At 35.3% G+C, this 116,243-nt stretch overlaps 10 protein-coding genes across 12 annotated transcripts; 4 read left to right on the top strand and 6 right to left on the bottom strand.

Moving 5' to 3' along the window:
• The first annotated feature begins 5,868 nt into the window (after window positions 1-5,868).
• Window positions 5,869-8,587, top strand: LOC144421051 (uncharacterized). Its single transcript, XM_078111191.1, has 3 exons — window positions 5,869-6,411; window positions 7,765-8,006; window positions 8,129-8,587. The coding sequence occupies exons 1-3, from the start codon at window positions 6,394-6,396 to the stop codon at window positions 8,262-8,264; spliced, it is 396 nt and encodes a 131-aa protein (XP_077967317.1). The 5' UTR covers window positions 5,869-6,393; the 3' UTR covers window positions 8,265-8,587.
• A 1,232-nt stretch (window positions 8,588-9,819) lies between these two features.
• Window positions 9,820-12,556, bottom strand: LOC120342819 (COMM domain-containing protein 5-like). Its single transcript, XM_039411804.2, has 5 exons — window positions 12,070-12,556; window positions 11,355-11,544; window positions 10,899-10,991; window positions 10,327-10,456; window positions 9,820-9,973 (listed from the first exon to the last, which is right to left on the bottom strand). Exons 1-5 carry the CDS (start codon window positions 12,185-12,187, stop codon window positions 9,872-9,874), a joined length of 633 nt encoding a protein of 210 aa, XP_039267738.2. The 5' UTR covers window positions 12,188-12,556; the 3' UTR covers window positions 9,820-9,871.
• A 12,028-nt stretch (window positions 12,557-24,584) lies between these two features.
• LOC120342781 (WD repeat, SAM and U-box domain-containing protein 1-like) lies at window positions 24,585-35,001 on the top strand. Of its 2 annotated transcripts, none has more exons than XM_039411756.2 (14): window positions 24,585-24,945; window positions 25,539-25,717; window positions 26,249-26,385; window positions 27,459-27,582; window positions 28,168-28,255; window positions 28,537-28,656; window positions 29,094-29,221; window positions 29,928-30,075; window positions 30,435-30,463; window positions 30,677-30,923; window positions 31,475-31,573; window positions 31,664-31,768; window positions 32,498-32,572; window positions 33,835-35,001. In XM_039411756.2, the coding sequence occupies exons 1-14, from the start codon at window positions 24,843-24,845 to the stop codon at window positions 33,993-33,995; spliced, it is 1,743 nt and encodes a 580-aa protein (XP_039267690.2). In that variant the 5' UTR covers window positions 24,585-24,842; the 3' UTR covers window positions 33,996-35,001. The 2 variants fall into 2 exon arrangements, with proteins under 2 accessions (XP_039267690.2, XP_039267689.2); XM_039411755.2 differs by having other exon boundaries at window positions 27,459-27,615.
• Window positions 35,002-35,107: 106 nt separating this feature from the next.
• LOC120342799 (uncharacterized) lies at window positions 35,108-52,974 on the bottom strand. Of its 2 annotated transcripts, none has more exons than XM_039411779.2 (5): window positions 52,945-52,974; window positions 41,640-41,743; window positions 37,687-37,981; window positions 37,123-37,371; window positions 35,108-35,982 (listed from the first exon to the last, which is right to left on the bottom strand). In XM_039411779.2, the coding sequence occupies exons 2-5, from the start codon at window positions 41,719-41,721 to the stop codon at window positions 35,436-35,438; spliced, it is 1,173 nt and encodes a 390-aa protein (XP_039267713.2). In that variant the 5' UTR covers window positions 41,722-41,743; window positions 52,945-52,974; the 3' UTR covers window positions 35,108-35,435. The 2 variants fall into 2 exon arrangements, with proteins under 2 accessions (XP_039267713.2, XP_077966726.1); XM_078110600.1 differs by lacking the exon at window positions 52,945-52,974 and adding an exon at window positions 42,373-42,583.
• LOC120342809 (BTB/POZ domain-containing protein 19-like) lies at window positions 45,514-47,108 on the bottom strand. The gene has a single exon (XM_039411791.2). The coding sequence runs from the start codon at window positions 46,840-46,842 to the stop codon at window positions 45,964-45,966; it is 879 nt and encodes a 292-aa protein (XP_039267725.2). The 5' UTR covers window positions 46,843-47,108; the 3' UTR covers window positions 45,514-45,963.
• LOC120342795 (uncharacterized) lies at window positions 48,887-51,812 on the top strand. Its single transcript, XM_039411776.2, has one exon. It carries the CDS (start codon window positions 49,717-49,719, stop codon window positions 51,025-51,027), a length of 1,311 nt encoding a protein of 436 aa, XP_039267710.2. The 5' UTR covers window positions 48,887-49,716; the 3' UTR covers window positions 51,028-51,812.
• Window positions 52,975-54,165: 1,191 nt separating the features above from the next.
• Window positions 54,166-60,900, bottom strand: LOC120342777 (protein O-mannosyl-transferase 1-like). Its single transcript, XM_039411751.2, has 12 exons — window positions 60,762-60,900; window positions 60,233-60,381; window positions 59,811-59,957; window positions 58,961-59,196; window positions 58,278-58,474; window positions 57,772-57,874; window positions 57,280-57,462; window positions 56,835-56,978; window positions 55,879-56,064; window positions 54,980-55,223; window positions 54,639-54,810; window positions 54,166-54,553 (listed from the first exon to the last, which is right to left on the bottom strand). The coding sequence occupies exons 1-12, from the start codon at window positions 60,848-60,850 to the stop codon at window positions 54,382-54,384; spliced, it is 2,022 nt and encodes a 673-aa protein (XP_039267685.2). The 5' UTR covers window positions 60,851-60,900; the 3' UTR covers window positions 54,166-54,381.
• A 5,698-nt stretch (window positions 60,901-66,598) lies between these two features.
• LOC120342778 (peroxisomal acyl-coenzyme A oxidase 1-like) lies at window positions 66,599-83,799 on the top strand. Its single transcript, XM_039411752.2, has 15 exons — window positions 66,599-66,798; window positions 67,348-67,513; window positions 68,067-68,230; window positions 73,997-74,104; window positions 74,410-74,529; window positions 75,609-75,724; window positions 76,182-76,351; window positions 77,013-77,175; window positions 79,787-79,977; window positions 80,769-80,912; window positions 81,242-81,347; window positions 81,726-81,872; window positions 82,012-82,121; window positions 82,456-82,552; window positions 83,235-83,799. The coding sequence occupies exons 1-15, from the start codon at window positions 66,666-66,668 to the stop codon at window positions 83,298-83,300; spliced, it is 2,001 nt and encodes a 666-aa protein (XP_039267686.2). The 5' UTR covers window positions 66,599-66,665; the 3' UTR covers window positions 83,301-83,799.
• A 994-nt stretch (window positions 83,800-84,793) lies between these two features.
• Window positions 84,794-90,441, bottom strand: LOC120342796 (carbohydrate sulfotransferase 1-like). Its single transcript, XM_039411777.2, has 5 exons — window positions 88,936-90,441; window positions 88,319-88,510; window positions 86,639-86,806; window positions 85,843-86,052; window positions 84,794-85,454 (listed from the first exon to the last, which is right to left on the bottom strand). Exons 1-5 carry the CDS (start codon window positions 89,346-89,348, stop codon window positions 85,142-85,144), a joined length of 1,296 nt encoding a protein of 431 aa, XP_039267711.2. The 5' UTR covers window positions 89,349-90,441; the 3' UTR covers window positions 84,794-85,141.
• A 12,107-nt stretch (window positions 90,442-102,548) lies between these two features.
• On the bottom strand, window positions 102,549-111,131 carry LOC120342776 (uncharacterized). Its single transcript, XM_039411749.2, has 13 exons — window positions 110,692-111,131; window positions 108,343-108,512; window positions 107,910-108,075; window positions 107,303-107,482; window positions 106,836-107,051; window positions 106,479-106,681; window positions 106,180-106,288; window positions 105,743-105,855; window positions 105,495-105,634; window positions 105,289-105,411; window positions 104,210-104,364; window positions 103,898-104,049; window positions 102,549-103,618 (listed from the first exon to the last, which is right to left on the bottom strand). The coding sequence occupies exons 1-13, from the start codon at window positions 110,918-110,920 to the stop codon at window positions 103,439-103,441; spliced, it is 2,136 nt and encodes a 711-aa protein (XP_039267683.2). The 5' UTR covers window positions 110,921-111,131; the 3' UTR covers window positions 102,549-103,438.
• Between the last annotated feature and the right edge of the window lie 5,112 nt (window positions 111,132-116,243).

Below are 116,243 nucleotides of genomic sequence, written 5' to 3'. Positions count from 1 at the left end.
AGATTGCGATACTTTTGTACCAATTCTCGGGAATACTGCGTCCGAATATCTATTACAGTGATCATTTATATGTATATATATATTCAAAATTAAAGTGAAAAGTCCTGATTATCAAGTGGGCCATATAGAAATTTAAAAAAAAAAGTATGGCCTGTTCACAACTGTAATCCACAACAATAAAAAATACTGATGAATAAATAGGAAGCAAAAGCGTTGTTTTATAACTTGGCAGTTGGCTCATTCATTATATAAGTCAGATTATATAATTGTGATAGGATGTTAGAATTTTAAATTTAAACTGGAGATGTTCTCCTCAGATGTTGCAATTTTGTTTCAAGTTTTATCTCCAAATCTATTTAATACTCAAACTTCTGGTTGTGTATGATACTTTGTAGGCATACCCAATGGTTTCAGTAATTTGGGTCAATTCGCAGAAAAGGTATGTTCTCACTAGAATATGTTCCAAATGACCTGGTTTCATTTTTTCTGGGGGTTTCTCTCTGTTTATACATGAATTCAGCTAGATACTTTGATAGTGAAAATATGCCATACAATTTAACAATATAATATACCTAATAATTTGTTATAAATTCATTATTTGTTATTAAAATTGTGATGCACATATTTAAACACACACATCACAATGTAATATAGCCACACCACACATAGGGTGGTTCATGTAACAGCTGGTCAATTATGGCTTCCTCTTACACCAAAGCCACCACCATCATGGCTGACTGGTAACAGGATCCGGGGTTCACCTATGATTGTGCCTCCATTTTCTCTTTCCTCCCCTCAGAGATGAATAGGCAGATCTTATGCTATCCTTACACTATCATTATCAATCCCATGTTCACGAAAATATCTTGCTCTACAATAACATCACACAGTAATATACAAGTATACCCAAGCAATGATGAATTCATGGTAGGCCTATTCAGCACATAATTAACTACACTTAATATTGTATAATATTCACTAATAGAACTACATACCATAACTGCCATACAGCATGGGTTGGAATTCAAGTATAATAAGTAGACGATTCTGCCTAAAAGTATATGCTGGAATGAGTCTAATAACAATTTGATTCATTTCAAATGCCAGAACACCTTAATTGGTGCAATCATCATAAAATCTTTTAATCAAATACCATTACATACACTTACACAGGTCAGTTCAAACCGATTTTTTTCAGTTCAAAACAAATCAAAGCCTCTTTCTAGCACACTAAATGTCAAAAGATGAAATGAGTTCAGGGGTTCTGCGCTTCACACAACACAGCAACATTTCGCACCATGGATGATTCGCCCCTCAAACCTATCCAATCGTGCAGTCGTGTGGTGGCATATGATTGTATAATGATTTGAGATATGTCTTTGATTTCCAGTCACATTGGAAGTTATTAAAAAAATAATAATATACAAGTGACACAACTACACGAATAATTATAGATTTATTTACAAATTTTTATTCGCCTATGAGTGAGGTGAGTGAACTGCAGGAAACACTACCTTATGCGGTTAAGCCTTATGAAACAATAAATACAGAAACTTTTTACAGTTTCAGGCAGAACTGCAAGGTAGGTTTTTACAACCGGAATTTAAGAGTTTGGGGTCTTGTGTAGTTTCATACCTAACCTAAGGTACTTCTAGTGGGCGTAGCATACCAATTTTTGCATATGTCGATCCTAACCCCCACCTGACTGCGTCATCCGATAATTATGTCACTACGTCGTCACAGTGACGTAATAAGAACCATATAAAAACTATAAGAACTGTCATCGAAGACCCGCAGACGATCATCTAAAAACGAGCAAGCTATTTCTCTCGTTTTCTTGTCTCAATGATCCCGATACAAGGGTCTCATGTAGTTTCGTACCTAACGCACTTCTAGTTGGCGTAGCATAACAATTTTTTCAAGTGTCAATCCTAACCCCCACCTGACCACACCATCCAAAAATTATGTCACTACGGCGTCATAGTGATGTAATAGAGCCCTTCAAACTATGCAAATTGTCATCCAAGACGCGCAGACGAGAACCCGAAATCGAACAGCCCTCTCGTTTTCTCGTCGCAACGATCCCGATAGAAGAAAGATCACCGACGTTAGTCAGTTCTTTATCATCGTCGCCGATGCCATTTCGGGCTATCATACGAGTATTTGGCAAGCTCTATGACATGATTGGGACGTCTTGGTGACGTAATTTTTGGATGGCGTAGTCAGGTGAGGGTTGGGATTGGCATGTCAAAAGATTGTTATGCTACGCCCACTAGAAGTCTAGAAGTATGTTAGGTACGAATACGAAACTACACGAGACCCCGAAACTACACGAGACCCAGAATTTGTGCCTTTTTAAGCAATTTGGATACCGGTACTGTACTTAACCCTGCTAAAACGCTCAAGTTAAAACATAAAGCCATTTCAACATTTTAACATAATGAAGTTTCAGAGTTTCAAGGAACTACCGGTACTGCTGTACTGTCTGACTGTGTTAACTGTTATCCATACCATTACCTGATTACTGAATTACAGCATTAGGCATTGTATTATATCCAATTGCAGAATAGAGTTTTTTTGTTGTTTTTTGTTTTCCTTCTGTTTTAATTTAATTTCAATATGGTTATTCTAGCACAATTTCGTTGACTAACGTTAAATGTTGATTTTAGTAATTTTTTCAAAAGGCAGTAACTGCAGAACTGACTCATAACCTAACGGTCGCTTCGTCACAATGCTTTAATATTCATTTTGAAATGAACTATTTCAGTATTTTAATTGCTGACCGAATAAAATACCGGTACCGGTACTACCGTACTATTCTATCTTATCCAGTTAGACTAATCTGCCAGTAGTACCGTATACGGTACCGGTATCAGTAGCTACTGTTCGTGAACAAACTCCATGAAGTTATAGGCTACCAGTACAGCAGTAACTAGATTATAATACTCTAGAAACGTCGTTCCAAAAACATCACATGACGGAGGTTGGTGACAAAGCCGAAAATCTTAATGTCCACTACGAGGCATTGCACTCGGTTATAATCAGAAGAAAGTTTCACATATAAGGCTTTTCCACAAAAAAAATCATCAACTACAAAGTAGAATCATGCCACTTGTCAATTCTCAGCCGTTTATACGATATCGTTATTCATACGGAAAAACAATCTCCAGGTCGCGAGATAAGTTTATTATATACTGTATATATATTTTTGGACACGTTTAGTGGCCAAAACGATCGTTTCAATATTATGTTGTTGTTGTTCTTGTTCTTTGACACGTTTTTAAAAAATCGCTTTTCTCTTCGAATACTGGACCAATTGCTTTGAAATTTTCAGTGGTTAAAGATTAATTTCTTCGCTAGAAGTCTATTACTTTTATTTATTTCAAAATTTTGCGTGAATTCTATCAAATTTGATATTTCGTCTAAAATTTTGCTGTATTATTTTTTATCCATGGGAACACGGATTTTAGTCAGTGTCATGACTGGCTGTACGTTTTGATTCTGCAAAATTCTTGCTACTGGAAATTCAGAACTTTTTTGAGGGTACCGGTAGCGTCGAAGGTACCGGTAAAGACTGATTCGCTCTGGTCTAACGTGTCCATATATTTGTGCGTAGCTCTCTTGTTTTCATTATTCTTGTTTATTTCATTTGTCATTTGTGTAGTTATCCCAAATAAATAATTAATTTGATGTAAAATGGATACTCCCGTAATGTGTGTACCAGGTTAGGGTTGGGCCATATTTTATTAAGATTTTCTATATTTTAGTTCTATTACGAGTTCGGGGACTGTCTGTGTTAGCCAAGTGAATATACCCCCTGCCCAGTGGTGGGATTCAACCGGTTCTATAGAACCGTCTCACGGGATTTTATGAGATCAGCGAACCGGTTAGCAGTACTAAAAAAACATGAAACAGAACCGCCCGAAAAGTATGACTTTTGTGATGAAACTGGCTGACAAAAAATTTGAATCACACCACTGCCCCCGCCCATAGGTTTCAGTCCCCCCCCCCCCCCCCCCACACACAACTTGATGTAAAGTAGGCGAACAAAATTATTTACCGTAGGTCTGCCTTCATATTGGTACACGCACCTCTGGAGCGCCGTAAAATTAAAATTAGAATAATTATTTCGTCCGAACATAGCAATATATTTTCAATATGCTATCCTATTATCTCTTTCTATACTTTTTGATATATTATTTTTCAAAATTGGACTGAAAAAACAAGATGCAGCCTGGCCAGAACTACAATGTAAATAAATGCCTTTAAGTGGGGTGGGCAAATTGCGGTACACTGGTCGCATGCGGTTCGTGACTATGATATATGCAGACCGTGTAAGCCCCTAGCGACCAATACACTTTATAGTCGAGATTGCATTCGACTATAATAGACTATAGAGTAGGCTACATGTGTTTCATTTCCGATGCTTCTCACAATTTGTAGCGCCATTTCGCACAGTTTTCCTATGTGCATATAAACATAAAGTTGAGCAATTCAATATAGGATAGGATTTACATATTTATCCGAGAGAAGAAAAAGCCGATAAGACGACTTAATCAAATTGCAAACCACGGTCTCTCGCCCAGTTACCAGTAAATGTCGGGTATGAGATTAGTTACCCAGTTATTCATTTCATGCTTGGACTTGATGGTGGAGAAGGACAAAACTGCCCAGCGATAACAGGAACCGACCTACAGCAACGAGGAGTCCAGCTATCTACTCGCACATAATTATCCGCATGGGATTCGACCCTGCGAAATCACTCAGGGTAATCAAAGGAGCAGTGGCGTGCGTATTCCTAATGATGCGCCACACCGCCGAACCGGTTTTTAAATAGCTCAATCAAAAATAGCCACCAAGGTGTCCGATGCACATACATCGTTTCCACGCCCTGAAAAGTTTAAAGCAACTCCTCATATTAATTTTATGAGAAAATGCAGGCTACTCGGTTTGTGCATGAAAAATCAAAAATATTTCTGCATTCAAACATTCAGAAATTTATATTCTCAAATATTTTTTTCGTGTTCAATATCGTGAAATAGAATATATACATATAGAAAAAGAGACGAATGTGGAACGTTTTTCAGCCTTTTTGGTAGAAAAGTATCAAATTTGTCCCCAGCTGTGACAACCCGCAAACTTTAAATTAATTGAGATCAGGCCTGCACAACGTACGGCCCACGGGCCGCATGTGCCAGGCGAAAGCTCGGACACACATTTTACTGGGAAGGGAAATCGCTGGGAACTGATTATCAGGCAGCGACACCCAAGGTTTGTTATCTAATTAAATTTGTAGTTGAAGTTTATAAAACACTGTTATCTCTGGTGAGTATGGTTTTTGGACACGTAGTGGACATAACGATCGTTTCAATATTATGTTGTTGTTGTTCTTGTTCTTGTTGTTGTTCTTGTTCTTTGACACGTTTTTAAAAAGTCGCTTTTCTCTTCGAATACTGGACCAATTGCTTTGAAATTTTCAGTGGTTGAAGATTAATTTTTTCGCTAGAAGGCTATTACTTTTGTTTATTCTTAAATTTTATATGAATCCTATGAGATATGATATTTCATACAAAATTTCGCGGTATTTATTTTTACTCATGGGAACACTGTTTTACACTTATTTCAAGCGGTTTCGCGATCGATTGTCTTGCTCAGTACTACAGCTACTGTAGGTCGGTACTGGTAAGTTGCCATACCGGTGCCGTAACGCAGTGAAATTGACTTATTCCTTCCGCGGTATTACTAATGCTGCAATGCAAGTTTTATAGCCTATCGTATGCGGAACGGAATATCAGACCTACAGGTTCGGTGCTGGTACTGGTGCCGGTACCGGTGTCTTACCACAATGAAATTAACGTAACTTATTCTTTCACGGTCCTACCAGTGCAGTAATGCAAGCGTTGTAGCACTTGTAGCCTACTATATTTGTTTATTTTGATGAGAGTCTACTGGAAACAACATAAAATTTGAAAGGGAAGAATTGTTCTGTGATCAATTATCTGTCCTAAAGTGTAAATAACATAAAATTTGCAAGGGAACAACTGTTCTGTGATCAATTACCGTATATGGCCTACAGTGTACAGGTAAGATGCTGGCTGACTGCTAACCGGTACTGGTAGCTCAGTACGTAAGTACGATACTGGTACTGGTGCCGGTACCGGTGTCTTACCACAATGAAATTACCGTAACTTATTCTTTCACGGTCCTACCAGTGCAGTAATGCAAGCGTTGTAGCACTTGTAGCCTACTATATTTGTTTATTTTGATGAGAGTCTACTGGAAACAACATAAAATTTGAAAGGGAAGAATTGTTCTGTGATCAATTATCTGTCCTAAAGTGTAAACAACATAAAATTTGCAAGGGAACAACTGTTCTGTGATCAATTACCGTATATGGCCTACAGTGTACAGGTAAGATGCTGCCTGACTGCTAACTCAGTACCGCTTGACACGTTTTTAAAAAGTCGCTTTTCTCTTCGAATACTGGACCAATTGCTTTGAAATTTTTAGTGGTTAAAGATAAAAATTTTCTCCAGAAGGCTATTACTTCTTTTTTCGCTATGACGTCATCAAAATTATGTGACTCTACGTGTCCATATATTTGAGCATAGCTCTCTTGTTGCAGTTGTACTACCAATATTATCCACTGACACAGAAGTTGAGATTGACCCCATAGATAAGAGATGACCCAAGATAGCGACTCATGTTTTTTTTTGTTAAACAAAAAAGCGTCTCAATGTATATGAATATTAAAACAAAACGAATAGCCAACATGATTTACTTGCATTTTTGTAGATACGTGTAATTGGGGTTTGCTCGAAAACTGATGTTTAAAACGTGGCTCCAATTTGTTACATTGTATTTGCAATACCGCACTCTAAGTGATTATCTGTCAGTCTGGACCGTAGTTTAACAGGAATAGAACAAGAATAGTTTGTTGGCAAAGAAGACAAATCGCTGAAGTTTGATTCTTTTCAATAAAGAAATAAGAACGCTGCCATTTATCCGAAAAACGCCTGTTTTCAGTGTCTAGTTTTCGTTTTTGTGACATCTTCAAGCTTTCTTTAATATAGGGCTGATACGTGATACCTAAAAGACTGCCGTACGCAATCCTAATACCGGTACGTAAGTTAAAATGCCAGAATTGTTACGATATACACGTGCTTAAATTGTGATAATGACGTAACAATTGGCGGCATCTACGACATAAAAGGATGAACACATTTAAATTGTTAAACGTGTAAGTATTTATTTACGGTTATAGTTTCACTAATGTTCGGCGGGCCATTTGAAATCGTCTCGCGGGCCGTAATTGGCCCGCGGGCCGCGGTTTGGGAACCCCTGCTTTAAAGAGTATTTTTAATGAGTACTAAATCAAGTTGTACTTTCTGGAAATTTATAGCCGATAGTAAGATTTTTCTAACGGCGATAACCAATTTGCAAGATCGCAAAAAATATGTATCAAAACTAAATATATATAATCGGGCAATATATTCGCACATTAGTATGTTCGCAGATTGCCGTGGCATATTAAAGAAGTGATGCTTTCATATTGTCTTAAATCGACGCAATTGCGAGTTACCATGAACACAATTGAATTGAAATAAAACACATTTTAAATTCTTGTCGTTGTCATGAATTGAATATTGTGCGACAGAAAAGACCTTCTGTAATTGAAATCGTGTACCGGTAAGGTGCGCTGAGAAATGTGATTACAGACGATGGCCGACAATTTGATTACTGCAAATATTCAATTTGTTTCAGCCGAGCAGTCTGATCCTGGCACATTTACACTGCCTAAAAAGATGCTACGCTCTTCCATACCCACAATGGATTTTTGGACAGTTGAACGACTGCATAATTTTTTCCATGAAGTGTGCAATATGCGGAATTGCAAGATCTAGGAGCAATAAGGTAACGCAGAAGAGAGCATTGAAGAGATTGACTCGGTGTCAGACATTGGCAGCAAGATTCCTTCTTGAAGCAGCAAAGCGAAAAAAGATGAGGTGAGTTCGTAATATAAACCGTCACATTCGTCTGTTATATTTGTGGTGTAGTCGACTGGATAATGTGTCATTGATAACCTTTTAAATTCCTCGCTTGCTCACGTTGATTGTACCAATTTCAGGTTTTTACTACTCCAACTACGAGGTGTTGATCCAGGTTGCATCCGAGGTCCGGTATCATTCAAGTCGCTACCGAGGTTATGTACGATTCACGAGGAAAAAGAAAGAACAGTCAAGGTCTGTGGATACGCGGTATGATAAAGCTTTAAAAATGTTTTGCGAAGAATTCATTGTACGAAAAATAATTATGAACAAGGAGATATTTCGTTTAACATTTTTAAACACCCTTTTAAGAGATGCATCAAACAGTTTGAGCTTTTTGATTCTCCTGGTTATCGAAACTCCAACTTGGAAAAGCGTTTGAAAAAAATTCCTCAACTTGCATTTATACGGTCTAAAGAGCGGTCGTGTAGTGATCTGGTGTTTGTGTATACCATTTCAATAGGCGATGTCATTGAAGTAAAATTAAACGCTGCCGAATGCAGATCATAATGTCACATTCACATACACTGTTTCGGAGACGGAAACCGAAGATGATTCTGAGAATGTGCTACCAACGTGTCCGAAACCATCTGAGCCACCTTCAAATACCACCACCTTCGTGAACGATTTATTTAATTTTTTTTAAACCTGCGAATAAGATCCAGAATATGAAGGCACTGATGTACAAATAGCTACAACTTCTGAAAGAACCAAAATAGGATAGGATAGAATTTACATATTTATCCCGGGGGAGAGGAAAGCCGATAAGACGGCTTATCCATATGGCGAACCACGGCCTCTCGTCCGGTTCGTACCATTCCAAGTCGGGTATGGGATTAGTTATATTGTTTGTTTTCGGAAGCATGGACTTGGTGGTGGAGGAAGCCGTAACCGACCAGCGGTTACGTGAACCACCCAACGACGGCGAGGAGTCCAGCAATCCTCTCGCACATAACCATCCCTGCATGGGATTGGAACCCATGCAGAGTAATTAGAGGTGCGGTGGCGAGCGTATTCCTAACGCTTAGCCCGTTGAGCCACACCGCCGCGCCGATTGGAAAGGTTATCGTTCCGTTGCCTGCGTTCAACTTGCAAAACAATTTTCTTTCTTGGAAAACCTTTTCAAGTTTTGAATGGAATTTGAACGTAACTGAATGATCTGTTGTAGCTGTTAAATGCTGTAAGTAACGTTTTTATCAGTACTGCCAGACAGATGTTGAGTTGGAGTATTTTGCTTAAGCAAATGATTGGACACTGGATTTGCAGTTTTGAAATCGTATTTTTATAATTCACAATATTAATAAAAAAAGAGCTAAAAGCTTTGCCAGTTTTACTTTAAAGCGATTTGGTATGCCTAAATCACTATCTTGAACAGAAACGAATCATAATAATTTTCGAACCGTAACCGGATTTCTTATTATATGTTAAACGGAAAAATTGTGCAATAATGAGCCTTCCTGTGAGGTGTTCATCGACGTCATCTTATTCCGAATATGTCGGCGATATTCGTGTTTGGCAGCTGCCACTTATACTGGTTCCTTGAGAGCAAGTGCACGTATAATAAGAGAAAGACTTTGACAGGAATAAAAAGGCTTGTCTTTGATTATTAAATTGATATATAAACCCGAAATACAAAACTTAACCCTTGGCTTCAAACAGGCGGAAACCGAATTCTGCTATGGAATCATATTAGATTCAAATACTTTTGGGATTAGAATCCTCCAGATTCGGTATTCTGAATTGCCCAAACCTACCTTCCCCCAACAAACAATAAAGATTGAAATGAAATATATTGCACAGCGTAATAGTAAGATGATATAAAATCAAGACTTTATCTGTAAAACTGATCTTTTCTCCAACTGTTGCATTTGTTTCAGAACATATGCAACAGCATAGCGAAGTTCATGGAATTTCTCTTTAGATACCTATGGAAACAAGATAACTGATCTTCATTTTTATCTTGAAGTCTCAAGTCACTAATACTGAAAAATCCATTGAGGAATTGCAAACATTAATACTATTATTATAGCTGGTGAATATGATGAAAAATTCTGTGAAAACACAATAATTTCGACATCAGACTTGATATCAAAATATTTAACCGGTCAGAGCAGAGGTGCAGAATCAGTAAATTGCCGGATTTTGAATGAAAAAAAAACAGCCAATTAATCCTCCACTATTTTGTTTTTTCAATCAGTTAAGATCACTAATCCTGATAAAGCAGCTATTAGAAGATGGATAGTCCGCATGTGCAAGAAACAAATTTATACCCATTAACCTCAAATGATTGCTTTTTGCCGTCTTTTAAATCCATTTCCATTAATATTGTAGGTTCGAGCACTCTATTCAAACTTGCAGTTGATATACCAACATCCACTCTCCATCGGAAAGAATTTAAAGTAGGATACCTGTCACATGCACAAATTATTGTTAATCAATCTAAAATAATTAAAACTTATTTTTGTTTTTCTTAATCATGTAGAGAGGTAAAGTTTTGGAGTCGTTACATATAAATATATAAAGATATCTTAAAGGGCAGAACATTGTAGATAACTATGTCGGTGCTGCAGACAAAAATCTTGAGTTTACACCCCATACCCATCACTTCAATCAGGGTGAGAAAAACTGGGCATGGTGCATGAGAAAGATTTCAGAAATAGTATTCAAACATCAGTGGCTGCTTATACAGAGTCCTTTTCAGAGTGAAAGTGTTGAAATCGACTAACTTCTGTAAAACCAATAATATATTTAGGAATGATTCTTATCACAGATTTCTTTCACAAATCCGATGCATGATTGATTGTTCGCACTGATTCAAGCATCTATTTGTGAATTTAGCTTGAAACAAACCTAGGTCGCTTTTTCATGCACATGTCATCGATACTTTCTCTGTCACAGCCAAACACAATATCCTGCAATGTATTGTGATACTTCTTTGGTACACTGAAAAATAGGGTTTCATGCAATTATAAGTGATTGAACTCCAACAGATTTCTTCGATTAGGTCATAAATAGACTAATTGGGTTGAAATTGAACACCTCAAGATTGGACAAGATTGTAGTTTTCATAAGAGCTTTTTGAATCATAGGACTGGAAATCTTCCATAGGACATATTAAAGGTTAGGACCAATTAGATTTCTCAGTACACGTGTCTATTGATCTTATTGATACCTAGGCTACAATCATGGCTCATACAAATTAGCAGCCCAATCTCATATCTGTATTGAGATATGGACTTTTTTGCGAAACAAAACAATGCACAATATATTTGTTGAAATTTTCCTTTAAAACCATGCTCCACTCACTTGAGATCTGTTAAATCCTTCAAGAAATCTTTAGTGGTAAGTGAATACCGGGGAAGTCTCACAGCAGACTGTACAAGCTTCAGTAAGCCAGGATAAATTTCCATCACCAATGCATGACCATGTTTCTGACAACAGTTTTCAAACTCTTCTTCAATGTTTTTATTATTATTTATGAGATGGAGCCTGACGACTGAAATAAAAATGCTGTCAATGAAGCTTAAATATTTTAGTTCTATAATCCAATGGTTAACACATATAACATTTGTTTTATACAAGATTCCACCAACACAAAAGTATCTCTGAATGATCAAATAATCACCTATTATAGATTTGCAATTAAATAATATGGAAGAACCTTGAGTAGGAATGAGTCAAATTACGGACGTATATAGATTTGATATTACAATCATAGTTGATTATGTGTAAAATACCGAACATACTAGTCAGATTTGTGGAAAATATGCACCGTAAAAATGATTGAAAGAGCATCTAATTCCAATGTAATAGTTCCAGAATATTTAGTATTGAAATCGTAATTGCATAATTTGACAGGCCTACAATGATACGGTTGCAATTTATAAATAGCTTGAAATATCTGCAGATATTATTAACTTAAATTCAGTTTCAACAAATATCTCTGGACCCAAAAATAAATGAAGTAATTTTTTTTTGTATATCAATATATATCCTTCATAGCAGAATGAATTCTCATTACCTTCCAAAACACCAGAAAATGCAGCATCCTCTATTTTATTGAGATGTTTCAAGGTTACTTTAACTTCTGTTGGTACAGATACACCAATAAAACTTGTTCGCTCAATATCAGCAGGCATTTTGATTTTCAGTTGTCAGAGAAATCTAGAACTAATTAATGCATGACAGGATGGGCCTACAGTAATTTACGGTAACTGTGAAAAATCAGGAAGATTGCACTTATATAAGTCACTACTAACGAATAAAGAAACAGAAAATAATCATTTTTGAGGCAGCTTGACAACAACATAGCAAGTTTCTCAATAAATCGAAAACACGAAACAGCAAAAATATAATAATGAATGCTTATAGGGCAGTGAAAAGTGAGAAAAAAGTCTATACCTTACTCATCACTTTAATTCCCACATCAACCCTGACGAAATATATGAATTCTTTCCATGATGTTTTTTTTAATTACACTACATAGGTTTGAGGTATGAAAACAAACATGTTCATAACATTTGGGATTTCAGCCAATCATGATAAAGATTCAATTTGTGATCTCGAGGTTTAACGTGTTTCCATTCATTAACACAGAAGATACGATAAGAATCATTGCCATATTTGCCAATCCCATAAAGTTCATTTGGATACCTCCAATTCTTTCTCAGGTATTCTTTAGAGAAAGTAATTATGGTTTTCGCTCTTAAATTGTGTAAGCCTAATGGCTGCATTATTGATGCAATTTTTTTGTAGTTTTCTTTTTCAGTAATTGCAGCAGAAGGATATCGCTCAAAAAACTCCCACATAACGGGAATGGCCACTTTTCCACTTGTCTTATTCAGAAAAATAGTTGCGATAAGCAATTTCCATGGGTCATGAAATAATGTTTCTTGAATAAGATTAAATGGAGACTTGGGAGGAATCCACAGCAATTTTTTGGTTATCGGCTGAGTTGTTAATATTCTTTTTCTCTTTCGAAAATATGGGCTTGTTTGATTTCTTTTGGTTTGGTTTCTCGCTTTCTCTTCATCAGTGGAGCTATTTTCTGTTATGTGCAATTGTAATTCCATGCCAGTAAAACATAATTATTGAACTACCAAATTTATCCCTGGGAGAGGAAAGTCGATTAGACGACTCAATCAGCACCAATCAGTTTAGTCTACAATCGGACCTCAATAAGATTGCAAAATTTTTGTTAAATTATTTTTTCAAGGGTTTTTCTCGAGTTCGTGCTCATAAACCAGTAGACTGGTTTATTTGTTCCATAACTATTATTTTGATTCAAAATACAAAAATAATGAGAAGGCAAAAAAAATATTTCACACCAAATTTCTTCAAAAATCTCATCATATCCTGGACGATGCTGAATTCTAACAACACCATAATATTTCACCCATAATTTCCCCAAACATCATATAGTGGACGAAGCTGAAATCTCACAGCAACATAATATTTCACCCAACATTTTCCCCAAAACAATATCTGAGGGGGTCTTACTACTTACTGAATACAGCGCAAAACACCGCAAAGAGCGCAAAATAGCGCGAAACAGCGCAAAACAGTGGGGAAACAGCGCGAAAGAGCGCAAAACAGCGCAAAATAGCGCGAAACAGCGCAGAACAGTGGGGAAACAGCGCAAAACAGAGGGAAACAGCGCAAAACAGAGGGAAACAGAGGAAAACAGCGCAAAACAGAGGGAAACGGAGGAAAACAGAGGGAAACCGCACGAAACAGAAGAAAACAGAGGGGAACAGCCAAAAAAAAAACAGCGCGTAACAGAAACATATTACCGGTACTGGCTTTAATACGGTATATAATACGGTCCACAATAGATGGTTCTTCTGCTATTATCAATTACGTATTGAATACTTGAAAAGGAGAGTTATTACTTATCGATCTTAAGATCGGTAGGTATATTGATAGGTATTTGTCTGTATGTCTGTTAGATGAACGCGATATCTCACGAAAGCGAGGTTCAATCTGCTCCAAACTTTGCATGTGCATGCATCATAGCTTGGAGCAGAAGCCTATTGATTTTGGATAATTATCTATCGTATAATTAGCGAGTTATTAATTAATTAGTGATGAGACACACGGTGTCGCTATGGAATAAGACCACTGTTTTGGGAGATCCCCTAACCTTCGATCGATAAGTCTTCCGTTTCCAACCGAATTCTAGTTTTCATATTAATTAAATCAGTAAATCATAGAATGCTGTTACCAATATTCACTATTCCTGAAGAGATTGCGGTTATTGAAAATGCAGGTTTTTACTCAATCAAAAGACTTCCTTTTAAAGTTATTCTTAGGCTATTGTCGTTTGTGATAAATATCCGCAAAACTTCCATATTGGTATTTACACTATGTTTTTGTATATAATATGTTAATCATCAACTGTGTTTCCCCGAAAATAAGACCTAGTCAATAACGCGAATTATTTTTTGTCCTATACGATAACAAGAAATCTCTCCTACACGTTTTTTAAATGATTGATAATTTATGCTTTGCAGTTATTTTGAATAAAAAACGTATTATTTATTGGATAACAGTTTTCACATTTTGTATATATATTTGACAATCTCGTAATTCTGTACTTTGAAATTTTGTTTTGGATAAATAAAAATATAAGACATCCCCTGAAAATAAGCCTTAGTGTTATTTTTCGAAAGAAAATTGAAATAAGACCCAGTTTTATTTTCGGGGAAACACGGTACCCTTGGTGTCAAGTTTGCTAAATTTTCAAAATTTGAATTCCCGAAAAGTAAACGGAAATCTCAACCATCATCTGGCAACATTCATGAAGGCTATTTACAATTTTCGATGGATCATGATTAGGGTTGGGACCCCGGGAAATCCCGATACCGAAATCCAGGGATTTAGACTGTTTTCGTCAATCCCGATCCCGCGATTATTTCTTAAAAATCCCAGGATTTTAAGGCTTTGTTATCCACATATACATATTCCCACAAACGGCAGATTATACTATTTTATTTAATACTTATTGTAAAAAAAAGCCATCCACGCTTACAGTTTGAGTGGAAGTGGAATTATTGTGCGAAGTTGTTATCAAATTATACCGTGGAATTATTATTTGACTGGTAGAATTGCCATTATTGCTGACTTATTTAATCATAATTTGAACTCAAAATAGCATTCAGGATTCACGCAATGACTTTGCAGGGGGATTTATTCACTATTCAATACAAAAATAAAACAGCCAAACTTTTGAAAAGTAAAATCAAGAAAGTCAACTATCGTCTTTATAAATATCTGCCTTCCGGTGTCAGAAATGATAATATTTTTAGCTTAAAATTAGTACAGTTGATTCACAAACGGCGACAAGAAAGATCGAAGCCGATGCAACAGTTAAAAATCGGAATAAAATCCGGAATTCAACCCGATATTCGATAATTATTCGATTCGATGAAAATATACTATTTTTCCTACAATTGCGATCTGTAATCACGCTAGTAATCCGCGAAACTTGTTTTTCCCGAACACTGATGCAATGAAACTTAGCAAAACCTTCATAAATTTAATAAATTGCACTACTTTACTAAAGCGCGGTGGAATTGACGATTATTCCATATTTCGAACACAAAAACGGTCATCTTTTTCGGGTAGTTTCTGCGGTCTGGAAGGTTTCGACATAGTAAATGCCATGATCTTTGCCGTCAAATTATGCTCGGGCCTTGTACGAAATTCCTACCATGAAAAGATACGTCCAGCTGTGAAAATTGTTTATAACAACTTTAAACCTATTTAGTGTTTTTAGTCATAATAATTAATTGTTGCAATGAAATACAGTTTGTTTGCCACTTTCATTTCTCTCGCAGGTGCCGACAATAACACTATTGCATGATTCTGACAATGGGGAAAATATATTAAATTGTAACAAAAATGAATTGTGAGAATACATGTGATAATAATAAGGGCGTACCTTGGAACAGGGAAGGGCGAGCAAAACCGAAGCGCGTGATCGGCGGTGCGCGTGAAGACCACGTATTACCCTTGCGGCCGTGCAACTTTTACAATAATGTGACTTATGTGAGGTGCTCCGAATACGCTCTCGTTTACGTTGATGTAAGAAAAGAGTTCTAATGTAGGTAACTATTAACCATTTGTTGCGATGGGTAGAGAATGTTCGTGTTTTGTGATAGGTGTGCCGCGAATATTTGAAGAGCTAAACAGTGTGCCGCGATATAAAAAAAAGGTTGGGAACCAATGCCCTAGGGCCTAGATGCTCAATATTTCTACGTCGATATTGCATGAAAGAAATGCGTAATTTTATTGCCATGCAAGATGTTTCAATCTTTCACTAATCCCGAAAAAATCCCGGGATTATACGGCTCAATCCCACGATATCCCGATACCGAGATTTTGAAAACTGGTCCCGAAATCCCAACCCTAATCTTGATCTCGTCGGAGTAGTTCAGTAGCCTACAAGGTCCATGTATGTATTGCGAAGTAGCATGTGAAGTAAATTGTGCTCAGAGTACAATGTTAAAGCAAGAATAGCAATTGCTTCAGTTGAAATATGTATGTCTGATGAAGTTTGACTTTGGTCAGACAAAACGTTACATTGATATATTTGTGTTGGTGTGCAGTAAGGTGTTAGTCGTTGAGTAAGACTATTAAATTAATCAGGATAAGTAAGGTTTATAGGGTTTTTATATTGCAATTACCAAATTATGCACTGGTTGATTCAAGTTCGCATAATTTTTCAGAAGATGCTGTTACGGTACCGGTAAAGACCCATGGTATAACCTAACGTTAATAGTACATATTTCCACCCATTAAATTGAAAAAATATGATTGAGTATTTGGTGGAAACAGTGACAGAAGTTCACATGTAGAATCAGACAAATGATATATAGCTTCATTGTGGATAAACCTTTTTGATGGTATTGGTAATTATCGGTGGCGTTTTTCAGGAAGAACGTTTGAAACCGATAACGTATCAAAGGTAACTGCAACTCTTTTCCGTTTGTAACTGCACGAGAACTTTTTGCCATCCACATATCTAAAACAGCGTTGAATTTTATCCGTAGCGGGCGATAAAACAATTTTTTTTGATGCTTGAATCCGGAGTCACTAATAAAATATGGTTCACCTCACTGTTTTAATTATCCTTTACGTCCCCATGCGTTTTTGTCACAGTACACATTATTTCGCTGGGGGAAAAAATACCGATAGATAGCCCATGGCACAAGAGATACATATTTAGACAGATATTTATATGGTTCACCTCACTTGGCGCTTGTTTTTTAGAGGTAAAATTATGGCAAACCTTCTGGTGTAGGCTAACTAACAATATATTTCAATTTGAACAGATTCCATTACCATAAATATCGGAAATGCCAAAATATAAAAACAAAGTTACGAAGTGGCCATGTGGTGTTTGCGGCTTGTCTTCTGAAAGTGATTTTTCAATTCTTTGTGAAATTTGCGTCCGCTGGTATCACACAAAATGTGAGAGTATATCAGAAAAATCTGCTGCCAAACTAGAACAATTGGAAAATGCTCCATATATTTGTAAACAATGTCGAAGCGAGAGTGGAGGAGAGATTTATGACTATGGAACAGCAGTAATGAGGCTTGCCCAAGTATGTTGATAATGCATTATATTATGTTTTATTATCATTGTAAGTTGTTTTTTTTTATCTTTTAAGAAATATATTAAAAACTAGATTAATTTAATTTCAGAGTGCAAAAAGTTCTTATAAGCATTTTGTGGAATGTACTATTTGAGAGGAGCACTTTTTAAGGCAAAATTTTAACATTGAAAACAAACCATCCACTTACTGTCAAACCTCCCATTGGTATTCGAAAAAAATTATGGATGAAAATGGTATAGAAAAAAACAAACGGCCATTGGTGACTACAGGAGATGGGAGCTGCTTATTTAACGCAGTATCAATTGTTTTGACGGGCACGGAAGCCCGAGCCATTGAACTGAGACTTAGAACATGTGTGGAGATGGTAAAAAACAAAAAGTTTTATACCACTCATCCACTCTCTGACGTATTTAATCTTGTGTCTCCTGACTATGACAAAGCATGCAAAGATTGTGCAACTGTGGGGTGTTATTCGTCGGCCTGGACTGTAATGGCTTTAGCGAATGTTGTTTGTAGAAGGATTGAGATCCTCCCGTAAATGGAACAAGAGATTTGTATTCAGTTCTTTTGACCAAATCTATAAAACCACTAGTTTCAAATTCCGATGATTACATATGGTTACTGTGGACTCGGGTATGTGAGAGTCCAATCGGCGATTGGATACCCGATCATTTTGTTCCCTTGGTCGAAGACCGTAATAGGTTGTTTCACTCAACTCCTCAAAAACTTGAAATTGCAAACCATTGTGAAATTCTCAGCACTAAAGAAGTGTCAATGATTAGACCCTCCAATGACACTGACAGTTTTATAGATGTGGTGTGCATGTCAACGCATGGAATTGAAACTACAGACGAAATTATCAAATCATTTAGACCTCCCGACAAATGTGAAAACCGAGCGAGACGAAATTATCAAATCATTTAGACCTCCCGACAAATGTGAAAACCGAGCGACAAAAAACTTTTTGAAGATAATTTACAGAGCCATTTTTCGGACCGAAATGAAAATACATTCCACTATCCAGAAGAGAACAGTTTAAATATGGGACGAAATAAAACTGAGGTAGTCAAAAAAAAATCTTTAGATTTTCAAGGCGACATAGATTTTAACAATAAAGAGAGAAAACGAAAACACGATTTCATGCAGAATGAAATTGAAATGAGCGAAGAAACTACTTCAGAATCCCAGGATGACACTGATCTTCATCCACGAAAAATAAAGCGAAAAAATGGAAAACCAAATGTTGTACATGTTAAATCTATCGAAGATAATTTGAAGATTGCTACGGGAGAACGGGTAATGGGCCGATTCTTTACTCCCGAGCAATTGTATTTTCGAGTTACAGACCAGAGCAAAGTGTTTTCCGGGAGAATACCTCTGGGTGGTAAGAGCAATTACGCTTTCTTTGCAAACAATTCGAGAGAAATATCCAACACGAGGAATTTTGTTGTTGATGACTGCGGAGTCTGGGATAGCAAAAAGTCAGGCTCAATCAGATCTATATATTACATAAAAAACGGAAAATTTTGTCATATCAGGCAAAAAATGGGGAAGTACTTTAAACAGCGTGTGAAAAATGGTGAAAAAATGCAGGAGACCATACACCTGGCTGACGATGATTTAGTGGTTCTTACAGATATTATTCATGCGACACCATTCAAGGTACGAAAGTTGGTGCGTCAAAAACAGTGGTAGAGTATATGGGATCACAACCATCAACACCGTCTCACTACGCGAATATTTCTGGTAGAGAGTATGTTCGCACGCCGAAACATGTCACAGAAACAATCGACGAAAGGTTACGTTGCAACGAACCAACCAGAAAAATTTACCGAGAAATGGTGTTAAATGATTCGACATCGTCGCCACGCGACTTCAAACAAGTTCGCAATTGCCGATGAAGTTCTAGATGTACTAAACATGATAAACACAAATCCTTATGTGAAAGAAATTATACTGACCCCTGAAAAACCGCCAAGTATAATATTGTATACAGGATATCAATTGGCGGATTTGCAATCTATATCCATTCAGTCATCTGACCAAACAATTATAGGAGTAGATCGTACATTCAACATAGCAGCATGCTATGCCACTACTATTGTATTTAAACACTACAAGGTAATAAAAAATGACACGGACGATAGCCCAATTTTTTTGGGACCTGTTTATCTACATTGGGATGCAAGCTTTGAAACTTACTGCCGATTCTTTTCGCATTTGAGTGCTAGATTGTCTAACTCGCAGTTTACTTCTGAAATTCGTATAAATATTGGAAGCGACAATGAAAAAGCTCTAACGAAAGCAATAGATCACTGCTTTCCCAATGCTAATAGATTTCTATGTACAAAACATCTAAAGGAAAACCTACGGCACCATCTTCGAGAAAAAACAATTCTGTCCTCAAAACAGAGATCCGAAGTGTACGACTTGTTTTTTTCCGAAAACGGCGTCGTCTTTGCTGATTCATTAAAAACATTCAACAATAAAGTGGAGATTATAAACAATAAGATTGCTGATCATGAAGACCTGCAGAAATATTTATCAGAGAATTTTTTGCCAGCACTTAAAGAGTTTGTAATCAAGCCGCTTAGAATGAAACATTTAGAAAAACTGTGGACTAACAATAATTGTGAAAGTATCAACAATATTATAAAGCTGGATTTGCAGTGGAAACCACATAAATTGCCAGATTTGATAAGACACTTTCAAAATGCTGTCAACCTTCAATACGCAGACTTGAAGTTGGCAATTCATGGGAAAGGTAAGAAGTTGGCAATTCATGGGAAAGGTAATTATTCGTTAACAGGATCTTACCAAAAGCATCTCAGAACTCATGCAGTGTGGTGCTCGATGAACGTTGAGGAAAAAGACAAGCGGTTGAGAAGTTTATGAAAGAAATAATTCGCACGCAAGAAAATTTTACCCCTATAAAAACAACAAAATCCAGTATAACTAAATTTAGAACAGCCACTGTCCGAGGAATTGCGAGGAAACCGGGCCAGAAGCGTAGACCTCGATCAGAAAAAGTTAGAAGTAAATTATCGAAATTTGGAAAAAAAATTAACAAGTTATAAACTATTCGCGTTTTAAAGTTTCGTTTGCTGAATGATTTACTTATTCACAATTTCATTGTCAAATTTATTATGTATTGTGACGACATACTATTTAGTATATTTTGTTGAAGTTTCTCTTCACAAAAATATCTTCGATTTTGCTTAGTAGTGTGCACATATTTCGTTATTTTAGTTTGTTGAAGATTGCTGATGTAAACTCGTGATCGTTTCCTACTGTACTGTTAAAATTTCACTGACGTTAATAAATAATAAAAAAAAAATGTTGTGCTTCCTGGATGCATATAGTCGAGACTTTCGAGAGTGATTAATAATTTCACTTAAAGGTTCTTATCAAATGCGCCGCGTTATAAAAATAAAATGCCTCATCATCCTAAGGCGCTGCAAATACAATATACAGTTTCATTTATAATCTTGATATCGGCGTGGATCGTAATATGATGTTTATCGTGTGGAACTATTAAAAATATTCCCGAATATAAACTTTAATCAGTATGTTCTAAAAACCGCGCAAAATTGTTGAAACCGGGCATAAATGAGGACATTCTCCAGCGTTTTGCATATTTTGCACAGTCATGCGATGAAGAATAACATTATATTATAACACATAAAACAAAATAATCGGAAATTGACTGTCGTAGAAATGTGATTTATATACTACTAATTTTCTTGTAGCATTGTGCTTTACCTATTTGAGGGTGATCAAAAAAAGCGAAATTGGTTGTTTTGTATCGTGCATTCGTAAAAAGAGCGAGCCATTGTATTCAGGCGTATATTGCAAAATATTTGACATTCAATGCTTTTATTTACAGTCGTAAAAATAGCATTTTTTGACATTTAAATATTTATATGCCTTTCTGATAAACAGACACGAATTACTCGTACAATGTAGGTTCATATATTTGTAGACGGCGCGATATACATTACTTTTTTATTATAAGAACAAGAAGTAAGTCCTTGATTATTTACCGTTTTCAGATTCAGATATTTCATTTCGTCATTCATAAAACATTGTAAACAAATAACGAGAATATCGGTCGGAGACGGAAGACTTATCGATCGAAATGAAACTGCGGTTTCAATTTATGACTCCATAGTGACACCGCGTGTCCCATCACTAATTAATTAATAACTCGCTAATTATACGACATAATTCATCCAAAATCAATAGGCTTCTGGTCCCAGATATGATGAAAATGCACATGCAAAATTTGTAGCAGATTTAACCTCGCCTTCGTGAGGTATCGCGTTCATCAGACAGACAGACAAATACCTATCAACATACCGATCTTGAGATCGATAAGTAATAAGACGGTGTGGCTCATCGTTCTAAGTGTCAGGAATACACTCGCCTCCGCACCGCATTACTCTGTGTGGGAAATGGCATTAAACAACGTTGTTTAATGTCATTGGCGTGGGTTCACAGGTTCGAATCCCATGCGGGTATAGTGCGAAAGGATTGCTGGACTCCTCGCCGCCGTAGGGTGGTTCACCTAACCCTGATCGGTTGGTTACGGTTTCCTCCATCATCAAGTCCATGTTTCCGAAAATAAATACAGTAACTATCAAGTATCTTTTCCCCTCTGTTTTGCGCCTTGATTTGCGCCGTTTTCCTCTGTTTTGCGCTGTTTTCCTCTGTTTCGCGCTGTTTCCCTCTGTTTTGCGCTGTTTCCCCACTGTTTTGCGCTGTTTCCCTCTGTTTCGCGCTGTTTTGCGCTCTTTGCGGTGTTTCGCGCTGTATTCAGTAAGTAGTAAGACCGTATCTGAGGCGCAGTTCTTACCACTTCATGGCAGCTACTGCCACGAACGAACCGCGGCAGTTCTTGCCATGGTTTTATAGCGCTATTCAGTACCGGTAATCAGTATTAACGGTGTATTCACAAATTAATGTACCGGTACCAGATTTTAATTGATCATGTGGAATTATATCTAGGCTACTTAAACCCTAACTCTAACCCCAAATCCATCGAAACTGTATCCATAAGAAAAACGCTCAAACTTACCCAATATTTGTCACCATAAGGGACAGCCCTGTCTTTACGGCCCACCTGACAGCAAAATTTTACCTGCCATTGGTTTTCAATTTGCTGCCGCGGTAACGGCAGCTCGACATTGGTTTGTGGCAGCTAAAAAGTCAGTCGCCATCACTGAGGTGTACGGTATAAACTGCCTCAATGGTCGCCATAGGTTTGGCCGTAGCGGCCATGGTATGAAAATACCGCCATGGTTTTGCGGCAGCTGCAGACGCCACAGAATACTTAAAACTGCACTTGTAATATCCTGCCTTGACGAAGCTGAATTCTAAAAAGAACACACGATAATTTTAAAACAATCTGTTGGTCCATTTCGTGCAACAAGTACGGAAAGTCGATTCTCGGGGTCAAGGGTCGGAAGCATCCATAATAAACCTTCTGACAGGAGACCACTACGTCCATTAGTCCCATGACTTTCTTGAGCTTGTTCAGGTCGGTCAGATTTGGACTCTGAGTGTTTTTGCACGTTGCCAAAGCAAATTTATTAATGGAGGTAATGTGAAACGACATTATATTATTTTTGTGCATTGCAAGACATAAAATTAGATTATATAGGAATGCAGTCATTTTTCAAAATGTAGCAATGTAATAATGGTAGAGTAGAGAGAGAGAGAGAGAATTTACTTCTTTTGTCAAACCAGAAAATGAACATACGCATAAGGTACCAGTATATAAAAAAGTAAGTTTTCGGTATATGACTGGATGGTAACGATACGACCTATATGCCCATCATGGTCTGTTACTACCCAATACATGAATAATTAATAGGTATTTTTAACTCTCTCTACATTTGAAAATTCATTCATACATCAGGACATTCTGACATTGTATATGAAATGTGAATATTTGATATATGAATATAATGATGGGCAAGCAGAATGCAAAAAAAGTTGGAGAGTGAAATATTCTAATATTAGAAAGGGTTATGTTCGAAATATTAATTGTATCGGAATTTGTTTGGAAGAGCCTTGTGCTCAATACAGCTTTGTATGAATGTCAATGAGAGATTGTTGGTTTAAATATGCTAAAGAGGTGAAAATTTTCAATTTAATGTTACTTCAGTAGGCCTACTTGGTGACTTGTACATGTAGTTGAAAAATAAGCGAGACTGCACAAAAACATTCATTAATACAGTAATATCTGAATATATATAGTCTAAATTTGAACATAAGCTCAATGAACAACAATGCTGCAATGCAAATACTGTCTGGTAATTAGACTCAAGTTTTATGAATAACAGAATGAAAAACTACTTAAATCTAGTGTAGCTTAATGTCAGAATGTAGAAAATAGGTCGTAGATTTTTATAACAACTTATACAATGATTTGACCATGTAAACGTAATTAATAACATTTATCACTAGGGATAAAATCTCTATTACTGTATTAAGGCCAATCAGAACCATTTGCAAATGCAAGTTTGCCATTCAGGCATAGCATAGGATGTAGGATTTTATGTCAACATAAATACAATAAAGGTTTGAGTTTACGTTGATTTATGAACATTAGGAAATACTAAATTCAAACACCTTTTATTATCATTATAATTTGTAAAATCATTATTCAGGCCAATTAGAGGCATCTAATTTTCTTATATTGGAAAATTAACATACTTGAAAATGAATAAATCCCTTATGTTATAGGCATAGCTAGAAAAAATGTAGAAAGGTTTGGATTTTAGACAATATCCTAGTTTCACTAGAGAACTCGATTTAATATTTTCTCCGATATGATCGATGGTGCTGCATTAGAACTAATGACTTATAGACTTACGGTACTCTATAAATATTTCTTTATTTTCCTAGCCGCTAAGCTTAATTTACACTGTAATTTATACTGTATATTAACCAATTCATGAAATTTGCGGAAAAAGGTTAAAAGAACAATTAAAATTGTGATTGTAGGTGTGGAGGTCTAAAAATTACACTGTTACACTCACTACTGAATCTTGCAAACCAGTCAGAGAATGATCAAAGCTTCGATAGTTCACCACAGTTGCTGAATTCTGGAAATAGTGACTCGCTCCAAGAAAATCTTGAAAACTTACACTGATTTATAAAATTGGAGATGAACCATATAGATTCAGGAACATCTTTCTGTAAAATTACAGGCCATAAGAAGGAAGTAAGCAGCTGTGCATTCAATGATCGATTCTTTGTCACTTGTTCAGGTTTGTAGTATCTTTGTTGATTATTTTGATCATTGATATTATCCATGCTATTATAATTAGGTAAGTGTTACAGCGTTAGGTACATGCATTATTCTGGTATTGGGATTCAAAACTTTTGCATAGGATATGGCTTACATATTTATCCAGGAGGAGAAAAAGGCTCATAATATGGCTTGATTATATGGCGAACCACGGCTTCGTCTAGTTTAGGGAATAGTTAGTCAGTTATAAGTTTTAGATAGACTTGATGGTGGAGGAAGCCGTGACCGACCAACAGTTATGTGAACCCCCGTACAGCAGCGCTCCAGTTTGTCGTACTGGTACCGATGTGCGGTACCTGGTATTTGCGAGCCATTCATTGCTCTTGTATTTAATTTAATATTGCATTTGGCGTTTTGTTTAATTAATGAAATAAATTTTCTGAAATGTCCGGACCCCAAGTAATTTTAAAGTTTTCTAAACGGACCTTTGGTGAAAATATTTGAGTAGCTCTGTTCTAAACCAAACTAATGGCTCGTTGATCATTGCATCTTTCAACAATATAGGTCATTCTGTAATACATGTCTCGAATTAAATATTTGACCTTTTTACAGGTGACAAGTCAATTCGAGTCTTTTCTGCTATAGACTTTACAGAAAAAGCCTATTCACCTTTACTTGCTCATAAATATGCAGTTAATTGTGTTACATTCGATGTTACTGGTCGTCTCATGGCATCTGCATCGACCGATGGCACAGCAAATATTTGGAGTTTGAGTGAAGATAGCGCATTGGTATGATTTAACTTCTTTAAGTGAAAGGGTGAAATTGGCACTTGATTTCTATTTTATGTATCATTCAACTCAATATTTATCTGAGTTCCAAAATCCAATGTAAATGTGGTAAGCCTCGTTAAACTCAAATTTGTGATTTTTAAAATGAATTTGAAATTTTTCCTATGAGTTCAAGACGATTGTTTTGAGATCCGAGGTGACTGAAATCAAATATGTCAACATTGTAATTGTAAATCATGAGGAATTGAATTTTGAAGATTCAATTGAATTTCGAAGGCCAATATTAGAAAGAATAAAGAGAATTTTTTATTTAATCAAGAATATACAAAATTAAAATTGCCTGAACTTTGAATATTTTTCAAAGTTATTATGGATTCCTCTTTTTTTGTGTCTATCTTTTGATTGTCAAAATATTATTTCTCAATTGCATTCAGTTAGCCTATGCCTGGCGAAGTTTGGGTGTTTTATTAAACCGCAACAAGATATTATAATTATTTCATCTTTCTATATTGTTGTATTGTTATTTTCCAGATACTGACAGTTTTTCATCATTCTGATTCCAATACCGTTCAAGTTTGCAGTTTTTCTCCAAATTCTGCTCTGCTTGTCACTGGTTCTTCTGATGGCGGAATCGGTGTATGGAATATTGAACAAAAGAAAAAGCTTTTGTAAGAAATTTATGTTATTCATTTAATAAATTTAAAGTTTATAACTTACCGTATTTGCTCGTTCTGTAGCCCGGGCCCATATTTATTTCAACCAACTCACTAACTGGACCCCTATTCAAACCGGCCCTCATTCAAGCACGGGGCTTGTTATTTTCGATCGTTACAATAATTAATATATTGTTATTTCCAGTTCTCAAGTATGATTTAAACGAGAATTGAACGAGAAACGAGAAAATTTTTTCTACGCACCGCAGGTACAAATCTGCAAAATCAGGTGTTCTCAACCTTTTTTTTTTTCAAGTACCCCCCGAGTCACAAAACAATCAACGCAAACCCCCTGGTAATCAGACACCGAACAAACTTCATGGTACAGTCCATGAACACACAGTTGAACCCCGTGAGGGCGCTGTCGCTTGTATAATTACTCTGTGATATGTTGTGATTTTGTTTTTCTGTTAATTTTGATTCCTGTCGCTGACCTGTTGACTGTCACAGTCTTTTCGACCACTTATCTCAAACGGGCCCGTAATCACGATCGGGCGGTAAAACGAGCATATACGTTAAGTACAAAATCATTGAAGGCTTCGTTCAGGCAGCTACTGATAATTAAATTACTGATTTTTAGTCTTCAATACCAGCTTAGTTCAGTCTGACGCTATCTCCACTAGGCCATTATCCATGAGTAGTGAAATTGAATTTCTAGGGATGTGATTTATTGTATTCACCGTAATTAAGAATGTAAATTGAAATATTGTATCCCCAGTCAACCTAGTGATATCTTAAACTATTGTAAGTATGATTTCATATATTCAATTTTCTTACTTGAATGTACTTTACGAATCGTTGTATTGCACTTTTTCTTTTGCAATGTTCAAATGTTAATTTGTGTTTTTGTTTTGGTGTATTTCATTGGAAATTTCATTGTGTTGTGCTGCAACCGAGTTGAGGGCAGGCATATTTAAATAACATGAAGATTCCCAATTTGCACATGTAACACATGGCCCAAATAATATATAGCATTTGTTTCACCAGCATTTGTATTCATATCTTGAATATTATTTGTTTTGTTACAGCCAAATCATAGGACATCCTGAAGGCAATGTTAATGGTGCTGCATTCACTCCTTGCAATGATTATCTTGTTACTGGGTCTGCAGTAGGAGACATTAGAGTGTGGGATCTTCGATATAATGAATTTGTTAGTGATGAATATCCTTACATTTATCCAAAGGTTACAAACCAAACTGTTTAAATATGTTTCGGTTGATGAACAGTTTTTTTAATATTTTGATTCGAAATCAAACCCATATGCTTATAATTTTTAATAGTAGTAGAACAAGCAAACAGTGGGCACTGTTGCTAGAATAATCATCTTTTAAATGCTGCATTTTCTGCACAATTAACCCAATAGGCGAAGAATATTGACGAAACGTGGATATGAACCAAATGCCATCGAGTCAATGTGGTAGAGACATTAGCATTTTGAATAAAAATATGCTCATTTAAACCAAAATATGGGTTTTTCTTTAGACTAAATAATTAAAATTCCTGAATATGCAAAGGAGCCAAATTTAATTTTGTAATATTCAGTTATTCCCTATAGCCTTATTATATTTGATTTATAATATATAAACGAGACATACTTGCCTATCAATGTAATTGAGTTCACTTACTCTTCTGCTTCATTATGCTAGTGTCATCCCAGAGACGTAATTTTACTGTATGAACTGCACTTTGAAGTCGACTGTATCTATCCTAATCTTAATTTTTTTTGTATTTCTAGTGCATTCTACAAACTCAAGCTCACGATAAAGGAGTATCTGGATGTGGAGTCGACTGCATTGTATTTTCTCCTACATTTCATATCATAGGTAACATTCTATTTTTGTATCAGCACTTAATAAGAATTAATAACAACTATATACATAGACATTTTGGTCAAATTTCGTGCTCTCCAATCACGCAGTATTGAGTGGCAGATGCAAGTGAATCTTAAAAAGTAGATTTTAGATCAAATATATAAGTAACATTAATATTTTGTTCAATATTCCGCCATGTTTTTGTGTAATCCGATACATAGTCCATCTGTTTCTTGAGACTTACAAAATTTGCGTTGATCATTTTTATAACTAAAATTTTTTCTATTCTTCAGATGAAGGCCAAATAGCTGATAGTTATCTGATGGCAACATGTGGTCAAGACAACCAGGTTAAATTATGGCTATTTCAAAGAAGCATTGCCTCTACGGCAGCAGTAAAGAAAGACCACTCATGTAAGTACTAGATGCTGTTGTGGTAAAACCATTTCATATCAATTTCTGGTTTTGTCAGCTGTTTTATTTATGTACTTTTAAGTCAATAAATACAGTGTGAATTTAAAAATTGAAAATTGCTTTCCCAACTGTCAAGTATTGTCTTATGCATCATGCATTTGTCTGTTTTTAACTGAAAATCCGTGTGGCTAATATTTTTTTTCTTTTTTTCTGTTTTTATTTTCATGTCAACTAAGTATGTTATAATACTTCTCTTTTTTGTTTGTGTGTCCGCAAGTGAGTGTGTGTGTGTGCGAGTGAGTGTGTGTGAAGGTTTTTTATGCTCTCCTGATTCTGTGATCAGTTTTCACTTGTTTATTTTTATCAATTATCTTATTATCGTCCTTTATGCTCATTTTGGAGTCAAAATAAACTTATACTTATTTTAACCTCTACAGCAAAATGTCTTCAACCCTTACATGAGTTATCGGGCCATCATGGTCCTGTAAGTCAATGTTGCTTTTCTCCTGATGGATTGAAATTGGCTTCCAGTTCATTTGATAAAACTGTTATCATATGGAATCCGGTATGATATAGTCATGTTAACTGTCTTATATATACGTACGTTGTGTAAAACTTGTTATCACAAATCTGTAAATATTCCCTGTTTGATTACTGTATATCCTCATGTATAAGCGGATATCGCATATAAGCCGCCCCCCTAAAAACAGCCATAAAACTGTGAATTTATAAAAATCAGAGTTTTAGTGCGATCAGAGTTATGCGTGCATAAGCCAACCCCTAGTTTGAAAACTGAGTTTCAAACTCTGCTTATATGCGAGGATATACGGAAAAAATATATTTGGATTAACGAGGCAGTTGCACTTTAGTTATGTGTATAATTGTGCGATAACATCCATATATCATAAGTTTGGATGAACTGTAAAATCGATGGATGAGTTGAAGATGCTTATTTTTCATTTTGTATCCAAAACAACATATCACCCTTGTTTTTCAGCTATATCAGATGAACCCAAAATTTGATTTTGGTAAAATGATTAGTATTGATTGTCTAATGATCCTATTGCTTATTGATTTACATTATCTATTTTTAACTACCACTGAAAGAACCCGAATACGATATATTGCTCTGAATAACGAAAGATACTTCTGAATACGAACGGCCGAAAAGCGAAAATTTAAAAATCCATGAATATGATTTCTGGTAATATCTGACATATGTCATCTCATGACACCCAAAATGTAAAATGTTTTACATTTGTTGTTTTCAGGTTACTGGTGAACAATTGTTAGTTTTGGATGGACATTCAGCTATTGCTACTTGTGTTGCGTTTTCATCAGATGGGAAATTTTTGGCATCAACGTCTTACGATAAAACAACGATTGTTTGGAGATTAACAACAGATGATGAAAATGATGGTAGGCTTGGTTGTATAATATATTATACAAAAATACTGGAGAATTATAACTTGATTGTTTCTTGAAAACCTCTTCTATATCAACGCTAGAGGTAATAGTAATTTAAACTTGATTGGGGAACACAGCGTTAAGACTTAACTATGGTGGCATTGCAAGGTAAAATTTTGAGTTCAAATATCATGCCCACCACCTCATTCTGGGTGTAATAAATTGGGTAGGCAGTGTTGAACATAAAGATGATAGCTCCTTACCCAGCAGTGGCAACTTGTGTAGAGCTTGGTTCAGAGGTGTATGAATATATCATGTAAAAAAGTTCCAAATCTTCTATTTCAAATCTTGGAATCTTTTATTTTTCTTAGGTGCTGTGTCATTGGCAACACCTGGGCAAGTGAGTTGATAATATTTTTTATTGGTGTTTGCATGACCATTTATGCATAGTCATTGTGAATTATTGGTTGTCATCATTCAAAACCCTATTCAGAAAGGTAGACCATAACTCTAGACTTTGTCTAGAACTATATTTGCACCAATAAGTGTGTACTATGTAATTTGATTCTAATTTTATTGGGCTCAATCCAACCTCATCACAATTTTTTCACAGAGTTCTGGCAATTTGATCAACTTGTCAACTGATCAACAACAACAACCTTCAACAAGCGGTGTAACACCTACTGCGCCAGTTGCAGTGACAAAAAAACTTCATGAATGGACGACAAGTGATGTTGTTGAATGGCTGGACAAAGAACTGAAACTAACACAGTATTCTAAAGCATTTTCTGAAAATGAAATTGATGGTGATGAACTTATCAACTTAACAACTGAAGTATTATCTCAAGATCTTGGTGTTGGTGAGTGACGATTTTAACTAATTTTCATACAGAGCTATAGAGAAAAATTAATAAGGAGAATTCAAATTATGAAGTATCACGACAATGGTTCCCAAACAAGCTGTTGAGTGAAATTCCAGTTTGCTGCTAAATATAAATCAAATATTCAAATAATTTCTTATCTGCAAGCATTTTGACTTGACATAAAATAATTTAAGCTTTTAATTTTAATGTTGGACAAAAGTATAATGTTTCGTTGAAATTATTTATGTGTGCTAAAGCAAGCTTGAGTATCATGTTGCCCAAATATGCTTATATTTTATGACTTGATTTGTAATTCTGTGCTTATAAAGTGAAGTTTTCTTTTGAATGCATCATGATTTCCATTACGGGAAACAATTGTGTCACAATTTTGAAAAGTTTGTGACCCACTGGTTTATGCCATTGAAGTCTTTTTTGCCTTGATAGTGTTATTGCAGTGTCGGTTTTGCTTCAGAATTGCTTACACCTTTGGATCATTATTTAAATATCAAAAATAGAAAGATATATTAAGCAGAACCCATCATTTTTAGCTCCCCTTGGACATAGAAACAAGATATTACGAGGAATTAAAACACTTCAGACTAAAGATACATCAACCAGTTCTACAACATTTGTACAGCCAAACCCAGGTATTTATTTGAACATGATTATTAAGTTCTAAGATTTTTTAATTCTGAGACTGTTCTTAGCTAAATTTCTCAATGCCAATCTACTTCCAGTTGTACAGAACGGCAATCCTGTATTTCTACAAGCTACGACTGCACCGATCTTTACCACTCCTGCTGTCACACCTTCAGTAAGGGCGTCGCCAAAGCTTAATATAGGTATGTGAATCTTTTTTTATGATTCTAGATCAGACATGGGCGAGGTACTGGCCGCGGGCCAAATCCGGCTCGTTGGGTAATTCAATCCGGCCCGCCTTATGCTGCCAAAACCAAACTAAAATCAAATTTTGATGTTTCAGCTAAAAATAGCTCAAGGAATTTGTTGAGATTGCGGTTAATTTAGTTTTGGCCAAGGCTTGATGTTTTCCACTTTTACTTTGTAACACTGTAAATATTGTTCATAAAATGTAACTTTTTACATTACACTTACATGGCCCGCCAGTCTAGGTGGGTAAAGTTTTTAGCCCCTGATTCAAAAACCTTGCCCACCCCTCCTGCTATTAATCCATTTGTAGCATCAAATAGATTATATATCTATGCTAAAGAATTAAAGATGTTTATTCATGATCACAAAATGAACTTTCAATGCATCTAGTGTTTATTTCTGAAAAAGAAATACTATTGACTAGCAGCCTTCTTCGAAAAATAGCATGAGAAAGATTATCATTTTGTTGGCAGCAGGTTGGTCTGCCATAGGGGGAACATACTTCCAATAAGGTCTCAGTGAAATTGAATTGAGGCAAAAACAAAACCTAACAGTTCTGGCATGCTGTTTTTGTATGTATCTAGTTTGTGGTGACCTGAAATCTTTGCAAACATCTTTCACAATTTGCCAGAAAATTTTTTTATCCTGGAAAATACCTAAATGTTCATTGTGTTTTTTTTCAGATGACAGCAGTATTCCTGATGAATATCTTTGTCCAATATCAAGAGAGGTCATGCTTGATCCGGTACTGGCACCTGGTAAGTTTGCAACATAAATTTTGCCATTGTGTAATATGGGTACTACAATAAGATTTATTTATGCTTTTCGCGAAAAATTTCAAATTTGTATGCTCATCATTTGCAGTGGCATTTTCATTAAACTATCATTTCATTAAATCAGCATTTCACATTTCATCTGGTTCCTGCTCTGGAAATAGTTTTATTTATGCTTTTCGCAAAAAAATTCAAATTTGTAGGCTCATCATTTGCGATGGCATTTTCATTAAACTATCGTTTCATTAAATCAGCATTTCTGGTTCCTGCTCTGGAAATAGTTTTATTCTTGACATTTTTGATTATATTTAACCCTTTCCATGCGATTTTTATTTTTTATTAAATAATCGTATTTGCTACGTCGATTTTATGCATTTGTACCCCCACAACTAATCGATCGACTAGCGAAAAACTAATGATCCTCTGCTGCCCACTGACGGCTCGTTGGAAAGCTTATTTAAAGAGCTTGCAATTGGCGATTGAAAATAAAAGTTTTTTTTAAAAGTGGTGGTCTGAGTCACAAACCGGATAGAAAAAAGGCATTTTTTTCCTGGGAGTTGAAACTTCAAACCGTGATAAAAAATAGAAATATTCGCTAAATCCTTTACTGTTACCGCTTCGTGGTTGGCAAACAATAGCATAATGTTGCTGTAGCAATTTTGTGATCTAACTCAAAATACTTTGATAGATGGAAGGCATAATATGTCTTCTCTTACCACCCAAAAAACACCGAAATTTGCATAAATTTCAAAAACACTCCCTCGTTCCGCCGCAAATGTTAGGACGCTGTTTTATATCATAGCACGAATTATTTTATTCAATCATTATTATTCATTCCATCCATTCCAATTTTCAATACAGTGAGGTATTTCACAGGCTGAAATCTATCTCATATTTATAGAGGTCAAAAAAATTTGCTTACTCTGGGACTAATATGCATGTATACGGCTATCATGTGATAATATCACGACTGCAGTGACTTATCGGCTTGGATATGAGATCATTTAAATTAGAGGAAAGAGAGATATTAAGTTTAGTGTTCGAAAGCTTCTTGACTAGCCTCTCTGCTCTAGGGTCCAAAACTTGGGTTTGAAAACGCCTGTCTGCTACTCTGGCATACTGGCACACATGTTTTGCTTTATACATAAAAAAAATTTAAAAGATGAACTGATTATAAAAGAAAGCGTTAATGGATAATTCATGCACATGCCTTTGTGTTATTGATCCTTGATTTATTTTTGTTACAGATGGATTTTCCTATGAACGAACAGAAATTGAAAATTGGTTCAGACGTGGGAGTGTGACAAGCCCGATGACAAACAAAAAACTCACATCAAGGAATCTTGTTCCAAACCAAGCTCTTCGCACCATAATCATGCAATTTCTTGAGTCTCACAAGAAAACATGATTTGAGATTATAGCAAATTCATGATGTTATTTATCTTTCATTCTGTTGAAAATTGAAACTACTAAATATTACGTTCATTAACACCTCACCCAGTCAGAATTTCTCTCTCTGGAATGAATTGGCAGAGCAAGCTCCCCACACTGCCACTTATAGGCCTGTAAAACATGGCTACTTTGTTAATAAAAACAAACCTACATTTAAGTCCCCTATTTTGTGGCAATGTAAAAGTACCGTTATTGGCACTGACTATTGGTGCTGCTGGCATATGAATTGTATTATTGAGATTTTTTAGTTACTTTAAGCGGGAGGATGTATAGCTCTAATTATGTTTGAAATATTCCTTATTTTCTGCAGTTTAGGGTGTTCTATAGACGAGCTACACTGTAAATGTCGTTTCATATTTGTTTCTTACTCTGTTGAAGCGGTTATCTGACTGGGTTTGGTTTTAATTTTTTCTTTTATTGCAAATAGATGTAAATTTTTAAAACTTCTTCATATTACTTTATATAACACGGATTGCCTTAATCTATGTTCTTTGATGTCCGCAAATCCTTTTGAATTCAGATTATAACTTATACTCGAAAGATATTCTTTTGTCCCGCGATTTATGATTATGTCAAAGATAAGATGTTTTTCTATAAAGATAGACGGGAGAGACACATTGTTAAAGAAGCCAGTTCAGTCAATAATACTGCTATTCCTTCATAATATACTTTCCATATGATTATATATTTGTTATTATAACCGGTAAGTATTATGTTATCCATATGGCACCAGTATTGATTAATGCTTCTGTCATGGATGTTTGTAATATTGAAATAAAAAAGGTGAAGTTGCAGCATTAGAATAGTGAAAAACAATGCACTTTCGAAATATTATACAACTTTGGAATCGTTTGCTAAATTTAAAAACTTATATTTTTGTGATTTTCTGAAATTCTTTTGTGTATTATTCTTGTATTAGTTCTTCAATTTCTCTGTCAATAATTTTTAATGATTTGTCCGTTATTGATCTCTTTTCTTGTTTAAATATATATAACTGCACTAAACTTCAAATACAAAAGATTACTTTTATTAGGTGAGCAATGGTATAACATTAACATCATATAATGCAAATCCGCACATTTCAGCAAGAAAATTATATGCACATTGAAAGCTGTAATTAGCTTTTGGTCGGCTTCGGACAAACACCAGTACGCCAGCAAATTCCGCCTTCCTAGTTGAAATATCAGGAAGAAGACGCGATTACGGAGTCTCATATGTGTACGATATGGTGACAGCGCATTTGAACCCGTACATTTGCACCCGTATATCCGCGGGTTCAAACTATATGCGGGTGATAAAATCCGTGGGTTAGGGTTAGTATGGGTCCAAATATCCGTATAGATGCAATTGTCGTGGGTTCAAAAATGTAATGGAACCGTACGAGACTGGTATTGGACTATCTAGTACCGTGAGGGATTTTAACAACAATGTGTCTTTTCGAATTTGCCGAGTCTGGCTTGTCTTCTGCTGAGTTTCTCTCGGCCGATTTGAGATGTGGCAATCTGAAACCTATAGGTGAAGTTGATCGATCAACCAGGTTGGAATTCCGACTGCCAACTGTGATATCTTCAGTGTCGCTCTCTTCTCCCTTTCTGGTACTGGCGGTGTTTAAACGAGAGGTTGAGGCCGAATGATGGGAAATTATTTCGGACATGAAAGGTGATTGCGGAGATGGAGTCGAAGCCGGAGCAGGTGGAGGCGTAGGTGGCGGTTCAGGTTCTGTATTTGCATTTCGGGAAACTGTGCTTTTACTTCGCTTCGAATGTGATGTTTGTCTGGCCTCTGGAATTGTGTTCGCAGTGGTTTTGACTTCCATGTGTTCTTTCTCTTCCGAGGTTTCTTTCACACTGACATTTGAAGAGTGTCTTGTACGGCGTAGAAGACTTCGAATATCGTTTGGAAAATTATCTGCTGTTTCGTTTTCCGGTACCACATCTACCGTTCTGGAAGGATTAATCAGTGATTAGCAATCAGATGGTTACCAGACTATGCAAGTAATAAGAAATGCCAATTGAATAATAACGAAATAAAATATGTTTTGCGTGAATAGGTCGCCTGCTTACCATTTGCTTTTGGCCGTCCTAACTATATAACATATATATACTTGAATCCTATATGTCCCATAGCATCGCACTTTTGTATCAATGTATAAAATTCGACACTATCTAGTACAAATATATATATATGTACGGACTTCAATTCATTATTTACAATTCTAATAAATTATAAATGTTAAACTGCCCCGGCAATAGCAATCGCAAAACATAGATTATTATTATTAATTTATCATTATGATCTCCATAAATACCGTTCAGAGTTTAACAATATTTAGTCATGTATGATTCTAGGTTCTGAAATGAGTGTTAATGCCGCTGTTTGCATAAGTCGCATTTATATATATGTAGGATACTCAAGTGATCTAAAGCTCGTAAGCCTGCTGTACAATAAAATGTCATAGGTTATAAGAGCGCACGTAGTAAGTTCTTGGCATGTTAAAACCGGCGATGAACGGTATTATTATACTGCCAATAATGGATGGATAGTTACATATTCAAGCGCTGATACTATCGATGGTATAAAACATCATCAGATGTAATTGTTATCATTAAAACCTTCTATAAAACCTAAGATTTGTATTCCATCGGTATCTACACACAATCTTTATTTTGCTTCTTACTCAGTGGAGTTGGATTAAACTCGTTCATAAGTTTACTTTTAGTTAACGGTTAGGGGTTTTGCTTTGAGTGAGCATAGAGTAGGATTTTCATCCCAGGGGAGAGGAAAGTCGATAAGACTGCTTAATCACATGGCGAATCATAGCCTCTCGTCCGGTTACCAGTCCATGCCGAGTATGGGAATAGTTAGCCAGTTATTTGTTTCAGACGCATAGACCAGCGGTTACTTGAACCACCCACCCTACAGTGACGAGGAATCCAGCAATCATCTCGTGCATAATTATCCCCCACGGGATAAGAACATGCAAACCCACGCATGGTAATCAGAGGTGCGGTTTCAGCGTATACCTAACGTTTAGTACGACGCGTCCTACCACCGAGCCAATGAAACGATAAACACACACAAACCTCAAATGCTTGAGTGTCCATGAGTTTATTGCTTTTTCGTGGTCGCCAATGGGCGTAATCGCGTGATTTCCTTTCATCCAATCAACGTGATAAGCGGTTGGGGGAATCCTTTGAGACACTTGCTTGTTCTCTTTTAACTTTGACTCTTTTTTTGCACCCAATCCTATACCGTGCAACGGTTCAAGTTGAGGAGGCAATCTTCGTTGCATCTGCATAATTCGTATTCGTCGCAATCGTTCCAAATGTCCCCTAATAATGGCATGATAATGGATTATTTCATTGTTTCAGCATATTAGGCATTGTGCACGCTATGTAACGAGTACAATTTTTTCGATGCATACCCATTAACCTTCTATTAGGTCGTCATATCAATTTTGAATATGTCGAAACAAGAAATATCTTTTTGAATGTTTTTTGTTTCAACTGAATATTACTTAGCATCAGGAGCTTTATAATGTGCTCACATCTAACTAAAATAGCATAAAATATAATTTCAATAATGACATCACACGTGCCACGGTAATGCTTATAGAATGTGTGCAAATTGTGCAACTCTGATTTTACCTTCTTTGTTTTTCGTCACTCATTCCGCCGCCAAGCGATGCATGTATTGAACGGTGGGATTTTGTGTGAGGAAATTTTTTTGATAATGAAGCGTCATTAAAATCCGACAAAATAGCTTCCCAAAATCCAGTGCTTTTGTCGGAGTTTTTCGGCAAATTGAGTTTAACAAAATCTTTGTTTTCTCGTAGTAATGATTCCCTGAGAATTGCCAATCTTTGTAAATATCGATCTTGATGCACCTGAAGAAATTTTCTTCTTCCTTCACTCCATTGATTCACCGAATTTGAACTCGTGACTGTATACATAATTTTTAAAGGAAAAAATCGGTTAAAATTATAGTTTAAACATTACTGACAACGGTCGTCTTACCACAATTATAACTCTAGTTATTCAAAATAACCATGCCAAATAAAATCACATTAGCGATCGCACATATCATAGGCTAAGCTGCAGATCCAAACACGTTTATGCACAAGTACAATTTAACTGCTTCAAGTAGTGTCGAGCCATGTATGCTGTAGTTTCGTTTTCATTTACACCTAAATCTTTCAACAAATATTATACCTCTGTTGATAACTTATACATCATCGCTATTGTCACTCAAAAATTCCTCAACGGAACGTGGTGAAGTTTCTTTCGATAACAAACCCACAAACCCCAAACTGTAAACATCTATAAATTGACACGTCGATTCTTTCAACAATGGATGGCGTGATTGTCAAAATATGATTCAAACCACACTAGACTAGAGTATGACCATGTTGAACAGTGTTTTGCCCACTTAGATAGAACAATACCAAGTTTAATCTATCTATGGTCGGTGGGTGAATAAACGAATATCAAACTAACGAGTTTGTCTAAAAATTGTTCTCTTTTGCATCGTAGCGGCAGAACAACATATGAAACTGGCCATTGTGAATTTATCCTATAAAATATATATATGCTTGGTATGTACCAGGTCGCCGTGACGTACCTATTGCTTTTTTTATTTCCTTTATTGAATAACATAGTTTTTTTGGTTTTATTATATTTAGCACGTTTCTGTTAGACTTCCCCAATGGTGCCGCCGCTCGATAACCAGTATTGAATTTCGACGTCTCCTTTCACCCTGGAATGCGATAAACTATATCTATCTATCGTCTAAAAGTTTCTAAAATTTGGGCCAACTGTAATTTGAATAAGTAGGCTATATGGTACAGTACAATATATATATTTACGATAAACAGGTTCGCGATAACTTCGAATCATGCAATGTCTGGCTGAAATTCTTCGGTCACGTCATATATACTTTTTTCTGAACTGTATTAAACCGAAGTTTATATATATTTGTTTGTTTTCTGACCCTCAATGTGTAAACATACAAATGAGACACCAAATAGGTAACATCCGTAAATATTGCTACTGTTATTTTATATATGTCAATTAAATTTCCAGCTATCTCTTTAGTTAATATACATCTAAGGGACCTCCTGAAGTATGCGCACCAAGATGGCGCACAACCTGAACTCATGTTGTGTACAAGGTTCAGGTTGTGCGACATCTTGGTGCGCATACTTCAGGAGCACCCTTCTAAATATAAGTATATAAAGACCAAGCCATTTACTCTATTTCGTACGTGTTCGTGATCACTATGTGTGATTAATGATAATTTACCTTTTACAGTTAGGATACCTAGTCTGAATGCCTCACAATAGCAACCAGTGTGCTTTTTTTTACAATATATATCTGCTTAATCCGTATTTTAGTATATTCTATACATGCTAATTCCAGAAGAGAAATTGCTAAACAGTTTAATTCTGTATAGCTAAACAGTTTAGATCTAAAATGCAATGTCCAGTGTAGTGTTATTAGGTAGGCAAAAAAATCGATTCAAGGTTTACAACATCTCTCTATGTACTGATTCATTTACACCCAATACTCAATAAATTAGTCCACATAATTTAATCGTAGAGGGGGTTATTGAGTGTGGAGAATATCAAACATCAAGGAGTATATAGGTAAATATCACCATGACACCGACAGTAATTACTTTCTCGTTTGTCGCCGTATCCAAACAGTTGGGCATTCAAAGCAACGCTGACCAGAACCCCAAATAATGCCATAAATAATAAATTGTTTATCGAATGCCTAAAATTCATCTGTAATGAGCAAAATTGAGATCGACGTACGGACTCTCATGATCCATCGTTGACCTTGCTCAAAATTACATTCATATCATATTATATTTCTTGTGTTCTCTCACCACAGTTTTTTTTAAATGTAATATTAGGAGAGCTACGAATAAACTAGACTCTGAACTCATTCAGGTCCTCGCACGTTCTCGCATAATCTTGTACCCGAATACTTTTCAGATCATTTACATAGAAAGTTTGACCTCATGAAACTGGAAACAATAAACAACAACAAAAACCAACTGCAAATTTGTACAATAGTGTATATATAAACCTTCGAAAAGGCCCGTCGGCTCACCAAACTTTTGAGATATTTCTCGACAAAAATGATAACGTAAATATGCTTATATGAAACACGGTTGAACAAACCAATAACTCATCAGGATCTTTCTTTCGGGAAAAAAAACTAGGCTATAAATTACCATGGGTACACCAAGCAAACCTGCGTTGGTCAGTTTAACGTTACTCAATTAATCTCAGTTATAAATATACAACGTGATTTTCTGAATTAGTATAAATTTTTATTATGGGCCATGCATACCACGATATAACGTCTTTATAGATGATTGCTCGATACAAATGGTCACACGTGGGCCGTATTATTAACATGAATGAATTGAGTTATAAACGGCATCATCCTAGAACCGACCTTACAATGTAAATAGAATATGCAAACATAGTCATCTTAAACTGCGGTTTCCAGAAATGGGAAAGTGGTTTAGGCTGAATGAACTGAACTTGTTAATGAGTTACTGGTGCGTCTCGAGGAAGTCTGTTATCACTTCTTTAGTGGTGGTAGCTATGACGACACCCTCGCGTTTCACACCAGAGTTAGAATTAGAGTTTGACCCAATCAGACGTCAAGTAACGTCAATCAAAACTTGTTGCAGATAGGCCGATAAAATTGGCAAAATAATTCTGAAACTTCGTCTTTTTATTTACAAATTACAACAGGTGCGGAAGACACCTTATCCTGAAGCAGGAAAAATGTTAATGTTGGCGTAATCATTCATTGCATAAAATAACGCCGAGTAGCACAGCAATACCTTCACAGGTATCCTTCACGGGATTCAAACCTACAAACCCACAGCGTGTTCTCCGCGCCGAACAAAGGGCTTACAGCACCATCGTGATCTACTCAACGTGAAGAAATTTTAAATGAACCCGGAGTTACATAAAGTATCCTCTGCTAATTCAAAGTTACCTAAACAACTCAATCCTAATTTCTAAGCCAACTTATTATGTTATATCCTGACTCTGCCACTCCGTACGACATTACTATGTCTAAAAGTATTTAAAAAAAAAATTCCTAACATTATGAAAACGCAAGTTGTAAAGCTGTAATCGAAAGTTTTATAAGATTCATAATATTGGGTAATAAAAAATGGTCAGGAATATTTGTTTTAGGGGCGAGAAGATGAAATTAGAAAGTTGTTAGAATTTGGTAGCTGCTCTGCTAAAACCACGAATCAAATTATAAAATATTATTAATAAATCGCAAACTATACTTTGTACAAGCAGAAGTCTCACGACATGCACGCTAGGAAAGTAGATGTCGAAGCTCGTGAATGTTCATCATTTGAGGCTGACTGTTTTCTGAGAGCAGTTGCGGACGAGCGATCCCTTATTTTGTTCGTTGTTTTATAAATGATTTATTTGGTGATTATAGACAACATAACAACATTTGATTAAATTCGCACGAGCTTAATAAAGCATAAAATTAAATAATCTTGAATAGAATAACTTTTTCACATGACAAAACGTACTTAGAATTGTATTTACCTGCAGTAGCCGTAGAAGGTACCAAGGTCACCAATTCCGATCTTCTTGTTAAAGTCGTTATTGCTGTGCGTGAATTTTTCATCTTAGCTGATTAATATTTACGACTGAAACACAAAATTGAGTTATGGTTATATATCTGCACGACGTAAATACCAATATGTCACGCCCAAAGACCTGGTAATATAGATAGATGCCCTTGATTTAATTTCTTCCAAAAATAATAGAAAATTATTTCACGGTCAATAAAGTGAATGTAAGTTTTAGAAAGCGTTATTCCTCTTCAGGCATATCCTTTCCTAGAAATAATGATGTAGTACACCGGCCGATGTCATTGCATTTATGGTGCATACTGCCCAATGTGGTGTATTCCTGCTCGAATATTTATCTTTCCTATGCTCTCCGTGATATATTACTCAGTTCTTGTGTCTACGACCGGTTGGATTCATTATACGTCACGTCCGCCCTCTTTGATGGGTATTTATCCCCGCAACTCTCACACACATTTTACGAAAAATTGTTCAATTAAATAACTATTTCCTAAAATGAGGATGAGATCAGGTGCTCATTTTCTCATATGTCTAGCTCGTCGATAATAATTAAAATTTGAATAATTTTTTTAATAGAATTTTTCGTTAGTTCACATGTCTTTATTTGTAACTAACTGCTTGTGATGGTTATGAGTTTTAAATTCACACGCGAATTCATAAATGATCAGAATGAAAAAAATATTTACAATTGCTTTGAGGAGTTATCGTCATCATAAAAACAATTTCTGATTTTAAATCCGATTCGGTATCCAGCCATATACACAAATAACACGAAGTTCTATTGTTGTAACTTCTGGGTGAAGCCCCGTGGAGAAATTGTTGTTATAACGTCAGTGTTTTTGTGTACAATTTGCTCAATATGGATGACATTTCAACGTTCAAATCCAAGTCTTTGTTGTTTTAACAGTCGATGTATTAGCCGCTTTATGAGTTTTTTTGATTTCAATACGAAGAAAAGAACAATAGTATATTGATACAAAATATTAGCATGATATATTGACAACACAAAAATTTCAATCCTATTTAAGATCAAGTTTTTACATTTGCGGAAAACTGTGCGGAGACAATCAACAGAGCTTCATTCTCTATATTCCTTATGCGTTCACGTTTTTCGCGTTAGATTTTCTCTTCACACTAACCTATGTTTGAGGCGCCTTTAGTAAACATGAACATAATTTTTTGCCAAAGAGTATTTTAGAAATTTCAGTAACACACGAATTATTTATTGCAAAAAAATTGCATCTGAACTAGGAAAGTGATTTGATTTTGTCATTTTACTAAACATCAAAACTTTTCTCAACTATTTTGTAACATACTAAAATCATAGCAACAATTATAAAAGCACACTATGCAATTAACAATTTTTTTAGGTTGCGCAGGCATATCTGCAAAGAATTCGACACGTGTGAAAACAAACTTCTTTCACAAAACTACCACTCTTTTTCTACGCATCTGCGTATGTTAAACTTTGAAACTAAAAGAGCGATAGTGCGTGAACCAATCTTAATTTGCATCCTATGATAATCTCGTTGCACTGTCATAGAACCAATCTGAAATATTTTGCCTGTCGTTACACATTCATTGCCCAGACTATTTGTTCTAGCATGAAAAGATGTATTTTCAAACATGTCAGACATCAAACGTAAAATTAAATTAGGAAAAGAGTGGTGAAGTATTTTGTCAAGTACATTGTAAGACGTTCAATCATTTGTTTGTCTAGTATAGTCTCATGATAAAGAAAAGTTTTGGTTGGCCGCGTTATGGGTAATCTCTCTAGTATTGGATGATGAGTGGTCACTAAAAGGCTAGACACGTAATACCAATGATATACGTAGCGCTGATGGGGCACTAATTTTTAAAATTGAAAGACGAATGATTCATTATGCAGTTAAACTTCATTCATATAACCAATATTCATAATGAAATTTTTTCCAAAAGTCATATTAAAATATTTACGCATAGCAAGGAACCTAAACCTGGAAAAAGGAAAATTTGGTGGCTTTGAAACTATCAAATTTGTTTAGAAAACTGAGTGTATTGTGCCTAATGTTCTTATATTCTTTCGTATCGTCTTTCAATTAACGAGTTGCCTAAATCAGGGCTACCCACCTTCTTTTATTGAAGGTCCGCAAACAAAACTTCAAAATTATTTGGGTCCGGTCTTTCCAGAAATGATGTTTCGGCATCCTTAAACGAGCACTTCCTCGACCGACTAATGATTAGTAGCAAATTAAAATTGTTTATTATGGTGTTATAGTTCTTTTCGTATATATTCAAAACTATGAAAGTCATTTTATAATAGGAAATTCAAAAAGTGGGGCTAATGATCCAAAATAAATAATTAGGTGCGATCCAAATCCAATACTCGAAAGGTCCGGATTCGGACCGCGGTCCGCCAGTTGAGTAGCCCTGGCCTAAATCACGCGTAAACGTAAATCTATCTAAACTAGAACATTGGAATAACGCTGAAAAAAGTGACCTGCCCCACTCGTCATACTTTGTCAGACGATTATACTCGACTGGGATTGAAACACGATAATATTTTCCGCGTGGCTACTTAATTATCTAATCCACCGAGTCTATCTGCCGTCTATGACAAATCGCCTAATACTAACAACAGATTTTAAATGACACCTTTGTGTGCCTTCTCAGGAATATACAATTGTAAACACTGGCAAAATGACGTTCTATTGATAATACTACGCGGCGCTTACGCTAAGTCCGGGTAAAGAAAACATGCGGCGCAGGACAATACTTCAAACAAGTTTTCCATGGCACTTGAAACTTTCAACGTAATATAGTATTTTATTTTATGACATGCGTAACGATATGGCCTTTGACACAAGTATATTGTACAAAATTTACCTTCATATATCAGTATCAGTAATTCGGACCTGTCGGACATCCAGAGCAATATATACGTGAATGGTGAAATAGAACTACCAGTATATGTGCCAGGTAAACTGTTATTTCTCAGTTTACTCACTACCAAGATAAATATCAAATCCCTTTTTGGCTTTTACACATATCCGTTTAAATATATTCTACCGTGAATTGGGTATAACCATTATTTGCGCAACGTTTTTCTTTTACGCAAAGCCCAATCACGAAAAAAAATATATATATAATGGTAAATTGTATGTAACTATGAACATTTTTGTCCAAAAAGCTTGCTTCGCTTAAACATACTATTATATTTAGCTGAATTGGGTGACGTGCCAACGACAAGTAGGATTTATTTCTTCAAGTACGCAATATCTCCGAATATGAAAACGTTATGAAGCCTCTAAAAGTACTTTGAACATTGACCTCTTAATCTTCAGATTCGCTAGACCACCTTAAAATATGTTTTCTGGCAACCCTCTTGATGCCAAGAATAAGAAGGCAATGCTGATGCAAAATAAAAAAATATTTTTCTTGTATGACTACACTTATTGAGACCAATTATCTGGTGTACTGATTACGGTCACATATGGATTGAAGGCTATGTAGAGATTATGTAAGACGACAATAAAAAAAAAATAAAAATTTTGTGCGCGCTACCTTTCTAATGAACCGCAAGGGATGAGTACAAAACAATGCTGCATACTGTTTTTAGATGGGGCCACGCAGTTTAAAACGTTTCACGAAGGACGAAGCTATAAACAAGAAAAAAAAATCGTCCCGATCCCATCGGCACAATAAATAGGTCTATTAAACGTCGGAATAGGCACAAAAATAACACCTGCAAAATATGTGTGACGCAAATTTAGTGGTGTGCACCACTTACATAGTATGTGAGTTAAACGTGAATTCAGAATCAAACTAATGCACAAAAACGAAAGAAACACGGTTATGTTATTTAATGTCTTAAAACTGTTATAGAAACTGTTGCGCATACAGCTAAAGCATCAAGCAATACTTAAAACTACTTGGAATATACGATGATAAAAAGACCCATTAAGTATCTCAATTTAGGACTAAAGAGTGTGTACAGAGATAACATCGGGCGTGGTTAAGAGTTAAAATTTTATTCTACAGAGGAGGTAAAGTCTTTCAAACTTGACAATGACCCAGAATATTAAATTGAAAAAAATGAAGCCCTGAGTAATTTATTGCAAAAAATCACTTGTCCATTTAATATGATAATTGTAAGTTATTTTCTGGATAGTCCAGTTTTAAGCAAACGAGCCATTTTCAGCTGTTTATTAATGTTAAAGCATAACATAAAAAAAGATGTAATTCAACTCCAATAATTCCTTTAGCATAACATGTAGAAGTTTTGTGAACTCATACAATTAATTATTAACCAAATATTGATGTGTGTCTCTTTCTTTAGTTCCTTTCCTCGGTCTAACCATTACGCTTGGTGGTGCATTTTCTTTCAGAGCATGAAATCTCCATGCTGCGGCGAGTTGTTGGACAGGAATTACTTTTTCCTCACGATTATCGTCTTCAACCTTGCTTAGCTCTTCTGCGGAGAGAAGTGGAAGTCGCACTAGTCCAATAATGGGTGCAGCTAATTGACTCATAGGCTTACCTGAGACGACGTGATTCGCGCTTGACCAACGCCTGACTGCATGCAGAATATCAATTTCGTCAGCTTCGATATTTTCGCTTCTAAGTATAACACTGAGGGATTGTTCTGACAATTCCAGAAATTGCGTCGTTGCCAGTACTTCACGTGTGTTCGCTTCTATGAAAGATAATGCCCTCTGAAGAATTTCCTCCTGGCCATGTATGACAGCACTCTGCAGAACGCTACAAACCGAATCAACGACCATTGAGTCAAGCATATACCGAACAGACAATCTCCGCAGGCCATCTAGTCCGTAATCGATTGACATTGCAAGTACATCAGGTGCGAGATTAGGGGTCAATGTGCAACAATTAGTGTACATGTAGTCAAGAGTGGTCAAAAACACTTCAGGTCGTACGTCAGCAAGAACGTAAGGCACTTCTTGATCCCCAGTAGCGTGTATCGACTGTTGTACAAACATGGAGCGAAATACCTCTGATCTAGCTGCCAAAATGCACCTATGAGCAGCAATGGTTTGTTTTAGTGATCCCACCACAAATGTTATATCACTAAAATCTTTTTGGTTTATACATCTTTTTCTCATTAAACTGTAAAACGACGTTTGGTCCCCTCGCATCAGTTTCTCTTCTTCCATCATAGATCTACCCTTTTCATTTAACCAAGCACAAATCGCTTAGAGTTTATACCGTCACTGGACTCTTTTGAAGACTTCAGTACAACCACATAACAAAGCGACTGCATAAACAATACAATATAGAATAGTAGCAATTTACTTTGCACTACAAATCGTAAAATTAGATTCTTCCGCTGAACGGCAACAAATTATTATAAACTTGTACACGCCCGTTGATTTCCATCCATCGCCCGAGGCGCTGTCATCGAAATACTTCCACATAACTGAAACTCACTTCGTTCTTTCAAGATTGCTACCTAACGTTTTAAACAAATGATAGCTAACCGCATCGTATTTCACGCTGAATCGTTTTGCTCATTTAAGACGGCAAAGGCGATGTTATTGTTCTAAATTCACTCGAGGCAACGTCATAAGAAAATAGGTCACTTTATAATTTTTGCGGGCTGTGAAGTTACCAGGCAAAACCTATATAACGAATCCCGTATGTGATCGCCATATAATATTATTTTGTGCAATGATTCCACCAACAAACATAACGCGGTCGCATAAATAACCCGTCTTCAATAATTTGCAAGTGCTGTAGATGTCGTCAGTAGACTACAATGTTTACTTCAATTTTAAATAATATCACAATAGAATTATTTCACCTAAATCACCAGGACATTTTGACTCGTGGCAATTATGTATCAATGACGCTTGCTTAATTGTGGTTGCTGTTTTTTTAAGATTTACGAGCTAGCTTGGAATTGGGACTTTCGTACATTTCAGCAGTTTGTTCTCATCTAACGTAATTGGCCACGAAATGATATACTTCATCTTCTAGAATGCGTAATATCTTAAGCTTGGCGATGTGGTGTGTAGTGCCTGTTTTAGGAATACGATCGCCATCGTACCTCTGATTACCCTGCGTGGGTTAGCAGGTTCGAATCCCATGAGGGTATAAGTTTGTGCGAGCGGATTGCTGGACTCCTCGCCACCGTAGGCTGGTTCACTTTACGCAGGTCGGTTGCGGCCAGAAATTGACTGATAGGATAGGATTTACATATTCAACCCAGGAGAAAGAAAAGCCGAAATCCTGCTGGTGGCAGAGCCTACGGCGGAGAGGAGTCCAGCAATTCTCTCGCACAGAACTATCCTCACATGGGATTCGAACCTGCGGATCCACGCAGGGTAATCAGAGGTGCTATGGCGAGCTTAGTCCTGAAGCTTATCACGATGCGCCACACCGCTGAGCCGGTCTGGACAAGAGGCTGTGGTTTGCTATAGGATTAAGCAATCCTATCGCCTTTCCTCTCCCATGGGATAAATATGCAAACTCAATGCCACCCATCGGTAATTTCAATGGGTCAAAGGTCGCAAAACATCAATTGGAATGGCGGGTATTTTCAATTTAGTGTTTCGTGAGTGAGGTTTGCTGCGGGCAGGATTTATGTGTATCATTTCGGTGAGTGATCCCTTATTGTGTCTAATGTTTCAGTGGGGTTTCGCGTGACCCATGATTCATGAAGCTTCATTGCCATTCTTTCTTCCCTTAGCATTGGCAGGTGAGTATGTTTACCGAAGATTTAATAATTACTGAATTAGACTCCAGTTAGTCAGTAGGCAGGTAGGGTTAATAATCGGATACCGTAATGGGGTAGATATTTCATTGTTTTTTTTTTACTGAGAAATTTCGGGACTGGTCGACATTAACAATTGCACCATGAGCACTCTTAGGTTAGAACTGTAGAATGAGGGCATTTTAATCTGTTATGCCTCAACAAATCCTGCTAGTGGCAAAGCTTAAAATCTTTCTTACCTCCAATTTACTCAAATTTCCGTGGTTATACAGTCACACACAAGTGCCTATCTTTGGGTTAACGCTTAATAAACAACTATCTCTTAATACTACAAGCGTTAACTCGTATTATTGTTATTTATTAAGATATTATTATCAATTATTGGTATTTACTAAGTGCAGCTTTATTTATTTAACTAATATAGCATGATACCTTACCAGTACTATAGTGGTTCTCATCTTCCTATTTGTATATTTCTAGTGCATTTTGTTGTCTCATGCGCTTTTGTACTGGATCTATCCTACGATTACTAGCTTAGCATCTACCAGAATAATGCTTACCTTTTATTGTTTTTTTGCCCATTTTTGTCACATTTTCATGTATACATCTGCCTCCAGCTTCGGTAGAGACCTACAAGTTTATATTTGAAAATCACTCAAATTCTGAGTGCTACTGAATTCACTTATACTTTCCGGCGGTCTCTACCCTCCTATGCCGTACTTCGGTACGGCGTCAAAATATAACACTATTTCCGCGTCGATTGGAATAACTAACTCGACTTTATCTTTATGTTTGTTATTCAATAACCAGCTGCTGTTACCATGGCTACCTCGACCAGTAGTGTCGGGAGTCGCTTTCTCATATTAACTAGAGTGACACCGTGATATCGGTCACTTAAATGTGTAAAAAGGCCGTCTTCGACTTTATTATTTTATTCATTATTCACGACTTTTGCTAGTATCCTGTTTGACTTTTTTCTCACTATGATTTAATTTTTAGACTCACTCCCCCAGGGTGACGCTGCTCGATAACCTCTTCTGGTTTATCGCGCCTCCCTTCACACTGAAAGTATTGTCTTATATGTGATTCGTATTTATTTGTGTCTACTGTGTACTTTCGGTATGTGATAAAATAAACTACTGACTGACTAAAATCCTGTCCTGTACCTCAAGTACTTCTTGTGGGCGTGGCATAACGATTTTGCCCTGACCCTCAAAATCTTGAAGTTTATAACTCATTTATTTTAAGAAGATTCAGAGATTAGAAAACGCAAATTCTAAAGGTTTTCTAATTTAATATATAACGTTAGTCTACCCGTATGGCTACTGGTGACATCAGGAACAATCTAAAAAAACTCCAGAAACAAGTTTCTTTTGTGCAATACCCTGATGAGCTGGATTTTGAAGGACTTTCCAAGGGCGATGTATCAGCTCATCTGCCTATCCTTTATCATGCCTTTTTTAACTTTAATTCACGAGTTGTTGAAAACATAACCAAACTCAATTACAGTTTGGCGGGAAAAAGGGATTCTGCTTTTGTCAATGTTATTTTCAAAATTATGCGAGAACATAATCCAAAGTGTAATTTAACATTGAAGATTGGGCAGTTCATGTCAAAAGGATTTGCAGAAAGAAAAATAATCCTCACCAAGGACATATTAGAATTTGTTCGTACTAGTCCAAAACTAGCTGCGAATGATGGTAAGACCAAACCAAGGGCCAAAACAGCTGTTAGTATCGCTGCGATGGTGGGAGCAAGTGGTATATCTAATGCAAACATGAAAGTACCAGATGTAAGTTCCATTGCTTCGAGTCGAGAAGCTACTTTAGTCCATTCATCACACTTGCAATCTGCAAGTCATAGCATATTAAGCACTGCGCCAATAATGCAGTCAACTGCGCGAAGTGTCACTAGATGTAAAACTGTACCTACTCTAAATTCTGTTTCTGAAATGGAAATTCTTCATTCGGTGTCTCATGAGGATGAGCCACAATCCTTCAGAAGTACTGTTGTTTGTCATGCAAGCGATAATATTCAAAACAATGGGCGAGTTGGTGAAAGTGACAATGTGGAATACGAGTCAAAGGAAATTTATTTTCGGGACGAGATTAATGAATTGCAGGAAAGATTGAAAACTTTGGAGAAAGTTGTTCAAGAAAATTCAAAATTAAAAAGTGAACTCGAGGAGGTGAAAATGGAGAATTTAAAGTTGAAAAAAGAACAAACAATACTCAAAAAAGACTTTGAAATTTTCATAGGACATAAACAACAAATTCCTGCCAACAATATCGTTGCTCGCCTAGATATTATCGACTCAAAAATTTCAGTGATTGAAAATAAACAGGCAGACCTTCAAACTCCTCCAAGTCCAGTTTGTGGTGATAATCTATGCAGTCATATGCAAAAAATGCACTTGCAGAATAATGAATCATTTTTAAACACATCTCAGGTTACGGAGAAATCTCTTCTTGATGTGACAAATGATTCACCAGCAGTTGACACTCGGCAAAAAAGCATGAAGTTGTTGCAACTGGTTCAAGGTACGAGGACATTACTGGGCCTCAGTGACATGTCAGGTTTAAATCAATCTACAGACAAAGTTGATGAAAATAGTCCGCCTAAAGAGTGAACTCGATTATGGTAGAGATTGAAATTACAGTTACCTAATCAGCAAAACATCTTTTAAAAATGCTAATTTTCTATGTCTTAAGAAAAAATATTAAATCTGTAATTTTGAGCAATTTCTAGCTACTAATGACTTTTGCAATCTGGTGTACTTGGCTGCTGGTCTTGTAAGATCTATGTCCAAACCATGACTAATCTATTGTAAAGTATTTTAGTTTTGCTGGTATACAATGCATAGATAATCACACTTTACAATGTTCTAATTAATATCTATTCACTCTCCTAAGTTGAGATAACCTATGAGATCATTGTTTTTCCAGTTACTTATTTCAAAAATCAGTAAAATTTGGGGTATTCAGGGAATTTCTGGTCAGGTTGCCATGGTTATATTAATATATCAACTAAAACCATAGGTGGCCCTGTTGAGTGGCCAAATGTACATCTCAAAATAACAGGGAATTTATATAATATTTGCATATAATTAAAATGCCTACATGTAACTGTGACTGATATTCAACTTAAAAATGGGGTGTGTCGAAAACGTTTTGTTCCACACTTGTCCAAAATTTATGACTCTCACTACATATGGATTAATCCAATATTTTTTTCAGTAGTATTATGTTTGCCTTGTTTACATAATATATATCGTGATGAATAAGATCTATAAATTAGTGTTGTGTTTGGTTGTTTAGTATGACTTGAGTTTTTCTCATGCAAAGAATTATATATATACTATAAGAGTATAAGTTTTTATTTCCACCCACCCACAATAGCAAATAATTCACAGTGTGCAGTTGTCAGTATACTATCCGATGGTTGGCGAATCGTGCTTTGCGTTAGACACATAACTGCTTTTGCACCAAAGATTATTCTGCGTAGTTTTGAATCCCGTGCTGGATAGCTATACGGAGGAGATTGCAGGACTCTAGTCGTAGTAGTAAGGTGGGTTACACTTCACATAATCGCTGATTGGTTACAGCACCTTCACCATAAAGTCCGTGAATGTGAAGCGAGTAACTGATTAAAAATCGCCACACCCGGTATGGACTGGAGGCCACGCGTGACGCGTCAAGTGATAACGCCTTATTAATTGAGGACGACATAGTTTCTACGTCACAGACCGAACAACATTTCACTGTAGCCTTTTTCCTAAACTCGACTATTGCACGATTTTTGCCGGCGGTGTGGCTCATCTTGCTAAGCGTCAGGAATACGCTCGCCACCGCACCTCTTATCACTCTGCGTAGATTCGCAGGTTATGTGCGAGAAGACTGCTGGACTCCTCGCCGCCGTAGGGTGATTCAGATAATCGCTGGTCGGTTACGGCTTCCTCCATCATCAAGTCCATGCTTCCGAAGACTAATAACTAACTAATCCCATACCCTGCCTGGACTGGTAACCGGACGAGAGGCCGTGGTTTGCCATATGGTTATGCCGTTCTTTGCGTTAGACGCATAACTACGTTTGCATCAAAATTATTCTGCGTAGTTTTGAATTCTGTGCTGGATAGTTATGCGGAGGGGATTTCTGGACTCTAGCTGTAGTAAGGTGGGTTACACTTTATATAACCGCTGATTAGTTACAGCACCTTTCATCATAGAGTCAATGAATCTGAAGCGAGGAACTGGTTAAAATTTGCCATATATATCCGATATGGACTGGAAACAAGACGAGAGGCGGCCATGTGATTACGCCTTATTAATCGAGGACATGGATTCTATTTTACTGGTACCTTTTACCTAAACTCGACCATTACGCGATTTTTGATGCTCATTTTGAGAGTGGTTTCGTGAGTTGACGCTAACTAACTCGTACACAGAATTTTAACCATCAATTTCATGCATCTTAAACTTCTGGGAGAACGAAACGACCAATTAATTTATACCTAAACGATGATTACGAAAAGTTAAATATTACTCACCACGGATACGATCGAAGACTAAGCAAATTGACAATGGCTCCGTATACCTAGTGTCATTCGTCTCCTGATGTCAAAGAGTGATATTCCTCGATCTCGTATTATTTTAACTTTCATGTTTTATTTTGGGGGAGGAGACAATATTACCTCAAATACCTTGAAACACTATTCTCAACCCGCCAATCAATATATGGTGTTCGAGATTGATACAGTGATGAGTGACACAAACGTCGCTGATAACGGTTAAGCAAAAAAAATCCGACAACAAGCGCTGAGTCGATGGGCCGGGCTTGAAAACCATTGGCATTCTGTGATATACCGCGTTCGCTATATTAATTAAATCTTCTGTAGAAAAGTGAAATTGCACAGGAACAAGTGATTATGCCTGGTCTGGCACGATTCAAATTTGTAAGCGACATTTTATTCACAATATAAAACATGTTTTCTTTTTCTCGTGTGACAAGCAAAGTAAACATTAATACAAAGAGATGTTAAACGTAGTTACACGAGCTGATCTGTTCTTAGTTAAAGCCCGTGTTGCGATGACTTGTTCGCAAGGTCTGATCATAATAGGGTAAAATATTCAGAAATATTATTTTCATATATATATATATGCTCAAAAAGATGTTCCAATTATTCAACTAATTGTTAAATTAGTGAAACAAATAGTCTAATATTTTAAAATACCTTATTATGTGAAATACTCGATTGTTACATAATTACTTTGTATATATTGTGAACGTAAAGGTTTCCGGAGTCCATCGTAATTTCTGAATCAAAAAATACCAATCAAACCCCGATATTCCATCCATCACGTATTTTATAATAAATAAATTTATTATAAATTTTATGACTTGTTCATTTTACTTTGATTACTCGCTATATATTTGGGATAGGCTTTACATATTTATTTAATAACCTATTTGCGGTACTTTTTAACTAACTGAATACGCCGAGTGCTTATAAATACCGTGTTTTCCCGAAAAAAAGACCTAGCCTGAATTTTTAAAAGGATTACAAGCCTTCCCCTTAAGATAAGACCTAGTCGAAAACTCGATATTTGTTTAGACTTGGTCGATAGCAAGAAATCTCTCCTACACGTTTTAAATGATTGATAATCTATGTTTTGCAGTTGTTTTGAATAAAAACGTGTTATTTATAAGTAAATGGATATCGGTTTTCATATTTTGTACATCATTTTGTTTTGTACATCACCCAAAAATAAGCCCTTAAGACCCAGTCTCATTTTCGGGGAAACACTGTATATATTCAGAATGCCACAATTACTTAAGACATTTCCGCTCGTTTCAAACCCTAATCAAATGAAAAAACCAAATAATTCACAAGTGTTAATAGTATAATGATACTTAAGAAGTTAGAAAACACAACACCAACGATAAAATTTGTGATTATTTTTTGCTCTGGGGTAGTGCTGAAAAATTATTCACTCCATTTCGAATGAAGAAAAACATCCCAAGCATTCCACCAGCGAAATAGTTTGATAGTCTCATCATCGGGACGGATCACTCCAAAAGTTACAGACGACAAGGCTTCAAACGTAAAAATTATCATCACCATCAAAAATATGTAACATATGGATACTGCTTTCCCACTGAAAACAAATAATAAAGTGCATTGATTTAACCTTTAGTTTAGGCTATTATGTTTCTAATTTATTATTATTATTTTGAGCTTACCAGACTTTTGTAATAGATTCCACTGCACATGCATGTAACATATGTTTAAAGGGCAATGCAGGCAGATAGTTATATAAAAACAATGGGCGATCACATGATAGGCACCAGATCATATGCAATAACCATCCTGATGACAATATTGTAAAGGCATATGCATTCTTGGTCCACAGTTCTGAAAATATAAAATACAAACAAGGATTCACTGATAATTCGTAATACCATACCAGCAAGCACAGTAGATGTCACAGATTCCTGACTTTGAAGAATGGCAACTCTCATAAAGCTGGCTAATGACAGATCCCCAACAAATAGTATAAGCAATCAGTTTAACATCAAAATACCTATATCAATGGTGACCATCTTTCTTTGCATCTTCATTGCCCATACAGTAATCATCAATCCGTAGAGAACAGAGAAACAAATCCCAGTACACCAAGATATTGGGTTCCCAGCCAAATGTATTTGAAAATCAAATGTCTGATTATGCCAGTATGGGATTGTTGATTGTGCAAGAGGCCAGGTGAACGGTGATGAAGCATGTATGTGATCAGTTGTTGTTGATCGAGATAATTCATACATCAGCATCTAAACAAGAGATTACTAGTGATACTGAAAACCTGGATTTGAACAAGATTCCTGTTTCAAACTGTTGAAAACATCAATCAGGATTTGATTACGAGGATGTACACAATACAATGATATCTATGAAGCGGATGTCCATACTTAAAATCAATTGTATGTTATTTTAGAAATCCTGTGGCGAGATAGAGTATAGTGATTGTTTTGTGAACTTCCGATCAGAGGGTTTAAGATTGAATATTTAATACAAAACTTCAGAAACAACATGTCAATACCAGTGGCACAGTTTAAAACAATTTTGTCAATCTGCAAATGGGGCTACATCAGGTGATCGCGTCCTTCACGATGCCACAAAAAGTATAACTTAATGATTCAAATTGATCATTTTGAATTAATAGTACAAGACGACAATGAATGATGAAGGCTACTGTGTTTAGATTTTGTACAGTTTTATATTAATGAGCACTTGAGGCAGTTTAAATATGATTGATATTTCTTTAGTTTCCCGCTTTTACAGATTATGTGAAATTTTTATGTTTCTCAATGCCAAAATAAGATATAAAACTGGGGCGAGATTCAGGCACTTCTGTACTCAACACTTCCTCCCATCATTGCAATAAACCAGACAGACATTTTTAAAGTTCATTAAATTTTCTCTTACATGTGTTTCAAAGAATTTATCCCAAAAGCCTATTTCCATATTGTCATCATCTCTTTCTTCATCGGTAAAATCATCATGGAATAATTCCTCCGCTATCCATTCTGTATCACCATAAGCCCAGTTGCTTTTCTGAACATCGGACACAACTTCATAGTGTCCTGATTGCGAATATGTCATGTCTGTAACCTTTAAAATATATAACTTTATGTCAGTAGTTCTTAAACTGCACACTAATATGTCATGAGAGTTTGTCAGGTGAGACACCGAGTTTTAAATTAACAGGAAAGCAATTGTGTTACAAGTGTTTAAATATAGCATAAATCCACTCAATATTTAACTAACTCTATTTGCTATTCAGTTATTGAAGCGCATTAACTTTGTGTTTTTTTCGAAACTAATTTTGATAATCATACAAAAGTATTTTGAATAAGATCGTTTATCCAAATAGAAAGATTCAGTTGGGCAGACGTTCAAAAGCAAATATAAAGAAGATGATATTCACTGTGGGTTTATTAGTTCGAGGTCAGGGGATCACCAACAATCACACCAATATTTTGAATTTTTGTCAGTGCTAAGAAAGCTGAATAAGTTCGAGAATCATCGCCTTATGTTATTCCCTAAAAAGTTCGTAATAGTCAGTTAAATTACATCAAATATTTGCAGGATATCTATAACTTAAAAGTTTGGGAAGCCCATTAAGATAGAAGACAAGGTGAGTGCCTGCAAATTTCAAGCAATAATCTCACATCAAGTTGTAAAATGAAAAACAACGCAATATTTTGAATTCATACATCAAGGAGGTACTAAATTGTAGAGAGCGCTACATGTTGCAAAGGATCAATAGTGTATTTACGTAAATGAAAGAATCTTCTCATTATTCCAGTAAATATTTCAGACGTAAACATTGTCAGTAGTTGGTGCTTAAATTCTATGAACAGTTTGAACTGAATACTAACACGCAACATTGTTTCTGATGCATTGTGGATAAATTGAATCTTGTGATATAAAGTTTTCCACTTGTCATTGTATTTTGATGTCTTCAGTTTAATTGTCCATAAAGGTTCATATGGAAGGTCAGAATCTTCAGAGTAACAACAAACCTTGGAATAGCAAAACAGAATAGGTGCTTTCACACAATACAATTAGAACTAAAACTGATCAAATAAACCAACACCTTATCAACGATACTACAAATTAAGAAATACACACAGTTATACACATTTTCGGCTTATTAAAATTATGGTTATTTAGACATATAGAAATTCATAAAGATATTGCCAATTTTAGGAATCAAATTGATCAAATGCAAATACAAGGCAATCAATGACATCCTAACGAACATCAGGTGAACTGTTAATGCAAAGAGGAATTGAAAATAGCTATTTATGAAGTAGTAGATACCTCGTGTTTATAAATTGATAAAGGTCCAGCAGCCTCATTTGCTTGAAGTTTATTGTTCGTTCTGGAATGAATCAGCTGTAATTGATCATCATTATGCAATTTCTTGTTTTTTGAAGCAGATTCATAAGGCAGTGACACCAACCACCAGTTACGAGCCTCTTTTTCTGGAGTGCAGCTCACCATCTGTTTAGATTAGGAAATGGTAATGTTGGGACTAAAGAGTGTCTATACATCCTCTATAAATGATCGAGTTAATATATGTCGGATCTGCTTTCAAATAGTTCAATTTCATGCATATTTACAACAAAATTGTTATTAAATTAGGATTTACTGCAGAAATCACATGAAGTAACCACTACCGGGCTACAAAACAAGAATATTTACAATTGAGAACAGATTTTAATTTCAAATATTTCAATTACTAGTGAAATTTTACAATGTCAGAGAAATTTCAAGAATACAATGTCTTGTTCTCAACCGAGTAGGTACAACCTGTAGTTGAGAGCTATATCTTCCATCTTCATATTGCACTGGATATCTCTTATTGGATGAAGTTAAGTAGCATTTTTTAGACACTGATCTTAATGTGACATAGCTGAAATAATTCGGTAATATTAGACTTATATTGATAACCATAAAAGTAAAATTACTGTAATATATTAATGTATGATTCATCATGCAGTATAGTGTATTGAAATAAGGGTGCAAAGACTTTGTGAACTGGCTGTTTTATTGAAATAGAATAAATAATCACATTGATTTATACCACATGAATTAACGGATTAAAGATTTACATATTAGGAATTGAAGAATATAAGGGTAGGATTTCCATATCTATTCCATGGCGAGGAGACCCAACAAGACAGCTTGATCATATGAACCATGACCAGTTAATAGTCTGAGATAACAACTGTCTTAACATATTGACATATACACTAGTCACATCTCACAGTACGGTGCTTATTAAAGTTACCGTACTTACCAGAAAAAATTATTACCTGCCATAAACAACAGTCTTGCTTTTGAAATCAGGACTATTTGAGAAGGATGCTTGAAATGCAGGAGATAACTGTTGTTGATGGGGACCAGGTAGAGGCAGCAATGCGAAATGAAGGTAAAATATCAGAATGTAGACTAGTATAGGAGTCATTACAACATAAGAGAAATATGTCACAGACGAGAAAACAACAGATTTCTGAAAAGGAATTATATTTTGTACACACTTGTAATTTCAGTTTAATATGTTTCCTTTAAAAAATATGATAAAAATTGAAAATTTACATGGCATAAATTAACAATGGATATTAATCGACTACATAGATTAGCAGATAGAATGTTACAAACACAAAGTATTCTCTCCACTCAATATACGAATAATAGATTGTTTCATTGTTTATTTAGATGAGTCCCAAATTGAATGATCCAGAGTTGGAGAAACGTTTGCAGATAGAAAATGAGGAAATTAGAAAATCATATTAGAAATTATAATATAGTCAATGTACATTTATCAGTCTCAGATAAGCGTATGTCTAACCCGCATAACATTTCAAGTGTAATGAAAAAAAGACACTGATAAAACTTCATCTCACGGTTCTATACTAAAGAAGACATAGGCTACTGAAGAAGTTTTGATATACCAGTAGTACAAATAGCAGAACTATTAAACTACCATAAGACATACCAATGAAATGTTTCCGTTCGTAATAATCTTCCACAATTCTTCTGCAACTATATAAAGTATAACAATCCATGTTACATAACTTGAAGTACTCAAACTCAGAGAAATACCAAGAATTATTCCAGTTACTATTCCGTTTTGTTTGGTCATTGAAAGTGATAAACATATTGCAAGATATTGAAAACATAGTATGATTGAATCGGGAAGAAACAGTTTGCTCTGGACAATAAGTGCGTTATCTGTAAAATGAATATACATTGATTTAGATCCAAGGTAACATACAAACCTTTTCATCTTTGCAGGCCATTTGCCAGTTCCAGCTGATTCAGTGGACCACACAAGTTTTAGTGAAACATTGAAACCTTTTTTCCCAGAATTCAAAAATAAAAAAACACATTATCGATGGAAACAGTGGTTCGCAACCTCCAGCCCGCGAATTTTTGAAATTTTTGTGGCCCTCGAACCACCTTACTTTCAATGCATAAAAACAAATATTTCTCATAAATTTATTAACTAAGCACATTGCTTAAAGGCGGAAATTAATGTGGCCCATTATTACCGGTACATAACGTTTGCCGATCACAGCATAAAAAGTAAGAAGTAATGAGATAAAATAAAACAATTCTGAAAAAAAATATATATTACCGATAAGTCAATTTTAGAAGAAAAGGAATTGTAATTGTAAACACTATCATACACTAAGAAAAAAATTAATTTAACAATTCTAATCCTACAGCGGTTAAAAATACGCCAAACACTTTCAGTATGCTAAAATTCTTGATCCCTCTGCTAATAATTAAAAAATGAAACAATACTAAATTTAATTGCTAATTAATATTGCAACTAAACTCACCAAAAACAACAAGAAAGGATGAAATAAGTGCAGCAAAAGCAGAAAACTTCAGTGATAAAATAATATTGAAGACGATGATTGGAAGTAGAACACCACATATAGCAGCTGGAAGACGAGCTATCCATGCTGGATAATCATCTGGAAAGTCTACAAATCATAAAACAAATTTAAGTGATTTGAGTTTTACATTTGCAACAGCCTTTATTTATTTTTTTAACGTATTATTATTTTCTTGTGTGCTGTTGATCGATAACCAGGTGACTTTTGATGACTCCTACTACTTCAATATTAAGATATTTTCAAGTTCATCAGCTCAAGAGTCGAAAAATTAAATAAAGGACTGAATACCCAAAATGCAATGCTGAAGCAAAATATTTCTGCAAAAGTTATTAAGAGATTTGATCTTAATCATAATTAATCACCTTTTCCAACTTTACTCCAAATATTTTGATCAGAATGTTTCGGTAAAAATAGTTGCATCAATATTTTTGCACCAGGTGGTTCAGAATCAAGATGAAATTGGCCTTGGTGGTAAAATTTACATATTCTACCGTAGTGAACTTCATCAAACCTGTAAAAAAACGAGTACATGAGTATTCATGTATCATAACAATGCTTACAAATTACAAATTTAAGGCCTGACCACAGAGTACTTTTCACTTGTAGTCTATGTCACGAGGCAAGATTGCCCATGTAGTTCTCACAACATTTCAACCAACATGCTATTTCATTTTAAATCATATGATGACACTTAATTCTGTTACACCTAACAGTCTTCATTGTGGTTGTTTACCAATCTTCTCAACAAACTTGGTGCTTAGCCAAGTTATTGAACCGGCACCGCTGCACAACTTTTGTGTATTTGCGAATTGCTCTCTTGTTAAAATAATTTAAAATGAAAATGGTATTCAGGTAAAATACTTATATGAATGCAAAATGTTTCATACTTACACAACACTACGTGGTGTTTCTATATGAAGAACAATAGAATAGAAGGATTTTGCAACAAGAGCAACCAACAAAATATGTACAATTCTCATTTTAGTTTAATGGTATATGCTCTGAAAATAGTATAAAACTCATAGTATAAAATGGTCTCGTCGGTGTGGTGCCTTTACACCTCTGATTACACTGCTTGGATTCGCTGGTTCGAATCCTGCGGGGAAATAAATATGTGCGGAAGGATTGCAGGACTCCTATCAATATTTGCCGAGAGAAATACAGAATACAGAGAAATACAGCCAAACTGTGAGGTATGACAAAGATTACAGCTTTGACACCATTCACATTCGAAATATGTGTTTTTAACCTTATTAGAAGTTTTGTCAGTTTTTCAAATTTTCTTAATCATTTGCGTGTTCATTGTTTTGTTCTGTGTATGCTTTTTCGGTAAATCGAAATATTCATATAACTGTATAAATATGGTACCTATTTTAGTGACTAGTGCAGCAATGAGAATCAATGAAGCCAGTCTGAAATTTTTGATCAAATAGGATGTTATAAATGTATCTGGGTGCAATCAGCTAATAGAGAGTAGGGCTGTCCAAGCGAACCAAATAATCGAATCGAATCGCAAATTATTCGAATCGTTTTTCGGCTAATTTTCGAATCGCTAAGATTAGGTACATAAAGCGGAAACCACCTTTGCAGGACGTTTTTTATCGGGCAAGCGGCGGCGCTTCGAGTTTAGACCGCTCTCGCTCCTGGCTTAATTGGTTTCCCAATATTTCTTTTGCCTTCATTTTGTGATAAACATGTCATTCCTAATGCCCGCCCGGTGGCACGTGATTAGCCATTTCATGCATGGTCATCATAACTTAAAAGTTATCGGGTAATGACGTTTTTGAGAGAGAACAAGGAGAAAAAGACAATTTAGAAAACGATAGTTCTATAAATAGAATCGATATGAAGCTGTTAAGTTAGTTATCATAGGAACTTGGTAAAGGCAACTCAAAGCTGAAACAGGTGTTTTGGGATCCTTATGATGGCAATACTGTATTATTCATCAATATACCAAGACAAATAATTGCACTCTTGATTTTTGATGGCTGTTTTACACTAACAATATTAAAGTCATCAAACTAGCTTCGAATTTGTTAAATGCAATTTTGAATTTGAGCAACAGTTTTATCTATATTAATGGTTGTTATTATTTTGCTGAAAATTACACAAAAAAACATAACCTAGTGGATAGGATTAAAATAGCATCTACAGGCTTTACATGTCCTATTAAAACTGAATCCATTAGAATTGAGATTGCAATTTTTACCCCTAACACTCAACAGTTTTCGAGACCCAAATTTTGGAGTCCTCAAATTTTTTTGACCAGTTCATACAAGCGTGTGATCTCCTTTCACAAATCTGAAAACATTGTATTGCAAAATACCAGCAGTAAGTAAGATGTAACTGCACATACGTCACCACAACATCGAAGGGCAGGCGTTTATTGTAAAATAGAGACAGATTTAGGATTGCGCAATAATATTCGATTATTCGGTTCGATTCGGCAAAAATATTCGATTCGAATCAAAAAATTATTCGATTTTGGACAGCCCTAATAGAGAGACTTTGCTTTGAACTTACTAAGAGATAATACAATAACCCTGTAATTGGTTACCCCATTCTCTAACGGGTTTCTGCCAATTTCTGAATTTACATACGGAAACGGTATCCGTATTTAAGTGACGAGCCTTTCCGCATATTACCCATATCGGTAGATGGATTATTTCGAAAACACCATAACACACACGAATTGAAGCACAACCTTTAAAAAAGTTTAAAACATGAGGAAAATCATGTGCCTGCCCACCAGCACACACACCCACACAAAAACCCAAATAAATGAGGCTTGGGCCAGAATTGAACAAATAAAATACCCGATAGTATTTCGGACTGTTGTACTTTTAACACTTACCGGTACATTGATAATAACCAATACAATCTCATTCAAAGATAATAGGGGGAGTGCAATGCAATAAAGTGACGACAATGGTCATTGAAGCTAAAAAAAACCAAGCCACGAGAACTACTACACTAGTGATTGCTAGACTATGCATTGCTGAAAAGGTGATAAAGAGGTTTAAGATACAAACAAACTCAAAACTCTGAAGGTAAATTCGGTGTATGGACACTAGTAAAATAAATTATCAGGAAAAACACTAATCACACGTTTGTAGCCTAATTGATATCTATTGACCAGCATTGTTAAAGCAATATATCTACACACAAAGAGAACAAAACAAAAATATGCCATTAAATGAATGTTTAAAAACGTTGAGCATTGGTATGGTCATTTCAAGATACACTACAAACTATTTGTGCATATATAGTTAAATCTCATTTAGTATTCAAGTAGAATCTCTAGTAATAGCCTAGTATTTGCAGTAGGCTATCTGCAGACAGTCGCATTTCAATTCCATACTTTTCTTAATATTCTTGATTTATTATCTTTCGATTCTGTTATGACAGTATGATGTCTGTATGTTGCCTTAATGCCACAATGTCCTTTTCGTATTTCAGTCTTTACATGTTGATATATATCTTATTCCTATCAAACTGTCCGCACATAGACATGCGTAACACGCCGCGATCGCAAAATGTGTTCTTTGTATATATCAGGGGAAATTCAGGGACTTACCCTAGAGAGTCACGTGATTAATCTTAAAAACAAGTTTCGCCGAGCTTATGGACCTTTCCCCGAGCATCGACTTCCCTGTTTATTTTGTGACATTAGCCAATCAGCAAGATGCAAAAAGTGACGTAACAATGCTCCCTTTTCGCTTCCGCCCAGACAGATTTTCAAGCGTGGTCGTGAACATTACCTCGTTTTCGAACTCTATTCGTTAGTTTTCAGTTGTGTTTCGGAAACTAAGATATAAATCAGACAATTCAAAGATCACTCTGTCTTCCTAGGAGTTTTAATTTAATTTCAGTAATAGAAAATTAGTGTAGAATTAGCTGGGATAGACTAGGCTAAAATTCTTTACCGGTACTTTTAAAAAACAGATTGTTATATGCGATAAATCATAATGATGCTGTGAAACACATACCTCATTTTACAGGCGCCAACTCGCAAAAGCACTTTTAAAATAGCCCCGAAAATTTTGTAATGGTAAAGTATAAGAAGAATTTTTCGGGGGTCAAAGATCGGGGAAAGGTCCATTTTGACACATTGTTCATTTATGTAACATTGGATAATTAGCAAAATATCAAGAACAGCGTGTAAAAAAAATTCGAAATCCCTTTTACATTGTCTCGAGAATATAATGATATATTGTGTGAATTATTTTATTTTCGAATAGTTTTCAATACAAGATGGCTGCGAGACTATAAAATTGTGGCAGCGTCATATTTACTCAATTTCACAGAATATAACATCTCCAAAGCTTTCTTCTCAATAAATTGAAATAAATATTATCATGATATATTCTTTTATTAACCGTGAGCGAGACAAGTGGGGGACAATGCATTTTGTAGTACGTGATTGTTGGTAGAATTTAGTTGAGTACCCGGGTATACGCGGAGACTCGCAACTTCAAAAGTGGTATTTCTTGCCAACAAACGTTTACGATACGTCGGACCGTTAGTCGTTGGTCGGACTTGACGTAGGACCTGGTATTAATATTTGAGTCTATCCTATCAAAGCCTATATGTCGCCAGGGTGTCTTCTAGTGGTGTCACTCTCAATGTCGCATCGAAACAAATGCTGCAATACAGAAAAACGCAAAATAACATGAAAAGTTAACTGGAAAGCCCACATCAATTAAAGCTGAGAGTGAAGTTTCATCTTCTGTGATCGGTCATCGCGAATTTTTTTTTTAATAATTTGATATAGATATTTCTGGCGTAAATACTCGGATGTGGAGTAAAGGACATTAGGGCATTAGGCTCTTTATACATCGAGGTTGAAAAAGATTGAATGGGGAGAAGATATATTTATTCTCGTTCAAACCTGGCCCAATTGTCTATTTATACTAAAATTGGCAAAAAGACATGTTTCGACTCCCAAAATAGGTGTCTTATATGTACGGTCCCTCATTTACACAAGACCAGTAAAGTAATTATATTAAGGTATTATTTACACAACGAGTTTGAAAAGGAGTATATGGGGGGAAATATATTTATTCTATTTCAACATGGCCCAGTCGTCAGTTTATACAAAATTGGCAAAAATTGCTTCAGATACTGGTTTATGTGGTTCAAACTGTTTTTATTGCCCGGAACTGATGACTGCATTTAAAACATTTTATGTACCCAAAATTTCTCTGTGGGGGCTTTGCTAGTAGGGATTTAGGCAGGTATGATACAACAATAGGCTATGAAAAGTATGGGCATCTTTACGTAAAATCCTCGGTCTATAACAAACAGAACTTAGCAAAAGATAATCGAACACAGGGAATCATGGAGAAAAGTCAACAGGAGCTAAAGCGTACTCGTTTCAACAACAGGCGGTTTAAACGTCTTGATGAGATCGCTGTAGTGTCAACTTCATAAGTAGTTGTAATTGTAAGATACTTATTCTTTTGTGCAAAATTGGTCTTTTTGCAAATTTTTTCATGAATTGACTATCGAGCCAGGTTTAAACGAGGTTTCAATCTTCCCCACATACAAACTTTTCCAAACTCGTTGTATAAACACTTTATTATATGTACTAATGCTGGTCTTGTGTAAATAGGGGGGCAGAAATTGTAAGACACTTATCTTTTGGGGTAAAATAGGTCTTTTTGTGTTTCTTCAAAGAGGCGGATATATTTGTAAGACACTTATATTTGGGGGAGAACTATGATTTTTTTGCAATTGCGCGGCGGTGTAGCTCAACGGGCTAAGCGTTAGGAATACGCTTGCCACCGCACCTCTAATTACTCTGCGTGGGTTCGCAGGTTCAAATCCCATGCAGGGATGGTTATGTGCAAGAGGATTGCTGGACTCCTCGCCGCCGTTGGGTGGTTTACGTAACCGCTGGTCGGTTATGGCTTCCTCCACCACCAAATCCATGCTTCCGAACATAACATTATAACTAATCCCATACCCGACTTGGAATAGTAACCGGACGAGAGGCCGTGGTTCGCCATATGGATAAGCCGTCTCATCGGCTTTCCTCTCCCCCGGGATAAATCTGTAAATCCTATCCTATTATTCACAATTTATATGCTTTTATCTGGCAACGCATTAGGCATCAGCTGATTTTCCACCGATGCCTTTCTCGTCGTCTCTCGCATCGCTCGAATCAAATTTGAGTTCTGGCAATCGCCGATCGGCGCGTCTGCTAGGTACGGTAACTTTGTTCTTTTCGCCTGGGGAGTGGGGTTTGTGTTGTCGCCATCATTTTGGACTGGCTGAATGGGGGAGTAGAATTATAAAACTGTAAAAGATCTGAAGATGCCAAGATGGTTTTAAATTACGGTTGAGGTGTTGCTGGGGGCTTTGTAATTTGTATCTGAATCTGACTTTAAACTGGGCTTACTCCAGTGAAGGCTGGCAGGATAGGATAGGATTTTCACGTTTATCTGGGCCGGCCGGCCGGGTGGAAGAAAGGCCTCTCATCCGGTTACTAATCCATGTCAGGTACTGTATGGGATTAGGCAGCCGGTTATTATTTCTTTCTGATCTATGGCTGTGCCAGGCTGTAGCTGTAAGTTTGCAATTCATACAGGAACATGTTTTTCATATCCTCTTTCTGTAATCTGTTTTGATGGCATCTATTTGCGATATCCATTTGTTTCTGTACCGGTACCAGTACATGCTTAGCATTTCAGTCTGTGTCAGCTATTGTAACAACTTTATTAATTTTGTTTAAAGCTATTAGTGTGTCCATAATTCAGTAATTATACAACTAGTTGAAATTTGTGATTAACAATGGCATCAAGTGAGGAGCAGAAAATAAATCCAGATATACAAAAAGAGAGAGATACAAGAACATTTGATTATGAGGAACTAGCGATGCTATTGAATGGTGGTAAAGAGGAAAGAGAAAAAAGAAAGAAAATTGGTAGGTCATCCATTTCTCCAGTAACTGAAGTTAGAGTGATTCAAAAATTTGTGGATTTCATATCATTAAAACCTGTAAATAATACTGATACTTATAATATGTATGTATAAATAGATTGGAATTAACCTGACTTAATTACAGTTGTACTTAGTGTTCAAATATAATGAAGGTCTTGATTGGTGTTGAAACTATGAGAACGTATTAAAAATCATTTACCTATCATATAAATAAAATATAATAAAATGTAGAACTTTTTTAGCATAATGAGATTGAGTAAAATATTTGTGCAGATTTATCTTCACAGTTTCATTATATTTTATATGCTCGTTTGTTTTGTAATATAAAGTTCTTGATAACTGAAATAATTTTTTTCATATGAATAGTTGATAAAGGTAGATTTGGATCTTGATGATATGCTCTTCCATATATCTGGTGCAAAACATTCCATCTAACTTATTTTCTTATTGTTCAAGTTTAATTTTGCATTCAAATTGTTTTAAATTTTCCTGCATACTATTTTCTGATGCATGTAATTTTCTTATGTTTCAGTATCCATTGTTGAATCGGATAGGGACTACGATGGACCAGATCCTTCTTTCATGTCTAGAATGGACAGATTTGAAGAATGGATGAGAAAATCGTCTCTTCTTGTCAGGAAGAAAGAAAAACTGGGCGAATTGGTTCAAGATCACAAGGATTTTATGTTTTATAACTTGTATGATTGTAGTTATTATCTCTTGTTAGAAACTATTTCAGGGCCTCCAATACCTTTATTTAAATAACTATACTGAATATTGTAGAATAAAATCTATCATTAACATTCTTAACTACCTCATAGCTGTTTTTCGGTCTTATTCGCATGAACTTCTTTATGTCTCAATTGGTATTTTCTATTGGGCATTTCAGTAATCAGTAGGTATTTTTCTACCATACTAAAATACACTTTGTGAATAAACAATACAAAAAGAAGTAAAATGGTACTTTGGGGTGAAAGGATTTCAGTTAATAAGTTCTTTATAGTCACAGTAGCTCTTGATATTTTGGTGATTGTGTATAACCTCTCTCAGAGATCGAATCCTCTATTCCTCAGTGAGTGCATGTGACCTTGCTTTGAGTGAAAAAAGACAGTTAGCTACATGATACTAAGCTTATTCTTCACACATTTATAGGATTTTTGTAAATTACAATTTTCCTGGCATCCAAAATGTGTGTATTGTCCGATGTCATGTTTTATTTAAATCAAGTCTTATTTTCAATATCACTTACAGAAATGTCACCAAGAAAAGGCCTAATGTCTTTTTTGATCTTCATTATGGAATGTTTGTGCCTACATTGATGGGCCAAGCAACTGATGAACAAAGAGCAAAGTGGTTGATACCTGCAATAAATCATGAGATTTTGGGCACCTATGCTCAAACGGAAATGGGCCACGGTAAGTCAAATGATCGTAATAATAAGCTTGTGGCAATTTTGTTTTGTACAGCAGTGATCAAGTCATCATGGGGGTATTTTGAATGTGAAACGATGCTCAATAAGCATCTCTCAATAATCAAAATCATGAATTTACAAATAATACACCACTAAAGGAATCCTGTCAGTAGATCTGACTTTAGTATGCGGGTTAATGTGATTGGCCCAGAAGTGACAACCAATCGAATCATTTGTATTGACAAGCAGTGTTAACTCTAAGCAAATTATGAGTGCGAAAGTGCTTCGCAGTCGAAAAAAAAAGTGCGAAAGTGCTTTTGCCGATTTTAACAAGTTAGGTGCCCTAGCCTTTCATATAACCCATTTAAAACGGCATAGATACTCAAAAAAGCGCTCCTCCGGTTAATATTATGAATTAAAGAGAAGCCTGCCTTTTCGTTAACCCAGTTCCCTCTAAGCGAATTCATGTTTAATTAAAACGAGCGAATTCATCGGCAAAGAAATGACATCTGCTAACACCTTCCGGGACAAAACGTTCATGCAATGTATCACGGTGTCAGTTGCTTACTGGCGGTGTCAGTTGCTTACTCGCGTAAACAGCAAAGACTTTCACATTTGTTACTCCTTCCATCTAACAGATACGAGGCAGGCTGGAAACCATATTAATTACAGGGTGGATCGTTTGTACAAATCCCGTGCAAAATAATCTCTCCCCCCCCCCCCCCCCCCTCCAAATATAAATAGCAATCAACTAATTAGGGTTAGGTGCGCTGGAAATTCAACTTTTCGATTTATCCCTAAACCTAATCTGATAATTATTAATTTGTGATTTTGAACCACTTTGAAAGTCGCCACCGGCTGTTTTAAAAGATAAGTTAACCTACGTTCCCTCCGAAATATTACGCAGGATACTCCCCTGTTTTAGGAGATAGGTTGACCTACTTTTCTTTCAAACCTTTTTCTCCGAAATATTACACAAGATCACTTTGAAAATCCTCCCGTTTCGTGAGCTAGCGTGACCTAATTTATCTTTTACATTTATATTATACTATTTCAGAGCTTACCCAAAGACAAGTAATTTTTAAATGTCGACATGCCTTGGTTTGTGTGCGAGTTAGTTTAAATCGGGCAGAAAACTTCATATATTGGCAAAATGTTTAGTAATGTCATGTACTTTCAGCATTCATAAATAGCACTCTTTGTAATGCTGCAAAAAAAGATTTGGTTGCGAGAGTTACGTGAGATGACTGCCGTTGTTTTCTAAGCAGAATGTAAACAAAATTTATAATTAATAAACGGGAGTTACGACGCCCTTCACACATCGTGTGTATTAAACTTCCCTGGTAAGTACTATTATTATTGTACTTATACACCTGTTGGAGTATTTCGGACAATTTCGAATTTAAAATAAATGAAAACCCGACATATAATAAAGACGCAAAAGTAAAATGAACATTTATTGAAAAAGTTATTATTTCAGAAAGACAACATGATGTACAATTCCGCCAAAACCTCGATGTTCGCAAGTGAAATGATAAATAAATACTTCCCTGTATTCGATCAATTAACTTTAGCGTATCGTTGTTCTGCCAACAAACAGCCGGGTGCGACCATACGTGGCCGGCGGGATGTTAAAATTGTAAACAAGAGAGAGGTAAAATCAATCGCGAATTTCGTTATAACGGCTCGTTTACGAATTGTTGCGCCTGTTATCGTCGAAAATGATTACATTTGTTGTATTTTGAGGCATTTAAGCAGTAATAATTACATCATCAAAATCGTCAAGTGAGATCTTGAAATTGCAAATTCCGTAAATAAAATTGTGAATTATTCGGTAACGAACTCAGCTTCAATGACCGTCGGGGTATTGTTTTGTTGAAAATTATTATTAATGTGAGAGCGCCAAAAACATACAGTCCATACCGATGCGACTGCAATTTATATGGTCGCAATTGGTCTGGCGCGTTTATTAATAGTGTAAAATAAATTAAACGAATATCAGTTATAACCAAGCCTGTCAGCGTGTTTATTTTCTGTTGGCAGGAATCGTAAAATACCATCTTGAGACAAATTCATTTCTATTATAAAATCTTAATTTTCAGTTATTATCGTTATACAAATAACGTGTGGCAACTTTTTAATTTATCGTCGACCAAAAAACCGCCCCACACTCGTCCAAACGTGTGTTGAGCTTGAACGACAGGAACAGATTCATCGACGACCTTAATTAGGGAAAATATGTATTTTATTGGGAATGCAAAATAAATGTAACAAAACGCATTTTTCGTGATATAACTTTGTATTTTTGGAAACGGGTTGCCGTGAAAGGTAAAATTTGATCTAAATTAATCGCAAAAATGTTTTATTTTAAATGTAACAAAACACATTTTGCGATATAACCTTCTATTTTCGAAAACGGGTGTCCTGAAAAGTAAAATATGATCTAGATTAATCGCAAAAATGTTTCATTTTAAATGTAACAAAACACATTTTCGCGATATAACCTTGTATTTTCGGAAACGGGTGTCCTGAAAAGAAAAAAATATGATCTAAATTATACGCAAAAATGTTTTATTTTAAATGTAACAAAACACATTTTTCGAGATACAACTGTATTTTCGGATACCCGGTGTCATGATGAGTAAAATATGATCTGAATTAACCGTAAATAATGTTCATTCCAAATGTATCATAACGCATTTTTTGCGATATAACTTTGTATTTTCGAAAACGGGGCGTCACGAAAATTATTAATCTAATGTTTTATCTATCGTCTAACTAACGTCTGGAACACATCATTTTCGGGGAGAACTCTAGCCCGCGAAACGTCATTTAATTTAAAATAGGGAATGTTTCACGCATTTCAAAACGGAAAATCACCAGTAAGTGGACAGGGATTCAACCCTCCGGATTCAGTATTCTATATCTCCCCTGTCAGAACTTTCTGAAGAATGGAATAAAGAACCCATCAAACCGCCGCGGAAGAAGGGGAATATTTTTGCACTAATAATTAGGGCGTGACAATATTAAAATCGTCAAGAAACTGGGGAATTTGCAAATTCCATAAATAAAATTGTGAATTGCTCGGTAACATTTTAGCTATAATTATCGCCGGGTATTGTTTTGTTGAAAACACGTTCAAACTTGAGGGAATTAGTTACAATTAGCGCCTGACCTCTATTAGGCACTCGAGCACTCAAAAAAAAAGCACTCGAGCCCAATCTTTTTAGCATTAAGTCGCATACATAAAATATCCTGTAAAAGAAGTGCTGTTCATTAACGTCATCTCGTCTTATGACCAGCAAAAATGCCTTCATTGCCGAATTATTCAATCACTATTTTAAATCAACATTCAGGATTGGTACAATTTCAGATTTGCGAAGTTTATCACCATAGAAATACATGAGAAAGTTAATTATCGTCTTAATAAATATCTGCATCACGGTATGGACAATAATATTACCATTCGCATAAAATTGGGACGGTAAATTTACAAATCTTGATAGGTAATATTAAAGCCTATTAATATTAAATATCAAATTAATATTAATAATATTAAATATTAACGTAAATGTTAATTTGAGTCCTCAATGTCTTCAACAGCTGTTGCCGATGTGAACGAACGGGTAAACCCGAAATATAAAACTTCGATGTCCGCCGACCCACAAGAATTCATATTTGTAAAAAAGAGAGGGCGGGAATATAGATTACCCAAAACCTGGATATCGCCGCCAAAACGATCGGTGACTAGAACAATTAGCGATTACAACGGAATTAACCAGTAAAAAGGCTTTGTTGCCGATTTTTTAATGTATTCACCACGTTTATTCGGTACTCCTTCAAAAAATATTGAATTTTGCCCACCCGTCCTGGCATATCAATGAGAAATAGTTGTGTAAATATCGCAAAATTACGGAAAATGCCACTCCTTTCAACATTGTGATTACAATAAAATGGCACTTAATTGTATTTTGTGAATTTGGTGATTTCGCAAATCTGTGACATGCTGCTAAAAGTTTCGTCTGATTTGAAAATCGTGCAGTTTGGTCACAATTCATCCAAAGTGACTATAACACATAACACTTTTGTCATTTTGAATTCATCGATATCATTGATAGTCACATGACCACTCTCTTCAAAGAAACGCACTGCGTATTATTCCAACATCTGGTTTCAATCACCCGAGAGCGTTTTTTGCGGGAGAAGCGGAATCGGTGTGCTTGTATAATAATCATATTATAAAAAAGAATTTTGCCGTTAATGCAAAAGCTTTATCTCCTATGTCTGCATCTCATAGGTTAGAATTCCGGTAAATATCGTTATGATATGCAGAATTGAGTTACAAAAGTACTAGTATGTTGCTTATTTGTCGACTTAATACTCGAAAATATTTGTTAACTTTGAATTTTTATTCCATTCAAAATCAAAAAAAAGTGCTATTTTTCTTCAAAATCGGAAAAAAGTGCTATTTCGCAGTCCCTAAAAAAAGTTGCGAAAGTGCTTCGCAATTTTCGCAAAAAAGTGCGCTAATAGTGAACACTGTTGACAAGCCTCTAAATGAATTGGGCTTTACCATCTTTTATTAAATGAAGTTTTTCTAGCATCATGCTATATCTGGATTCTAATATACCTACCGGTATATATTTTATATACATAGCATTTATAAAGTCCTGTATTGAATAAGGTATAAAAACTTTAGTGTTCTTCGTGGAACTGATGGCCGGCAATCGGCATGCAAAGATGTGTTAATGAAGTAAAAAACGCACTTAAACACTGATTGAAATAAAAAAAATGGTCAATATATATTGAAACTATTTTATTTGTATCAAAGCATTATAAACACCCCGTATAAGGCTTTCCTATTTGATTTTTGTAGGACATTAATCGCCTTTTTCAAATCTTTGGAAAATTAAATATTGCTTTGTCATGCCATATTTGAAGCATCATGTACAACCTCCCTTGTGCAAACATTTGTGGTTAACTATGTTGTAGTTAAATAGACTGTGATGCAACATCTCACGTAGGCTCTTTATATTTTAGAAAGTTAATCATTTACATACCAATATTTAACAATTATGCCAGGTCATGGGTTCATAAGAAGGTAATGACAGGGCAATATTCTATAATTCAAGGAGAATTTGTATTGTGCCCTGAGGTTATTGATAAGGTTTTTCATGTCATTATATTTTGAAATTTATTCTTCAGTTCCTATAGTTGGGATGATCAAATCCATTTCAGTTTATTTTTAAATTTTATACACTTTCTGCTTCAACTGCAACATCTGCGTTCCATCTGCTTAATCGCATTGTCCTGTCATAAGGCACAAAACACATTACTTTTCTGCTCAAATCAATATTTTTTTTATAAATTTTTATTCTATGGAACATACAAATGCGAAATTCGTGCCCTATTAAAGCTTACATAAAAGTAATCTGTATTTTGTATTTATGAAATCAAATATTTCCTTAACCTTGATGAGTTTAAATTGAAGTATACAATTCTTCCAACTGATTTATTTTTACAAAATTCTTACCTTGCACTAAATAGATTAAAGATCAAAATTTACAATTAGACATATAAGAAAAGTGTCATGCAAATATGCTGTTGAAGATAATGAAACTTGGTATAAAAATGAAGACGTGCTTGAAAATTGCATAGAATTTGAGTGTCAGTAATCAATACTACTTGTATTGCTTGTCAATCATTTCGATCATACAACACGTTTCATGGTATATTCCAAAGCATTTGTTTAGTATTATCATTTTATCAGGTACTTTCTTACGTGGACTTGAAACTACGGCTCATTATGATCCAGAAACCGAAGAATTTGAAATTCATTCACCGACAATTTCATCTATTAAATGGTGGCCTGGAACTTGTGAGTTAAAGTGTATATTTTGTTTTATTTAACATATTGAGTTTCTGTATATAAATTTGAAAAAATATGCGTCTTGATTTACATTCAAGCAAATTGTCATATGATGGGTAATTTGTAGTAGAATTACTTCAATTTTGAAGTAATTTGTAGTAGAATTACTTCAAATTAAAAACCATACCGGTTTTGAATATCATAGTTTGTAGTAAACACCTACTGTTATATCAGTGTTCATTACACTGTAGTATTGAAGTTTGTTTTATAAATTTTACATGAGATTAACAATATTTTTCTTATTCTTTTTTCAGTGGGGAAAACCTGCAATCATGCTATTGTTATGGCTCAATTGTATACAAGGGGAGTTTGTCATGGAATTCATGCATTTATGGTACAGATTAGAAATATGGAAGATCATACATCAATGCCAGGTAATGTGTTTATCATCGTTCTACTTATTTTATGATTGCATCTTCAAAAGTATCTAAATATTTTTCTAGATTGAAGGTTTCAAATACCTCAGAATAATAATCCATTTCCTACCAGATAGGTTGCTTAGCAATATGTGTAATCGAAATCAGATAGAATAGGATTTACATACTTATTCCAAGGGAGAGAAAAGATAATGAGAGAGATAAACGTATGGCGAACCACGGTCTCTCATCAGGATGCCAGTCCATTTGGGCTAGGTGAACAGATGACAAGTTTTTTTATTACCAGATGCATGGATTTGTTACATAAAACACCATATGACTGTCCAAATATGACTCAATAAAGTAAAATATATGAGGGATATATTTTACTTTACTGAGTCATAAGATTATTTTACGTCATGTCATGAAAGAGGTTTAATCCACGAGTCACTAGTATTAGCAAGCTGTTATCATCCTTCTCTTACCTTTTCTTTTTCCTAGTTCCTCATCATTTCCCCGAGTATCGTTTCTTTATATAATATAACATATTTGCACATACACTTCTGGAGCGCCAAAGTTTTTTCTAATGCACGTTTTGCCGAACATAGGAATATGTTCAGAGCTGTTTCGTGACTTTCTTGCTCTTAATTGTGTGGTGTTATATTCAAATAAAGTTCATTTTCAGAATTCATTTGTTCAATATTATGAGCGTTTAGGAATATACCTGTAATTACTAATGACTTATTAATGTCGTACAAATACCATCCATTTTATATTTTTAGCTTTACGAAAATTAATAATAGGATATTATGCGTTAGCTTCACCTTTCTAGGAAATTGCAAATGCCATCTATTCTTATGACATCTGTTGTAGCCTACTTGGATTTAGTCAAATAACGATGGATCAATGAACTTTTATCAATCATTTTTCTAATTTAGTCTATTAACAACTTTCCTTAGATATAAATATCGGTTTTCAAATAAGAAAGTCAAAAATATATTTTCAACAAGACAGAATGACTAGGTTCTTTGAGAAAATTTGAAGAATTTAGAAGAATAAAAAAATTTCAAAGGTTCCACATTATTTATTTGTTATAGGTATTACTCTCGGTGATATTGGGCCTAAATTTGGTTACAATGAAAACGACAATGGATTTTTAAAACTTGATCATGTCAGAGTTCCTCGTGATAATATGTTGATGAAACATTCGCAGGTATTCATATGGTTTTCTAAATTGTATTCAATTCCCTTTATGCATGAGTTAATACATTTCAAACAAATACATTTCCATAGTAACCATACTGTGTGAAATAGATTCAATGACAAATTTTTCAAGGAAAGGTATCCTGTATTCTAAGATTTTTCAAAATTTTTCAATTTTATGAAATTTGAATTTATTTAAAAATGACATTTTTTTGGTGATTAATCTGGCGCACTGTTTTTCCGATTGTCGCACCAACATTGTCTTTCAAAATCAACATACAGCTTGGAGCAGCTCACAGTCCTGTCTTTTTTCAGTAGCCAAAATGACTCACTTTTTTCAAGCAATTCGAATTGTCAAAAGAAGGTTTTTATAAATTCGACCTTTTTGTGTATACTATTATGATGAACACTACAAAATTCTATTTTGCACAGAGATTAAATTTCTATTTCTGTTTCTGCTATGCTAGGTTTTGGAAGATGGTACCTATGTTGCTGCTCCTCGTAAAAATTTAACCTATGGTACAATGACAATGGTACGAAGTTTTATCGTTCGTGATGCTGCTTATGCACTTGCTCGTGCTTGTACAATTGCTATCAGATACAGTGCTGTTAGGAGACAAAGTGAATTGAGACCAGGGTATGATTTTAAATGATCATTTTATTATGATTTAGCAATTAGTTTGTGTAAATATTCCTCCCTTAAATTGTTCAGTTTTAACTCATCATATATTTTTAAATGTGTGAATACATAACTAATATTTGAATGCAAATTATTTTGTATGTATCCTATTTGATGAAGTATTTTGATGTGTTTTAAAAACTCATTTTTAGGGGTATTACAAGAATTTAATTTTGTCATTGCTACCAACAATAGTGCTCATTTGCCTCGAAGGTGCAACAACAAATCATTAGGTTTACTGCCCAAAGGCTTAAAAATTCTTCCCCTTGGGCCAAAACAACCTGTGAAATATATCCAAGGGGCATTTTCATACATGGACATTAGAAATGTATTTCTATTATGTTATTATGCTTCTCGATGCACGATATTCACGATATGATATCCAGCTATTTTCCATAGCCAGCCGAACTATTGCCCATCAGATTGAAGGGTTTTATGTAGAATTGGTGTTTAACTTACTTTTGGGTGAATATTTATTTCACATGTTTAAATGATCATTTGAATGACCCGTGATTTTAAATTTTTCTGATAGTTGGTGCTGAACTGGAATACAAATTATTACTCATCCACATTTGTTGAAAATGACATTGATAACCATAGTTTTGGTATTTTTACTTAGGGAACCAGAACCGCAGATCCTCTCTTATCCAACTCAGCAGCATAAACTGTTTCCACTTCTTGCAACATCTTACGCATTTTTCTTTGCTCAATTACATATGGTTGAAATGTATGGAAGTGTTAACGAAGCTGTTGGAAAAGGAGATTACTCAAATATGCAGGAGGTAAATATTATAATTACTTGTGGACATAAATTTTAGTTCCTCACACAATACCTGCAGATTTGCAGCAAATTTGTAATGAATACAAATGAGTGAAATCAATTTACGACTAAAATTACCTATAGTATGCTCGGTAGTTAGCACATTCTGCTAAAGCATTATGAATTCACTTGTTGCACTTTTGATTGCCATCTACCATTTCAAATACTGTGGCTGTTGCCTGTGGGTGATACCCAACATGGACTCATAAATAAGAGTGTTAGAGAGCATTATTTAAGACCTGTGTGAATCAGTATCTGCTGACATTTCTGTCACGAAAATATCTCTACTGACTCACTCAGGGCGGACACCGGGGGGGGGGGGGGGGTGGGGGGGGGGGGGGGGGGGGTTGCGGTCGCCCCCCAATAATTTGATAAAAAAAAGTAAATACATGTTGTTTCCGCCTTACAAAATTATCATTTCCGAAAAGTCCGATAGTCAAAAGCAATTAAACGGTTGATACTTACCGATATTATAACTGTTTTCTTACAATAATGTGGACCAGAGCGCCTTGGAGCACCTCACATTTTCGTAAAACATGCGCGCCCGCACGGGTAATACTCCGTCTTCAAACGCACCGCCGATCACGCGCCACGGTTTTGCACAACTAATTCATTTTTGTACAATTTAATATGATTTTCTCATTGTCAAAATCTTTCAATAGTGTTATTGTTGGCACTTGCGAGAGAAGTGAAAGAGGCGAACTGTGTTTCATTACAACAGTAAATTATTATCGCTAAAAAATTAACTAGATCTAAAGTTGTTAATGACAATTTTCACCGCTGGACGTATCTTTTCACGTTATGGATTTCGTGCAAGGCCCAGCATAATTTGTGGGCAAATATCAAAGCATTTACTATGTCGAAAAGTTGAGAAGCGGCATTATAAAATACTAAAAATAAAACTGTAAACAATATAAGTTTTGCTGAGGCCCGCGACAGTCTAAAAACGCTTTTCTAGGCATCGAAAATCGCAAAATTTCGTGTGCCTACGGCACAAATTATGCTTGCTTGACCTTTAAAAAAAAATCGTCACTAAAATCGAAACACGGTCAATTGTGAGCGGGATTTGCCTTTTTACCCATTACTTTTAAATTGACGTAGAAAATTTTCGTGTTAACAAACAAAGCTGGGAACGCGACTTTTCCCCGGTTTGTGTTTATATATAAGATAATTAAAGTATATTCGATCACTTTTTGTATTTTTTTATGTATTTTTATTGTACTGAAATAAATTTTACTACGTGAGAATTGACAGAAAATTTACGGATTTTTCGAAAGGTTTTATCTTTAAAAATAATCGGAGTGACAACATTACGATTGAGCGGAGCCAGTGTGACAAGTACATCTCAAATTTATCGAATTCGCAAAATAGCAAAAATACGGATCAAAACAATATATAAACGGGCAGTTTCACACATTTTTATGTCCGCGGATTGCCGTTGTGTTTTGGAGTGGCTCTTGTTTTGTCGACTCAACCGCAGTTTAAATTGAAGACAATTAAATTAATAAATCAAGACATTTTGAATTTGCCCGTATCGGTCTCTGATTGATTACTTTGCACAAGTGAAAAATCATTTTTCGTTGATAAAGTCGGCTCTTTTAACAAGTGGCGTAATCGCGGCGACCTTTCCGCGTGGATTTCGAGGCGGTGAATTTGTATTTTTGATTTACTAGTATACTTTATAATTATTTTCATTGTATAAATTAAAATTGTACTATATGGGATTTTATATCAGATATCGAGATTTTTGCAACGGCGATAACGAGTTCGGAAAATTGCAAAAATAGGTATCAAAATTAAATACATCAGGCAGCTTATCTCATATTTTTATGTCCACATATCCTCGTAGTACTTTAGTTTAGTAATATTTTCATTTTGACGTAAGAAGTCGCAACCGCGAGTTACGTTGCACACTATTAAATTAATATGTAAGAACATTTTAGAATCTCGTGGCTCTCATGGATCGACAGAAAAATCAGTATACGCTTAAATAGGCGTCTCTTTTAACGAGCGCGTAATCGCGGTGCTTGTTGCAGACGGCAATGGGAAGTTCCGACTTTGACCCCCCCCCCCCCCCGCCTTTTTTTTAAATCCTGGCTGCGCGCCAGATCTTGTGCCTGTTTATTTTCGTATTAAATTATAAATAAAAACCCTACAAAGTCATTGCGTGAATCCTGAATGTTACTTCGAGTTCAAATGATGATTTAATAAATCGGCAATAATCGCAATTGACGCGCAAGTTCCGTGTCCTGTCCGAGCAAAGCAGCCTAGGTACTCGATCTATGAGTAGCAAAATGACATGCTAATACTTAGAGAATGACATCGACAGGTTATTGTTACGTGACGATACACGGCGCGGTGTTTTTTGGTAGGCGATCCAAGTTCGCCCCCCCAAAATTATGGAAAGTGTCCGCCCCTGCGTACTGAGGCTCTATATATATATATGTCCTGATATAACAGTGGCCTCTTTGAAAAGTAAAACCGGAACCGGAATAATAATAGTACTTTATTAATCCTGTTTTTTATGCATTCGTGTGAATCTTCTATGAGTATCATCTACATTCTTTTTTTAGCTTCACTCAGTATCATCTGGGTTAAAAGCTTTTACAACATGGACAACAAACAGTGGGATTGAAGTTTGTAGAATGTCATGTGGAGGACATGGTTATTCATTAGCTAGTGGATTACCTGAACTCTATACATATTTTACTCCCAACTGTACTTATGAAGGAGAAAACACAGTACTTATGTTGCAAAATGCAAGGTATATTTAAACAGCTTTTGCAGAAAACTTTTTTTTATATTCATCAGCCAGTTCAAACCATCAAATAATTAATAAAAACTGATTGATTACTGAGTCGGGAGTGCAGAAAAAAACTTAATAAGCATAGTTTAAACGAACGGAATTTAATACAAAGGTGTTGTCTAAAAAGGTGGTGCGTGTTCACTCAACGTTGACTTGATGGTGTTCACGAATCACGATTTCTAATATGATCCCCTAGAGCAGGGATGTGCAACCTGCGTCCCACAAGGAAAAAATGTGCAGGCAGCAGAAAAGTGCCAATTTTGAATTGTCTGCGGCCCGCGAAATGAGTTTTTAATTTAGTTTAATCTGGCATGTGCGAATAATCCTAATTCTTTTGCAAGGCGAAGCCTATACCTGAGTCCAGTTATTATCTATGCATATGACATAAGAATGCCCTAAATTTTTGTGCCTAAAAAGGTGCGGCCCACGGTTTCACCCAGTTATTTGTATCTGGCCCTCCTGTACTAAAGGTTGCACACCCCCGCCCTAGAACCTATAGTATATTTCACACTTCTGCTAAAAATAAGACATTTGTAAAGTAAAGATGCAAAGAGTGTGTTGCATTTTCACTATTTATCACTTTATTGGTATCATGTCAAAAATGGATTTTAAACTGCACTAACCAAAACTAAATTTCTAAGATCATTAACCTGATGTTTACATAGACAGGAGAAAGTGTTAATCACTAGTTCACCACACCCACCTGACTAATCAAACAAATGAACAGTATTCTTTATTTATTATTGCAGGTATTTGATCAAATGTGCAAGAGAAGGCAGCAATGGAGCTAAGTCAGTTGCCTATATTCATCAAGATGCTCCCCAGATGAGACAATATGTTGATCTCAATGATCTTGATACAATTTGTAAGCTGTATGAGCAAAGAGCCAGAGGGTAGGATGTATTTTGTATTTTTCAATGTTTTTCATTTAAAAATAAATTCCCTATAGTCAAACATTTTTCTTTGTCAAACATTTTTTTATTTGCCACTATGTTATTTGATACAATATATTGAGTCAAATTGTGAATTTCTAAAATATTTAATTTTTTTTTGATACTTCATGAAGTTTTCTTTTTCGTCATGCGTATCAGTTGTATAGTATATGAGATATTTAGAAATACTTGGACAAATTTTCAATTTCACTGAAATTAGATAAATATAATAGTCACTATCACTAGTGAAACCTTATTTTAATCAAATTTGTCTTTCATTTTCGCTTTAGATTGGTGAAATTTGCTGCAAACAAGGTTGAAGAGGAAGTGAGGAATGGTGAAGATTTGGTTGGTGCTCTCAATAAAGTATCTGTACATTCAGTTCGTGCTGCCAACGTAAGAAATCACTAATAATACTTTATGATACTTATTTGTTATCTTAATTTGATTAGGGATTATGAATATGCAGAGCGATGGATCAAGTCCACTGTTAGCGGGATTTGAATAATAGGCAGAGGAATGCAGTCGAATCGTCCTAGTTGGCAACAAAAAAATTATGATTCCGACTGCATTGCAACAATGCACGCTCATTATCGTGAGGAGTATTTGCTTAACGGTGTCGCAAGAAGCTGTTGATCTATTTAAGGACATATCTTGATATTTATTTTCTTGTTTTAGCTACAAACAAAAACGAATGTCTAGTTGTAAGGTGGCTTTCTTGACCAGCGGCCAAGTTTTTTTGCATGTTCAAAACAATTTTGTATTTCAATTCAGGCCCATTGTCACTACTTTGTTGTGAAAAACTTTGTTGATGAAATCAAGACTTTGGAATTATCACCTGGGTTGAGGTCAGTTCTCATGGATTTGGCACGATTGTATGCACTTGACGGTCTATCAAAGAACAGTGGAGAGTTCATGGAGGTAATTTGAAGATAGTATATATCATTTGGTATTCCATAATCCAGTCAAATTCAGTGTTTTAATTTGAATTGCTTTATCTTTTGTAAATGATTGCATCTATCCATTACCTTTTTTTAAATTTACATTTGTGTTTGTTCAGGAAGGACTTTTGTCAGGCAAAGATGTGAAACAGTGTCATCAACTTGTTGTAGAGTTGTTGCCAAAGATTCGACCAAATGCAGTTTCTCTTGTAGACGCATATGAATTCTCGTATGTATATCTTTATTACGGTTATATCATACATTTGCTTGTGCTGGAATTACAGACTACGGGGGATAATTATGTGTGAGAGGATTGCTGGGTTCCTTTCTGTTCATGTTATCGTTTGTCACTTTAGCTTCCTCCACCATCCAGTTCATGCATCTGAAACAATCTAGCGACTTGCAACCATTGTATAGTTGTCGTCTTGAAATCAGAAATCAGTTGCAGAGAAAGATGTTTCTTCCCAACAACAACAAGAAAAAAAATGATTAATATGTCCACTTCGTGTCCTCATTATACAAGTTTCATTCATTCTGTTAACACTTAGTAATTTTCATTTCAGTGACAAAATTCTTATGTCAGTGTTGGGAAGATATGATGGAAATGTTTATCCTAACCTTCTGGAATGGGCAATGAAGTCGGAGTTGAATAAAACAGATGTAAGTAAAAGTAATCTATATAAAATGTTTCAGATGTGATGCCTGTTAGGTATTATCGGTGTAATCCCACCTGACACAATATAGGAATTGTACATATTAATTCATAAGATACATTTCATATTTGCTATATTTTGTATTTGTATAATTATAGTTATTTCATAGTAATACATGCACCAGTTTGGCCAATGTTTCAAATGTCTGTGCTGCACAGACAAACTTCATCAGGGCAATGAATGTAAAATAAAAGACGTTCTGTATAGATATATTTATATAAACCCAGATGCATTACTATGAACAAGTAACAATTTACTGTAATAGGTATTTATTCCTGGTAGCGCATCGGTATAACTGATTTATATCAGGTTATTTGATTGAATGTGAATATGTATGAACTTTTAAAATTTGTTCCAACTCTTCGTCAAATGGCTCAGTAATAGATTTGCTTTGTATAAGCAGACGCTATGTAAGGATTTACTTGGATTTTGAAAATAACAGGATCTTTCCGGTTGGGCATAGTCTACCTGGTTAATTTCAACCTGGGTGAGGGCGGCGAGCATGGGATTAGAACCCAAGATTTCTAAACTGCGATGCCAAAATAGTTATTTCAAAGCTTTAAACCACTTGACTATTGTACTCTATTAATGTGTATCTAACGAAAACGCTTCTTAATTTTAAATTTTAGGTCATTCCTGCGTACGAAAAACACATCCGACCTCTGCTCAAACGACACCAAATGTCGAAATTGTGAAGGCACTATCAAGATTTTAATTCATCATTTCTAGAAAGTGTTTCCCAAATCATGAAGCTACACTTCTGTTTCTTTTAGCTACTAAAAAAGTTTTCAAATAATGAAGCAATGTTTAAATTTTTGTCTCATCAATTTTATGCAGTCATCATTCTGAAAATGGTTCAGATAATTCTATAAAGTATATCAGCATTAACAATACATTAATTTAAAACCTTTTAATTCAAAAAGGTATTTTGTTACATTTATTTTCTTTATATTTGTGTACAATTAAATTAAATTTATTCTTCTTAATTAAGTACTACTGACTAAAAATTATGCATGCTCTTGCAGTATTCAGACTATGCTGAAAATGCAATTTCTTCACGCTGGAAACTGTTGTCACACCTAGATATTTTGTGTAATTAGGATAATTAACTCAAAAATAATAGATAGGCAAACTTGAAGTTATGTATACAATTTCATAATCCTTAAATCAAGTGCAATAAAAACGGTTATCACGCTTCTGTAGTCTTCATTACTTTGCTACGTTTTTTTTTTCGTCTTCATATTGTTGAAAATTTCAACCCCGTCTCCGAGATCCCGTGGAAATCAAATAACCTTTTTTGAATTTGGATTTCGACAATCGCCATTTAAGTCTAAAATTCGGAATTCAACGCAGAGGCTTAGCTTAAAGGGGCAATGAGGTGCCAAAACGGGGTAAAAAACCGGTCACAAGCAAGATTGCACCGGCGGCAGACGTCCAGTGTTAGTGCATGGCCAACTGCACACTTGGTCAGACCACTTAGGTCAGGGGTCCAGACTTTATTGGCCGCGGGCCGGATGAGTGTAGCGCCCGAAAGTGCGCGACGTTTAGCTGTATCGTTGCGGCTTTAGTTATATGTTGTATTTGGATTGTAATTAATAAATAGAACAAAATAGTATAAACTGAAGTTGAATATTGGGAGGAAACTTGACGTCAGATCATATTGGAAGATATTTTGAACTTGGATAATTATTACATAGATATACAATATTAAAAACATAATTTGTTTTAATCAAGGATGAAAAATTCCTCTACCGCTCAATGCATTAAAAAAAGTACTGTTACACTACAGTTTCTCTAATATAAATTTGGATAATTATTTATGGTAGCGAGAAGAGCCGCATAAGAACTCCACTGAGCCGCGGTTTGCCCACAGTTGCCATATACAGTACCTTAACTCTTTTTGTTTCCGTGAAAGTAAATCACTGGGGACTTTATTCAAATTTTGTAACAGTTAATTCGGGGTTTCCAATGCAATCGGCAATTTTTGTTCCTAACCTAGTTGTTATAGATTGAAAATATCGTTTACGAATGCTATCTCAAAGCAATTCATCAAGCACGCTATAAACACAGCTTACAACACGTGGTAATCTTACGAACGATATGAATAATTTGTGTGAGAAACGATTCGTATCTATTTGAATACAAAGGTCACCAGACTCTAACCCTCTCATTAAAATGAAACTATATGTTGAGAAAGTCGTATTGAACTGTATTTAATACTACAGTGAATTTTAACAAAGTTAAGTCGGAACTAACCTGTAACCAGAAGAAAAATAGTTTGGTGAGCAGTGGTCGTGATAATAAATAGAGCAGATTGGCGGATGAACGTTATATCAATATCTCGGGTTCGATTCCTACTTGCATAACAAACAATTCATTAATATTAATTAGATACCATTTGCAACGACACATGTACAAATAAGCGTAGTAACGCGAGGAACGTAACTTGAATCATAATGCACGAACCGTCATATTTTGTGTTTCACAGTGTTAACCTCCAAAATCTTATGTCACAAAGAATTATTTTCGCGTTCACTCAATGCACCAGTAACGAATCTGTAAAATTATACAACTGTGTTCTCGATCCAATGGATTTGTAACCAAACAAAGACATCATGTCTTTGCACGTTTCTTGAACGTCATTTAATATTGCCATAGACAACTGTGTTCTCCACTTGAGTTTCTGTTGGCTTACATCTCTACTTGTTCCAAAAAGGTTGTGATCCGTTGATTTTGTACTACTTTGTACCCATTTCTTGAGTTCAGAATTGACAATGAAGCTTTCATAATTTATAAAGTCATATAATTTTTCAGCAAAGAGCAGAGGATTTTCAATCACATCTTCATACCTTTAAGTAAAACATGTATATATATAATTAGTTTACTTGGCCATGGTGAAATTAGGCAAATAAATAATATATGCAACTAGCAAAGATGAGATGCAAATATTTATTTTTTACACCAAAAATAAAAATTTGAATATACATACGCATGATAACCTTATAAAATAGCATCGTGATGGATATAACACAAGTAGTGAAACCGGAAAATTTTGTTTTCCCATAATGGGCATCACATTTAGCTGAGATTGAATTAGGAAAAAAATAAAATAATTGCAGAAAATGCGAGATGGCAATTTTCGAGCCAACCAGGCCAACCTTATAGCGTGCGTGATTTTAGATTTCGAATGAGAAATTTATAACAACGCCATGCAGACAGAATCAAAAGACACTTTACCTGACTAATTTATAGATTCCCTCCAGCCATTTAAATTCTGTCTCATTCGTTAAATATTGCTTTTGAATTCGTACATTTCTTCGACAAGTTGCTTCTACGATTTTACCAGTAGCTTCTGTTCTGCGCAGTCTAAGTCGAGAAAGGAGTGTTGGTCTTGGATCCCTGACGAGATGAATTATCTTCAAATCAATATCAGGGTGGTTCCATGCTCTGTTTCAGGGTAAAACAACAATTTAAATGGTACCCAATATCTCCAATGTGTAATTTGTTATTGTCCATTTATTTGTTATAAGAAAACTGTGATACTGTACGTTTACTTCTAAAAACCAAACGACCAAAACGCAGACATCGAACATTGCAACAATTTGTCGTACTATTTTGTCAAGAAAACCATTGTGCATGACTCCACCGCACTCAATAAGCAACCTCACATGAAAAGTGAATATTGTTTAATTCCGTAGACGAAATCCTCACTCATTAATCGACCGCTTGCGATCTTTTTTTAATCAAATACTACACTTATTGATGAGGCGCTTCTTCAAGATGTTACAAGTACGTTGAATCAATTTGCCTGAAGTAGCAGTTTGACGACTATAAAATTCATATTCTTTGTCTTGAAAATTTAGCAAAACATTTAGTCAGCATTTGCTAGATATGGCCCTAAAGATGTGAAATCAACAATCATTTTTTAGTAAATTTATCCCATGAATTTTTATCAATGCCAACGATGATCTCACATCTACCAGCCATGATTGAAAAACAATTATCATGCCGTAATTGTTCATGCTATTCGTACCTTTTCAAAGTCATCAAATCTTCGATACGGATGACTTTAATCACGCGAACTTCAGCATTCAAGCAAGCCTTTCTCATCATGTCTGGCGAAGGAGCGGGACATGACTGGCAGTCAGTAGATGAAACATTTCTACACATTTCTCTGGTGCATATCGCTTTACTTTTACCCCTGATAAACAACAATGCTTTAATAACCTTCATCAAGCCAACGGTGGGATAGTTCGTTGGTGGCGACGGTCAGAAAATAACATCTTTGACCAACATGGATTTCTACTCTCAGGTTGCTTTATGCTCAATGTATCATGAGGCTATGTACAACCTATTGTAATAGAATAAACAACTATCAATTTTTCATTGTGTGTTTATTTATCGTCTTTAATTATCTTCTTTACTTTTATGTCAACCAAATGATTCGGTATTTCACCTTCTATAGATAGCTTATAATACAAAGGGTTGTCCTAGAGTCCCATTTTTTGGCACGCTACAAGGGGGTGAATTGCTATCGAATAAGAATATGGCTATTAAGAAATCTGTTAATTTGAACGAAAACGGCATCGCCCTATATTGTCTCTTATGTATGCGGAACGGCGCAGACCAAAAGAGAGTTGATATACGTATTCATTATAATAAAAATTCAACCGATAATAAAGGGAGGTGATTGCTAACAAAAACCAGTTCATCTTTAAATGCTTTTTTAACATTATCCGTACCTCTGGTTACGTTAGTGAAATGGGTGGGTCGCAACCTCAATTAACTTCGACCCGAGCAATAAGAACATGTGACAAAGTGCACATGGCATTATGAAATTTGAATTAATGCTTTCGATGCAACATCTGTAACATCCTGCATCGACTTAGAATTGGTCGTTGAACACTGAGCCCATATCCTTCGATATCTCATTTAATTGGATCCTAATTTATCTGGAACACATGGAAAATGAATATCTTTCTCGTGATACAAATTTTATTTTTCAACGATGAACAGTCGCGGTGAAATGCGGTCTCGCGTAGACCGATTACACTGATCAACGCACCAATGCCAATGGTTCTATTGTTTACAAAAACATTCTGGGTCGCATGCTCCCATTCGTTGATTTAAATTGCTTCGGCACTTCATGGTAGTGAGTGACCTATACTAGTTATTGATCCACTCAAGTTGTTGGCAGTTTTCAGTCTCGATAATAACCCTAATTAAGGTCGTCGAAAAAAACTTGATGGCTCAAAATCTGTGCAAATCACCAGGGAATTGAATAATTGAGTGGAATTATAACTTTGAATGAAAATGTTTAAAAATATATACAGTTCAAGTACGAGACGCATTGCTTCCATATATCTTACTTGATCTAAGTGAAAATCTTGACTGATAGAAAGAAACTCGTGATTTTTGAAAAAAAAAAAACGTTTACCAAATTATCATTCTAAATAACGGGTTGCCATTGTTATATTAAGTGTAAATTATATCTTTTGAAATATATTGCAAACTATGAGTGAATCTATTTGGAAACAAGCAATAAAGTTCATGATATCCACAATACAAAATTTGGCCAAATAAGCCCAGTGATGTTATGTTAGTCAGCGTCGACCAGTGATTCGCAATTGATTACACTTCCTATGATTATTTACGCTATGATTACATATTAGCAAAGATTGTTTAACTCATTTTTATGAACATACACACCCACCTGAAGCACAGTGATTTTTCCATGCAAACTTCGGTCTGTCTCAAGCGTTTACGCAAGATAAATGTTGGTTGTTTTCTAAAATTTTGTAATGCGTCAAGATGAGCATGTCGTATCTCATCTCTCATAGAATTCATTTTGCATAAAAGTAGATCTTCCACCACTTTGTCAACTGGATGACCCTGTATCCGAGGCCTGTAATATAATATAATACTGAAAAAAATTCGATATAAAGCGTGGTGAGGTGAATATTTATATTGGAGAAAATTCGGTTGACAAATTTTCCACCTTCCGAGTGACAATAAGTAACTTCAGTAAATGGATGAAAAATATTTTGAATGGATAACAAATATTTTCGGTCTACATTTGAATTGAATGCTATGCACTTCGGTCACGTGGGATAACCGGAAATAATCGTTCTACTCCTATTGGCAGTCATCAAATATGTATCAAAACAAAAATTCAAAACAAAATTGTGAGTCGATGATCGTCAACACTCATTTACACGATTAGTTTTTGCCATACGTATAGGTCATGAATCACTCGAGCGTAATAATCCTGCTGTAACCATTGATTGATAAAGCAGAAGAAAAGATCGATAACAAATTGATCATATTTACCAGTTACTGAAGAATAGAGGTTCAAACAGATAAAACACATCAGGGTGTTGATTAAAAAGTTGGCCAATAAAAGATGACCCGGTCCTATAACTTGCAACTATGACAACAGCTCGCATTTTCTTTTTAGGCATTTGGTCTTGAGCCTCATAATCGTCCAAAACTCCGGATAACTCGACACCGTCGTATTGGGTTTGAACACTGTTTGTGCTACGTAGTTTGATCGATTTCAGGTCCTGCCCGATTTTTGGCGGGGTATATTTCCTTATATGTGAGACAAAATCGTAATCTCTCAGCATTTGCGGGTATCTAAAAGCTTTCAGAACTCTAGCCTCGAATATCATGTATCCAACACATACAGCAACGCATAAAAGCACAATAACTTGCTGTGGACTTTTCAAACCACATTTGTTCATGTCTTTGCTTCATAAATTCCTATGTATTAAATATTACCATGCAAAATAAATTGAATAAAAGTATTTAAAAAAAAAGACGATATATCTTCGGTGCCACTAATTTTATAATTTAATTTTATTTATCCAGTATGACTGACAACAAAATATGCGATATAACAAAAACAATCCCATTTTATGAAAAGCTTATCGTCATCTCAGATCACCGAACTATATACAATTTATAAGCCTCCAAGAAGTAATGGAAATAGTTGTGATATGCTATAGAATTCCTCAATTTCTACTGTAGCCAAAAATATGAAAAAACAAGTTCTATTTCTAGCAAACCCAAGCCAATATTTTACGGATTAACTCAAGTATCATCGTAAAGCGTTTTACCTAAAATAGGAAATTCTGAACTAAGGAAAACACCGGGTCATTGTCATGTCGTTTCGCACATTCAACGTTTTGTGCATACATACTATTGTCCACGAACTTTGCCTGCCCAACACAGTACTAATAAAAATATTTCTCCTACATTTGCTCGGAATCTAATAGTATATATATATAGAGAATATGCAGGACAAAAACTGAGAAGCGCAAAATTCGATAACACGCAATATTCACGTCCAATCGCCGGACGGTAGTCTTCACAGGGTGGTCGGTTTGAAGTTTAACTCTTATTCTCGACACGATCAGGGCTGTACAGTCATTTTTGTGGTGAAATAGTAAATGGATCGCTGCTCGATTAGTTTAAAATCATTCGACCACAAACATAATTACTTCGCTTCTTTTGCTACCTACGTTGCCTCACAGCTCCTACACAGTAGCAAATGATCACGTAAACACAATCGAAAATACAACCGATACATAGAAAGTTAATTTACTCTGATTTGCACTGATAAATATCAGCCTTCGATTATGGCTTCGGGCAATGTTCAGATCATTTCCGTTGCTACCATGCAGTAGCCGGAATTTCCGGCTGGGAAATAACATTCAACTGAGTCAAAGATGAATACTGCAGACTGTTTATGGATTACTATGGATTATGGATTAACTATTCACATATTTTAAACAATATGTTGGTTGAATATCCATATCACTTCTGGCAATATTCACGCAATGCAATGCACCTTAATATCTATGGACAGTTAGGAGAAACCAATGACATTAAACAACATGATGCGCAACTCCGGCATTTTTGTCCGAAGATCGTATTCGATAGCACGCTCCAATGCACATACTTGACGAGACGAAAACGAGCGGATGTGTGCTGCTTTCAAGGCGTAGCACGAATGGTGTTCGTGCCTGCTTTGACAGTTGTTGTCGATTTTAATGATATTTTTGAAAGTTGGGGTAAAAAGAAATCGGTAAAAGGTAAGGTGAATACTATTGTTGTATATCACACCCGGGCATCGCACTGTTAAGTACATGTGGGAAAGCCAGCCTTTGTCAAATACTACGAAGTTATTAATTCAGTACGGCACGTAGTTGCCCATTTGCCGAAATTACATATTTACTTACCCCTTATAGTTTCAAATAGTTCATGCACCTCCAGTTAGATTTTTTTAATCAGTGAGGATATATACTCATTGTTGATTGCTGCTCATTGTAACATACTATTACGCATTCACTTTTATTTGCGTATTGAATCAAAGTGTTAACAAGTTCACCTAACATTTCACTCATACCGGTCTATATTGTATAGTCTGATTTCTCAAGTATTTGGAGCCACGAATGCTTGTAATTTTCTGACTAAACCCTTTTATTAGTTGGTTTATATACCAAATTCAGTAAAATATTTTTTAAATAAAACATGAGATATTGGATTTATTAGCTTTTCCATTCTGAATCATATAGACTGCTTTATTTATTCTTAACGAAAATTAATAAATCTCTTTCTTCAGATGTGAAAGTTGTGGACAAACCTGTCTAAGCATTGTGAGACTCTTGCAGCACAAGAGGCAATAGCAGAAATAGTAAGTATATCAATCAAGAAATTAAGCCGACATAAAGCAAAACTTTCAACTATTCGTCTAATCTCAATTTCCTATTATTTATTCACAGGACAACTATAGCAGACGGGGAGATATCCGAAGTCTGGCGACATATCAGTGACAGTGTGATTCCAAGAAATATATTGCAATTGAAAATAGAAAATTGCAATAGGAAAACAACCTATGGAGGCATGCAAAGACATTTGACCCTCCGGTAGAGTTGTGTATGGCCCCCACATTCTGCAGGGCTTGAGGAAAATAACTAAAAATTCCAAAGTGTAAGATTGCATAAGCGGTCTTATTTGTAAAAAGGCACAAAACACGCCAGACATACTTAAAACAGCTTTGGAAATGAGGATTACGGGTACCTCACTGCACCTGTGTTATATTTGGTTCATCAACTTTTGGTAGTACTATAGAAGAAATTCCGGAAGGGGTATAATCATCATTCATGATAAAATACTATCATATATTTTTTGAACAACTTCAATCTAGACCAGGGATCTCAAACTCGCGGCCCCAGAGAACTTCCAGTGCGGCCCTCGAACGCTTAACAATAATTGTAATAGTATTTTTGAAGTTTTTTTTTTTTATCTAAATGTAATAGATTTTTCAAACCTTCTAAAGTGAAATTGATTATTCACACAGAAAACAATTTACTGAAAGTAGTTTAGGAATATTAATTTTTTTGTCCACATTTTGACCCAATTAAGAATACACATCAAGCTAGCAAAAGAATACTTGAATAAAACACTTGAGTAATTAAATTAAACGCAAAGTACATGAAGAAGGTGGCATTTTCGAAGAAAATGGGAGTTGTAACATTTCCGCTCTTCACAAAATTCTGAAGCACATTGTTTAATTTGTCATATTTCCGTCAATACAATCAAAAAACACAATAAGCTCAGCAGTCAATATGACAAATTCGAAGACCAACTTCGAACAGAAAATTTCCATGTGTTTGTATATTAATATAATTATACAACGACTTAGTTACTAAAAATCAATAATAATTCAAGCAATCCTATGCCACGCAATGTAGTGCGAAATGTCTTGTCGAAAAAATCTGTCATTTGTTTTTTTACTGATCTATACATGAAATGATAAAAGTAACTTTTCTGCATTACTGGAATTAATTAAACATTCGTAAAGATCCAGATAAACCCATGATCATGTGGCCTCGTTAGTTAGAGTTGGTACTATAAAATCATTTCAGACTGGCCTTAGTATGCTGGTGACACAAAAAAGATGCCAAACGCCAGGACAAATGTAATTATTAAAACATTGAGTTTATACTGTAGTATTTTTGTTCATTTTAGGTTCATATATTTAGATTAAGTTATTTTTAGTGTATGTATTATTCTTTCCTTATTCAAAGCTTGTTCAAAAATGATTTTGATGGTTGTACATAGAATTTTACGATTTTTTATAATAAATACTGTAACTTGCAAATGTTGCAATAATAGTGGAATGCAAATATTAATATGTAATTGCATTTGAAATTGAAGAAAATAATAAAACTTAATATAACTGTTTAGTTGCATCACAATATATGTCACAAACTAAAACTATCTTAAAAATATCTTTTAAGTATACATTATCAAAAACTGTTTGCGGCTCTTTTTACAATTTTCAAAATGCAATGCGGCTCTCGAAAACCCATGAGTTTGACACCACTGATCTATTCTAGACGATTCAAGCATTGCTTTGGGAAATTATATCACTTCAATTAAATTGAAATAATCTCGCTATATTAAATACAAAATCGTTGCTATCGTAAAGGTAAACCAATTCAGCCACTCGAAATATATTGGCCTTCACAAAGCAATGGAGGCAAAATTGAGAGTTCATGAGCTATGAACATTTGTTCTTTTCTTCGTCTTGAACTTTCCATACTCCACAGCCCCTATTAATTTTTTTCTAATTTCAATTACCATGTGATGGTCATACATATCTTTAACTTGTATTTTCTGTCATGATGTATTATCTCAATGTGCCAAACTATTAATTAGTGTGCATATTTTGCTTCCAGATGACATAAATGTATTGTCATGTTTATTACCTCAGCTTGGAGTATTGACAAGAAAAAGGTGCCAGTAAATTAGGTAAAAAAATTTTCAGCTCTTTGTTATAATCAGAATTCACAATCAATAGAAATTATAAACAGCCAACAATCAGTGAGAATTATATGCGAAATCCCTCAGAGTAAATTTGTCTAAAATCGGAGGAAGGCAAAAAATATAGGTAGTTTCCATCCACACAAGCATTTCAAGAAGACTTGCTCGAGCCAAACTAAATGAGCATCGTCAGGTGATCGGTAAGGCTGCAAGTTGAATTCAGCCCTGCAACCTCCTGCATAGAAGATAATATTAATTAGTGGGCTATGAGCTAAATTCCTAAATTTAAACAAACCTATCTACGATGCATTATGTACCAGCAATGTTACCTACGATTAACTGAATATGTAATATGTCTAATAAATTCACCTACAAAAGCAAGTTCGATGGGTGCAAACTTTGTGTTATGGAATTGTATCGCAGCACAGTTTTGTATGACACCCTCTTTAAATGAAATTTCAATGATTAAGCGCAAACATTAAAATTACCAACTTTGAACTTTGTCATTATCTGCAAAATGTTCCACACAAATCTTTCCGCTATCGCGTTTGTAATCTTCTCTGATAAAAAAAACGTCTATGATGTCCAGAATTGCTCTTTACAGCTTGCCTGTTACTCCAGCTTTCCAAGTAAGCAAAACTTCTTAGATATAGAGATTATTTTGTTTCGTTACAGGCGCAAAAAGGCAGGTACTACACGTAAAAACGACGCCGAGTAGCAAAAGCGAGCGGAAAACGGACGCGAAAGGCGACGAGAAATATGTGCATTGGAGCGTATCATGAAATACAATGTTTTGCCTGTAGTCTTATGGAGTGACGTCAGAGTTGCCTATCATGTTGCTTAATGTCATTGGAGAAACTAACAAACACCTCACAATAACGGAATGGCCGTCGCTGATAAATACCTCAATGAGTATAGCTGTCGCATATTTGGAATGACGTTAATATGTTAACATGTATCAATACATGCTTCTCTATACCACGATGTTCTTCGGTAAAATAAATCGGTAAAATAAATTTCTTCGGGTCAAAGCCTATTTAGAACAGTTGGCGTGACCAGGCCTAATGACCTGCTCTTGCAGACTTTTATATCTAACCGAACAACGAAACCGTCAAGCCACGACACTTATATTCTTACATTTTCTTATACAAAGGACATGGGTTTTACACAACTATATTGAGAGTAAGAGCACGGCTCGATGCTGTACAACTGATCAATCAGCGACTACGCATTTTCTCTTGAGAGGCTGCCCACTATCAAAAATTCGAACAACAGTTTCGTTTCAATAACTGAAGTATTTTGTGACCTGGGAACAGAAATGGTAGTTAGGCATAATTATTCTTTCTGATTGTGTGAACGTGCATATGATACCAAGTAATGTGTTTTTTCTGGTCACCCAAAAGGACATGGGTTTTACACAACTATATTGAGAGTAAGAGCACGGCTCGATGCTGTACAACTGATCAATCAGCGACTACGCATTTTCTCTTGTGTGGCTGCCCACTATCAAAAATTCGAACAACAGTTTCGTTTCAATAACTGAAGTATTTTGTGACCTGGGAACAGAAATGGTAGTTAGGCATAATTATTCTTTCTGATTGTGTGAACGTGCATATGATACCAAGTAATGTGTTTTTTCTGGTCACGCAAAAGTTTCAGAGTTAGCATGATCTGCATATTCATATTCAAGCGTGATAAACGTACAGTGACAAGTGGGACCACCTTGTGTATAATTTTAAAGCGTACTAGCAGAACAAATTTATTTCACCAAATCTTACTAAAAAAACATTTGAATACCAAATTCGAGTACAATATCACAATTCTTACGAGTAATCTTGTCCGCGTATATTTCCCGTACCGCAGAATCGCAACACGCGTCAAAGTGTGTTTGAAAAACACAATGTTTATGTTTGAGTGTTTACTCATTCGTGAATATAAATAACATATATCAGGATTGCGAGACAAGAATATGTAAATATCCAAATGTAAGTTCCACAGGTAGCAGTATTCTATGGAAAATTTTCAAGGATTTTTCTAACTCCTCGGGTGTTGGGTGTATTGTATTTAATAAATGAAAAATGTAGACTTCAAATATCTTGCGTTGTGGCAGACTGCCAACTGCACACCATAAACCAAACATCTTACTGTAATGTGGCCCTACCTGATCGATAATGGCTCTCAACATTAAAATTACGTGAAAGAAAGAACATAGTGACACACCGAATTAAGCGAAGGAGAATATTGACAATTTGCTATTATGTTGTACATGTGGAAATCATAATTCACGTATGACATCGCTGAATTATCTATAAAATGGTTTTATATTCGTAAATATGAATACGCTTGACATTACCATCATGTAAATAAAATTCGTTAATCGATGTCGTGGTATTCCATAATCAAAATGTATCAAATCAAATCAACATTGTATCCAAATCTTCGAGTTTATCATCAAAACAAGTCATTAAGCTAATATTAAACGTTGGTAACAAAACAATTTATCATAATATTTAAAGCTTGGAAACCAATACTCGGAATCAATCAATTTAACGCTTTAACTTTCTTACTTATGTGACGCTCTCGTTATGACGAGGTCTTTTATATAGGGAAGGGGTATGTATACATGTCGATCACGTACGACCATACGTCGATCGCCATAACTGTAGTAGCCAATCGCGTATGATTTTTAGCCAACCTTATCAACAAATTGCCAGAAAGTTGTCCGCAACTACAATTCACGCATTCTAAAAGAGATGAATACGCGCTGTACATGCCTAAAAGAAGATACGTCAGGGACAAGCCCGATAAAGCATATTAAAACGTAACAAATACAAGTTTGACACTGTCAAGGTTTAGAAACGAACAGACCGAATAAGACGTTTTGACGAACAATTATACAGTCTATATTTCACTTTGCCCTTAACTTCCCCTTCGTGCTAGAATTTTCATCTACGCTTGAGTGCTTTATTCGAATTTTATTCGAAACAGTGGCAGTAACATCAGAAAATCCATTTTAATATTATATTTATATAGCAAAAACGCAGTTAAAATCTGACAAAATTACCTCAACCTCAATTCCTGTGTTCTGTACTCTTTGCCTGTCACTGTGATAACTCCCGTTTCGATATGTAAATGCTAACAGACAATAAAATAGGACTTCGTCGTTCGCCACTTGCAGCCCTCGGAAAATACAATAGCCTCGAAGCGAAACCAATATTACTCTCCTCCTTCCTGCTTTAACTTTGCGATGCCTGCAACAATAGGCAATCGGAGTTGATAACTGGGCGGAAATTGGAAGGAGGGCCACAATGGGATCACAGCGCTTTACTTAACGTCGTAGAGCATTATGCCAAGAAAACATGCTGTGACAAACACCAGACGCAGCTAACGATTCTGTCACAAGCTAGCCATTGCGAAGTATTATTATATTAGAACAGACATACATGTTTGGTCTAACTATGATTACACTATTGTATATCTTGTATATGAGAAGCAAAAATTCTTTGATGTTTCGTGCAACTTCAATTACGGGAATCACCTAAATGATTTCCCTCGACACATTTTCAGGTTTTAACCCTTGAAATTGAAACACTGTATATAATACATAACTTGGCGCCGGAGAGCAGTTGTTTGTTATAATGTCATCCACTGAACTTGATCAGCTGCTCAAGCTAGCGATAGACATGACTATAAATTATCACGTTTTAAATGGCCTCTTTCGTATAAGGCTGTCTAGAGCAGGTTTTTTGGACTGTTGCGCAGTCCCGTGATGTCAATGAAGTGCTTGGTTTCATGTATTTTTTCAAATGACTTCGAATGTCTCTAGCCTGAATAAAACATGGTAAAATTTTGTTATGAAGAATACGAAAAATAAAATCGCTAACTCAATTGCTATCATATACCTACGATTGGAAATTGAAATCCCCAATAACATTTATTGTACAGTATCTGTATTACAGTAATAGAGATGTGAGTCGAAAATAGATGCTATGTTGTAATATTTGACATTTACAATATTAAGCAAATAAACGTTATTCGAACTTGTAAGTAACGTTTTTCTCTTGTTACTTTAACCATACCTAATTATATGTATCATGAAATTATAGCATTTTTATTACAATAGCTCATAAAACGTAAACAACTCAGGTTGAAGAACTTTTGAAACTATACACGCTTCCTCTTATTCATTAACAGTTTTTTTTTTATAAGATAATCAGTCCATGTCCCCCTCCTCGCCACTTGGAACAATTATTATGATATCACGTTTTGCTGTGGGGATGACGTCACGAATTATCAATCACTTCCTTAAATATATATATATATATATATATATATATACAACAACAATTTAGCAACAAATACATAATACATATTCTTTTGATAGAGGAAACTTTTTTATCGTATGCGAATAAGAGGGGGCAATATTTCTGTAGTTGTTTCTAATGTAAATGTTGGGCTCCAACGCCATCCTGCGGCAGCATGGTGATCACTTTTGGCGCTGTAGAGCAGCGCCATTTGTTTATCCCGTTATTCCAGGAATGCTGTGCGAGAGTGTTGTGCTATTTTTATTTGATTTCAACGATTGAATTAAAATAGTTCCGATAATTGTGTAGCTAATGCTAATTTGATTACAGGACATTTGCTAATTTGATATGAACTCGGGTGATTTCATCTGTCATGCCAGATAAAGAAACGTGTCAATGTCAAATAAGAGAATTCTGGTAGGCCAAAACGAATTATTTATCCACAATTCCCCCGAAAATCATATCCTGAACGAAGCTGAAACTGTGGAACAGCTGCCTAACTTACCAGTACCCCTACTGTCCTGGCTTAACCAGGTCCTGTGACGACGAGGATTCATGCGTCTAGCGCCAGAGTGAATCAAAATACTAAATGATTCGACTCATAACTGTATTCTCAAACTTATACAGTATTGCACTAGTACCCTTTCGGAGAAAGTATGTGTACCGATGTGGAGGTAACTAATTTTTTCCCCCTACTTTACATCAAGTTGTGTAGAGCAGTGGTGCACAACTCAAATGAGGATATGTGCCAAATTTTTCAAAATATTCTTGTCGCGTGCCACGCACAATTTTTGGTATTGTAAACTCCCGTATACCATATATCAAACAAACTTCAATAATAATAAATAACAAGAGAGCTACGCACAAATATATGGACACGTTAGACCAGAGCGAATCAGTCTGTACCGGTACCTTTGACGCTACCGGTACCCTCAAAAAAGTTCTGAATTTCCAGTAGCAAGAGTTTTGCAGAATCAAAACGTACAGCCAGTCATGACACTGACTAAAATCCGTGTTCCCATGGATAAAAAACAATACAGCAAAATTTTAGACGAAATATCAAATTTCATAGAATTCACGCAAAATTTTGAAATAAATAAAAGTAATAGCCTTCTAGCGAAAAAATTATTCTTAATGTCCACTTCGTGTCCAATAACGAATAGCTATTTATTGAAACGATTTGATCCCGTGAAAAACCGCTGATTTGAAGACGTTTTTGTTGGACCAAATTTGAAATGTTGAGCTTCAAGGGAGAAATAGCGATTCGCATCACTGAATCTATATGCTCATCTAATAAACGAGTCCGTAGCTGGAATTTGTTTATTTTCATGATTGAGAATGCCTGTTAATTAACAACTGTACGTGCTTGCAAATTAACAAATCCAGATTTTTGAATTTCTCAACAAAACTGGATAATTCTCTTCTTCGAGGCGAGAGTAGAACTCAAGTATTGAATTTTGTTGAAAAACATCCCGCAAAACTTGGTTTGACCTCAAATCCAGAAGTTCCAGTTGAGCGTCAGCATCTTCAATATATTCAACATCCACACTCAATGGTCTTTGAAATAAATTCATTTGCCCCTTCCGGTCATTATAATCTTGAAAGCGTTTTGAAAAGATTTGACGAAGGTCATTGCACATTATAGCATACTTCTCAAAGTCAGGAACCAAGCTTTTTTCCTATAAAAATATTTCAATTTCTTCAAAAAGGCTAAGAAAGTTCTGCAAAACTTTTCATCGACTTAACCAGCAAACTTGAGAATGATGCACTAAGTCCTTGTATTGTGTATTCATCTCCAACAAGAATGCTCGAAATTGGCGGTGCTTCAATCTATTCGACAGAATTTCATTCACATATTTTACAATAACGTCCATAACATGAGTCATCTTTATACATTGAGAACAAAGAGACTCTTGATGAATGAAGCAGTGAAAAGTAATAATAAAATCAGATTCTTGCAAGTACTTTTTCAATAGCGTCACCGCACCGTTTTTTTCCAGTCATAGAAGCTGCCCCGTCGTCAATCCAACTAATTTTATAGTGAAACGCATAAAACCCAGCTTTTTTATATCTACCCCACGTGTTGTGTCATGAAGTCCACAAGATCTTTGTAAGCAGATAGGTCTTTTGCTACAGCGCGGACTGATAATTGCTCAGTATCACTCATATCACAGCTTTTATCAAAAGCCAGTGAAAAATATTCGAAGATCTACTTTCGATTGCAGTTGCACATCTGATTGTCGTATCAGGTATTTTATGTATTTTTGCTTACGTTTATTTGTTTGTGTTATTTTTATATGGACCGAACCGGTTTGGAGTAATAAACGAATTGAACTGAATTACGATTTTCGCCACTTTCTTCAATTCTTCTAGGAATGGTAGTCTTCGAAAGGCTGATTCTCGAGCAAACTCGCCATCTGTGAATGGTCTGGAAGAGTTTTTTCTGTTGGAATGGCCTGTAACTTTTTCTGGTAAAACATAAGATGCAGCGATGGCGTTTCTATTTTCCCCGATGGACTTTTTAAATACGTCCTGCTGCAGCCCCAGAGAATTTTTTAGTTTCAACACCAAACTTTCTCTCGGCTTTCCGACAGTTTTATCACATTTGTGTTGATGTAGCGCGGTATGGTGTCTCTTCACATTGAAGGCTTTTAAAATAGAAAGAGTTGTGCCACAAACAAGAATAAGGGCTTCTTCTTATATATATTCGATAAAGAGATATTCGCTTGTCCACGAGTCTCATTTTCTTTTCTTTTGCAGCGAATGATTTTACTCATTGCTGCAATCAGTGCGAATCCAGGTGTTACTTATTTTCAGCAACTACCTTCTGAAACAGGTCACGAGCTAGCAATGTGGGGATAAATATGATCATTAAAGTTTCTTTCGATATAATGGTGATATTTTGATGTTTATCATAAATAAACTAAAATTTTTACAAAACCGTTCACGTGCCACGTTTGAGCGCATGGCGTGCCAAATTTGGCGGTTTCAAAGCAATTGGTCCAGTATTCGAAGAGAAAAGCGACTTTTTAAAAACGTGTCAAAGAACAAGAACAAGAACAACAACAACAACATAATATTGAAACGATCGTTATGTCCACTTCGTGTCCAACAAGGAGTGTGGACTCACTCAAAACAATCGAACACGGAATGCTCGACATCGGAGATTCGCCGACATAAGTCGGTGAATTTATATTTGTATATTGACAAAAAGTAAACGATACAAACTTAGTTTGTGTTTTCTCTTCGTTTATCTTACGGCTTCTTCGCCTTCTTTATTGTCTCGAATTATTATATCCTGGTTTACACCCATGCTACGTACTTTGTTACATTTGGTCTGATATTCAGTTATCTTGTGTCTGCATTAGGTAGTAGATATTAGGACAAATAATTATTATAGGAAATGTTGGCAGCATAACGCGGAAAATATGTCTTTATGGCTTATTTACGGTCGATGAGTCTCACTGATTCTGTCGTAGTTCATGCCAACACCAAACGCCAACTACTAAACTCATAGCGGCTTATGATAAGTTATGGAAACGGCTTATGGTGGCTAAGAGAAACCGGTCTATGCGACAACTTTTTAATATATACATACCATTTGTTGCGTCTTCGAGCATCTATCTGTGCCTTTTCTGACCTGTATAGTTCACACAGCCAACATAATTGACAAACATTTTTGAAACCGAGAGGACATCGTTAGCACCTCACAAATCTACGCAAAAAGACGGAATTATTCTCTCCGTCCCGTAGGAGCAGGAGGGACAAAAGCTGCCACTATTAAAATAAAATCACCAGCAAACGCCGAAAAAAAAGAGCGGCGATTTGATGGAAAGTCGTCTTTTGTTTCCGTAGAGGCAAACGTAAAAACGCGATCTGCTGGGAACAAAATTCTGCAAACCGCCAGACCTCTCTACAAAATAAGTAAGGCAGTGCCTGGGCGGGGGTCTGTCCGGGGAGCGATTCTGAAAGTCAACACCATTACTGCCCTGCCTTGAGCGTACCGATATGCCGTTGCTCACTGTCTTCACTGCGAGACAGGTTTTTGGAACAGAATGGGAAAGCAGCAGGTAGACGCTGGAATGAGGGAAGGTAGCACGTGCATTCGGAGAGGGTGGCCCATTGCCTTAATGCGCCTATCAACTTAAAGGTATTATGAAACGCCCAACATAATGGCAATAAGTTCCAGCTTTGTGGTTTTTGCGTTGCGAGCAATCAGGAACTTTATAGAAGACCGGTTCTCAACCAATGGGCCATGGCCTACTGCTGGGCCACGAAAACTTTCTGAGGTGGGCCACAGTCCCATAAAAAGTTTTTATTTTTGTCACTATAGTTAATTTTTATTGTGGTAACAATGAATGATGATGCTGTTTTCCGCTGCGGAATGCTCATTTTCATTTCAATTATTGAAGTGGAAGTTTCCATTTTCGCAGAAAGATTTATGTTTTTCTTTTAGTTTTTCCCAAAGACTAACATACCGGTTTTTCCCCTACAAAAACAATATGGGCCACTAAATTTTTGTGCAACGGAAATGGGCCACGAAAAAGCAAGGTTGTGAATCATTTCTATAAGGACATATCCCAGGTCGGAATCGACATCAGCAGTTGCAGAGACTCGCTCTATCTAACGTGAATTGTGCTGGATAATTTATGGAATTGTGACATTCAAATAGTGTCGAAAATTAGTCGCGTAATCGAGTATCACTTGACTAGAAACGTTGTGTTCTAAGGTGGCATCTACAAGAGATGGCCCCTTTGTTTAGCGTTGTTTTACGACTCTCTGTGCTGATAAAATTACCTGTTTTTCGGTTGGAGTATTTATTAAATAGCATTAAATAATATATATTCAGTCGTCGTGATGTTTTATCTGAGATTACAGACTCAAAAAAGTGTGAAAGCAGCAGATACAATATGCAAAATGATAACAAGTAACATTTCTTCATTATTATTTAGCAGAATATTACTGAATGCTTCTTTTTGTCAGCAATATTTACACGCGATCAGGCATTCCGATCAACTATTACTAAACGATAACCTACATAGTATCATTTTACCAACTAAAGACAAATGAAAGAATCGCCAATGGAATATTTTTGAGCATGTTTAAATGCTTAGTCTCGTTTTTAATGATGATGCTGTAAAAGAGTCACTTTCACAAGTCGTTTGTGATATTGGGTGTAGATGATGATAAACCATCAATTCATATTATTGCTTCTTTTCCTCATGCGAGAATATACCCACCAAAGCGCAGAGTTATAAGTGTATAAAAATAAGAATTTGAAGAACAAATATTAAACCACAATTTTAGCGAATAATAATAAATAGCATAAAATATTGTAAAAAAGACACAAAACAGTGTATTGGAAGCTATGGAAAATAAGTAATAAAAGACATCAAAAGCTTGAAAGCTTCGAAAGAATATTTGGAATGATTTTATACAGTTGTTGTTTAAGTTCGAACTTGATGAAGCTGACTGACTTGATGAAGCTGAAGCTGTTTGATAATCTGTAGTTGGTGTAATGAACGTAACTCGAGAATCCCACGCAAAATTTACGTTTAAATATTGAAAATATTAAGTTAGAATCGCGTGGTGCATCGTACATGAAGCATGTCCATTCCTTCTGTGTAAGATCAACACCCCAATCATGACACAAAAGTGCTAATTTGTGGGCGTTTCTCCTAGCAGGTAGAGTGGAATCACCCCCAAAATGGTCGTATATAACTTAATATCCAGTCTTCATAATGAGAGACATTCACATAAACTCCAGGCCAACCCCCTCCACATGGTTCTTTTCCGAATGATGTGACCCCAGCCAGATACCAGGAACAACCGTTACCCTCTTCTGCTTGACACGCAAGTGGGCCGCCAGAATCTCCCTGTAAAAGTAATGCTTGAAATATTAAAAACGCTATTGCTACCATATATCAACCCCCCTTTCAAAATAAGTCTTGAACAGTAGAGTCTGCGTTTTTTAGTTCCGGAACAAAAAATCATGTGATTCCAAGTAAGTTTTTTTTAAGTTTCCTATTCCCACTGAAGCAGGTTCACTTCGTGCCCAACAAGATAAAAAAAGAAGAGAATAATACAGTTCGTATTCAAAGTTGTCGGAGAACATTCGATATTTTATTTTAGAAAATCATATGCTATATATATACCTTGCAAGTATCGGTAGAATCTTTCTCAGAACTTCCAGCGCAAATATTTTGTATTGGATTTACTCGATCGCCATAAGTCAACGCGCATTCTTCGGTTGAAATGATCGGAAGTTCTGCTGTTTGCAAGGTCACAGATGGTTCACCTTCCGGAGCTGCGTTTGGAGTAGAATGGTTAGACATGGTATATTCATGTACAATGAACAAAGCGAATAAACATAAAATTACAAATCACAACTTAACAAAAACTAGCGAGAGAATGACACCACACACCACATTCTGAAACAAGCATTAGTAACTTACAGTTGTACTTACTTTTTTTTCCAAATCCTGTTATGTGGCAATTTTTAGCAGTTAGCAGTTTGTTCTTCCCCGGAAGGCAGAGTTTGCGGATGCTATCGCTGTATTCGAGAGGCTCTTTCAATTGAATCAATGCAATGTCGTTTTGAATAAAGTTATCTCCGCGGGAGCTAAATGAAATAAAATTATTTTGATAGAAAAATTGATTGTTTTTTAAACTCTACTATAACAAGCGAGCTATGCTCAAATATATGGACACGTAGAGTCGCATAATTTTGATGAAGTCATAGCGAAAAAAAAAGTAAAAACCTCTTGGAGAAAATTATTATCTTTAACCACTAAAAATTTCAAAGCAATTGGTCCAGTATTCGAAGATAAAAGCGATTTCTTCAAAACGTGTTGTCGGAGACAAATAATAACAATAACAACAAAATTTTGAAACAATCGTTATGTCCACTACGTGTCCAACAACTGTGGTCTCTTATTATCATTTGGTTTTTATCCGTAGTACAAAACAAAACAGTTACTTGATTATTTTTCTTGGGTTCAAAATGCGAATGTGCTAATTTCCAATTGGGGTCATCTGTTTGGTAATAGCTCAAATGCGAACCAATGTAAAAAATTTCATATTGTTCTCATATTTCGACCAGAATCTCTTTAGCGATGGTTTAATATTTATTTAGAATACCGGTACCGCAGTCTTCGCGACTTCGCTTGGTCATCAGATTGTAGCGAACGCCAAACCGTCACAGGCTGCGCAATTTTTAATTTTGATCTCATACAAAAAAATTATTCCCTTAGAGCACATCATAACTTACTTGAAACAAATAAACTTAGTAGCGCCCTTTTAAATCAATTTGTCCCGTCAGTGAAGAAAAAAAGAGAAAATAGTTTTATAACTACAAGAAGAAGAATACCAACAAGAACAACAGCCACAACTTAACAAAACAATCCACAGGTACGTTTCTTGTCTAATAACTGTATTTGTGTTTTTTTTTATCCTTTTAAACCAAGTTTTGGTAGAAAAATTGAGAATGATATTACAACTAAAATTCCACAACGTTTGCATGTAGGAGGTTTTGACAAATACTTACTGAAAAAGTGGGTGACGAACAACTCTTTTCATTTTTCTTGTTGTTGGGTTGGATTGGTCACGGCGAGACAAACCAAGATACACGATATTTGATGGATCACTGTCAGTCACACCGTCGATCAAACTTTAAATATAAAATAACTATTTCGTTACTGGGGTTGTTATATGACAGATGTAATTTAAAATAATACATTGAAGTATTCTTACGTGAGGCAATGTGCAGCTGTTAGAATCCACTGCTTGGAAATGATTGTCCCCCCACAAAGGCGCTCGCCATGATAAACAACGGCATGCCATGGCCACGTTTCTGCGAACGTAGTTTGTCCGCAATATATACGTGCAAGAGGCTGTAAGAAATTGGGTTATTATTAAAAATGTGAATGAAGTACAAGAAGATGTATGAATTTGATAATAAAAATGACGTGATATCATGAGAAATGACGTCATTTGCTCACCATAAGCCCACATCTGGCTACCTGACGATTTACACATCCGCATTCTTCCTCTGAATCCGGTTTGCCAAGAGTCAGTATGTCAATAGACGGAAATCGGAACGGATTGACGTAATCTGTCAGAAAATATTTTCATTTTATCACTGCATGCCAAAAATTATGCGTAGTGTGACAACATAGGTTTCAATTTTAAAAATCTGATGTATATATATGCATGTGTTCCAATGACTCTTCGGTGAAATTCGTAGAAGGTCGGTCGGGGACATTTGAAGTCTCATGAAAACTTTGGAAACGAATTTGAATACGGAGAATTGCATCCTCGATTGCAATATACGAAAAAAGCTTTGGTTTAAAGATGCCGATAGTAATCTTATATAAAGAGATTTTCAACGTTCGATTTAGTGGGATGCATTGATGTTATTGAGTAAAAATAACTATACCGTGAGCAGGAAATCCCGGAGTGGGTATTACTTCTTCAAATGTTGGAGCAGGTCGCATTCCGCGAGTATTCAAACGTTCTAATGTGGTGACCGGATATTTGGTAGTCGACTGAAAAAAATATAGAATGTTCGAGTCCAGTAGCGTGTCATGTAATCGGCCACCTTTTCTGCAGGCCACGCAAATAAAAAAAAAATGCTCGAAGAATTATAGATGCAACACAGAATTTTTAATACAGTGTTCATGTAGGCTCTAGTTTTCGATCATGGCTTGATAGTTCATCATGTTATACATGCCTCACCTTTGTTGTATAATTCATGGGAGTTGGTCGACGATTCTTTTTGCGAAAACACCATTTCGTGTTTGGGACCGATGCATCCCAACAACAACCTCGACTCTTGCATTCATTTGGTGGGATGCCTCCATATCCACAATCCACTCGTTCTTTGTGGTTGACAGAACATTCAGAAAAGCTGATATACTTGAGCGTAATAGGCACAGATTCTGGAATGATTTTCAAAATATCAACTGAATGAAGATTAGGTCAAACAATACCAAGTCGTATATTATATTTATCTTCGTTCCATTTCCTCAGTAATTTGCTATAAAATTTTTCTTGTGAATTATTTATGTGTGTCGTCAACAATTTTATTCTCACCAGATAGACTTATGAGCATTTCCTCCATAAGTTTTACAATCTCTTCATCTGCCTTTTCTTCATCTGAAACTGTAGATTCATGTCTTCTTGTCGATGGAGACGCTCGATTCTTGCTTACATGTCGTTCGAGCCTTTTGCGAAGTTCTGCCATAGCTTCATCGACGGTAAGATTATCATCCTCCATCAAGCTTTTCACGGCATTTCCGACGTTTTCAACTATACACAATAATATTTGTATTTTTAAAATGACGAAGAGACGTTTCATATAACTTTCGGCGTTATTTTGTTTGGAGCTCCGTGTTACTAATATCAGTAACACTACTTCTTTATTAAATATATATACTAAAAGCGATACTTGATGATGGTACTCGGATTTATAACGATTTTGGATTCGTATAAAACCTACAGGATACAATTAATAACTTCTTAATTAATAACTAATTTTACAATACAAAGTACAATTTTACCTAAACATTTGAATGGTTCCTTTGAAACCCACTTCTTTGACCTATTGCATGATCGCGAGTCAGGTCCAACAGAAACGTAGCCTTTATTACACTTTGCTGTGCATTTGCTGCCAACTTGAGTGTCCAATACACATGACACTATTCCGTTATCCAACGTATAAATATCATCTGGGCAAACATCTAAATTGCAAGAAAGCACTGTGGTTATAAATATTTTACTTCAAATAATTTTGTAAAAACTCAATGGTTACAAGAGTCTGTTTCGTTAAAAACTTTTATTATTTTGTGATTATTATTGTATTTACCAATTTGTTCTAACAGTTGATGATAATTATACGTGCTTTCTCAAATGATACAGTATTATCTCCAGAACGGAAACGATGCACTTTCGTGTATATTTAGTAGTAAGCCATTCTCTTGCATAATAGCCTTACTACACTAATAATCAATAGGGAGAATGTTTGTGAAAGCAGATGTCAGTATTTTACTATACTGTAATTATTATGCGATCCACGCTCAATGGAGTTGATGTTTCATTATGAAAGCCAAGAATGCTATTTTACGTTGAAGAATACGATTTAATGTAATAGAGTTTGTGTAGAATCACCTCTGCACGATGCAAGAACAACGTCCGCACATCCAACACTAAAGAATGATTTTGAAGTCGGCATGGTATAATTTCCTGGTAGTACTGATGGCTTTGTTCCCGCGACACAGTGCGTACCACAAACTGGAACAATTCCATAAGCTTCCATAATGGTTCGAGCTGCAAACTGTACAAAATTGTTCAATATTCTTTAACATAATAGTAAACAGTTTCAAGATCACAGTATGATACTACTTCGAAAACTATTTTTACGAAAACAGTAAAATGTGTTTGTGAACCGAATTTTTTGTTTCTGCTATTTTGGTAGATGTTAGGCATATTTACGACTCTCAGTCATTTGAACAGAAGTTCAAACAGATTCATCGTTGCTTTATGTAAATAAAAGTAATTTCAACTTGAAACCTGTAAAAAAATAATCCATATAAAGGCTCACCCAGCCGGTTGTTGGTTCGCCCTGAAGTCCTTCTTGTGGAAGAAGTTGGAAAAAAACTGACATTAAATAGTTATCATTCTGAACACAATAAAGATCTGCATATCCGTTGTATAGCCAAAGTTTTTCAGCTGTTTCAATGGTTTTACAGTGTCGGCGAACGAAAAATGATCCTAAAAATGAAAATTGTATGTTATTCGAGTCTCAAGCTGTTTTGATCTTCGAAATGTAACACTAATATCAAGTACCGTTTGTTTTGTGAATAAGAGGTATGACTTTAAAACGAAAATATTTCATATCATTTAATTCGGCACAAACTCAAATTTTGTCTGTAACACCGATAAATAAGAACCCGTCCGTTTATTTCATTATTCGAATTTTATACGAACAGTCCATTTAACCAATAGCATCAGCATTCTTGCCCAGATCAAGGCGGTCTGTCAAAATATTTGATCAAGATTTTGTAAATTGTCCAATCTTGTGGCATATCTATATTTGATGGTTAAATTATAACGCAATTATTGACACATAGTAATTTATCTAAATGTTCTAAATTATAGATAACGATTGCACTCCTACGCAGCCAGGATAATATCCTACGAACGTGCAGTAAGCAGTTAACCAACTGATGTATCGAAGTTAAAAATCATTTTCAATCGACATTATAGACGGTTTATAAGTAACTCATGCTTGAAAAACAGAAGTATATATATATCTATTTTGACTTTGCGGATTGATGGGATCAAATATATGCCAATATATGTGCATGCATACCGATTGGTTATTTATTACTACTCGTATCTTTCACAACGTCTGACCTCAAATAACAAACCGGTCAAGTTGCCAAATAGTCGCGACAAATAGGGCAACGATGCGTCATTAAAATTTCGTCTAATTATTTTCAACATCAAAATCAGAATTTCAGGTTGATTGCGAAAATATGAAGCCAATTGATTATTAATCATAACTACGTAAAATTATGCATATTGGTCTAACCAGTTTAACGTGCTAACGCACGAGGAAACGAGAAAATGAGATGAAATACTTCAAACAGAATGTTCAAACATGTTACAAAGTATGTTTGATTTAGGCTCCCGACAAATTACCTGACACATAAATTATTTACCCTGTCAGTGTAAATGTATACATTATTTTTTCAAATAGAAGTACGGGTGAACAGTCACCATGTTGCACGGGCGTCAATCTTTACACAAATGATTGAGGTGATTGACAAAATATTTTGTATGATATACCTAGAGATTAGTCTATTCAAAGATGGGAAACCCCAATTACTCTGGGATTTTGAACCATTTGAATATTTGAAACGTAACACGGATGGAAAATATGGATACGAACACCTTGCGTCAAACATGACGTTAATTACATTAAATAGAATTTGTCTAGACAAGTTGGATAAAATCCACAAATAGATCAAATCAATCAAACGATCGCACTTCGACCTGAAAATGTAATCAAAAGGCAGAATTTCTCACGACATTTAATAGGAATTTTCACCATAAGAACTTCACTAAAATGGCTTAGATGTCTAGCCCCATTTTTTAGCAAAACTTTACGTCATAAATAACTTGAAAACACGACTTTTTGCAGAAACAAGACAGATTTCGTTTAATTGATGTCTGTCAGACGCTTGACTTTATGAATGGGGGTTGCCACGTGCGTAACGTGTAAATCAATATACGAATTACGCATTCATTAATACATTGAACACAAATTTGACATTTTTGTATGGTTCAGGTTCAGATTTAACACTGTTTCAGGTATGTTAATATATATATTCATAACATTGCCGAGCTGACAATTTTTTTCATAACTTATAAAACGATAGAATAACGATCGAATTCGATTACCCCTACAATTAATTATATATTTAATAATTTTTTATTATCGGAAACGCTGTTTACTATAAGCTCATTTCGTCACAAGTCATGATTTACTTCATCTCGTGAAGTGTACAAGATTAGTTCATGACACAATCTTGACAACCAGGCAAGTTATCACAATCACCGATTAATCATGTTAAGGGAAAACAACATAAAAAACTTTTTGTACTTTGAAATTGGTACTTTGGATTGTTGCCACATTGAATGATAATTAATAATTGTTTTATAGGTGTAACGTGTAGATGAGTAGATAACACCGTGGTCAGCGCACCAACCTACGCATTTATAATTTTTTTTGCAACAATCAGTGAATTTTTTAACAATTTTCAGTTGATACATTTCCCCGCGGAATGGTATGAAAACCAGTCATCAACGTTCAACGAGTGTAATTGCTGATATAGAGTACCACATTATATTTAGCATTTTTATTTATATATACGTAAAGTGTTACCTTGAAACAAGTTTGATGTAGATGGTTTGTAATATCTTCCACCATGCAAACTCCTAATTTGACTACTTGCTCTTTCTAGTAAAAATTCAAAATTGTTGTCGACTGGAGTTTTTGTAGGTACATACATCGTTGGCCTAAAATCTTGATGACCTTGAAGGTCGCTTGAAATCGTTGTTCTCAATAAAATTGACAAGGTGATAATAAATATATGCGCATATGCAAAGTACATCTTAAGTCAATATTCGTTTTCTATCTCCGTTCTTCTTAAATTCTGTGGAATAATCACCGCCGTCGTGTGAGCAGTGCTGCTGAGCAGTGAAAACAGTTGATTTATAAAACCGTTGGTGCAACAAATAGAAAAAATTACGAGTTCGTTTGGTTCGTTTAAGTTATCTTGAAATTGTTGTTGAAGTATAGCTCGTTATGCGTTATAATCGTATGCACTAGAAACTGTAACGTAAAAATAAAAAGTAAAGATTAAGTATATTTATAAATAGATTTTTAATTTTCATTTTTTTTCTCATATGGGCACTTACGACGTTTTTTGATATATCATTTGTCTATCACAGATAATAGCGTAACAATGAGGGTATCTTGAACGATCTACGTCGAACTCTTTTTTGAAATACCTGCCCAAGTGCGGAAGGATGGAAAGTTCATATACGATACGTATGCATTGGCCGAGTGATTATATTTGACGCATTCGTTCGAACAAAGCTGTCACATTGACCCACAAATGCTCATGAATTTAACAACAAAGTTTACAGCGAATGTCACCTGGTTTGTCAACTAACATTTGCGGTCAAGGCGTGTTTCGATTTATAAATCTATCGAAAATCGTGACAAGAAAATTTCCACAACTTTTGCTGACTGCTAGATCTAGATTGACTCAATTCTTTTAAAGCTGACAAATCATTTGAAACAAAGCCGGTTATATTGCAGTATTATCTATCCCACTTTCGTTTCCAATGCTGATACTCAAACCATAGTTTTAATCAGTTTTTGCTAACTGTCATTTTATTTACTGACATTGTGTAAATAGCTTTACAAACTGTCGATGTACTGTCATATTATCTATTGTAGTAACAGGAAAATAACAACATTCACAAAGCCTATTGAGGCCGTACTCTCTGTCACGAACCATTGCCTGCCTGAAACACATCGCATCGCTTTTTATATCTGCTTGCCGAAGAAAACTATCTGTAATCGAATCTTGATGCTAAGAAATATCAGGCCATAACACCGATACAAACAGTAATGGTATATAGATACCATTTTTCGCCTCAAATGCACGATGCTTCGAAGTCTGATTATACCAATTTTTACTATAAAGTCCATTAAAACTTACAAATATTTTTGTGAATTTTTATCCGTCATATTAGATTACACTCAAATATGGTTATTATTGGCCGGTAATCACAATGCTTATACTATTTTATTGTTATACAGTAAATTATCCTCAATTCTGAAATACTGTTTGTAGTGACTAGGCCAAAGCTAAATTACACTCGTACTCCATATACATGCATGGCCCAATTTTGGGCTGTACATCGATTTATAATGTGCTAAAATAGGACATTCTGGTAATCTTTAGTCTAATTTTTTAATAAAGTTGGATTTTGTCCATATTTAGATTGTAATTAAATAATATACAGTTATGCCGAAACCGCTGTAATGATTATTAAATAGTATGTCCAAGCGCTTAATAACAACGACTTATACACGACCAAAGAAGGGCCATGAATGATATGCGTTTTAAATTATGACATGCCGAGGCCGACAAGTAGATATTCTTTCATGACATAGATTTGTGAAACGCTGTATTAATATTATATATATAAAAGTCGGGGAATACTTGTGGCGACAATCAAATGTTTTCCTGAGCTGTATGTATGGAAATTTGCTACCCGATTTTATTTAGAATGACTACGCGAACATAAGAAGCACGCAGTATTGTCCATAATGTGTAACATTGGTGATTTGTGTTCACCATTTTTTCACCATCTTGAGCAATTTGATCTAGACCGGGACTTGTAAATCTCAGAAAGAATTTATCTCCATTTCCAATACCATTTACTATATAAGTGACGTATATGACAATTACTTCTATGAGTAATGTTATAAATCTCGGTTTCGATCCATTTTAAGGTGGTATATAGATCCCCACTGACAAAAAATTTTACGAATTAATGAAATTCAGCTTACGAAAGTCGTCATCAGACACGCGGAAATTTCATAAAAGCGTATATTCACAAAATTATATCATTGAATCCAAATTTAGATCAAATCCAAAACATTAAGTTTTTCAATCTTTACTCACTGTTTACTTCGCAGCATTATGACATAACAATTGCCTTTCCTTTCAAACTATTGTATTGGGTGTTGAAATACTATTATCCGACGACATTAAAGCCAACATGTGATAAGGTATAAGATTTTACGACCTAATTGAGCTTGCGGATTATAAAACTGACAAGACACGATTTTTCTAATTCGCTTTTGACAATTGGTCACTGTAATTTTTGAATATGGGATTTGTAGGCATTGGGTTCCTGATTATTTATTTGCATAGCGCTCTGGACAAGCTATTTTGTCGAATCAGATCAATTCCATTTTATCGAAAAGTCCGGAAGTCAGCACGGGTTCGTCTACCTGTTTTTACATCTTGTATACCTTGTTTTGGTATGGAAGGTTAAACATATGTTCAAAAGCGATTACCGGATTACGACGGACAAACGCATCTGACAACTTAATGTTGGTATAATTGGACAGATCAAACAGATTATCTCGATTTTCGAATCAGTGGCCGATTTAATATACTCAGTACCAACTTATATATTACTGCTTCTATCAGAATGAATTTCGATCGTTAAAATTATTTTTTTTTTTCAAATAAATGTAGGTTCAACTCTTATGATCGTCTGCAGCGTGTTGTAAATTATTAGAAGATTTTGACGTTTATACTTTTCTCAAAACAAGGTCACACACCTTTACCCAAGGGTAGAAACTTTTTTAGCGAATCTCTGCAAACGATCTATGAATCAATAAATTCTACGTATAAAAATCAATTTTTTTGCAGTCTAAATGCAATTAAAAATATCACGAAACACACTTTCAATCGCATTGATGAATGTTATGAAAATACTGATACTGATACTCCTATCTTGTCTTTATAATATAACATTTTTGTGCGCAAAATACGAATATATAGGCTTCGCATAAACCCAATTTTCAATTGATAAGACCTCATAGATAAGACCTCATATTTCTATTTTTGGCAAAACCGTCTACCTAGATCCCCGGTCCTTGCAGCCTTTATTTTATATCCGCCACACAAGAGGTATGTTCCTAAATCGACTAAGAAACAGTTCATAATGTGTATCAGTTTTAAAAGCTACATAAAACTAGATAGTTGATAATGAATGAACATAATGATATAATTATGATTATATCGATATCACCAGAGTATTCTCGGAATATATATGAAATCATCATAACCTCTCAAACAGTTAGCAGTGTTTCTCAGAAATTTTACAAAAAAGGAATATGCGGGAGATCGGATGTTTGACTCACAGCGTTAAATCGATATAACGTATATCTTTGATTCATATTAATATGTTTAAACTGGATTGATTGTAATCTTATTTACTTTGTTATTTTGCTGAGCGTAAGCAAACAATACTCATCGATTTCAAGCCGAACAAGAAATAAACGTGAATGATATTGTGACATCAACATGAATTTCCAAGAAAATGGTCATTTTGCCAACGTCAACTTTATTGCTTCAACTTGTTTTTACGAGTCCAACTTCAACTGTCAGCATTTCTTATTATTATTTTCTTTGAAAAAATCTACATTTCATTCCACAAACACGAATGCAGAAAAATCATAGTAAGTCCTTTTTAATCGTCAGAACCTTTCACTGAGTCACTTCTGAATTCTTATTACGCTACTTCAGCTTTGGCATATCTGAAGCCACACATTCGGCTTCTGGCACCATTTGACTATAATTACTCAAAATACTTCCAAATTTATAAATTTAACTTATAATTACATTTTCAGCGTTTTAAGCAACGCACTAATTTTTATTATGCTATTAAAGTTCTGCATTTCTAAATACACCCAGTTTATTTTAAATTACCTATATAGACAACTTATGCTAAATCCTTTACCACTGATGCTTTATGATTAAATAGTATTAAAAGCACAATTTCTTCTATTTGTAACATTTCAGGTCTATCTACATTTTCACCTGAAATCCAGACTATACGCGATATAAATACTTGCAATGCGTTTAACTATTTACGTCAAACTATTTGCATCTTTTTACGTGTTACTTTATTTTACTGTACGTGCAACGTCGTTGCGTCAATTTGTATTTATTTTAATATTATCTGCGTCTGACACACTAAATATAGTTTGAAGCATCCGTATCGTTTCGGCGTATAATTAGTTTAACTTTTAATAGCCTGGACAGGTAATGAGTTCACTTAATTACAGACAAAACACCTTTTTAATTTTGAATCGGTTTCAAGAGAGCGATAATGGCTATTTTATAACTTTGCTAACTGGGATAGACCAAGTATAATAGAATTTTCATCCGATTAAGTATAATATATTTCTATAAAACTCGAAAATTGTACAATGGCGTTCAGACATATATGTGGCAGATAAGCCACTAAGTCAACAGTGTTTTTCTAATAATTCAAACCATGCATATATCGCCGACGTCTACAATTCCGAATATCTAACTCATTTTAATGGATTTTAATAAACTGTATGTAATAAAAAGACTGAAGCATGAATCAATTAATCACAGTCAATTTTGGACACAGATGGATGAATCTCTCCAAAAAATATTTATTCAACTTAGTATGGCTGTTTTTAAAAACAAAATTTATAAATATTAGTATACATTTACTACCCGTAAATATTCTATATTTCAGTCAAATTGCAGTGAAATTATAAACCATTTACGTCTTTTTTGTAAGTGATAAGACATCGAACTCTATATGTGAACGACATCATTGAATCGTGTTGTTTGGTTGAGGTCGAGTGACGTCTATCAATCTTGTACGAGCAAGCGACCTAATATGACTGTTCTTAGAATATAGATTACGATCATAGAAATCAAACACACAACTATGGTTAAATAATTCTTTACGCATTGATTCGACTTATTTTGATAGAATTTTTCAGTAATTTTTATTTGGTACCACCTCTAGTCAGAACGAAATGAATTTATTGACATATTTGTGATGTAATCTTTACCTAAAGATCATCTACATGTTGAATGCTTAAATGAGTTAGGTATAAATTGAAATTTAATGAAAACAACCACAGAAGATATGTTAGTTAAGTTCACATCAAGTACTCGGAGCTTTGTAAGCCTTAAATACTATTGGATAGCGTAATCGACCAATTATAAATTGATAAAGAAGAATCGAACATTTTCTCAGATGACTCCATTTATGAATCATCAAACCATGAATGTGATTTATGAATGGACCATGCGCTATCCAATCAAAACAATGGCTAGAAATACATATTCA

The sequence above is a fragment of the Styela clava genome, chromosome 3 (assembly GCF_964204865.1).
Source record: "Styela clava chromosome 3, kaStyClav1.hap1.2, whole genome shotgun sequence".
Taxonomy (NCBI): Eukaryota; Metazoa; Chordata; class Ascidiacea; order Stolidobranchia; family Styelidae; genus Styela; species Styela clava.
This window is presented reverse-complemented; position numbering and strand designations above follow the sequence as displayed.

Excerpts from the sequence above, each read along its gene's own strand:
- LOC120342777 (XM_039411751.2), bottom strand. The coding sequence starts at position 60,850 with ATGAGAATTGTACATATTTTGTTGGTTGCTCTTGTTGCAAAATCCTTC. Across the intron at positions 59,958-60,232 it reads TTGGAGTAAAGTTGGAAAAG|ACTTTCCAGATGATTATCCA; the intron begins GTGATTAATTAT and ends TATGATTTGTAG. Across the intron at positions 57,875-58,277 it reads AAGACTGTTGTTTATGGCAG|CTATGTCACATTAAGATCAG; the intron begins GTAATAATTTTT and ends GAATTATTTCAG.
- LOC120342799 (XM_039411779.2), bottom strand. The coding sequence starts at position 41,721 with ATGAAAAATTCACGCACAGCAATAACGACTTTAACAAGAAGATCGGAA. Across the intron at positions 37,982-41,639 it reads ACCTTCTACGGCTACTGCAG|TCACGAGTTCAAATTCGGTG; the intron begins GTAAATACAATT and ends TTATGTATACAG. Across the intron at positions 35,983-37,122 it reads TGGACACTCAAGCATTTGAG|AACGGTAGATGTGGTACCGG; the intron begins GTTTGTGTGTGT and ends TAATCCTTCCAG.
- LOC120342809 (XM_039411791.2), bottom strand. The coding sequence starts at position 46,842 with ATGATGGAAGAAGAGAAACTGATGCGAGGGGACCAAACGTCGTTTTAC.
- LOC120342781 (XM_039411755.2), top strand. The coding sequence starts at position 24,843 with ATGAACCATATAGATTCAGGAACATCTTTCTGTAAAATTACAGGCCAT. Across the intron at positions 28,256-28,536 it reads TCCTACATTTCATATCATAG|ATGAAGGCCAAATAGCTGAT; the intron begins GTAACATTCTAT and ends TCTATTCTTCAG. Across the intron at positions 30,076-30,434 it reads AACAGATGATGAAAATGATG|GTGCTGTGTCATTGGCAACA; the intron begins GTAGGCTTGGTT and ends TATTTTTCTTAG.
- LOC120342796 (XM_039411777.2), bottom strand. The coding sequence starts at position 89,348 with ATGAACAAATGTGGTTTGAAAAGTCCACAGCAAGTTATTGTGCTTTTA. Across the intron at positions 88,511-88,935 it reads CCTCTATTCTTCAGTAACTG|GCCTCGGATACAGGGTCATC; the intron begins GTAAATATGATC and ends ATTATATTACAG. Across the intron at positions 86,807-88,318 it reads GAAAAATCACTGTGCTTCAG|GGGTAAAAGTAAAGCGATAT; the intron begins GTGGGTGTGTAT and ends GTTGTTTATCAG.
- LOC144421051 (XM_078111191.1), top strand. Across the intron at positions 8,007-8,128 it reads GCAAAGCGAAAAAAGATGAG|GTTTTTACTACTCCAACTAC; the intron begins GTGAGTTCGTAA and ends TACCAATTTCAG.
- LOC120342778 (XM_039411752.2), top strand. The coding sequence starts at position 66,666 with ATGGCATCAAGTGAGGAGCAGAAAATAAATCCAGATATACAAAAAGAG. Across the intron at positions 76,352-77,012 it reads CAAAGTGAATTGAGACCAGG|GGAACCAGAACCGCAGATCC; the intron begins GTATGATTTTAA and ends ATTTTTACTTAG. Across the intron at positions 81,873-82,011 it reads ACAGTGGAGAGTTCATGGAG|GAAGGACTTTTGTCAGGCAA; the intron begins GTAATTTGAAGA and ends GTGTTTGTTCAG.
- LOC120342795 (XM_039411776.2), top strand. The coding sequence starts at position 49,717 with ATGGCTACTGGTGACATCAGGAACAATCTAAAAAAACTCCAGAAACAA.
- LOC120342819 (XM_039411804.2), bottom strand. The coding sequence starts at position 12,187 with ATGCCTGCTGATATTGAGCGAACAAGTTTTATTGGTGTATCTGTACCA. Across the intron at positions 11,545-12,069 it reads ATTTTCTGGTGTTTTGGAAG|TCGTCAGGCTCCATCTCATA; the intron begins GTAATGAGAATT and ends TTTTTATTTCAG. Across the intron at positions 10,992-11,354 it reads AAGGATTTAACAGATCTCAA|TGTACCAAAGAAGTATCACA; the intron begins GTGAGTGGAGCA and ends CCTATTTTTCAG.
- LOC120342776 (XM_039411749.2), bottom strand. The coding sequence starts at position 110,920 with ATGTACTTTGCATATGCGCATATATTTATTATCACCTTGTCAATTTTA. Across the intron at positions 107,483-107,909 it reads TGTTCTTGCATCGTGCAGAG|ATGTTTGCCCAGATGATATT; the intron begins GTGATTCTACAC and ends CTTGCAATTTAG. Across the intron at positions 104,050-104,209 it reads AACAGGATTTGGAAAAAAAA|CTCCGGAAGGTGAACCATCT; the intron begins GTAAGTACAACT and ends CTCCAAACGCAG.